Source organism: Felis catus, chromosome E1, assembly GCF_018350175.1.
Source record: "Felis catus isolate Fca126 chromosome E1, F.catus_Fca126_mat1.0, whole genome shotgun sequence".
NCBI classification, from domain to species: domain Eukaryota; kingdom Metazoa; phylum Chordata; class Mammalia; order Carnivora; family Felidae; genus Felis; species Felis catus.
The window spans coordinates 60,927-183,207 of NC_058381.1; the positions used below are offsets into that span (position 1 = coordinate 60,927).

Sequence of the window (122,281 nt, forward strand, 5' to 3'; positions counted from 1 at the left end):
AGTACTGCAGGCACTGGGCTCACTGATGGCGCCAGTGCCGCGTGAACTGGGATCACTGGAGGCTGCAGTGCCGCGGGAAGTGGGCTCATCTGAGGCTGCAGTGCCACGGGCACCGGTTTCACTGCACGCTGAAGTGCCGCGGGTGCTGAGTTAACTGGAAGCCTAGTTTTGCGGGCACTGGGTTCACTGAAGGCTGCAGTGCCACAAGAACTGGGTTCACAGGAGGATACATTGCTGCAGGTACTGGGTTCACTGGAGGGTGCAGTGCCATGTGCACTGGGTTCAATGGAGGATGCAGTGCTGCGGGCACTGGGTTCAGTGCAGGCTGCAGTGCCGGGGGCCCTGGCTTCACTGCAGGCTGCAGTGCCACGGGCACTGGGTTCACTGCAGGATGCAGTGCCGTGGGCACTGGGTTCACTGTAGGCTGCAGTGCCACAGGCACTGGGTTCACTGGATGCTGCAGTGATCTGGGCAGTGGCTTCACTGGAGGCTCCAGTGCACCAGTCACTGGGATCACTGGAAGATGCTGTGCGCGGGCACTGGGTTCACTGGAGGGTGTGGTGCCATGGCCACTGCTTTAACTGGAAGTTGCAATGCCGCAGGCAAAGGCTTCACTGGAGGGTGCACTGTCGCAGGCACTGGGTTCACTATAGGGTGCATTGCAATGGGCTCTGGGTTCACTGGAGGGTGCAGTGCCGTGGACAATGGGTTCACTAGAGGGTGCATTGCCACGCACACTGGCTTCACTGGAGGCTGACCTGCCGTAGGCTCACAGTTCACTGCATGCTGCAGTATTGCGGGCACTTGGTTCACTGGAGGCTGCAGTGCCGTGGGCCATGGGTTCAGTAGAGGGTGCAGTGCCATGGGCACTGGGTTCACTGGAGGCTGCAGTGCCGCGGGCTCTGGGTTCACTGGAGGCTTCAGTGCCATGAACACTGTGTTCACTGGAGGCTGCAGTGCCATGGGCACTGGGTTCACTGGAGGCTGCAGTGCCGTGGGCACTGGGGTCACTGGTGGGTGCAGTACTGTGGGCACTGGGGTCACTGGAGGCTGCAGTGCCGTGGGCACTGGGGCCACTGGAGGCTGCAGTGTCGTGGGTACTGGGTTCAATGGAGGCTGCAGTGCTGCGGGCACTGGGTTTACTGGAGACTGCAGTGCCGCGGTCTCTCGTTCACTGGAGGCCTCTGTGCAGCGGGCACTTGGTTCACTGGAGGGTGCAGTGCTGCGAACACTGGGTTCCCTGGAGGCTGCAGTGCCGCAGACACTGGGTTCACTGGAGGCTTCAGTGCCGCTGGCACTGGCTTCACTGCATGCTGCAGTGCCACAGGCACTGAGTTCACTGCAGGCTGCAATGCCACAGGCACAGGGTTCACTGGAGGCTGCAGTGCCATGGGCAGTGGGTTCACTGGAGGCTGCAGTGGTGCAGGCACTGCGTTCACTTGAAGCTCAATGCCGCAGGCACTGGGTTCACTGGAGGCTGCAGTGCCATGTTCATTGAGTTACTGGAGGCTGGAGTGCTGCGGGTATTTGGGCAATGGTCGTTCCAGTGCTGTGGTCCCTAAGGCATCCAGTGCCCGAGTGCCGTGGGCACTGAATCCTGGAGGGGCTGCTTGAGATTTTGCGTCCCCATCTCTCTCTGTCTTTCCCCAGGAGGTTCTCTGGTTTGAGCAGAGACCTGGAGCCTGCATGGGATTCTTTTTCTCCCTCTGTCTCTCTCCTTCCCCAGGAGTTTCTGTGCTGAGACCAAAGAGCCTGGAGGGTGCTTGGAATTTTGTGTCTCCTCTCTCTCTCTCTCTCTCCTTCCCCTCCAGTTCCTTCAGGCACTGGGAATGATGACCTCAGTCACTGGGAGTGATGACTGAAGTCACTAAGAGTAACTGCAGACACAGTGTGTCTTTGACTTCAGTCACTGGGAGTGACTTTGACTTCAGTCACTGGGAGTGACTTCGGGAGTGTTCCAAGAGTGGGAGTGACTTCAAGAGGGACTTCCGTTACTGTGTGTGACTTCGTGAGGGACTTCTGTCACTGGGAGTGACTTCAGTCATTGGGGGTGACTGACTTCACTCACTGGGCATGCCCTCAGGCACTGGGCATGCCTGTCCCCTTCAGGCAGGTGGCTAGCTTTCAGGCACAGGGTGAGAATTCAGGCATGGGGCATGCCTTCAGGCACTGGGCGGGGCTTCATGCATGCGGCAAGGCTTCAGGCATGGGGCTTTCCTTCAGGCATGGCCTTGCCTTCAGGCAAGGGGCTTGAGTACAGGCACGTGGAGCTGTTTCAGGCAAGAGGCATGCCTTCAGGATCAGGGAGCGGCTTCAGGCACAGGAAGCATTTTCAGGCACAGGGCGCACCTTCAACCATGGGCTTGTGTTCAGGCACTGGGAGCCCCTTCAGGTACAGTGAGCGGCTTCATGCACAGGGCGTGACTTCAGGCACGGGGAGCCTCTGTGCTCTTCAGGCACAGGGTGCGCCATCAGGCACTGTTCTCGCCATCAGGCAAAGGGCGCACTCAGGCAAGGGGTGCGCTGTCACCCATGGGGTGCTACCTCAGAGAGTGCCTGTCCCTTTCAGGCAAAGGGAGTGCCTTCAGGAACGGGGAGTGCATTCAGGCACGGGGAGTGCCTTCAGGCATGGTGAGTGGCTTCAGGAACTGGAGGCTCTGTGATGCGAGCACTGGGGCCTGGAGGCTCGGTACTGTGAGCACTGGGGCCTGGAGGCTCTTTGCTGAGAGCACTGGAGCCTGGATGCCACTGGAGCCAGGAGGCTCCAGTGCCGTAAGCACCGGTGCCTGATGGCTCCAAGGCAAGAGCACTGGAACCTGGAGGCTCCGTGCTTCGAGCACAGAGCCTGGAGGCTGCTTGGAATTCTGTGTCTCGCTCTCTCTGTCCTTCCCCTGCAGTTCCTTCAGGCAATGGGAGTGCTGATTTCAGGGACTGGCAATGAAGACTTCACGCACTGGGATTGACGCCTACAGTCACTGGGAGTGACGACTGCAGTCATTAGGAGTAACTGCAGACACTGAGTGTGACTTTGACTTCAGTCACTGGGAGTGACGTCAGGAGTGACTTCAGTCACTGGGAGTGACTTCGGGAGTGACTTCTGTCAGTGGGAGTGACTTCTAGAGGGACTTCCTTCACTGTGTGTGACTTCGCGAGGGACTTCCGTCACTGGGAGTGACTTCAGTCATTGGGGGTGACTGACTTCAGTCACTGGGCATGCCCTCAGGCACTGGGCATGCCTGTGCTCTTCAGGCAGGGGGCTAGCCTTCAGGCACAGGGTGAGAATTCAGCCATGGGGCAAGCCTTCAGGCATGGGGCGTGCCTTCAGGCAAGGGGTGTGCCTTCAGGCACTGGGCGGGGCTTCATGCATGGGGCAAGGCTTCAGGCACAGGGCTTGCCTTCAGGCAAGGGGCTTGAGTACAGGCACGTGGAGCTGTTTCAGGCAAGAGGCATGCCTTCAGGAACAGGGAGCAGCTTCAGGCACAGGGAGCGTCTTTAGGCACGTGGCGCACCTTCAACCATGGGGCTTGTCTTCAGGCACTGGGAGCACCTTTAGGTACAGCGAGCGCCTTCAGGCACAGGGCTCAACTTAAGGCACTGGGGGGGGGGGGGAGTCTGTTTTCTACAGGCACGGGGCGCCCTCTGGCGAGGGGCGCGCTGTCAGGCATGGTATGCGCCTTCAGGGAGTGCCTGTGCCCTTCATTCAAGGGGAGTGCCTTCAGGCATGGAACATGCCTGAAGGCACAGGGTGTGGCTTCAGGCCCTGGGCTTCGCATTATGCATGGGGGCGCTGCTTCAGTCAAGGGGCTTGCTTTCTGGCAGTGGGCTTGCCTACAGGCATATGGAGCTCTATCAGGCATGGGTCGTGCCTTCAGGAACAGGGTGTGGCTTCAGGCACAGGGAGCATCTTCAGGCAAGGGGTGCACCTTCGGCCATGGGGCTTGTCTTCAGGCACAAGGAGCAGCTTAATGCAAGAGGCACACCTTTAGGCACGGGGAGCATCTGTGCTCTTCAGGCATGGGGCGCGCAGTCAGGCATGGGGCGAGGCATCAGGCATAGGGAGAGGCATCAGGCATAGGGAGTGGCTTCAGGCATGGTGCATGGCTTCAGGCATGGGGCACAGCTTCAGGCAAGAGGAGGTCCTGTGCCATTCAGGCAAGGGGAGTGCCTGTGCCTTTCAGGCACGGAATGCCCCATCCTGCACAGGGAGCTCAGTCAGACTCAGGGCATGCCTTCAGGCATGGGGTATGCCTTTAGTGAGTGCTGGTGCCTTTCAGGCAAAGGGAGTGCCTTCAGACAAGGGGAGTGCCTTCAGGCATTGGAGGCTCTGTCCTGTGAGCACAGAGCCTGGGGTTTCTGTGCTGGGAGTACAGAGCCTGGAGGGGCTTCTTGGGATTCTATGTCTCCCTCTCTGTCCTTCCCCAGGAGGCTCTGTGGTGAGAGCATAGAGCCTGGAGCCTGCTTGGGATTCTGTGTCTCCCTCTCACTCTGTCCTTCCCCTGGAGTGTCTTCAGGCACTGGGAGTGCCAATTTCAGGCACTGGGAGTGATGACTGCAGTCCCTGTGAGTGGAGACTCCAGTCACTGGGAGTAACTGCAGACACTGAGAGTGACTTTGACTTCAGTCTCTGAGAGTGACTATGACATCATTCACTTGGAATGACTTTGACTTCAGTCACTGGGAGTGACTTCAGGAGTGACTTCAGTCACTGGGAGTGACTTTGAGAGGGACTTCTCTCACTGGGAGTGACTTTGGGCATGACTTCTGTCACTGGGAGTGACATCTGGAGTGACTTCCATCACTGGCAGTCACTTCGGGAGTGACTTTCATCACTGGGAGTGACTTCGGGAGAGACTTGCGTCACTGGGAGTGACTTTGGGATGACTTCCTTCACTGGGAGTGACTTTGTCTTCAGTCACTGGGAGTGACTTTGTCTTCAGTCACTGGGAGTGACTTTGACTTCAGTCCCTGGGAGTGACTTTGACTTCAGTCCCTGGGAGTGACTCTGGGAGTGACTTCATTCACTGGGCATGGTTTCAGACATGGGGAGTGACTGACTTCAGTCACTGGGAATGCCCTCAGGCACTGGGCATTCCTAGCCCTTCAGGCAAGGGGCGAGCCTTCAGGCATAGGGCAAGCCTTCAGGCAGGGGTGACCCTTCAGGCACGGGACGAGGCTTCAGGCAAGGGGCGAGCCTGCAGACATTGGACCTGCCTTCAGGCATGGGGCATGGCTTCATGCTCGGGGCATGGCTTCAGGCAACTGGCCTGCCTTCAGGTAAGGGGCTTGTCTTTAGTCATGGGGCATGCCTTCAGGCCCTGGGCATGCCTTCAGGCCCTGCGCATGCCTTCAGGCACAGGGAGCGGCTTCAGGCAAGGGGCTTGCCTTCAGGCAAGGAGCTTGTCTTCAGGCATGGGGAGCGCCTTCAGGTACTGGGAGCTTCTGTGCCCTTCAGGACACTTTCCATGGAGAGTAATACTGCACCACTTCTGGCCCCACATGTGTGTGGTCATATCAGATAAAGGAATTTTGTCCTCATCGAGAGAGAGAGAGTCTTAGCTAGTGTTTGGGTTTGGGCCAGGGGCTTAGATAGGGCTGAATGGACAGGAGACCCGTGATCACCCTGGAAGGCTGAGGTGAGGGCCCATGCACTAATGCATGTAAGGTTTAGGATTATGGTAAGAGTTGGTGTGAACTTTAGGTTGAGGGGTATGGTGAGGGTCAAGGTTACTGTTAGGTTTAGGTCCCAGGAGGTTCTAGGTGGTGAAACCCTAGCAGTGCAGTGGTCTTTACATAGGGTTGAATGGAGACCTCATGAAAGCCTCTAGTTCAGGCTTCATCTTTCCATGCCAGAGCCAGCCTCCCGTGTGTGCCACTCTTCAGTTGGGCCTCAGCAACCTCCATGTGCAACTCCATGCCGGCAGTGGAATTGACATGATGATGTTCCAATTCCATACCAAATAATACTTCAGGGGTCTGGGCCCTATGGGCGTGGTATTCTCAGAATTAGGAACTGGATCCCCATTGGGAGAGAGCCATCGCTAGGGTTAGGGTATGTTCCAGCGACATAAGCACAGCTGAAGCGACACCAGTCCCTTGAGCTACATGGAGGGCTGAATAGGGTGCATGCACAGGTGCAGGTCAGATGTAGGGTTACGGTTAGAGTTGGTGAGGTTGGTGTGTATAGTGTGTATAGTTATGTTCATTGTTATAGTTCTGTTCATAGTTATGTTCATGGTGAGGTTGGTGTGTATAGTTATGTTCATTATTGGGTTTGGGGTTAAGTCCTAGGTGGCTCCAAGTGATAAACCAACAGCAATGCAGTGAGCTTCCCGGAGGGCTCAGTAGAGGGCATATTGCAGGTTGTCCGTCATGCTTAGTCTTTGTTTGCCAGGGCAAGCCTCCATCATGGGCCATTCTTTGAGCCTCAGCAACCACTTCTGCAGCAACATCTGGGCTTTGGATATTACATGGTGATATTCCACATTCCACACCGAGTAATACTCCTCTTCCTCTGGACTCCATATGTGTGGTATCCTCAGACTAAAGAATTGGGTGACCATCAGGAGAGAGCCTTAGTTTGAATTAGGGTTTGCTTCAGGGCCATAAACAGCGCTGAAGCAACACTACTCACGTTATCTACATGGGGTGTCAGATGAGGGACCATGTGCACGTGAGGGTCTGGTATAGGATTAGCGTTAGAGTTGGAGTGAAGTTTAGGTTGAGGAGTACTGTGAGGGTCACGGTTAGGGTTAGGGTCCAGGAGGCCCTAGGTGCTGAAACCCAAGCAGTGCAGTGATCTCCCTGGAGGGCTGAGGGAGGTCGCATTGGAGGGTGCCGGCCAGGCTTAGTCTTTAGAGGCTAGGGCCAGCCTCGGATATGGACCACACTTTGGTTGGGCCTCAGCAACCCCCTTGTGCAGCTCCCTCTGGGCTTTGGAAATTACCTGGTCATGTTCCACGTTCCATGCTGAGGAATCCAGCTCCTTTTCTGAACCACACATGTGTGGTTTGCACAGAAGTAAGTATTGGGTCACCATGGGGAGACAGCCTAAAATGGAGTTTGGGTTCGGTCCAGGGACGTAAGAAGGGCCAAAGCGACAGCAGTCCCGTGATCTCCCTGGAGGGCTGAAGTGAGGCTCCCTGCAAGGGTGAGGGTCAGTTGTAGGTTATGTTTAGAATAGGGGTGATGTTTAGGTTGAGGGGTACTTTGAAGGTCATGGTTATTGTTAGGTCTCACGAGGTTCTCAGTGCAACAACCCCAGGAAGGATGTTGCCTCCCAGAAGGGCTGAGTGGATCCCACATGGGATTGTGCTGATCAGGCTTTGTCTCTGAGTGCCCGATCAAGCCTCTCGTGTGAGTCACTCTTCAGTTGGGCCTCAGGAACCCTCTTATGCAGCTCCTTGTGGGTTATGGAAATGACACGATTATGCTCCAAGATCCATGCCGAGGAATCCTGCAAAGCTTTAGGCCCCATGTGTGTGGTCTCTCAGAGTTAGGCATTGGATCCCCATCAGGATTCAGCCACAACTAGGGTTAGGGTTCGGTCCAGGGAGGTAAGCAAGGCCGAAGCAACAGCAATTCCATTACCTACATGGAGGTTTGAATGAGGGCCATGCGTGGGTGAGGGTCAGGTGTAGGGTGTCAGGTGAAGCCTTAGAGTTGGGGTGAGGTTGAGGTTGAGGAGTATGTTGATGGTCACGTTTACGGTTTGGGTTAGGTTCCAGGAGGTACGAGGTGCTGTACCCCAAGCCGTCCAGTGGTCTCACTGGAGGAATCAGTGGAGGGCAAATGGTAGGTTGCCGCTCAGGCTTAGTCTTTGGGTGCTGAAGCCAGCGTCAGTTGTGGGGCAATCTTCAGATGGGCTGCAAACCCTTTTTGCAGCTTCCTCTGGGCTTTGGAAATTAAGGTCGATGTTCCACTTCCATGCGAGTAACGCTGCAGCGCTTCTGGGTCCCATATGCATGGTGACTGAGACTTAGGAATTTGTTCCTCAATGGGAGAGAGCCATTACTAGGGTTAGGTATCGGCCCAGGGGTATAGATAGGGCCAAATCCACATAAGTCCGTGATCGTTCTGGAGGACTCCATAGGGCCCATGCTTGGGTGCGGGTCATGTGTAGGGTTAGTGTTAGAGTTGGTGTGAAGTTTAGGTTGAGGTGTATGGTGAGGGTCAAGGTTAGTGTTAGGGTTAGGTCCCAGGAGGTTCCAGGCAGTGAATGCCTAGTAGTGCAGTGATCTCCACAGAGGGCTGAGTGGAAGCTGCATGGAAGTCTACAGTTCAGACTAAGTCTTTGCGTGCCAGGGCAGCATCCTATGTGTGACACTCTTCAGTTGGGCCTCAGCAACCTCCTTGTGCAGCTCCATCCCAGCAGTGCAAATGAAATGATGATGTTCCAGTTCCATCCTGAAGAATACTGCAGGGGGTTGGACCTATGTGCATGGTGTTCTCAGAGTTAGGAACTGGATCCCCTTTGGGGGAGAGCCATAGCTAGGGTTAGGATTCGGTCCAGGGACATAAGCAGGGCCAAAGTGACACCAGTCCCATTATCTACATGGAGGGCTGAATGAGTGCCCATGCAGGGGTGGAGGTCAGATGTAGCGTTACCTTTAGAGTTGGGGTGAGGTTGAGGATGATGTATATAGCTCTGGTCAATATAACGGTTAGGTTTTGTCCCAGGTCCTCCAGACGCTGAAGCACCAGAAGTGCTGGTCTTCCTGGAGGGTTCAGTGGTGAGCACATGGGAGGGTGTGGATCATGCTTAGTCTTTGAGAGCCAGGGTGAGCCTCCTTTGTGGGCCACACTTTGGTTGAGCCTCAGGAACTGCTTCTGAAGCAACATCTGGGCTTTGGATATTTCATGGTGATACTCCACGTTCCATGCTGAGGAATCCGCCTCTTCTTCTGGAAGGGAGGTATCCTCAGACTTAAGAATCGGGTCACCACCTGGAGAGAGCTTTAGATAGAGTTGGGTTTCAGACCAGGGCCATAAGGAGGGCCACAGCTACCCTATTCCATTTACCTACATGGGGTGATGAGTGATGGCCAGTGTGCAGGTGAGGGTCAGTTGTAGGGTTAGCATTAGTGTAGGAATGAGTTTGAGGTTCAGGGTATGGTGAGGGTCACGGTTAGTGTTAGGGTTAGGGCCCAAAAAATTCCAGGCAGTGAACTCCTAGCATTGCAGTGGTCTCCACGGAAGGCTGAGTGGTGGCTGCATGGGAGCCTTCAGTTCAGACTTATTCTTTGTGTTTCAAGGCCAGCCTCCCATGTGTGCCACTATTGATTTGGGTCTCAGTAACCTCCTGGGGCAGCTCCATCCCAGCAGTGGAAACGAAATGATCATGTTCCAATTCCATACCGAATAATACTGCAGGGTTTTGACCTATATGCATGGTGTTTCAGAATTAGGACCTGGATATCCATTGGGAGAGAACCACGGATACGGTGAGGTTCTGTCCAGGGACATAAGCAGGGCTGAAGAGACACCGGTCCCGTTATCTCCATGAGGGCCTGTATGAGGGCCAATGCATGGGTGAGGGTCAGGTGTAGGGTTAGCATTAGCATTGGGGTGAGGTATAGGTTGAGTAGTATGGGGAGGGTCACGGTTGGGGTTAGGGCTAGGTTCCAGGAGGCCCAAGGTACTGAATCCAAGGCAGTGCAGTTGTTTCCCTGGGGGACCCAGAGGAGGGCGCATGGGAGGGTGCCGGTCATGCTTATTCTTTGGGTGCTAAGGCCAGCCTCTTGTGTGGGCCACTCTTTGGTTGGTCCTCAGCAACCCCCTTGTGCAGGTCCCTCTGGGCTTTGGAAATGGCATGGTGATATTCCACGTTCCATGCCAAGTAAGCCTGCACCGCATCTGGGCCCCATGCGCGTGGTTTTCTCCGAGTTAGGAATTGGGTCCCCATCGGGAATGAGCCATAGCTAGGGCAAGGGTTTGATCCAGGGACGGGACATAAGCAGGGCCGAAGGAAAAACAATCCCTTTATCTCCATGGAGGGCTGAATGAGGGCTCATGCACGGATGCGGGTCACGTGTAGGGTTAGCGTTAGACTTGGGGTGAGGTTCTGATTGAGGAGTATGGAGTGGGTCATGATTAGGATGAGGGATAGCTCCAAGGAGTCCCCAGGTGATGAACCCCATGCAGTGCAGTGGTCTCCTGGGAGGGCTCAGTGGAGGGCACATGGGAGGTCAGGTTTAGTCTTTGGTTACCAGTGCCAGCCTTGCATGTGGGCCACTTTTGAGCCTCAGCAAGCACTTTGGCACCTCCCTCTGGTATTTGGACATGAAATGGTGGTGGTCCACACTCCGTGTGGAGTAATCCTGCACCGCTTCTGGGCCCCGGGTGCGTGATATTCTCTGCATTAGGAATTGGATCCCCATCGGGATAGAGAAATAGCTAGGGTTACAGTTAGATCCAGGGACATAAGCAAGGCCAAAGCAACAACAATCCATTTATCTCCAGTGAGTATGAATGAGGGCCATGTGCGGTAGCTGGTCAGGTGTAGGGTTAGTGTTAGAATTGGGGTGAGGTTTTGGTTGAGGAATACGGCGAGGATCATGGTGAGGGTTAGGGGTAGGTTCCAGGAGGCGCTTAAGTGCAGAAACCTAAGTAGTGCAGTGGTCTCCTAGAGGGTTGAGTGGAGGGTGCAAAGGATGGTGCCATTCCTTCTTAGTCTTAGGGTGTCAAGGCCATCCTTGGGTGTAGGACACTCCTTAGTTGGGCCTCAGCAGAGCCCTTGTTCAGCTCCCTCTGGGCTTTGGAAATGACATGGTGATGTTCCAGGTTCCAAGCCGAGTGATTTACACCATGAGCGTGCTGTTGTCAGTCATTGGAATTGGGTTCCCATGAGGAGGAGACTTAGCTAGGGTTAGGGTTCAGTGCAGGGACATCACCAGGGCAGAGTGACTCCAGCCTCATGAATTTCATGGAGGGCTGAAGTGAGAACACTTGTGAGGGTACGGGTCTGGTATAGAGTTAGTGTGAGAGATAGGTTTAGGTTTAGGTTGAGGGTTAGGGTCAGGGTTCTGGTTAGGGTTGGGGTTAGGTCCCAGGAGGCTCCAGATGCTGAACCCACAGCAGTGCAGTGGTCTCCCCGAAGTGCTGACTGGAGTACACAATGGATGCTGCGGGTCAGGATTAGTCTTTCAGTTGCCAGGCCAGACAACTGTTTCTGGCACTCTTCGGGTAAGCCTCAGGAATGCTCTCGGGCACAACGGAGGCTGCCGGTCAAGATTAGTCTTTGGGTTCCAAGGCTAGACAAGTGTATTGGACACTCTTTGGGGGAGACCTCAGGAATCCTCTTATGGAGCAGCAGCCAGGCTTTGGAAATGACATGGTGATGTTCCACGTTCCACACCGAGTGATCCTGCACTGCTTCTCGACCCCATGTGCATTCTGTTGTCAGACATTGGAATTGGGTACCCATGGGGAGTGAGTTTTAGCTAGGGTTAGGGTTCAGTGCAGGGATGTGGCCAGGGCCAAAAGACTCCAGTCTCGTGATCTCCCTCGAGGGCTGAAGTGAGGGCACATGCGCTGGTGTGGGTCTGGTGTAGAGGTATTGTGAGATATATGGTCGGGTGAGATTGAGGGTTATGCTCAGGGTTATGGTTAGGGTTAGGGTAGGTCAAAGAAGGCTCCAGGTGCTGTACCCACAGCAGTGCAATTGTCTCCCCGAAGGGCTGAGTCAGTGCACAATGGAGGCTGCTCGTCAGAATTAGTCTTTGGGTTCCAAGGACGGACAAATCCATAAGGTCTGGTGTAGATAGGTGGGTCTAGTGTGATAGAAACTGTTAGATTTAGGTTGAGGGTTATGGTTAGGGTTACGGTTAGGTTTAGAGTTAGGTCCCAGGAATCTCCAGGTGCTGAACCCACAGCAGTGCAGTCGTCTCCCGGAAGGGCTGAGCGGAGTGCACAATGGAGGCTGCCAGTCAGGATTAGTCTTCAGTTTCCAAGGCCAGACAACTGTATTGGGCACTCTTCAGGTAGGTCTGTTGAATCCTCGAGTGCAGTGGCAGCCAGGATTTTGAAATGACATGATGATGTTCCACATTCCACGCCAAGTATTCCTGCACCGCTTCTCAATTCCATGTGCGTGCTGATGTCAGACTGTGAATTGGGTCCCCATGGGGAAGAAGCCGTAGCCAGGGTTAGGGTTCGGTGCAGGGAAGTCTCCAGGGCCGAAGCAACTCCAGTCTCATGATATCCCTCAAGGGCTGACCTGAGATCCCATGCGAGGGTGCGGCTCAAGTTTAGGGTTAGGGTTAGAAATAGGGTTACGATTAGGTTGAGGGTTATGGTTAGGGGTATGGTTAGGGTTTTCTTCGTTCCCAAGGCTCCATGCACTGAACCCAAAGCAGTACAGTTGCCTCCACGAATGACTGAGTGGTGTGCACAACGAGGCTGTGGGTCAGGATTAATCTTTGGGTTCTAAGGACAGACACTGTATCTGGTCTGGTGTAGATAGGTGTGTCTAGTGTGAGTGATAGGGTTAGGTTGAGGTTGAGGGTTAGCATACGGTCCTGGTTAGCATTAGGATTAGGTCCCAGGAGGTTCCAGGCACTGAAACCACAGCAGAGCAGTTGTCTCCCCAAAGGGAAGAGGGGAGTACACAAGGGAGGGTGCTGGTCAGGATTAGTCTTTGGTTCCAAGGCCAGACAACTGTATGGGCCACCCATCATTTAGGCCTCAGGAATCCTCTTGTGCAGCTGCAGCAGTGCTTTGGAAATACGTGGTGATGTCCACATTCCATGCTGAGTGTTCATGAACCGTTTCTGGTCCCGGTGTGTGTGCCATTATCAGTCTTTCGATATGGATCCCCATGGGGAAAGGGCCTTAGGTTTATAGTTTTAGATTTAGCGGGTAGAGTTAGAGCGTTAGGATGAGGGTTTTAGGGTTAGGGTTAGAGGGTTCGGGTAAGGTTAGGGTTAGTTCAGGTTATGTTTACATTTACGGTTAGTTAGAGGTAGGGCTAGGGTTAGGGGAAGGGTAGGGGCAGGATTTAGCATTAGGGTTATGGTTAGGGTTAGGTGTTAGGTTTAGGTGGTGGGATTTTGTTTAGTGATAGGGTTAGGAGTTGGGCAAGGAGTAGGTCATACTTGCACCCCCACTTTGAGTGGGAATGTGTTCATGCGTGGACACCGCCCTCCATGTTCGAGGGATTGTGTTCTTGCTATCGCCCCAGTCTCTCTGCCCTGCAGATTGTTCTTCCCTCGCCCCATTCCAGCTTTGCTCTGGAGTATTTCACACCGTCACCCCACCCTCTCTCGGTATGGTAGGATTTCACGTACCACCCAATCCTTTTTGGTGCATGGGTTGTGTTCACACATGCGACCCCCACACCCTCTGCATGAGATGGTGTCACTCATGAGCCTCACCGCTCCTTAGTTTGGGATTACTGATGCCAGAGTTAAATCTGATACTGATGCCAGTATTAAATCATGAATATCTATTTTTTACTTTCACAACTGAAGAAGTAGGCATTTCTTAAGGTAAGGTTTATGGTTAGGATTAATATTAGGTGTTAGTTAAGGTTTAGGGAATGGTGCAATCCTACTTGGTGTGGGATGGCTTCACGAATGTGTCCCATCTGCTCCCCTTTATCCACAATCCCCTTTATCCAGCAGTGATGTTCCTTTTAATTCAGATGTTTAATTCAGATGTTTTAATTCAGATGTTTTAATTCACCTGGATGTCTCTGGGTTAAGCATCCCACTTCGTCTTGGTTCATGGGCTCTCGGTTTCTGGTTTTGAGCCCTGGGTAGCTTCTGTGCTGATGGCTCTGAATCTGGAGCCTGCTTCAGATACTATCTGTCTCTCTCTCTCTCTGCCCATGCCCACTTGTGTTCTTTGTGTCTTTCAAAAATTAATGTACCTAAAATCATTTTCAATCCAATATTTCCTGGATGGCTCTTTACACTTTCATTGCTGAAGAAGCAGGCGTCTGTCTCGTTCATTGTTCTTTTGTTATCTTTGGCATAGCTGACAACATATACGACATTTCCCCAGACAGCATCGGGGATGCGCAGCATTTCTTCTACCAGCTGGACACCTCTCATCCACTGTAACACTGCATTCCTCTAGCGCATCCCACATGCTCTCGGAAACTGGACTGTAACTGTGGATGGTAGCACTGTCCCATAGTCTTCTGATGGTATTTCAGGAGGGTCTTCATTCGCATCTTTGGTTACCTGAGTGTCTCCTGACATCTCTTATGTTTCCACTAGGCCGCTGCTATGATGCTGAACAGGGAACCCGAAGCACACAGGGATTCAGCGGCAGACCAACTACCGCTTGGCTCCCACAAATGTTCACCTTGGAACTCTTTATGGACGATGAGAAAACACCCACCACCACCGTTTCAGAACCCTGCACCAAATGTGGAGACAACAACCACCCACCCCCAAAAGGAAACTCTAGCAGGGTACATGTATCGAACCTAAGGTGTTGGTCATGTATTTTGGACCAATAAGTGAAGTTGTACTTTTGACTGGTAAGTGTGCATCTAAATCCCTCAGAGGGGATATTCTCTGAGGTCACCCCAACCTAAATTGTTGGCCCCTGGGGAGATGTGTTGTCCCTATTGGTTGTATTGATGTTGTCTCTGTAGGCCAGTGAATTAAAGCTCCATAGGGTCTTGTCCTGTTCTTGCCTCTTCACGGGAAAGTCCATTTCACCGATTGAAAAAGATAGCAAGGGAGTAGTGTTGCCACTATTAAATCTGACGTTTCATGAATGGGTCTTTTCACTTTCATGGCTGAAGAAGCAGCACCTTTTATGATGAGGGTTAGGGTTTGGATTACCCTGAGGATTAGGGTAAGGGTTAAGTCATGCTTGCACCCCCGTTTTGGCAAGGGAGGAAGGTCACACCTGACCCCCGCCACCCTCCTTGTGGAAGGGTGTTCAGGCATGCAGCCTGCCTCCCCTCCACAAGGCAGTAGTGATGCCACTACTTAATGTGTTGTTTCATGAATGGCTCTTTTCCCTTTCACAGCTGAGGAAGCAGGCATTTCTTAAGGTAAGTGTTATGGTTAGGATTGCCGTTCATGGTTAGGGTAAGGGATAGGCCATGCCTGCACCCTCCCTTGGAGTGGGAGGGCGTTCACACATGAGCCACACACCCCCTCATCTCGGGAGGGTGTTCACCAGTAGGAACCAGTCCCCTTCAGTGGGGGGGATGTTGATGTATGCGCCTGCACCCATCTCGTGTGTGAGGGTGTTCATGCATGGACACCACGACCCTTGGCGAGGGAGGGCATTTGTCCATGCACCATGCCCTCCTTGGCTCAGGAGGTGTTCACGCATGAGCACAGTGCCCCCTTGGCTTGGGAAGGTGTTCAGGTATGTGCATGAACCTGCCCCCCAGCGTGGGAGGGGGTGTGCCCTCCCCCCTCAGGCCCTGGAGGGGGTCACCTGTGCCCAGCACCACTAGTCAGCAAGGGAGTAGTGATGCCACTATTAAATCTGACGTTTCATGGACGGCTGTTTTCACTTTCACAGCTGAAGAAGCATGCATCTCTTAAGGTCAGGGGTAGGGTTAGCATTACAGTTAGGGGTTAAGATAAGGGCTAGGTCATGCTTGCTCTCCCCCCTCAGCACAGGAAGATTTCACACATTACCCCACTATCCTGAGCAAGGGAGAGTGTTCACCCTTTCACCCCAACCCCTGAGAGTGGTAAAATATTGAAGCACGTGCTCCACTCCACTTCCACTGGGGAGGGCTTTCACACATGTGTAGATCCCCCTTTCGGGACAGATTGTTCACATATGTGCATGACCACCTGTCGGGTCGGGAGGGTGTTCACTCATGGGCACACCCCACCTCTGCATGAGAGATGGTTCATGCATGTGTCTTGCTCACCTCAGCAGGGAGGGTTTTTACGCATGTGCACAGCCCCACCTTGGTGTGGGAGGAGGTCACCCATGCAGAGCGCCACCCTTCAATGAGGGAATAGTGATGCCACTATTAAATGTGACGTTTCATGAATGGTTATTTTCAATTTCACAGCTGAAGTAGCAGACAACTCTTAAGGTAAGGGTTTGGGTTAGCATTACCATTAACGGTTAGGGTAAGGGTTAGGTCATGCTTCCACACCCACCCCCTCATCTCTAGAGTGTATTCACGCAATAGCACCGCCCCTCAGTGTGGGAGAATATTCATGCATGTGTCCCGCCCCCTTCAGCATGGGAGGGTGTTCACACATGCGCCCCAAACTCTTCAGCTTGGAAGTGCGTTCACACATTCTCACATTTGCACCACCCATCCCAATGTGAGGGAGGGTGTTGACACATGTGCCCTGTCTCCCTTGGCATGGGAGGTGGTTCACACATGCTCCTCAACCCCTCGGTGAGGGAGGGTGTCACCCATGAACAGTGCCACCCCTCGGAGAGGAGTGTCTGTGTTGCCACTATTAAATGTGACCTTTCATCAATGATTCTTTTCACTTTCACAGCTGAAGAAGCATGCATCACTTAAGGTAAGGATTAGGGTTAGCATTACATTTAGGCTTTAGGGTAAGGGTTAGGTCATGCTTGCTCCCCCTCTCTGCACAAGAGGTGTTTCACTAATACTCCCTGCCCCCCTTGGCACAGATGGGCACAGCCCTCTGTCCGTGTAGAAGGGTGTTCTCACGCACAACCCTCCTTGGTGACGGAGGGCGTTTGTGCATGCACCCTGACCCATTAGTGTGGGAGTTTGTTATCGAGTGTGTAAGGCCCCCCCTCCTGGCGGAAGGGCATTCACCTATGTGCACCATCCCCCCACTCTGGCATGGGAAGGTGTTGACCTATGTGACGTGACACGTCAGTATGGGAGAATATTCACGCATCTGCCCCGCCCCCCTCTGCCTGGGAGGGTGTTCATGCATGAGCACAGCCACCAGTCAGTGAGGGACGGTATTCATGCATGCACACAACAACCCCTCCATGAAGGAGGGCATTCACATATGCGCCATGCATCCCTCAACATGGGAATGGTTCAAGCATGTGCCCCATACCCATTTTGGCACGGGAGGGTGTTGACCTATGCACCTCACCCCCTCAGCGCTGCAGGGTGTTCATAGATGTGCACAGCCCCCGTTGTGGCGAAATGTGTTCACATTTCTGAACAACCCCGGCTAGGGGAGGGATGCCATTCGCACGTGGGCCCCGCCCCATACCACTGGGTGCTCTTCACACATGTGCACAGCTCTCCCTACTGGCGGAAGAGTGTTCACACATGCACAAAACTCCTGCTCCAAGAGGTAGGGCGTTTCCACATGAGCACAATCCCCATCAGTGAGGGAGGACATGCATGCATGCTCCTTACCCACTACCACAGGAGGCTGTACAGGCATGCGCACAGCCCCCCCTACTGGTGTATGTTCACGCATGCACACAGCTCCCCTCAATGAGGGAAGGCATTTGCACATGCGCCCCTCTCCCCTGGACAAGAAAGGGTGTTCAGGCATGCACAGAACCACCACCTCAGCCAGGGAGGTCGTTGGTGCATGTGCCCTGCCCCACGTAGCACAGGAGGTGGTTCAGGCTTCCGCCTGGCCCCCTGTCAGCATGTGAGTCGGTCACCCATGCACAGCGCCACCCCTCAGGGAGGAAGTACTGATGTCACTATTGAATGTGATGTTTCATGAATGGTTCTTTTCACTTTCACAGCTGAAGAAACACAGCTGAAGAAACGCGGCCAGGGAGGGCATTGACGTATGCTCCCCGTTTCCCTCGCCAGGATGGTGTTCACGTATGTGCAAAGCACCCCCCTCCTTGCCGAAGGGGGTTCAGGCATGCCCACAACCCCCGCTCTGTGAGGCAGACCATTTGTACAGGCACACAACCCTCCCTCAGCAAGGGACAGCGTTCATGCTTGGCCCCACTCACCTCGGTGGGAAGGGTGTTCACACATGCACATAACCCCCCTCAGCATTGGAGGGCGTTCAAAAATGTGCCCCACCCCACTTGACGCCAGAGGTGGTTCAGGATTCTGCCTTGCCCCTGGTTGGTGTGTGAGATGGTCACCCATGCACAGTGCCACCTTTTAGGGAGAGAGTAGTGATGTCACTATTAAATGTGATATTTCACGAATGGTGCTTTCACTTTCACAGCTGAAGAAACACACATCTCTTAAGGTAAGTGTTAGGGTTGGCACTGACATAAGGGGTAGGGTAAGGCTTAGGTAGTACTTCCTCCACCCTGGGTATGAAAGGTTTTCAAGCATTAGCGTTCCCCCCCCCCCTTTGGACAGGAGGGGGTTAACACATGCACCCTCCCACATTAAGGGAGGGAGTCACCATTGCGCCACTGTCTCTGCAATGGAGGGGTGTCACTCATGTTCTTTCCCATAACTTGGCATGGGAGGGGATCATGCATGTGCCTCTTCTGCACCCCTTCATCGGCAATGTAGCCTTGATGTTCCTCTTAGGCCAGACGTATTTTGCACTGCCTCGGCTGCTCAGTGGATTAAGTGTCCCACTTCAGTTCAGGTCATAGTCTCACGGTTTGTGGTTTCGAACCCTGGCTTCATCTCTGTGCTGATGACTCTGAACATGGATCCTACTTCAAATACTGTGTCTCACTCTCTGTCTGCCCCTTCCCCACGTGTGTTCTGTCTGTCTCTCTCTCTCTCTCTCAAAAAACAGTGAAGCTAAAAACATTTTAAAGCAGCTCCATCAATCTACTTGTCTTCTTGCCCTATTCCCACCTCTTCACGGGAAGGTCCATTTCACCGATTGGAAGAGACAGTAAAACGCTCGTGTGGCCATTCAAATGAGTCACTATTTAGGAAACAAGTGATTATGCTACTTTTGCATGGTCGGGATACCATGGCCATTTCATGAATGTCCCTAGGCAGGCGAGGCCTCTAAAACTAGAAATGCTAGAGGTGATTTTACTGGTAAGCAGGTGGGGTTTGTGTTCGCTGAGTTCCTTTTACTTCGTTTCATCTTTCCTTGATTGCCTATCTGTGTTGGGTCAACAATTGGTTTGATATTGACTTTACAGTTAGGTTATTTTTATCTCATGGTTAACTATCCATGGTTATCCGCTCTGATAGAGCTTAAGCAAGTACAAATATTTCTTGTTGCACATACTAGCATTATTGTTTCCTGTGCACCTGCAGCTGTTTCTCCCGACCCACGGGGAGCAATCACTTCCCATCTAGCACCACCTGCTTTGTCTTCCTATGCCTAGCAGTGCACGTGCCGTGCCTGCAGAACTTCCCTTGTTTCTCTGTCAGCTGAGTCTGAATGGGCTTCCTCTCCCACTCGTCCCTACTTCTCATCTCTTTAATGGATGACACACATCGCTGAAGGTCACAGTGAAGTCTCAAACTTCAGTATGTAGATTGATTACGTGGCACCATTTTACAGTCTCACTTGATTACCTACTTTCTTTAAAAATTACTTCCTTCCTCCTCCCACCGTCTGGGCCGCTGCTCACCAGTGTCTGTGTTGGTAGGTCCTCATCTTCTTCCTGCCCCCCATCTGCTTTCCATCCGCCCTTACTCTGGGGTGATCTCAGCCAGCCTCAGGCTTGTATATGCCAGCAGCTGGGGCCTCTAAGTCTTTATGCACTGCCCACAGCTGTTCATGTCTCCAGACACCTGACTCCAGCTGTGCACCACACAGGTGCTACCCTCCCCAGACTCTGCTACCTCCCTGTAGGCCTCTCTATTCCCCTCCCCTTTTTTACTAGGCTGCTGCCACACTGGCCCATCCCTGTTCCCTGAGCTTGTCAGGCACATACTCCTGCTTCAGGTCTTTGCACTCACTTTGCCTCTCTCTGTCGGGGATATACTTCCGCGTGCCAACAAGACATACTCCCTCATTTCCGTCATAACCTTGCTCTGACATCACCTGCTCAGTGGAGTCTCTGCTAGCTCTCTATGTAAAACTGAAAACTGTTCCTTCTCCGACCTGAACACCCCATATCCCTTTCCTGCATTCTTTTTCTTCCTGGCCCTTGGCACCATCTGTTTTTCTTTCTTGCTTGCTGGATGTCGCCTACTGCAGTCCCTGCCAGATTGTCGGCTCCATGGGGTCCAAAGACCAAACTAGCTTTGTTTAGGGCTGGTTCCTTAGGGCCCTCGAACAGTGCCCAACTCCTTCAAAGGCCCACACACCATTTGCTGAGCAAGTAAATATTAGGATTTCTTATTATTTTGCTGGGTCCGCCATCACAATGTACCACAGACTGGGTGGCTTAAGCAACAGAAATTGATTTATTTATTTTCTCACACTTCAGATCAAGGTGTGGCCAGGGTGGGTGTCCTCTCTCCATGACTGGTGGATGGCCTCCTTCCCACTGTCTTCACGTGGTCTTCCTTCTGTGTGTGTAGTTGCCCACTCTCTTCCTATAGGACACCGGTTATCAGACTAGAGTCCCTCCCCACAAATGAGCTCATTCGACCTCCACTTTACCTTTCAAGATCTGGTATCCAAGTACAGTCCCATGGGTAGTTAGGACTTCAATGTATGGATTTTGGGGGCAAATCCATTCCATAACAGGTTTCTGTCTGTTGTACCTAGTCACTAACTACATGGGTTTTTTTTTTTCTCTATGCCCTTGTGCCCGTTATTTGCTCACACAGTGCTAACCCCAGTTTGCCCTTAGCCCAAGTTATAACTCTATTTATTTGTATAGACTTGCATCTTCCCTCTACCTCTATACTCCAAGTTCCTGGCTGGCACTGGAATTACATCTTTAGCACGGACATCATAACCTCCACGTGAGGTAAGTATGATTATTTTCATTTTTAAAATCAACAATCTGAAGCTCAAAAGAGAGTAGGTCATGTTTCTGAGATCACAGTACTAGTAAGTGCTGTCCTTTGGATAACTTTGTTCTCATGGGCTCCAAAGCCCACTTTCTTTCATCTACCACATGTCTCCAAGATGAACGCGGAAAAGTCATACTTCAGCCTGGTATAATATAAGCAATGGTACGTGTAATGCTGGTGTAACAATTCAGGAAATGGGGTTAAGTTTAGTATCTAAGTAATTATACCCACAGGTTGAATTTCAATGTCACATCCTTTTATTTTTTACTGCTGCAATTTCTGTTATCCTTAATGATTATATAAACGTATTCTTCCCTTTGCAAAATTTAGCCAGTAAGAATACTGAGTTTGTTTCCTTTGTAACAGGTCTGAATTATACAATGAATTCATGATGTCAAGATAACAGCTGTTATTTTTTCCTACAATATAGAGGAAAAGGTCATTGCCTTTGTTGTAAGAGTTTACCATGTGTTCTTGGTAACATGACTTAGCTGTATTGGTGAAAACCCGTCGTAGATTTTGAAAGTCAGTTATTTATAGTTAAGAGAGTATCGTTCTTTCTTTGGGTGCAGCTGATTGTTTGAAATAGAACTTAGGATTTTTCTGCATAGATTGTCTATTTCAGAATGAGCTTTGTTTTAAAAAGTATGTTATATTTGCATTCATGCAAGTTGTACCATCATTAAATTGACAGGAAAGCAGCTGTTGATAGTTGTCATTTGGACATGTAGATGGAAATCCTAAGGGTCATGGTGTGACTCCTTACACGTGTTGAGCTCTGGTTTCATTTGGCATTTCCAAACCATTGCCATGACCTTATGAATGTTGATCAAGTGGCCATATAATGGTTGTTTTAAATTGGTATCAGTGGTGTAGAGATGATTCTTAAGTTGTGTATGAGGAAGCTGTTGGTTTTCTGCTTCTATGTCTGTGTAGCTCCTAAAAATAGAAGACTAGCGCATCTTATCAAAATTTATTTTGTTCAAAGTCAATGCACCTTGTGAATGAGCTAAAGGCTTAGATAATAGTCAATACTTTTGGAGTCTGATATTAATTTGCAAATTTAAAATAGGTCTATGGGCATCTGTGTGGCTCAGTTGGTTAAGCATCTGACTTTGGCACAGGTCATGATCTCACTGCTCATGACTTTGAGCTCCATGTTGGGCTCTGTGCTGGCAGCTGGGAGCCTGGAGCCTGATTGCGATTCTGTGTTCCCTCTCTCTGCCCCTCCCTGGCTCATGCTCTTTCTCTCTCTCTCAAATATAAACTTAAACATAGAAAATAGGTCTAGAATAAATCTGTAGACCATAACATATTTATAGTGACTGCTGATTGAAACAAAGAAATAGCCTGAAATTCCAAAAATACATTACTGTTGTTTCCCTAGGCTCCCATTAAATTCCAGGTTGACCATTAAGCTGAATACAAGCAGTAATCTTTTAGTAACTTGGAAGAGATAAGCATACTATCATAGCTAGTAAGGTTTGGTATATGTCGTTTTGGTAGACCTATTTTTTTTAATGATGAAAAAATTGATTTGAGGTCTCTTTTATTTGGGTATTCAGGATTAAGAAAAGTTACCCAAGGCAAATGAATTAAGACCATTTTAGAACTGACCTGGACTTAAACAGCCAGAGACTGGAGTCATGATAAAGATAGTTTGAACATGCCATTTCATCAAATAAAAAAAAAACAACTCCTGAATGACAATCATCATGTTGGAGGAGAGTTTCTGGTGTTCTCTCCACAAATGGTGCATGATTTTCAGTCAAGGATACAGCCTCACTGACTGTACTTTTACTGACATGATGGTTCAGATACCAACAATGTTGTCTGTTGGGATTGTCTTTTACAAAACTGATATCCTTTCAGTTTTCAGCTTAATTAATATACCAAGGAGAAAAAAATGTTTCCCTCTTTCTGAAAAATAATCCCATTTGTATTTAGAGTTATCATTAAACATAGTATTTTAAAAATGGTTAATAAATTGGAAGTCAATATAAATTTGCTTGTGAAGTTATCTAATGGAAAACTGTTCCCAAAGCAGTTATTTTATGTTTTATAGGAAAATTAATCTTTTATGTCCTTACTGCATTTATGTTATATCCTATTCACTTTTGTTTCATGCTATTTGTGTGTGTGTGTGTGTGTGTGTGTGTCTGTGTGTGTGTGTGTGTGTGTGTCTGTATGTGTGTGTCTGTGTGTTTGCAACTAAGTGAAATGTGCAATATTTGGTCATTTAAAAAGATTCACTAATTTAGGCAAAGTCAGCCATAAACAAATGCAATACATTATGTCCAAAGTAGTCAAGCAGATTTTGCATCATGAGTAAAAGTTGCTTTATCTCAAATGAATTTTCTCTTCTCTTTTCTTTTTAACAAGCCAAGTCAAAGGTGAATATGTTCTTTCTGCTCACCTTGAGGCAGGGCAAGAACAGATTTGTGTCAGAGCACATTGCCTGTATTTATGAGAAACTAGGGAAATTAAGAAAGCCAGTTAGGTACAAACCTTAGTGGGGACTCATGACTGACTCAGCTTTTCAACAATATTCTGTTGGGATGTCTTTTATTTACTGGGTTAGTTGTTTTTTTTTTTTTAATTTTAGTTAATTTATTTTTTAAATTTACATCCAAGTTAGTTAGCATAATGTGGAACAATGATCTCAGTAGTAGATTACTTAATGCCCCTTACCCATTTAGCACATCAGCCCTCCCATAATCCCTCCAGTAACCCTCTGTTTGTTCTCCACATTTAAGAGTTTTTTAATGTTTTTGTCCCCCTCCATGATTTTATATTATTTTGCTTCCCATCCCTTATATTCGTCTGTTTTGTATCTAAAGTCCTCATATGAGTAAGGTCCTATAATATTTGTCTTTCTCTGACTGAATTCGCTTAGCATAATACCCTCTAGTTCCATCCATGCAGTTTAAATGGCAACATTTTATTCTTTTGGATTGCTAAGTAATACTCTATTGTGTATGTGTGTGTGTGTGTGTGTGTGTATATATATATGTGTATATATATATATATATATATATATATATATATATATATATATATGGACACCACATCTTCTTTATCCATTCATCCATCGATGGATACTTGGGCTTTTTCCATACTTTAGCTGTTGTTGATAGTGCTGCTATAACTTTGGAGTTCACTTTTCCCTTCAAAATAGCATATCTGTATCATTTGGATAAATACCTAGTAGTGAAACTGCTGGGTTGTAGGGTAGTCCTCTTTTTCATTTTGTGAGGAACCTACCTACTGGTTTCCAGAGTGACTGTACCAGTTTGCATTCCCGCCAGCAGTGCAAGGTTTCCTCTTTCTCCACTTCCTTGCCAACATCTGTTGCCTGAGTTGTTAATGTTAGCCATTCTCACAGGGGTGAGGTGTTATCTCATGTGGTTTTGATTTGTATTTCCATGATGATGAGTGATGTTGAGCATTTTTTCATGTTTCATTTGGCCATCTGGATGTCATCCTTGGAAAGTGTTTGCTCAAGTCTTTGCTCATTTCTTCACTGGATTACTTGTTTTTTGGGGGGTTTTGAGTTCGTTATGTTCTTTATAGATTTTGCATACTAATCCTTTATCTCATATGTCGTTTGCAAATATCTTCTCCCATTCTGTTGGTTGCCTTTTAGTTTTGCTGATTGTTTCCTTCACTGTGCAGAAGCTTTTTATTTTGATGAGGTCCTAATCGCTCATTTTTGCTTTTGTTTCCCTTGCCTCTGGAGACTTGTTGACTAAGAAGTTGTGGAAGCAAACATCAAAGAGGTTTCTGCCAGCTTTCTCCTCGAGGGTTTTGATGACTTCCTATGTTACATTTAGGTCTTTCATCCATTTTGAGTGTCTTTCATCCATTTTGAGTGTGAGAAAGTGGTCCAGACTCATTCTTCTGTATGTTGCTGTCCAGTTTTCCCAGAACTCTTGCTGAGGAGACTGTATTTATTCCATTGGATATTCTTTCCTTTTTGTCAAAGATTAGTTGGCCATACGTCTGTGGGTCCATTTCTGTGTTTGTATTCTCTTCCATTGATCTGAGTGTCTGTTCTTGTGCCAGGACCATACTGTCTTGGTGATTACTGCTTTGTAATACAGCTTGAAGTCCAGGATTGTGATGCCTCCTACTTTGGTTTTCTTTTTCAAGATAGCTTTGGCTATTCGGGGTCTTTTCTGGTTCCATACAAATTGTAGGATTCTTTGTTGTAGCTCTGTGAAGAATGCTGGTGTTATTTTGATAGGTATTGTGTTGACTATGTAGATTGTTCTGGGTACTATTGACATTTTAACAATATTTGTTCTTCCTATCTAGGAGCATGCAATATTTTTTTAAATTTTTTTTAACATTTATTTATTTTTGAGACAGAGAGAGACAGAGCATGAACGGGGGAGGGGCAGAGAGAGAGGGAGACACAGAATCAGAAACAGGCTCCAGGCTCCGAGCCATCAGCCCAGAGCCTGATGCAGGGCTCAAACTCACGGACCGCGAGATCGTGACCTGGCTGAAGTCGGACGCTTAACCGACTGCACCACCCAGGCGCCCCTGAGCATGCAATATTTTTCTTTTCTGTGTATTTCCCATCATTAATTTCTTTCATAAGATTTCTATAGTTTTCAGTGTATAGATTTTTCACCTATTTGGTTAGATTTATTCCTAGGTATTTTATGGGGTTTGGTGCAATTGTAAATGGGATCTATTCCCTGATTTCTCTTTCTTTTGCTTCATTGCTGGTGCATAGGAATGCAACTGATTTCTATGCATTGATTTTATATCCTGCCGCTTTGCTGAATTCATGTATTATTTCTAGCAGTTTTTTGTTGGACTATGGTGGGTTTTCCACATAGAGTTTCATGCCATCTATGAAGAGTGAAAGGTTGAGCTCCTCCTGGACGATTTGGATGCCTTTTATGTCTTTGTGTTGTCTGATTGCTGAGGCTAAGACTTCCCATATTATGTTGAATACCAGTGGCGAGAGTGGACATCCTTGTCTTGTTCCTGACCTTAGGAGGAAAGCTCTCAGTTTTGCCCCTTTGAGGATGATATTAGTGTCGGGTCTTTCATATATGCCTTTTATGATCTCCAGGTATGATCCTTCTATCCCTACGCTCTTGAGGGTTTTTATCAAGAAAGGATGCTGTCTTTTGTCAAAGGTTTCTCTGCATCTATTGAGAGGATCATGTGGTTCTTGTCCTTTCTTTTATCGATGTGATAAGTCACACTGATTGTTTTGTGGATATTGAACCTGATTTGCATTCCAGGTATAAATCCCACTTGGTCATGGTGAGTAATGTTTAAATGTATTGTTGGATCTGGTTGGTTCATATCTTGTGGAAGATTTTTGTATCCATGTTCATCATGAAAATTTGTGTATACTTCTCCTTTTTAGTGGGTCTTTTTCTGGTTTTGGAATCAAGGTAATGCTGGGTTCAGAGAAAATGTTTGGAAGTTTTCCTTCCATTTCTTTTTTTGGGACAGCTTCAAGAGCATAGGTGTTAACTCTTCCTTAAATGTTTGGTAGAATTCTCCTGGAAAGCCATCTGGCCCTGGGCTCTTTTTCTTGCGAAAGTTTTGATTACTAATTCAATGTCTTTACTGGTTATGTTTCTGTTCAAATTTTCTATTTCTTCCTGTTTCAGTTTTGTTTGTTTATATATTTTTCGGAATTTGTCTGTTCCTTCCAGATTGCCCATTTTATTGGCATATATTTGCTGATAATATTCTCTTATTACTTGTATTTCTGCTGTGTTGGTTGTGACCTCTCCCTTTCATTCATGATTTTATTTCTTTGGGTCCTTTCCTTTTTCTTTTTGATCCAACTGGCTAGTGGTTTATCAATGTTATTTCAAAGAACCAGCTTCTGGTTTCATTGATCTGTTCTGTTTTGTGTCTGTCTGTGTGTGTGTGGGGGGGGGGGATTTGTTGTTGTTGTTTTTTCTGTGTGTTTTTGTTTTCGTTTTCAGTTTCAATAGCATTGATTTTTGCTGTAATCTTTATCATTTCTTGTCTTCTGCTGGTTTTGGTTTTATTTGTTGTTCTTTTTCCAGCTCTTTAAGGTATAAAGTTGGGCTGTGTATATGAGACTTTCTTACCTCTTTTGGAAGGCCTGGATTGCTATAAACTTCCTCTTATGACTACCTTTGCTGAATCACAGACGTTTAGGGGTGTGGTGTTATCCGTTTCATTGCCTTCCATGTACTTTTTAATTTTCTTCTTAACTTCTTGGTCCACCCATTCATTCCTTTTTTTTTTTAATTTTATTTTTTATGTTTTAAAATTTACATCTAAATTAGCATATAGTGCAACAATGATTTCATGAGTAGATTCCTTAATGTCCCTTACCCATGTAGCCCAACTCCTTCCCACATCCCGTCCAGTAACCCTCTGTCTGTTCTACATAGTTATGAGTCAATTCTGTTTTGTCCCCCTCACTGTTTTTATTTTCTTTTGTTTCCCTTCCCTTATGTTCATATGTTTTGTCTCTTAAAGTCTCATGTGAGTGAAGTCATATGATTTTTGTCTTTCTCTGACTAATTTCACTTAACATAATACACTACAGTTCTTTTCACGTAGTTGCAAATGGCAAGATTTCAGTCTTTTGGAATGCCAAGTAATACACCATTGTGTGTGTGTATGTATGTATGTGTATATGTGTGTGATACACACACACACACACACACACACACACACATACCACTTCTTCTTTATCCATTCATCCATTGATGGACATTTGGGCTCTTTCCATACGTTGGCTATTGTTGATAGTCCTGCTATAATCATGGGGGTGGTGCATGTGTCCCTTCAAAACAGCACACCTGTATCCCTTGGATAAATGCCTAGCAGTGCAATTGTTGGGTCATAGGGTAGTTCTGTTTTTAGTTTTTTGAGGAACCTCCATACTGTTTACAGAGTGGCTGCACCAGCCTGCATTCCACCATTCATTCTTTAGTAGTATGTTATTTAGTCTCCACATATTTGTTATCTTTCCAAATTTTTTCTAGTGGTTGATTTTGAGTTTCATAGCATTGTGGTATGATAATATGTACGGTATGATCTTGAATTTTTTGTACTTGTTGAGGGCTGATTTGTTTTCCAGTATGATATCTATTCTGCAGACGTTCCATGTGTCCTGGAGAAGAATGTATATTTTGCTGCTTTAGGATGAAATGTTCTGAATACAACTGTTAAGTCCATCTGGTCCAGTGTCTCACTCAAATCCATTGTTTGTTTGTTGATTTTCTGTTTAAATGATCTTTCTGTTGTCATAATGGGGTGTTGAAGTCCCATGCTATTATGGTTTTATTATCAATGAGCTTCTTTATATTTGTGATTAATTGATTTATATCTTTGGGTACTCTCACACATTGGGAGCATAAATGTTTACAATTGTTAAGTCTTCTTGGTGGATATACCCCCTCAATTATGATAAAACACACTTATTCATCTCTTGTTACAGTCTTTATTTTGAAGTCTAGATTGCCTGATATGAGTAAGGCTACTCCATCTTTCTTTGGCAACCATTAGCATGATAGATGGCAACCATTAGCATTCTGCATCCCCTTACTTTCAATCTGAAGGTGTCTTTAGGTCTAATATGGGTCTCTTGTAAACAGCATATAGATGGATCTTGTTTTTTTCCCCACTCTGTTACCCTGTGTCTTTTGATTGGAGCATCTATGCCATTGACGTTTAGAGTGAGTACTCAAAGATATGAGATTATTGCCATTATGTGTCTTGTAGCATTGGATTTTGTGGTGGTGTTTTTTGTGCTATCCAGTCTTTGGTACTTTTGGTGTTTTTTTATTCTTTTTTTTTTTTTTCATATTTTCTCCCCTCAGAGAGTCCCCGTGAAAAATCCTTGAGGACTTGTTTAGTGGTCACGAACTCCTTTAAGTTTTATTTTTCTGGGAAACTTTTAATCTGTCCTTCTATTTTGAATGACAGACTTGCTGGATAAGGAATTCTTGGCTGCATAGTTTTCTGATTCAGCACATTGAGTATATCTTGCCACTCCTTTCTGGCCTGCCAAGCCTCTGTGGGTAGGTCTGCTGCAAACCTGATCTTTGTTGTCTTCCCTTGTTGGTTAAGGACTTTTTTTCCCTTGCTGCATTCATGATTCTTTCCTTGCCTGAGTATTTTGTGAATTTGAATATGATATTACTTTTACTGGCGGGTTTTTGTTGAATCTTATGAGAGTCCTCTGTGCTTCCTGGACTTTAATGTCTGTGCCTTTTCCCAGGTAAAAAAAAAAATTATCCACTATGATTTGCTGACTTAATACTTCTACCCCTTTGTCTCTCTCTTCATCTTCTGGGAGCCCTCTGATTCTGATGTTGTCCTTGTTAATGAGACAGGATTAGGTGTAGGTTGAGGGTTATGGTTAGGGTTAAGGTTAGGGTTAGGGTTAGGTCCCAGGATGCTCCAGGCACTGAAACCCCAACAGTGCACTTGTCTCCACAAAGGGCTGAGTGGAGTACACAAGGGAGGGTTCCAGTCAGGATTAGTCTTTGGGTTCCAAGACCAGACAACTCTATGGGACGTTCTTTGGGTAGGCCTCAGAAATACTCTCTTGTAGACACACTTGCGCTTTGGAAATCACATGGTGATGTTTTAGGTTCCATGCTGAGTGTTTCTGCACCTATTTTTGAACCTGTGTGCGTGTTGTAGTCAGACTTTGGAATTGGGTCACATAGCCATAGCTATGGTTAGGGTTCAGACCAGGACATCGACAGGGCTGAAGTGACACCAGTATCATGAATTCCATGGAGGACTGAGGTGACGGCACATGCACAGCCATGGGCCTGCTGTAGAGTTAGTGTTATAGAGAGTGTTAGGTGCAGGTTGAGGGTTAGGGTTAGGGTATGTCCCAGGAGACTCCAGGCAATGATCCCACATGAGAGCAATTGTCTCCCCAAAGGGCTGAGTGGGGTACACAAGGGAGGATGCCGGTCAGGATTAGTCTTTGAGTTCCAAGGCCAGACAAATGTATGGGCCACCCTTCAGGGAGGTCTCAGGAATCCTCTTGGGCAGCTGCAGCCAGGCTTTGAAAGGACATGGTGATGTTCCAGGTTTTTTGCCAAGTGATTCTTCACCACTTCATGCACCCAGATACGTGGTGTTTTCAGACTTTGGTATTGGGTCCCCATGGGGAGAGACCTTAGCTAAATTTAGGGTTCTATCGAGTGACATCACCAGTGCCGACGCGAATCCAGTCTTGTGATCTCCATGGAGGGTTGAAGTGAGGGCCCATGCGAAGGTGCAGGTCGTGAGTAGGCTTGAATTGAGATAGGGTTAGGGATCTGTTGAGAGTTCTGGCTAGTGTTAGGGTTAGGGTTAGTTCCCAGGAGGCTCCAAGCACTGACCCCACAGCAGTGCAAGTTGTCTCCCTGAAGGGCTGTGTGGAGGGCACAGTGGATCATGCTCGTCAGGATTAATTTTTGGGTTCGAAGGCCAGACAACTGTATGGGCCACTGGTCGGGTAGGAGGGGCAGCTACAGCTGGGGCTTGGAAACAACATAGTGATGTTCCAGGTTCTATGCCGAGTGATCCTGCACCGCTTCAGGACCCCAGGTGCGTGGGGTTGTCAGACTTTCGTATTGGGAACCCATGGGGAGAGAGCCTTAGCTAGGGTTAGGGTTTGATCCAGGGACATCGCCAGTGTTGACAAGACCAATCTTGTGACCTTCCTCGAGGGCTGAAGTGAGGGCCCATGTGACGGTGGGCTTCATATGTAGGGTTAGAGTTTGAGATAGGGTTTGGGTTCACCTGAGGGTTCTGGTTAGGGTTACTGTTAGGTTTAGGTCTCAGGAGACTCCAAACACTGACCCCAAGGCAGTGCAGATGTTTCCCCGGAGGGCTGAGTGGAAGACACAAGGGAGGGTGCTGGTCATGATTAGCCTTTGGGTTCCAGGCCACACAAATATATGGGCCACCCTTTGGGTAGGCTTCAGTAAACCTCTCTTGAAGCTGCAGTCACCCTTAGAAATGACTTAGTGATGTTCCACGTTCCATGCCGAGTATTTTGCCCCGATTATCGTACCCTTGAGCGGCCTGTTGTCAGACTTTGGAATTGGGTCCCCATGGTGAGAGAGTCTTAGCTAGGGTTAGGATTCGGTCCAGGGAAATCACCCCGTCTCAAGCGACTCCAGTTTTGTGACCTCCCTCGAGGGCTGAAACGAGGGCACCTGGGAGGGTATGGGTCAAGTGTATCGTTAGTGTCAGAGAATGGGTTAAATGTAGGGTGAGTGTTATGGTTAGGGTTACATTTAGGGTTACTGTTAGGTCCCAGGGGGCTCCAGGCACTGACCACACAGCAGAGCCTTTGTCTCCCCAAAGGGCTGATTGGAGGACACAAGGGAGGTTACTGGTCAGGATTAGTCTTTGGGTTTCAAGGCCAGATGCATGTATGGGTCATCCTTCGGGTCGGCCTCAGGAATCCTCTTGTGCAGATGCAGTCGTGCTTTGGAAACGACATGGTGATGTTACACGCTCCATACCAAGTATTTCTGCACCGATTCTTGAACCTGTCTGCGTGGTATTGTCAGACTTTGGAATTGGGACCCCATGGGAAGAGAGGCTTAGCTAGGTTTAGGATTTGGTCCAGGGAAGTTGCCAGGGCTGAAGCGACACCAGTGTTTTTAATTCAATGGAAGGTGAAGTAAGGGAAAATGCGTGGCTGTGAGTCCGCTGTAGAGTTAATGTCCTATATAGGGTTAGGTGTAGAGTGAGGGTTATGGTTTGGGTCATGGATAGGGTTTGGGTTAGGTCCCAGGAGACTCCAGGCACTGAACCCACAGTAGATCTGTTGTCTCCCTGAAGAGCTGAGTGCATTACACAAGAGAGGGTGCCGGTCAGCATTAGTCTTTGGGTTCCAAGGCCAGAAAAATGTATTGGCCACCCTTCCTGAATCCTCTCATGCAGCTGCAGTCGCGTTTTGCAAATAACATGGTGAATTTCCATGTTCCATGCCAAGTATTTCTGCATTGATTGTTGATCCCGTGTGCGTGCTGTTGTCAGACTGGGAATTTATTCCACATGGGGAGAAAGCCTTAGCTAGGGTTAGGGTTCAGTCCTGGGAAGTCACCAGGGCTGAAGAGACTCCAGTTTCATAATCTTCCTAGAGGGCTTATTTGAGGGCCCATGCGAAGTGGCAGGTGAAGTACAGGGTTAGGGTTAGAGATAGGGTTAAGTGTAGGTTGAGGGATATGGTTTGGGTTACGGTTATGGTTAGGTCCCAGAAGGCTCCAAGCACTGATTGTTGTCTCCTCAAGGGGCCGAGTGGTGTCCCCAAGGGAGGGCGTCAGTCAGGATAAGTCTTTGGGTTCCAAGGCCAGACAAATGTATGGGAGACACTTCCGATAGGCCTCAGGAATCCTCTTGTGCAGCTGCAGTCGCGCCTTGGAAATGACGTAGTGATATTCCACATTCCATGTAGAGTATTTCTACTCTGATTCTCGAAACCGTGTGCGTGCTGTTGTCAGACTTTGGAATTGGTTCCCCACGGGGTTAGCGCCTTAACCAAGGTTAGGGTTAGGTCCAGGGAAGTCGGCAGGGCTGAAGCGACTCCAGGTTCGTGATCTCCCTCGCGGGCTGAATTGAGGGCCCAGCAACGTTGTGGGTCAAGTGTAGGGTTAGAGTTCGAGATAGGATTAGGTTCGGTTGAGGGTCTGGTTGGGATTACGTTTAGGGTTACGGTTAGAATTAGGTCCCAGGAGGCTCCAGGCACTGAACGCACAGCAGTGCAGTTGTCTCCCTGCTGGGATGAGTGTACAAGGGAGGGTGCTAGTTAGGATTAGTCTTTTGGTTCCAATGCCTGACAACTCTATGGGCCACTGGTGTAGTAGGCCTCAGGAATCCTATCGGGCAGCTGCAGCCAGGACTTTGAAAGCACACGGGGACCTTCCAGGTTCTATCCCGAGTGATCCTGCACCGCTTCTGGAGCCCAGGCATGTGGTGTTGTCAGACTTTGGTATTGGGTCCCCATGGGGAGAGAGCTTTAGCTAAGGTTAAGGTTCTGTCCCTGGACATCACCAGGTCTGAAGCGACTCCAGTCTCATGATGTCTCTCCAGGAATGAAGTGAGAGCCCATGCGACAGTGATGGTCAAGTGTAGAGTTAGTTTTGAGATAGGATTAAGTTTCGCTTGAAGGTTCTGATTAGGCTTAGGTTTAGGGGTAGTGTTAGGACCCAGGATGCTCCAGATGCTGAACCCACAGCAGTGCAGTTGTCTTCCCGAAGGAATAAGGTGAGGGCATATGGTAGGGTGCCGGTCAGGATTAGTCTTGGGCTTCCAAGGCCACACAACTCTTTGGACCACTGGTCAGTTAGGCCTCTGGAATCCTCCCAGGATGCCGGAGCTGGGTCTCTGAAAGGACATGGTGTTTTTCCAGGTTCTATGCCAAGTGATCCTGCACTGCTTCTGGACCCCAGGTGCATGGTGTTGTCAGACTTTGGTTTTGGGTCCCCATGGGGACAGAGCCTTAGCTAGGGTTAGGGTTCGGTCCAGGGACATCGCCAGGGCTGAAGCGACTCCAGTCTCATTAACTCCCTCGAGGGCTGAAGTGAGGGCCCATGCGATGGTGCGGGTCAAGTGTAGGGTTAGGGTTACAGATAGGGTTAGGTGTAGGGTGAGGGTTATGTTTAAGGTTATGTTTAGGGTTAGGGTTAGGTCCCAGGAGTCTCCAGACACTGACCCCACAGCAGAGCAATTGTCTCCCCGAAGGTCTGAGTGTAGTACACAAGGGAAGGTGCCCGTCAGGATTAGTTTTTGGGTTCCAAGGCCAGACAAATATATTGGCCACCCTTCGATTAGGCCTCAGAAATCCTCTAGTGCAGCTGCCATAGGCTTTGGAAATGACGTTGTGATGTTCCACGTTCCATGGCAAGTATTTTTGCACTGATTCTTGAACCTGTGTGCCTGCTGTTGTCAGACTTTGGAATGGGTCCCCATGGGGAGAGAGTCTTACCTAGGGTTAGGGTTCAGTCCAGGGACACTGCCAGGGCCAAAGCGACTCCAGTGTTGTGAATCCATGGAGGGTGACATGAGGGCACATCACGGCTGTGGGTCTGGTTTAGAGTTAGTGTGATAGATAGGGTCAGATGTAGGGTGAGGTTTATGTTTAGGGCTATGGTTAGGATCAGGGTTACGTCCCAGGAGGCTCCAGGTACTGACCCCACAGTAGAGGAGTTGTCTCCCTGAAGGTTTCAGTGGAATACACAAAGGTGGATGCCGGTCTGGATTAGTCTTTGGGTTCCATGGCCAGTCAAATATATGGGCCACCCTTCTGGTGGGGCTCAGGAATCCTCTCATACAGCTGTCTCCCCCAAGTTGGCTCCCCAAAGAGCTGAGTGGAGTACACAAGGGAGGTTTCTAGTAAGGATATGTCTTTGGGTTCAAAGTCCAGACAAGTGTATGGAACACTCTTCAGGTAGAACTCATAAATCCTCTGTTGTAGCTGCAGTCGTGCTTTGGATATGACATGGTGATGTTCCATGGTATGTTGAGTATTTCTGCACCAATTCTGCAACCCATGTGTGTGCTGTTATAAGGCTTTGGAATTGGGTCCCCATGGGGAGAGAGCCTTAGCTAGGGTTAGGGTTCAGTACAGGGACGTCGCCAGGGCCGAAGCGATACCATTCTCGTGAATTCCATGGAGGGCTGAAATGTGAGCATTTGGGTGGGTGTGGGTCTGGTTTAGAGTTAGTGTAGAGATCGTGTTAGGTTTAGGTGTAGCGTTAGGGTTATGGTTCTGTTTATGGTTGAGATTAGTCCCCAGGAGTTTCTAGACCCTGAACTACAACAGTGCAGTTGTCTCCCCGAAGGGCTGACTGGAGTGCAGAAGGGAGGGTACCGGTCAGCATTAGTCTTTACATTCCACGGCCCCACACCTATATCCGCACTCTTCGGTAGGCCTCAGGAATCCTCCTGTGCATCTGAAGCCCTGCTTTGGAAATGACATGGTGATGTTCCACGCTTCACACAGAATTATCCTGCACCACTTCTCAACCCATTGTGCCTGCTCTTGTCAGACTGTGGAAGTTCGGTCTCCATATGGAGAAAGCCTTAGCTACAGATAGGGTTTGGGCCAGGGAAATCTCCAGGGCCGAAGTGACACCAGTTCTGTGATCTCCCTGTATCGATGATATGAGGGCACATGCATTGTGAGTCAGGTGTAGGGTGATTGTTAAAGATGAGGTGAGGTTTAGGTTCACGTGTATACTGTGGGTCACTGTTAAGATTAGGGCTTGGTCACAGGAGACTGCTGGCACTATACCCCCAGTAGGGGCCATTGTCACCCCACAGGGCTGAGTAGAGGGGTCTAAGGAGGGTCCCAGTCAGGCTGAGTTTTGGGTTCCAGTGCCAGTCCTTGGTTAGACCTCAAGAAGTCCCCTGTGGAGCTCCTTCTGGTCTTTGGAAATGACATGGTGATGTTCCAGGTTCCATGCCGCGTAATCTTCCTCTGCTTCTGGGCCCCATGTCCATCATGTCCTCAGACTTAGGATTTGGGTCCCTATTAGGAGAAAGCTTTTGCCAAGGTTAAGGTTCGTTCCATGGATGTTGCCAGGGCCGAAGCAACACCAGTGACGTGATCATCCTAGAGGGCTGAATGAGGGTCCAGGTGTGGGTGCGGGTCGTGTGTAGGGTTAGGTTTAGAGTTGGGGTGAGGTTTAGTTTGAGCGGTATGTGAGTGTCACCGTTAAGGTTAGGGTTAGGTCCCAGGAAGCTCCAAGCACTGAACCTCCGCAGGGTAGTGGTCTCCCCAGAGGATTGTGTGTGGGCCTCATTGGAACGGGCTGTTCAGGCTTAGACTTTGTGTTCCAGGGCCAGCCTCATGTGTCTCCCATCTTCAGTTGGGCCTCATCAACCCTCTTGTGCTGCTCCACGTGGGCACTGGAAATGTCATGATGATGTTCAATGTTCCATGTCGAGTAATTCTGCACTGCTTTGGGCCATTTGTTTGTGGTGTTCTCAGAGATAGGAATTGGGTCTTCATCTAGAAACATCCTTAACTAGGGTTAATGTTCTGACCAGGGACTTCACCAGTGTGGATGTGACACCATTCCTGTGTGTCGTGTGCGTTGGGTTAGGATTTGGGATTGGGTTTGGTGTTAGGGGTTAGTGTTAGGGTTAGAGTTAGGTTTACGTATTAGGGTTATGTTTAGGGTTATGGTTAGTGTTTAGTGTTATGGTTAAGGGTTAGGTTTGGAGTTAGAGTTAGGTTTAGGCATTAGGTTTGGGCTTGGGTTAGCCTTAAGTTTAGGGTTATGGTTTGGGTTTGAGAGTTAGGGTAATGGTTAGATGGTGGGGTTAGGGTTAGTTGATAGCATTATTGTTAGGGTTTGCGTTAGGTTTAGGGATAAGGTGAGGTCTAGGTCTAGGACTTGGGTTCGGGTTATGGGTGTGGAGATTCGATTAGCAGTTAGCGTTAGGATTAGTGTTAGAGTTTTATGGTTAGGGTTAGGGTTAGTTTTAAGTTTTATAATTTTAGAGTTAGCAGGTTGATTTACAGCATTAGGGTTAGGGCTTTATGTTTAGATTTATAGAGTTACAGTTAGAGGTTTAGGGTCAAGGTTAGGGTTAGTTCGGGTTATGTTTACTTTGTCGGTTCGGTAGGGTTAGTGTTGGGTTTAGGCCTAGGATAGAGGCTGGGTTTAGTATTAGGTTTATGGTTAGTGTTATCCGTTAGATTTAGGTGTTGGGATTTTGGTTAGTGTTAGGTTTAGGGCTATGACATAAAGTAGGTCATGCTTGCACTCCCACTTGGAGCGGGGAGATGTTCATGCATGCACACAGCCCTCCATCCGGGTGTGTATGCATTCATTTTTTTCGTCCCTGTTTCTCTGCACTGGAGGTAGTTTTCGCCTCGCCCCATTCGAGCTTGGCTCTGGAATGTTTCACACCGTCACCCTGCCCTCTCTCGGTATGATAGGACTTCATATTCTGCCTCATCCGTTTTTGATGCATGGGGTGCATAGTTTTAATCTCTATCTCATTTATTTCTTCTGAGTTTAATTAATTTCTTCATTCTGCTGTTTGGGAGTTTTGTTTGCTGTCCTTTGTCTAGCTTTTATACTTATAAGTTTATGGAGTTTACTTCAGTGTGTGTGTGTGTGTGTGTGTGTGTGTGTGTGTGTGTTTCCTGAGGCAGACTTGTATTGCTATAAACTTCCCTGTTAGAACCAGTTTTCCTGCTTACAGAAGTTTGGATTGTTGTGTTTTCATTTTCATTTCTTTCCATGTTTTTTGAATTTTCTCTTTGATTTGTTAGTGAGCCATTGATTTTTTAGTAGCATGTTATTTAACTTCCATGATTTTGTGCCTTTTCCAGATTTTTTTTCTTGTTGTAGACTTCTACTTTCATAGAATTGTGGTCTGAAAAGATACATGGTATGGCGTTGATCGGTTTGATTTTGTTTTGCCTTGTTTTATAACCTAATATTTTATCGAGTGTGGGGAATGCTCTATGTGCACGTGAAAAGAATGTGTATTGTGCTGTTTTAGGATAGAATGTCTCAAATATATCGGTTAAGTCCATCTGGTCTACTCTATCAGTCAAAGTCTCTACTTCCTTACTAATTTTCTGATGGAAATATCTCTCCATTGATGTCATTGGGGTGTTAAAGTGCCCTACTATGATTGTATGACTATCAATTCTTTAGTTTTGGGCTATTTTGTGTATTTGGATGCTCTCAGGTTGAGGGCATATATGTTTACGATTGTTCTATCTTTTTGTGGATTGTATCTTTTATTATTATAGTGTCCTTCTTTGTCTCTTGTTACAGATTTCTCTTTAAATCTATTTTGTCTGATAAAGGTATTGCTACTGAAGATTTCTTATGATACTTTAGTTCTATAATTAGTCTCTTGTAGGTAGAAGATAGATGGGTCCTATATATTTACTCATTCTATCACCCAGTGCCTTTTATTATGAATACAGAGAGCACAGGCATGGGAGGGCGGGTGGGGGGAATGAGGGAAGAGAGAGACAAAGAGAGAGAGAGGGAGAAAGAGAATGAGAATGAGAATGAATCCTCACCAAGTTCCATGCTCAGTGCAGAGCCCAGTTGGGGCTCAATCCCATGATCCTGGGATCATAGCCTGAGCCAAAATCAAGAGTCCAAATCTCAAGCAATTGAGCCATCCAGTTGCCCCTATCTGTCCCCCAGTGCCTTTGATTTGAGCATTTATTCTGTTTCTATTCAAAGTAATTGATAGACATGTACTTGTCCTATTATTACTTGATGTTGGTTATTTCTGAATTTTTCTGATCCTTTGTTCTCTTTCTCTGTTTTTAATTTGCTGGGTTTCTTCACAATTTCACAGTTGAAATTGTTTGTCTTTATACTCTGCATATGTATTAGTGGTGTTTGATTTGTGGGTATTATTAGGTTTGTACCTAACCACTTCTGCATATAGGAGTCTATATTAAGTTGATAGTTGTTTAAGTTTGAACCAGTTCTTTACTCCTCTCCTCTCCGTGTTGTAGATATGTAGTGTCATATTTCAAAACCTTTCACATCGCGAATACTTTGGCTGATGTTTTACAGATATACTCATTTTTATTGCTTTTGCGTTTCGCACTTTAATATTGTCACTTTAGGTGTTTCTTTTCCACTTAAAGAGTCCCCTTTAACATTTCTTGCAGGGGTGGTTTGTTGGTTGTGAACTCACTGAGTATTTATTTGGGAACCTCTTGATGTCTCCTTCCGTCCGAATGGTAGTTTGCTGGATAGACTCTCTTTGGCTGCAGATGTTTTCCATTTGGCACCTATACCAAACCGTGCTGCTCACTTACGGTTTCAAAGTTTCTTCTGAAATACATCCAGTGATAACATTATGGGGTTTCCCTTGTAGGTAACTGTCAACTTTTGTTTTCCTGCTGTGAAATTTTTTTCTTTATCACGACATTTTGGGTTTTAATTACTATACGACTTGGTGTGGATCTGCTTCTTTTGAATATAATGGGGGTTCTTTATGCCTCCTGCTCTGAATCTGTTTCCTTCCCCACATTAGGGAAGTTTTCATTTATTGTGTCTTCAAATAAATTTTCGGATTCTATTTCTCAGAGTTCTGAGAATGAGAAATAGGACAGAAAAGACCTATTGAAGGTTCTCTGATGAGTCACTGGATTTGCATGCGTGGAGGATAGATTTAAGACTCAAATGAACAACCTACCTTTAACTTCTAAGAACTAGAAGAAAACAACAATCTATGCCAATGTTCTCAAAAGGGATAAATTAATCCATATGAGAGTGGAAGCCAATGAAACTGAGACCATGAAATCAATAGAAAATATGAAGAAGACCAACAGTGGGTTTTCAGAAGAGTGAAACAAAATTGTCAGGAGTATACATAGACTATGCTAAGACAGAGAGAGGACCAAATTCAAGAGAATTATAAATAAAAGAGAAGACATTATGCCTTATACCACAGAAACATAAAGCAGACAGAGTGGCTACTATGGCTAAATTAGATGCCAGAAAACTACCTACCTAGAAGAAATGGATAGGTTCTTAGAAACACACAACCTAGATTGTATCAGGAAGATATAGACGGTTTGCACAGACCCATTAAAGGAAGACTGTATCAATACAAGAAGATCACCAATTAAGTAAATTGAATCAGTAATCGAAGTTCTGCCAAGGAAGAAAACCCCAGGACCAGGTGGATTCATTGGTGAATTTAATCAAACGTTTGTAGAAGAACTAACAGCAGTCCTCTCACTGATTCAAAAGGAATGAACACCACCAAACTCATTTCATGAGACTGGAATTACCCTGGTAGGAAGCCAGAAAAGGATACTACCTGAACAGAAATCTATAGGCCAGTATCCCCATGATGAATATAGATGAATAATTCCCAGTAATATACAGGCAAACCAAATTCAGGATCACACGAAAAGGATCATTGACCGTGATGTATGGTTTTTCCCCTGTAAAGGCAGGATGTTTCAGAAATTCAAATCAATAAATGTGACCCCTCACATAATTGAGTGAAACAAAAATCAACCAGAAACCAGACTCTTAACTATAAATAGCAAGTGGAGGGTTACTATAAGGGAGATGGGCAGGGGCATGGGTTAAATGGGTGATGGGCTATGGAGGGTGCTAGCAGTGAGGATCACTGGGTGTTGTAAGTGATGGATGACTACATTCTATACCTGAAATTAACATACACTGTATGTTAACCAATTGGAATTTAAACAAAAACTTGAAAAAATAAATACTAAAGAATTGCATACATAAATTTAAATTAAACTAAATAAATACATTTTAAAAAGTAAAAAGAAAATAAATGTGATGATGCCAATTGACACAGAAAAAAATTTCTGAGAAAATTTGGTATTAATTTGTGCTAAAAATCTCTTTAAAATTCAGTGTAGAAGGAACATATCTCAACATAAGAAAGGCCATGTATGTGAAGCCCACAGCTAATATCATACTCAATAGTGAAATTGTGAAAAGTTTTTCCACTAAAATCAAGCCCAAGACAAGGATGCCCTAGATATGTGAAGGGGATTGGGTGATGCAGGCTTCTGGTTATGCAATGAATAAATCACAGATAAAAGATAGCATAGGGAACATAGTGGTACTGGAATAGTGATGCATGGTGAGAGATAATAGCTACACCTGGATTAGCCCAGCAGAATGTATACACTTGTCCAATCACTATGTTGTTCATCTGAAACTAATGTAACATAGTGTGTCAGCTATTCCCAAATAACATGTTTGTTTTAAATAAGGTAAAGGAATGAAATAAAAAGTTTAATATAAAAGAACCTGTTAATATCTAATGAAGAAATACAGTAAATTTCCAAAAGAGAAAGTCACCATATCAAATTCTGTAGCATTCCTATACACTAACCAAAATATCTAAGAAGGAAAGAAAACAATCCCGTTTACAATAGCATCAAAAACAATAAAATTTATTGGAATAAATTTAGCCAAGGAAGTGAAAGATCTCTACAGAAAACTATAAAACCTGTGTGCAGAAATGGAAGAAATTCAATTTGGATGAAAGAAACAGAACACACAAGTCAGTGAAAAGCCACCCCATGTCCATCTGTAAGAGGAATTAATATAGATACAATGTCCATACTACTCAAAGCCCTCTAGAGATTCAGTGCAATCTCTATCAAGACTCCAATGCAATTTGTATGCAATTAGAAACACATATCCTAAAATGTATTTGGAACCACAAAAAGACCCGAAGTAGCCAATGCAAGAAAGGACAAAATAGGAGGCATCACACTTCTTGATTTCGAGCTTCATTCTAACACAAAGAAGTCAGTTATATCACTAGGATAAGCACACATACAAGACAATGGAATGGAAATTGAGAGCCCAAACTAAACGCATGAATGCACAACTACTATTTGACAAGGGAGTCAAAAATACACAGTGGAGAAGAGTAGTCTCCTGAATAACTGGTGCTGGGAAAATTGGATATTCACATGTATAAGAATAAAGGTTAGCACCGTATGTTACACCACTCCCTAAAGAGTGAAAGGAAGAAACATATATGTGGTTAGAGAGAAACAGTGACAAAGAGGAAGTATAAAGAGGAAGGTAGACACCTGCTGGAGGTATGTGGACGGCGTGAGATGCATCAGGGGAGAGGGGATGTATGAGGTAGCTCTGAGTGCTGGGGCAGAAAGGGCTTGTATCATGGGCATCAGAGTTCCATGACCCCCAAGACTCCAGCATCCCTATGTTCAAGCTCTGCAGAAGCCATTGGAATTGAACAGATGGGTATCCCTCATTTCTTCTGGAATTGTGAGGCTCAGCCTCATGTTCTGTCATGGAGAGGGATGTCTTGAGGGAGATTGTGCTGCTCTTTGGCAGGTAAACTCCAAGCCTGCCCTGTGGGGAGGTGTCCTGGGGCCATCTCCCTCACTGCCCCAGGCCCTGTTGGATTTCCCCTCTCCCCCACCAGCTGGCCTTCCTCAAGTTCTGAACCCAGGTATCAGGCATCATGTTGCCCCCAGGTCCTGAAGTCTACGTGGCAGAAGTGGATGGCTGATATTGATTTTAAAAATTGAAAATAAGGTCCATATCCTCCCTCTGCGACTAACGGTGTGCATCCCAATCGTGGGTTGCTATCCTCCTGTCCACAACAAATCTGAGGATTCCAGAAGGTAGGTGAACACTTTAAAACACTCTAGTCTTCTCTTACATCAAATTCAAAGACATTTTCTTGTCCCAGCTTTCTTTTAATTCTGAAGAGATGGCAATTAGTAATTGAAGGCATAATGGTCCTATAGGATATTTACCTATATGACTGGTGGACATTATTTCATCCATCCGTGTCCCTAAATCACGTTTCATTGGAAATATTAGCCAAGGATACATACTGTAAATTCACAACTGATTCGTAGCTCCCTGTAAGTTTCATTCTGACCTTGTCACATATGTGTCATCAAAGATATTATTAGTGACTTTTCAGATAAGCTCTCCACATCAAGATGGTGATGTTAGAGAATCTGGTATAAATGGAATTTCACAGGTTCCAAATTAGGAATGATTTTTCATTTTTAATGTTTCTTTTTTTCTTTTTTTTTGAGAGAGCCCGAGCTGGGGAGGGGGGAGAGAGTGGGAGATACTGAATCTGAGGCAGGCTCCAGGCTCTGAGCTCTCAGGACAGAGCCTGACGCCGGGCTCAAAGTCACGGACTGCAAGATCGCAACTTGCGTCAAAGTCGGACGCTTAACCAACTAAGCCACCCAAGCGCCCCAGGAATGATAGTTTATTGGCAAAGAAGGAGAAATTAAAGATAGTGTAAACGTTGTCTATTTTTAATTGAAATATTGTTCACACATTTGTTGTATGAGTTTTAGGCATACATTGTAGTCATTTCATATGTCTATAAATTATATTGTACTTAAGCACAAGTGTAGCTATCCTGTGAAAGCATGCAACGGTATTATTACAGGATTGACTCCATTCCATTGGTGTCCCTTGTATCCCTAGGACTCATTCAGTCCATAGCTGATGCCGGTATCTCTCTCAAAGGTGTTCATTCTTTATCTAACCTAAGTATTTTGGTGGTAAACACAATTACCTCTTGCTCAGCAAGTGTAAATTGGCGTTCTATTTTTATGTGAACATTGCTTAAAACATTACAAATGATGTCATTACGTTAATAAATTCGGTTTCATTCTTCACTCACAAGAAAGGAGAAGGAAAAGATTTCTTTGTGTCCCAGGCCCTGTCATTAAAATCTTTCCCAGGGGCGCCTGGGTGGCGCAGTCGGTTAAGCGTCCGACTTCAGCCAGGTCACGATCTCGCGGTCCGTGAGTTTGAGCCCCGCGTCAGGCTCTGGGCTGATGGCTCCGAGCCTGGAGCCTGTTTCCGATTCTGTGTCTCCCTCTCTCTCTGCCCCTCCCCCGTTCATGCTCTGTCTCTCTGTCCCAAAAATAAATAAACGTTGAAAAAAAATTTTTTTTAAATCTTTCCCAATGTGGAGAACAGGTTTAGTTGCCCAGAGCACCTTAAGTGTCTCAGCTGAGCGACCAGGGCCTTCCACATTGCAAGAATGCCCATGATGGCCAGCAGAGAGAGCTCGAGCACCACAGACCCGGAGAGGCCGGTTCCTCTGCCCAGGCAGTGATGGCCAGCAGAGGGCGCACCATCGGCTTTTCTGACCCAGGGCACCTCAGAGCAGGAAGAGCTTTGATTGTTCCCAGAGGACTCAGGGCCTCTGCCGCTGCCTCAGTACAGAGAGCAGAGCTGCATTTCCAGCAGGTTGTGCCGCCCGCCCCAGGGGAGACCTTGGGAGCTTTGTAGCAACTTGGCATCTCCTGAGTCGCCAGAGAGAATTTGCCTTATTGTACTGAGTGCTGAGGAGTGGGTGCTGGGTGGCTTCCCTGGGCAAGCTGGTTGCTGAGCTGCACAGGCCCTTGCATTTTCTGGGCTGTTCCCGTGTTTCATTCCTCCCCTTCCCGGACAGTATTTGAACAAGACGTATTTTACTAAAGGCTTCGTGGATTGCAGGGTCCCACGACATCACCCCTCGATGCAGTCGATGGTTTGTTCCAGATTCAGGCTTGTTTCTGGGAAGAAACGCTGACAGAAATTCAGAAGAACGGGAGCTGCATTCCTTTAGGACATGAATACATGAAATGCTCGTTTTGGGAACTTCTAGAAGAATGAGCTGGAACCCACTTTCCGAGTCCTGCTGGAACCAGAGACCGAGGTAAGGGCACAAACTGTCCCCCACATCATACATGCTTTTTAAAAAATTTGATGGTTATTTTTCCAACCTAGTGAAGTGATTGCAAACTACAGAAAACCTGGTAGGTACCTGTCTTGAACGGACGTTATCTTTAATTTAAATTGCAGTGAGTAAAGATATAGTGTAGTATTAGTTTCAGGTGTACAATATAGAGCAACGCTTCCACACGTCACCGGTGCTCATCCCAGGTGCACTTCTTAATCCCCAGCAGCTGTTTCACCCATTCCCCACCTTGCTCTGGAAGCCCTCAGTTTGTTTCCTAGTTAAGAGTCTGTTTGTCACTGTCTCCTTCCCCCCAGCTTTGTTTTATTTTATTTCCATGTGTTAGTGAAATCATCTGGTATTTGTCTTTGTCTGAAAGGCTTATTTCACCCAAGATAACATTCTCTCACTCCATCCAGCTCATGGCAAATGACAAGATTTCATGTTTTTACGGCTAAATAATATTACATTCCATATACCACATCTCAATTTATTCATCAGTTGATGGATGTTTGGATAGTTTCCGTAATTTGGCTGTTGTAGAAAATGCTGCTGTAACATCACAGTGCATGTATCCCTTTGAAGATTTTGTATTCTTTGTGGAAATACCTTGTAGTGAAATTGCTGGATCATAAGGTACTTCTATTTCCAGTTTTTGTTTTTGTTTTTGTTTTTGTTTTTGAGAAATCTCTGTTTTCCAGAGTGGCTGCACCAGTTTGCATTCTTACCCACAGTGCAAGAGGGTTATTCTTTCCCCTACATCCTTGGCAACACCTGCTGTTTCATCCTTCATTGATTTTCGTCATGGTGACAGATGTGATGTGTTATCTCATTGTACTTTTGAATTGTATTTCCCTGAAGATCAGTATTGTTGAGCATTTTTTCATGTGTCTCTTGGCCATGTATATGTCTTCCTTCGGGAAATGTCCATTCGTGTCTTCTGCCCATTTTTAATCAGATTTCTCATTTTTTGGGGTGCTGTATAACTGTATATATTTTGGACACTAACCCTTTATCTGATGTCGTTTGCAAATATTCTGTTGATGTTTTAGTTTTGTTGATTATTTGCTTGGTGACTGAAGGTTTTACTTTTTATGAAGTCTCATTATTTTTGCTTGTGTTTCCCTTACCTCTAGAGATATATCTACAAAGACGTTTGTACAGGCAATGTCAAATAAGATACTACCCGTGTTATCCTCTGGGATTTTTGTGGTTTCAGATTTCACATATAGGTCGTCATCCATGTTGGATTTATTTTTGTGTATGTTGTAAGAAAGTGGTCCGTTGTTTTTGTTTTGTTTTCTAGGTTGCTGTCCAGTTTTTCCAAAACCATATGTTGAGGAGCCTTTTTTTAAGTTTATATATTTATTTTTGAAAGAGAGAGAGCATGCAGAAGAGGGGCAGAGAGAAATGGAGAGAGAATCCCACACATGCTCTGCACTGCCTTGAGATCTTAACCTGAGCTGAATTCACAATCACACGCTTTGTTGACTGAGCCACCCATGTGTCCCAAGACACATGGATATTCTTTCCTGCTTTGGATATTCTTTCCTGCTTTGTTGAGAATTAATTGACCATATAGGTGTGAGTTCATTTCTGGGTTTCCATTCTATTGGTCTATGCCTCTGTGTTTTTGTTGTTGTTGTTGTTTTGCCAGTAACATAATGTTCTGATCAGTACAGCTTTGTAATATAACCTAAAGTCTGGAATTGTGATGTCTCCAGCTTTGCTTTTCTTCTTCAAGTTTGTTTTGGCTGTTTGGGGACTTTTGTTATTCCATACAAATTTTGAGATTATTTGTTCTTGTTCTGTCACAAATGTTTTTGTTAGTGTGATAGGGATTTCATTATATGTGTAGATTGTTTTGAGGAGTGTAGACATTTTAACACTATTTTGTGCTTCCCATCCATGAACATGAAATGTATTTCCATTTCTTTGTGTCCTCTTCCATTTCTTTCATCAGTGTTTCATAGCCTTTAGAGTACAGGTCTTTCACCTCTTTGGTTAGGTATATTCCTGGTTTCTTGTGGTATTTGTGAGCCTGTCAATGGGATTGATCCCTTACTTTCTCTCTGTGTTAATTCATGATTTCTGTTAGAAATTCAATACATCTATGTTCCTTGATTCCTGTATATTGTGACTTGTCGAATTCATATATCAATTCTAGCAATTTTTAAGGGAGGCTTTCATGTTTTTTATAGAACACATCATGTCAGTTCCAAATAGCGAAAGTGCTACTTCTTCCTTGCCGATTTGGATGCCTCTTATTTCTTTTTGTTGTCTGAGTGCTGTGGTTAGGGTTTCCCGTACTATGTGGGATAACAGTGGTGAGAGGGGTCATTCCTATCTTGTCCCTGACCTTGGAGGAAAAACTTTCAATTTTTCCCCATTGAGGATGAGATGAGCTGTGGGTTTTTCATAGATGACCTTTATTATGTGCAGGTAGGTTGAGTCTCAATGTACTTTGCTGAGGTTTTTTTTATCATGAATGGATGTGACATTTTGTCAAATAGTTTTCCTGCATCTGTTGAAAGCATCATATTGTTCTTATCCTTTCTTCTATTACTGTGGTGCATCATGTTGATTGATCTGTGAATGTGGAACAACGCTTGCAGCCCAGGAATATATCCCACTTGATTATTGTAAATGATTCTATTAATGTATTGTTGACTTTAATTTGAAGGTATTTTAATGAGAAGTTCTGCATACATAGTCATCAGGCTATTGGTCTGCAGTTTTATTTAACATTTATTTAACATTTTTTTACATGTTTATTTCTTTCCTTAGATAGAGTACATAAAAGTGAGAAAGGGGCAGAGAGACAGGGAGAGAGAGATTTCTGGCCATGCCGCACACTGTCAACGCAGGGCCCAACGTGGGACTTGAACGCACACACCACCAGATAATGTCATAATCCAAAATTAAGAGTTGGACAGTAAACCGACTGACCCGCACGGGCACCCCAGCAGTTTTTGGTTTTAGTGGAGGCTTTATCTGGTTTTGGTGTCAAGGTAACGATGGTCTCATAAGATGAATTTGTAAGTTTTCCTTCTTTTTTATTTTTTGTAATAATTCGAGGAGAATACATATTACCCCTTCCTTAAATGGATGGTAGACTTCATCAGTGAAGCCCTCTGGCCCTGAACTCTTGTGTTGGGGGGAGATATTTTTTATTACTGATTTGATTTCTTTCTGTTTTCAGATTATATGTATCTTCCTGTTTCAGTTTTGGTAGTTTGTTTCTAGGAATTTGTCCATATCTCAGAGTGTCCAATTTGTTGCATATAGTTGTTCATAATATTATCTTCTAACTGCAGTTTTGTGGTGTTGACTGTTATTTCTCCTTTCTTATTTGTGATTTTATTTATTTGAGTCCTTTCTCTCTTCCTTGTGAAAAGTCTGTCTAGGAGGTTTTCAAGTTAATTACTGCTTTCAAAGAACCAGTCCCTGGTTTCATTGATTTGGTCTAGTGTCTTTTTAGTTTCTATATTCCTTATTTCTGCCCTAACACGTATTATTTCCTCCCTTCTGCTGTTCTTTCTCTCATTCCTTTGGTTGTAAGTTAGGATTGTTTGAGATTTTTCCTGCTCTTTAAGGTAGGCTTGTATTGCTATGTACTTCCATCATAGAATGCTTTTGCCGCATTCCAAAGGTTTTTACCAGTATATTTTCATTTTCATTTGTTTCAGTGTATTTTCCCATTGATTTCCTGTTTAACCCATTCATTTAGTGACATGTAATTTAACCTCCTTTTATATGTGACCTTATACCCCCCACCCCTGCTTTTTTGTTGTTGACTTCCAGTTTCCTAGCTTTGTGGTCAGAAAGATGCTTGGTCTGATCTCTGTCTTTGTGTACCTGTTGAGGCCTGATTTGTGACCTAGAATGTGATCAATTCTGGAGAATGTCCCATGTGCGCCTGAAAAGAATGTGTACTCTGCCATTATAGTATGGAGTGTTCTGAACATATCTATTAAACCCATCTGGTCCAGTGTGTCATTCAAAGCCATTGTTTCTTTGTTGATTTTCTGTTTACAGGTTCTGTCCATTGATGTGAGTGGTGTTAAAGTCCTCTACTATCGTTATATTATTATAAATGAGTTCCTTTATGGTTGTTTTTAAATGTTTTATATACTTGGTGATCGCATGTTGGGTGCATCAAAATTTACAATATTGGATATTCTTGTTTAGCTGTCCCCTTTAGTAAGAGATCGTGTCTGTCTTCATCTCTTGTTATAGCTTTATTTATTTATTTATTTTTAATTTAAGTCTAGTTGTCATATAGTGCATTCTCAGATTCGGGATTCATCCCTTACATACAACACCCAGTACTCATCAAAACAAGTGCTCTCCTTAATACTCGTCCCCCATCTAGCCCAGTGCTGACCCATCTCCCTCCATCAACCTTCAATTTTTTTCTCTAACATTAAGAGACTCATGTGGTTTGTTACCACTCTTCACTTTTCCTGCCCCCTTTCCATGTTTTCATCTGTTTTGTTTCTTCAATTCCACATGAGTGAAATCATATATTTGTCTTTCTCTGATTGACATATTTCACTTAGCGTAATACATTCTAGCTCCATCCACATCGTTGCAAATGGCAAGATTTCATTCTTCTTGAAGCTGAGTTATATTTCATTGTATATATGTACGTATGTATATATGAACATACATATGCGTATACATATGTATACACACACATACACACTACAGCTTCTTTATACCTTAATCAGTTGATGAATACTTGGATTTTCTCCATAGTTTGGCTACTGTTGATAATGCTGCTACAAATACTGGGTGCATGCAATGTCACTATTAGGTATTTACCCAAGGGGTACCAAAATAGAGCCTCAGTTTTAAAGGTTATTTTGCCTGATATAAGTATTATTACTGGCTTTCTTTTGACATTATTGGCATAATAAATGTTTCTTCATTCCCTAGATACTAGGGATACTAGATACTAGGGAAGTTAGATACTAGGCAGCATCTAGATGGGTCTTGTTTTTGTTTGTTTGTTTGTTTGTTTTGCCCATTCTGACACCCTATCCAATGTCTTTTGATTGGAGCGTTTAGTCCACGTACATTCAGAGTGATTATTGATGGGTATATATTTAGTGTCATTCTACTAGTTGTTTTGCCATTGTTTCTTGATGTTTTCTCTGATCCTTTCTTGTCTGTAACCCTTTTAATCTTTCATTTCCACTCAAAGAGCCCAATTTAAATATTCTTTTCCTTTGAGTGGTAGTATATTTCTTTACTTATTTTTAATATTTCTTCTTTTTTAAATTTAAGCCCACGTTAGTTACCTTATAGTGGAATACAGTTTCAGGATCAGAATTTAGTGATCCATCAATTACAATATATATCCAGTACTCATCCCAATTGCCCTCCCCAATTCCCATCACCCATTTAGCCCATACCCCTATTCAGTAACTTCCTGGAACCCTGAGTTTCTTCTCTGTATTTAAGAGTCTCTTATCGGGGCGCCTCTGTGGCGCAGTCGGTTAAGCGTCCAACTTCAGCCAGGTCACGATCTCACGGTCCGTGAGTTCGGGCCCCGCGTCGGGCTCTGGGCTAATGGCTCAGAGCCTGGAGCCTGTTTCCGATTCTGTGTCTCCCTCTCTCTCTGCCCCTCCCCCGTTCATGCTCTGTTTCTCTCTGTCCCAAAAATAAATAAACGTTGAAAAAAATTTTTTAAAAAAGAGTCTCTTATCGTTTGATTCCCTCTCTGTATCTTATTTTTGCTTTTCTTTCACTACGTTCATCAGTTGTATTAAATTCCACAGATGAGAGAAATCATATGATGTGTGTCTTTCTCTGACATATTTTCCTTAGCATAATAAAGTCTGGTTCCATCCATGTTGTTGCAAACAGCAAGAATTCATTCTTTTTGATCTCCGAGTAATATTCCATTGCATGAATATACCACATCTTCTTTATCTATTCATCTCTCATTGGTCATTTGGGCTCTTTGCATAATTTAGTTATTGTTGATAATGCTGCTATAAACATTAGAGTGAATGTGCCACTTTGAGTCAGTGTTAGTGTATCTTTTGGATAAATACCTAGTAGTGTAATTGCTGGGTCCTAGTGTAGTTCTATTTTTAGTTTTTGTGACAAATCTCCATACTATTTCCCAGAGTGGCTACACCACTTTGCATTCCCACCAGCATTGCAAAAGCGTTCCCATTCTCTGCATCCTTGCCAACATCTGTTGTTTCCGGAGATGTTAATTTTAGCCATTCTGATAGGTGTGAAGGGATATCTCATTGTGGTTTCGATTTGTATTTCAGTGATGACGAGTGAGATTGAACATCTTTTCCTGTGTGACCAATCTGGATGTCATTGTTCTTAAAGTGTCTCTTCATGTCTTTTGCCCACTTATTCACTGGATTATTTGGTTTTGGGGTGTTGAGTGTGATAAGTTCTTTATAGATTTTGGATACTAACCTTTATCTGATGTCACCTGCAAACATCTTCTCCCATTTCATTCAGTGGCCTTTTAGTTTTGCTGATTGTGTCTTCTGCTGTGCAGAAGCTTTTTATCTTGAGGTCCCAAAAGTTCATTTTGGTTTTTATTGCACTTGCTTCAGAGACATGACAGGCAAGAAGTTGCTGTGGCCAGGATCAAGGAGGTAGATTGCCTGTTTTCTCCTCTAGGATTTTTTGGTCCCTTTCTTACATTTAGATCTTTCACCCATTTTGAGGTGTGTGTGTGTGTGTGTGTGTGTGTGTGTGTGTGTGTGTGTGTGGTTTAAGAACATAGTCCACGTCCATTCTTCTCACTGTCCAGTTTTCCCAGTACCATTTGCTGAAGAGACTTTGTTTTTCCATTGGATATTCTTTCCTGCATTGTCAAAGATTACTCGGCCATATGTCTGAGGGTCCATTTATGGGTTCCCTATTCTGTTCCATTGATCTGTGTCCGTTTGTGTGCCTGTACCATACTCTCTTGATGATTGCGGCTTTCTAATACAGCATAAAGTCCAGAATTGTAATGTCTCCAGCTTTGTTTTCTTTTTCAACATGACTTTGTCTGTTTGGGGTCTTTTCTGGCTCCCTACAAATTTTAGGGTTGTTTGTTCTAGCTCTGTGAAGAATGCTGGTGTTATTTTGATAGGGATTGCATTGAATGTGTCTATTGCTTTGGGTAGTATTGACATTTTAACAATATTCTTCTAATCCATGAGCATGGAATGTTTTTCCATTTCTTTGTGTTTCTTCAATTTCTTTCATAGACGTTGTATGGTTTGTTTCTTTATTTTTTTAAGGTTTGTTTATTTTTGAGACAGAGCGACAGAGAGAAAGAGAGAGTGCATGAGCAGGGGAGGGGCAGAGAGAGAGAGAGAGAGACACAGACTCAGAAGCAGGCTCCAGGCTCTGAGCTGTCAGCACAGAGCCTATTGTGGGACTCAAACCCACAAGTGAGGGATCATGACCTGAGCTGAAGTCAGTGCTTAACTGACTGAGCAACCCAGGCTCCCCTCTATTGTTTTAAGTGTACTGATATTTTACCTCTTTGGTTAAGTTTATCCCTGGGTATTTTGTGTTTTTCAGTGCAGTTGTAAAGTACATCAATCCTAGATTTCTCTCTGCTGATTCATTATTGGTGTATAGAAATGCAATCAACTTCTGTATATTGATTTTATATCCTGAGACTTTCCTGAATTCCTGTATCAGTCCTAGCAGTTTTTCAGTGGAGTCTTTTGGATTTTCCATAGAAGTATCATGTCTGTGAAGACAGAAAGTTTGACCCCTCCTTGCCAGTTTGGACACCTTGTATTTCTTTTTGTTGTCTGATTGCTGAGGCTAGGACTTCCAACAGAATGGTGAATAACAGTGCTGAGAGTGGACATCCCAGTCGTGTTCCTGACCTTAGGTGGAAAGCTCTGTTTTTCCTCATTGAAGATGATATTTAGCTGTAGGACATTTGTATCTGGACATACTGATATTGAGACAAGATCCTTCTATCCCTCCTTTCATGAGTGGTTTTTTTTTTTCATCAAGAAAGGATGCTGCATTTTGTCAAATGCTTTTTCTGCATCTATTGAGAGGATCATGTGGTTGTTTTCTTTTATCAATGGGATGTATTGGATCAGTTGATTTGCAGATACTGAATCGGTTGTGCATCCCAGGAATAAATCCAATTCATTGTGGTGAATAATTATTTGTATGTATTGTTGGACCCAGTTTGCTAATTTTGGTTGAGAATTTTTGCATCCAGGTTCATCAGGGAGATTGGTCTGTAGTTTTCCTTTTTAGTGGGGTCTTTGTCCAGTTTGGACTCAAGGCCAAGTTGGCCTCATAGGTTGAGTTTGGAAGTGTTCCTTCCATTTCTCTGGCCATGACCTTATCTTGTTCTTTCATTTGGGATGTATTCCTCTTGTCTTGGCATTTTAGCTGAGTATTTGTCTTCTCTCTGTTACCAAACCTCATTGTGTTACCTGCCTGTGAGATGAAGGGCTTTATCAAGAGGAGGTCATCTAGTGTCCAGGGCCTGACACATCAGGGAGTGTCTGTGGTGTGTGTTTCATGCACTGTTTTGTGTTCTGGCTGCACTATCCTTCTGGCCAGTTGTATGGGCAATGTATGGTCCTTGACCAGAATGTGCTGAGTTTTATCTAGGTCTGCTCTGATCTGCTTGTTAAATGAGACTTGAAACGACTGCCACTCGAAGTGAAGCCCTGCAGAACTGTCTGGTCAAGAGAGGTGCTGTGGTCATGGGCTTCTGCTGGTCTTCTAGGGAAGGGACACCTCCATTGGGACTGAGGCAAGCCTGATTGACCTAGAAGGCCAGTCTCTCCAGAGCACAGGAAGGTGGGGTTGGTGTAAGCAGCTTAGGCAGCCAGTGTGGGGATGACCTTGTTTCCAGCAGATGGCTCTGTGTTTATGCTGTGGGGAAGAGGAGGAAAATGCCGTTACCCAGCTCCTGTCCTAGCTCCTTTGTCCCCTCGTTGTGAATGCTGCCTCTCAGGGATGCTCTCATGATGAGTGTATAATCTCCCCACTGTGTGCACCAGGCAATGTACAGATCACTGTTTCCATACCATCTGCCTGCAAGTAGTTTGCTGCCTTCTCTCAAGGAGTAGTCCAGTGCCCTCATGGTTGTATCTCAGCCATGCCTGCTAAATTTTGAAACTCCACATTCTCGAGGTGCCTGGATGGCTTGGTTAAGTGTCTGACTCTTGATCCTGGCTCAGATCATGACCTCATGGTCGTGGGATTCTCTCTCTCCCTCTATTCCTGCCCCTCCCTTGCATGTGTTCTCTTTCTCTCTCTCTCTCTCAAAATAAATAAACTTAAAACAAGTTTAGTGGCATGGAATACCTTATTTAGGCAAGATTTCCTCCCTGAGGGGAATGGCAGGGGTCTATCAGTTAAGTTTCCAGCACTGACTACGAAATTCTTTGCTTACTGGTTAAAGGTTACATTCCTGCAGAAATGAAATTAGGTTTGGTGATATGGGACCTTAACGTAAGTAACTCCATGATGGTCCTGTGAGTTTTCTTTACATCCCAAACCCATATTTTTACACATCGATTTTTTTATTAAAAATATAGCCCTAAATAATATTTTAGCCATCTACTGCCAGCCCGATGATCATATCCTGTAAAACTGTGACCATCTCCTAATCGTAGATGAAGATCAACTCTGTGGCTCTAAGATTTTTGTGACTCTAAGTTACATTGATGTATGTTACTAAGATCTTTGTGAGTCTAGGTTACTGATGGCCTTCTGAAATCTTTGACTCAGGGACCTGCAGCCAGGTTGCTGAGCCATCACTTAGGCACAGAAGCACCCTTTCCAAGTCACCTCTTCCTAAAGCGTTGTCTTTGTCTTTTGTACTTCTGGGTCTTACCCTTTTGCAGATCACATGCTGTGATGGACATCCCCTCATGGAAACCTGTCAAAGTGGACCAGAGAAAGCTGCTTCCCTGTGACTGCCACTTCATGGTCACATCTTTTCCTTCTGAAACCCCTTGAACACCCTATCATTCTTCCAGCCTTTGAATATCTCTTTGATTTGGAAATATTTCATTCTCTTGTATTCCTGGTAAAAATATGCGTGAAATATTAAAGCAAGGATTCTTTGCAATAAGTGAGCTAGTCACAATGATCCATCTGTCCGTGTGTATATATGGTTTTTTTTTTTTTTTTGACAATGTTCAGGCATGATGTGAAGTACATCCTGTAAAATCTGAGTATCATTCATTATCTAGGATAACCACCTTTATGGAAAGCCATTCAATGACATGCTCTTTCAAGATCAGAAAAACACTTAATTTACATACCACATAATACAGTGATATATGCATATGTTATTATCTTAAAATATGTAAAGTAGATGTTTCTATGAAGTGTTTATCATGCATTCAGTTTTCTGTACCATGAATGCTATTATTTAAATTAAACAGTAGTAAGAACAACAAGAATAGGTGCATGGCCATCACTAGTAACTAATACTAGAACTAGTCATATAATATTATGTGTTGAAAAAGTAAACCATGATTATTAATAATCTTTTCATTCGGGATGGGTTTCTAGTTACCAGAAAAATTGGGAAGATATTATTGAGTCTCCACATACATCAGACTGTTTTCTGACTATTGATGTCTTATGAGTTGATACATGATCACAATCAATATCCCGAAGAGATATGGTAGTATTAACTAAAGTTTATATTTGTATTCATATGCTTTGGTTTTAACCTCTTCTGTCCCAGAATCATCCCACCTGGTACATTTCCCTCATACTGTCTCCTTAGGCTCCACTTGGCCCTGACGATTTTTAGATGTTTCCATATTTTTCATAATCTGCTAAGTTTTGAGGGTACGTTTGTAGAATGTATTTTGTAGAATGATCCTTGGTTGGGATATGTCTAACTTTGTTCAGATGCTTAGGCAAGAGTTACTGTGTTTTGGAGCATAAGATCCAGAGACATAGTGCCATCCATAATTAGCACTTCACATAAAGGTTGTTCACTCTGAAGATTGGGGTCTTTTGTGGTTCCGTACAAATTTTAGGACTGTTCTAGTTCTATGAAAAATGTTGTTGCTATTTTGATGGCGATTGCATTAATTATGTCAGTTGCTTTGGGAAGTATAGACATTTCCATGAAATTTGTACTTCCGATCCATGAGTATGGAATATCCTTCCATTTTTTTGTGTCAACTTGAATTTCTTTCATCACTGTTTTATAGTTTTCAGAGTATAGGTCACTCACCACTTTGGTTAGATTTATTCATAGATACGTTATTATTTGATGTACAACTTCAAATGGGACTGTTTTCTTAATTTCTCCTACTGCTTCATTATTGTTGTCTAGAATTGCAACAGATTTCTGTACAATGATGTTGTATCCTGTGACATGTAATCTACAAAGTGTGGAAGATTCACTTCTTCCACGTTTGGATTTGTTTGCATTTTATTTTATTTTATGTTTTATTTTAATTTTACTTTACATTGTTTTGTTTCATTTCGTTTATCTGCTGGCTGTGACTTGGACTTCCAGTGCTGTTTATTAAAAGTGGTAAGAGTAAACATCCTTGTCTTCTTCCTGACCTTATAGGAAAAGCTCTCAGATTTTCTCCATTAAGGTTGATTATAGCTGCGGGGTTTTCATAGAAAACATTTATTACATTGATGTTTGTTTCCTGTAAACCTACTTTAGGGGGTTATAATCATGAATGGATGTTGTACTTTGTCAAATGCTTTTTCTTCATGTGTTGAAATGACCGTATGGTGCTTTCCCTTAACGTTTATTAATTTTGAGAGAGACAGAATGTGAGCAGGGGAGGGGCAGAAAGAGAGTGGGAGACACAGAATTCGATGGAGGCTCTTGGCTCTGAGCTTTCAGCACAGAGTCCGATGTGGGACTTGAACTCACGAATCATGGGGCCATGACCTGAGCTGATGTTGGACTGTTAAAGGATTGAGCCACCCAGGTGCCCCGATCATATGGTTCTTATCCTTTCTCCTGTTGATATATTGTATCACATTGACTGATTTGCGAATATTGAACCACACTTGCAGCTTGGGAATAAGTCCCACTTAATCGTGGGATATATTTACAGTTGTTATATCTTCTTTTTGGATTGTACCCTTTACTGTTATATAACATCCTCCTCTGTCTCTTGTTATTTACTTTTTTTTAAGTGTATTTTTTCTGATACAAGTATTGCTACTCCAGCTTTTGTTTTTTCATCCGTTCTTACACCTTACATCTCTAGATTGGAGCATTAATTGCATTTACCTTCAAAGAAATGATCGCTATGTATGTATGTATTGCCATTATATTACCTGTTTTCTTGTGGTTTCTAATGATTTTCTCCGATCCTTTCTTGTCTGTCTTTCATGTTTTCCTTATTTTCTTTAGTGATGTATTTTAATTTCTTTATATTTATTCTTAGCATATTTGTGACTGGTTTTTGATATATGGTTACTGCTGGGTTATTTATATAACCTCTTCTGCATTTAGCAGTTTGTATTAAGCTGATGGTCATTTACCTTGGAACCCATTATTTTCTCCTCCCTAGGTTTTTGGTAGATGTTATTGTATTTCAAACCCGTATCTCTGAGTTCCTTAACTATTTTTTACAGAAATATTCATGTTTGACTTGATTTGTGTCGTTTACCTCTATACTGTCACTTCTGGTCTCTCCTTTCCACTCAAAGAGTCCCTCTTAATATTTCTTGCAGGACTGGTTTAGTAGTACAAACACCTTTAGTTTTTGTTGGGAAATCTGTGTCTCCTTCCATTCTGAATGATAGACTTGCTGGATAGAGTATTCTTGGCTGCTGATTTTTCCATTCAGTACTTTGAATATGTGATGTCACTCGCTTCTGGCTTGCCAAATTTCTGTTCAGAAATCGGGTAGCTAGCCTTATGGGTCTTCCCTTCTAAGTGAAGGTCTCTTTGTCTTGCTGCTTTTAAGAGTTTTTCTTTATTGTCACTGTAATTTGCAAGTTTGCTTACAATATGTCTGGGTGTTGGCCTGATTTTGTTGATTTTGATGTGAATTCTCTAGTCTCCCGGATGTAGATGTTTGTTTCCCTCCCCCAATTAGGGAAGTTTTCAGCTATTGTTTCCACAAATAAATTTTCTGCCCCATTTTCTCTTTCTACTGGGACTCCTACAATATGAATATTATTAGGTTTGCTGTAGTCACTGAGTTCCGTTAGTCTCGTCTCACGTTGGAGAATTCTGTTCTCTCTCTTTGGTTCAGTGTGCTTAATTTCCATTATTCAGTCTTTGACGTCACTGCTTTGTTCTTCTGCTTCTTCCATCCCTCTGTTCGTTCCAGCAAGCTTGTCTCTCCTTTATTGTGTCCTCAATGACTACTGTATTATTTCTTAACTCTAGTCAGGGGTCTCACTCTCTACTCATTGCGCAAGCCTAATGAGTATCCTTATGATCATTGCTTTCAATTCTGTATCAAGTATGTTACTCATATCTCTTTGGCTTATCTCTGGCTGTGGCTTTGACTAGGTCTTTCATTGTGGATAAACATCTCTGTGTGTCCATTTTGTCTGTCTCTCTGGCTCTATTTCTCTGTGTTAAGAAAGTCAGCTGTGCCTTCTGATCTTGAAACTAATAACGTTATGAAGAAGAGGTCCTGGAGACCTCAGTAGTTCACGTCTCCATTTATAGGTCCTGGAACTTATCGTATGGGTATTGTTCATGGCCTGCGCTGTGTCTGGGTTACTTTTCCTTTTAGTGCAGGTGTCTGCACTGATTGCGTGCCTGTTGTGGGATGTGCTTGCTCTCAGTGGTGTTAGTGGGACCCAGGCAGGCCAGCCGGTATGCCCGCTGGGTAACTTGGGAACAGGGCAGGAGTGTTAGCAAAATTGCACAGGGCTACTATTCCTATGCCAGATTTCCCGATGTCCTTTGGTGCCTGGGGGCTGTGGGCCAGCAGTGGAAGCTAGGGGCTCGAGGATATGCACACAGCATATCTGTGCCTGGGGACGTGTGGCTGGTTGAGACAGATGAGGGTGCCTGGATATGTACAGCTGGGTGAGGTGCAGATGTACACAGCGTGCTGTGACAGCTATGCATGCAGCTTGTCAGACAGGGTGCCCTAGTGGTTTGAAAAATGTTTGCCCTGAGACCAGCCGACTTGGTGTGGTGAGTCACCTAGTGAACCCTTGGGACTGGCGCACTACTATCGGGTTAGGTAGCAAGTGTCTGTGCAGCCTCACCCTCTGGTGGGTGCTTCTATGCTTACTCTGGGAGGCTGAGGGAGAAGAATGGTGCCTGTGAGCTCCCTCATTGTTAGAGAAGTCCTCCAACACGCTCAGGAATCAGCATGAATAGATCTGTCTCCTGTTGCCTTGGCATTGTGTAAAATGCCATGTTTACATTGCCTCTCTACACAGGCAGGGACCTGGCTATCACTCATCCTCCTGGATCACCCAGTGCTGGGTCAGCTGACCTCCAAAACTCCAGGATCTAAACTCAAGGGAATTCAGCCCCTCTGGGTTTTAATGACAATGTTATGGAGATTAGTCTTCACTGTGTAAGCTCCCTGGTGTGAGGGCTCACTTTCTCTGCCCATTCTGCAGGCAGCCAGACTCCACCTTTCTGACCTTCGTAACCTTTCTGATGCAGCTTCTCTCTATTTAGGTGTGGACTTTCTTCTGCCAGTCTTTGGATCACTCTCTGGTTCATGGACTTGGAAGTGGATGTTATGCAGTTGAAAACATGGGACAGGGTGAGCTTAGGGTCCTCTTACTCTGCTATTACTAACTTTTTTAATGTCTTATTATTTTGTATTTTTGAGACATGAACAGAAAGACTCATATCACCCATGCACTTCAGGATTAGAAAGGAACTTTCCCACATTTGCTTCTAGTATTTTATGAAACTCTCTTTAATGAGGTATGATTACATATAGCAAATAGCCTCAAGGTAAAGGGTATAATTGGATGAGACTTGAAGGTACAGGACCATGGGTACAGCACCATGAAATCATATGGTTTCTCCCTAAACCTTCCATCACGATCCCTTTGTGTCTAATCCTAATGTTGCTTTTGAAGTAAGGACTACTTTTTCCCCCACGTTTTCAGATATTGCCCAGGTGTCTGAAAGCCTGCATTGGCATATCTCCTTTTCAGATAGTCTATATTCCCACAACTATTGCAGTCGGTCTACCTTTGGACTTTTGCTTCTATTGTATCTCTCTGTATGTTCACATACTTTTGTTGCACTACTTTAATGATAAGGTCTTAATAATTGCTTTAATATTCACTAAATGATATGAGCTGCAGTTCCACTTATGACAGAATGCACAACTTCCTGTGATATGTATTCAAGAGCAAGGCAGATATCCTGAGCACTTGAACTGAGAATGTCACTCTGTCTTTCTGCCAGCCTTCTTCCCTTCCCTGCAAGACAAGAATCTCCTTTTGTTCACACAGAAATGTGGGTGAAGTTAGTAGAAAACACTCCCTTCCCTCGTCTTCCCTTTATCTCTCAAAATCCTTGTCGCTACCTTCTGCCTTTCCCTTTCTCTGACTCAATCTCCCAGGCCCACTGTTCCACTCCAGCCATGATCAGGGTGTCCTCCAGCTGCTGGCCTCTGCCCTGTCCATCCCTCAGTGGGAAATCTGGGGTAGGATTATGCAGCTCACAGGTGATCAAGAAATATTTGCTCCTCAGATCCCTCCTGCACAAGGTTTCTGTCCGTGGAGACATGGCATCCTGGGGGAGGATCTGACTCCATGTGTGGCCTCCTCACTCACCTCCCACAGTCACTATTGGTCCCTGATCCTTACCCACCATTAGAAATCAGCCATATGCTAGGGTCAGGTACCTGTCTATCTGACCCCAAGCACCAGGAGTCAGTGAATATTTCTAAACTAAATAAGCACAAGCACCCCATGCATCTAGATATAGGAAGTTACCATCACCCCAGAAAACTCTCTTGGTCTCCTCTGCAAAAAGGGCGATCTTGCTGCTATCCTCCATCACCTCAATTTCTGCTAGTTTGTTACCTGTGTGTATAGGAACCGCACTGTGTGCATTCGATGGGGGGTGAGCGTAGGTCCTCCTAGAAGCAAACACTGAAACAGAGACAGAACAGTGAAAGTAGTATTAAGGAATACTAAGAAAAACAAAGTGGAGAGCGCAGGGTGGGCAGAGACAGCATGCAGGCAGATCTGACACATTTTTAAGATATATAATCACCATACTCTGTCACCTCACACAGTCCTCTTCAAATTTCAAAATAGTTGTCGTATAAGGCAGTGAGATTTACGAGATTTGGGGTTATTTCCCTATGGTCTTATGTTTTCCTACATGCATTCCCTCTTCGGTAGTTAATCTGTGTCCTCAGGTGAACACTTTAGTGTGTGGATGCATCTGCGAGTCTATATGTAATGGAATAGGATTGTCTTCAGATCTCAGATGTAGAACTCTGATATACACATTCTCGTAATTATCTTTTTCTTTCTTTGTCTGGTGGGGCCTAAATTTTAATAGAATAAGCGTGTCTTTGTCTTACTCTTTAAAGTGGCGATCCCCAATCCCTGAGCTGAGGTGTTAACAGTCTTAGTTTAATGAACTTCTGTGACCATCTTTTTTTGATGATCTTTTGTATGGAGATATCTTAATTGAAACTGTGAGAAGGGTGAGTGGACATTTCCCAGACATTTTGCAGTTGCATTCTGTATTCAATGTCTTCTTTTCATTATGTCCTTAGAAACAAGTATTATCCCTGTTTCACAGATAACCCATCTCAGGCTCTGTGTAGGTCCCACTGAGAATTGGTATTCTGGCTGAGACAGCAGGAACACAGGCAAATCCTCGGGATATTGTGAGAGAAGTTTAAAGAGATACATGCAAAGCTGTAGTCAGGGTGATGTCAGGGGTCCAGCAGGGGTGGCATCTGGCCAGCCCTGAATTGTAGGTTGACCCAGGCTGAAGGCCAATGCAGGCACTCAGCTGATCTAGATCCTGTCTTCACTTTTAGTCTCACTGAGGGATATGAACTTAGGCAAACAAGCATTTCCTTAAGACCAAGTTAAATTTCCTATATATCCAGGGCATTTTTTCACCCATAAATATCCAGAACCTTCAGACAACGCAGGGAGACAACAACCTTTTTAGATGATCACCTAAGTGCACTTTGGCAAATATGACATTTCGGAGAGGAACCCTGCATTGTGCACTGAGAGTGATCCCACATACAGCTCCATGTTGAACTCATGCTCCCTGCTGAGGCTGTGGTCAGGAATGGCCTGCAACTGCATCTCACTGACCCCAGGACCCTCCCCTCTGCACCTCCTCAAACTCTGCTTTCTGTCCTCAAATTCCCTTCTATTCCTGTGTGATTCAAGTTTCCCCCACTCCTTCACTGGTGCTTCCATTATGGTGACCACAAGGTCTGTGTCATGTAATGTATGTGCCCCATTTCACACAGGACACCTGAGGCACCTACACTTAGGGGTGCATCTCATCCTTCACAGAACTCAAAACATTGTGTCTGTAAAATATGTACCAGTACTCCCAATACATCTGTCTTTGTGTAAAAATCCTCTTTCTTTTTGACAAGAGAAACCTAAAGCTGACCTCATTACAGGGAAATGACACAGTCCATTGTACATACGTCCTGAGAAACTTGAATAGTTTAAAAAACTACTTGAAAACTACTTGAAAAGTCCTCAGGCAGTTTTGCAGTTGAATTGCTAAGCCCTAATAACCATCTCTATATTTTCCCCACAAAGTGTTTCACGAAGAAGATGAATATGCTTTACAAATCCCTCATCCAGTTCAGGTTATCTTACCAAACAGAGGAGGTGGGGGGGGGGGTGGTTCATAGCCCATGACTGGTGATGAAGGACTGTCTATGGGGTTAGGGTTAGGGGGTAGGGGGTAGGGTTAGGGGTTAGGGTTAGCGATTAGGGGTTAGGGTTAGGTGGTTAGAGTTAGAAGGTTAGGATTAGGGTGAAGATTAGGGTTCGGGTTTAGGGATTAGGGTTGGGGTGACAGTTAGGGTTAGGGTAGGGCTTATGGGTTAGGGTTAGGGTCAGGGCTAGCATCAGGGTTAGGGTCACAGTCAGGGTCAGTGTTAGGTTCAGGGGATAGGGTTTAGAGTTTAGGATTTAGGGTTTGGGTTTAGGGGTTATGCTTTTGAGGTTAGGGTTTAGGAGTTAGGGTTAGGCTCAGGGTCAACGTTTCTTTTAGGTTTAGGGTTTCAGGGTTATGGTTTAGGGGTTCAGGTTTGGGTTTAGTTTAGGGTTTAGGTTTGTGGTTACGGTTAGGTTTTGGATTATGATTTGGGATTCAGGGTTCTGGGTTACGGTGTAGGGTTTAGGTTTAGAATTATGGTTGGTGTTGTAGTTGGGGTTATGGTAATGTTAGTGCTATGGTTTGGTTTAGAGTTAGGATTTAGGGTTAGGGTTAGGGTTATGATTAGAGTTAGGGTTAGGGTTATGATTAGATTTAGGGTTAGGGTTTGGGTTATGTTCCAGGAGTTACCAGTCTCTGATCCCAGCGCAGTGCAGTTGTCTTCCAAAGAGATAACTTGAGGGTACAAGGGAGGTTGCCAGTTAGACTAGTCTTTGGTTTCCAAGGTCATACAACTGTCTGTGTCACTGGTCGTGGAGGCCACTGTAATTCTTTCTGGCAGCTGCAGCCGGGCCTTGGAAACGACATGGTGATATTCCAGGTTCTATGCCGAGTGATCCTGCACCACTTCTGGATCCCAGGCGTGTGTTGTTGTCCGACTTTGTTGTTGGGTCTACATGAGGAGAGACCCCTAGCTAGCCTTATGGTTCGGTCCAAGGACGTTGCCTGGCCTGAAGCAACTCCAGTCTCATGATCTCCCTCTAGGGGTGAAGTGAGGTCCCATGCAAAGGTGTGGTTCAAGTGTAGGGTTAGGGTTCCAGATATGGTAGGTTTCTGTTGAGGGTTCTTGTTAAATTTAAAGTTAGGTTTAGGGTTTGTCCCCAGGAAGTTCCAGGGGTGAACACACAGTAGTGCAGTTGTCTTCCCGAAAGACTGAGTTGAGGGCACAAGGGAGGGTGCTGGTTAGGATTTGTCTTTGGGTTCCAAGGCCTGACAAATGTATGGGTCACCCTTCCAGTAGGCCTCGGGATCCGTTCCTGCAGCTGCAGTCACGCTTTGGAAATGACATAGTGATGTTCCAGGTTCCATGCCAAGTATTTCTGCACTGAGTCTCCAACCTGTGTGTGTGCTGTTGTCAGACTTTGGAATTGGGTCTCCATGGGGAGAGAACCTTAGCTAGGGTGAGAGATCAGTCCAGGGTCTTCACCAGGGCCGAAGCAACTCCAGTTTTGTAATTTCCCTCGAGGGCTGAATTGGGGGCCCATGCGAGGGTGCAGGTCAAGTCTAGGGTTAGGGTTAGAGATAGGGTGAGGTGGAGGTTTCGGGATATGTTTAGGGTTACAGTCAAGGTTAGGGTTAAGTCCCAGGAGGCTGCACGCACTGAACCCTCAGCAAAGCAGATTTCTCCATGAAAGGCTGAGTCGAGTTCACAAGGGAGGGTCCCAGTCTGGAGTAGTCTTTGGGTTCCAAGTCCAGATAAATGTGTGGGCCACCCTTCGCGTAGTCCTCCGGAATCTTCTCGTGCAGCTGCAGTCACGCTTTGGAAATGATAGGGTGATGTTCTAGGTTCCATGCCGAGAATTCTCCATTGATTCTCCAGCCTGTGTGCGTGCTTTTGTCAGACTTTAGAATTGGGTCCCCATGGGGAGAGAATTTTAACTAGGGTTAGAGCTCCTTCCAGGGAAGTCGTCCGGGCCAAAGCAACACCAGGGTTTTGATTTCCATGAAAGGCTGAAGTGAGGGCACATGCCTAGCTGTGGTCTGGTGTAGACTTAGTGAGTTAGATAGGTTAGGTGTAGATTGAGGGTTATAGTTTAGGGTTATGGTTAGGGTTAGGTCCCAGGAGCTTCCAGACCCTGACCCCACAGCAGAGCAGTTGTCTCCCCAAAGGGCTCACTCTAGTTCACAAGGGAGGGTGCCAGAGAAGTTTAGACTTTGGGTTGCAAGGCCAGACAAATATATGGGCCACCCTTTGGATAGGCCTCAGGATTCCTCTCGTGCAGCTACAGTCTTGCTTTGGAAATGACATGGTGATGTTCCAGCTTCCATGCAGAGTATTTCTGCACTGATTCTCGACCCCATGTGCGTGCTGTTGTCACACTTTGGTTTGGGTCCCCATGGGGAGAGAGCCTTAGCTAGGGTTGGGATTCGGTCCAGGGATGTTGCCTGGGCCAAAGTGACAACAGTGTTGTGAATTCCATAGAGGGCTTAAGTGAGGGCACATGCGTGACTTAGTGAGATAGATAGGGTTACGTGTAGGTTGAGGGTGGTGGTCAGGATTAGTCTTTGGGTACAAAGACCAGACAAATGTATGGGCCACTCTTCCGCTAGGCCTCAGGAATCCTCTCCTGCAGCTGCAGTTGTGCTTTGAAAATGACATGGTGATGTTCTAGATTCTATGTCGTGTATATCTGCACCCGATTCTCGGACCTGAGTGTGTGTGCTGTTTCAGACTTTTGTATCAGATACCAATTGGGAGAGAGCCTTATCTAGGGTTAGGGTTCAGTCCAGGGAAGTCAGCAGGGCTGAAGCGACACCAGTGTTGTGAATTCCATGGAGGCCTGAAGTGAGGGCACATGTGGGGCTGTGGGTGTTGTGTAGACTTAGTGAGATAGATAGGGTTACATGTACGTTGAGGGTTATGGTTAGGGTTATGGTTACGTTTAGGGTTAGGTCCCATTAGGCTCCAGACACTGACCCCACAGCCGAGCAGTTGTCTCCAAAAAGGGCAGAGTGGAGTACAAAAGGAGGGTGTCGGTCAGGAATAGTGTTTGGGTTCCAAGCCCAGACAAATGTGTGGGCCACCCTTCAGGTAGCCCCAGGAATCCTACCGTGCACCTGCAGTCGTGGTTTGGAAATGACATGGTGATGTTCCAGGTTCCATGCTGAGTATCTCTGCACCTATTCTCCAACCCGTGTGCATGCTGTTGTCAGACTTTGGAATTGGGTCTCCAAGGTGACAGAGCCTTAACTAAGGTTAAGGTTCCATCCAGGGACCTTGCCACGGTTGCAGCGACTCCGGTTTCGTGATCTCCCTCGAGGTCTGAATTGAGGGCCCATGAGAGGGTGCAGGTCATATATAGGGTTGGTTTAGAGATACAGTTATGTGTACATTTTGGGTTAGGGTTAGGGTTAGGGTTACAGTTAGGGTTAGGGTTAGGTCCCAGAGGCTCCAGGCACTGACTCACAACAGTGCAGTTGTCTCCCCGAAGGGCTGAGTGGAGTACACAAGTGAAGGTGCTGGTAAGGATTAGTATTTGGGTTCTAAAGCAAGACAAATGTATGGGTAAGCCCTCTTGTAGGCCTCAGGAATCCTCTCGTGCAGCTGCAGTCACGTTTTTAAATGACATGGTGATGTTCCATGTTCCAAGCCCAGATTTTCTGTATCGATTCTCCAACCCGTGTCCTTCTTGTTGTCACACTGTGAAATTCATTCCCTGTGGGCAGATACCCTTAGCTAGGGTTAGGGTTCGGTCCAGGGAAGTGCCAGGGCTGAATCGACACCAGTGTTGTGAATTCCATGGAGGGCTGAAGTGAGGACACATGCGCGGCTGTGGGTCTGGTATAGACTTAATGAGATAGATAGGGTTAGGTGTAGGTTGAGGGTTATACGTTAGGGTTAAGGTTAGGTCCAAGGAGATTCCAGGCCTTGACCCCACCTCTGAGCAGTGGTCTCCCCAAAGGGCTGAGTGGAGTACACATGTTAGGGTGCTGGTCAGTATTAGTCTTTGGGTTCCAAACCCAACAAATATATGGGCCACCCTTCGTTTAGGCCTCAGAATCCTCTAGTGCAGCTGCAGTCGCACTTTGCAAATGACATGGTGATGTTCCAGGTCCCCTGCCAAGTATTTCTTTACCAATCTCCAACCCATGTGCGTGCTATTGTCACACTTTTGAATTGGGTCTCCATGCGGAGAGACCCTTAGCTAAGGTTAGGGATCAATCCAGAGAAGTTGCCAGGGTCGAAGCAACACTAGTGTTGTGAATTCCATGAAGAGCTGAAGTGAGGGCACATGCGTGACTTAGTGAGAGAGAAAGGGTTACGTGTAGGTTGAGGGTTATGGTTAGGGTTACAGTTAGCGTTAGGGTTAGGTCCCAGGAGGCTCCAGGCACTGACCCCACAGAAGAGCATTTGTCTCCACGAAGGGCTGAGTGGAGTACACAAGTGAGGGTGCTGGTCAGGAGTAATTTACATTCACACACACGCTCACCCCACAACTTCTTTATACCTTCATCAGTTGATGGATACTTGGACTTACCCATAATTTGGCTACTGGTGACGATGCTGGTATAAATATCTAGTGCAGGCAATTTTACTACTAGGTGTTGACCCAAAGGGTAGCAAACTACACTCTCGGTTTTAAAGTTTATTTTGCCTGATATAAGTATTGCTACTGGCTTTCTTTTGACATTACTGGCATGAAAAATGTTTTTTCATTCCTTCAATTAAAATATGCGGGTGACTTAAGTCCAAATAAGGCTTTGTAGGTAGAATCTTGATAGGCCTTGTTTTTTTGTTTGTTTGTTTGTTTTTTGGGTTTTTTTTTTTTTTTTTTTTTTTTTTTTTTTGGTCCATTCTGACACCCTATCCAATGTCTTTTGATTGGAGCATTTAGTCGATTTACATTCAGAGTAAATATTGAGAGGCATATATTTAGTGCCATTCTACTAGTTTTTTGCCATTGTTTCTTGATGTTTTCTCTGATCCTTTCTTGTCTGTAACCCTTTTGGTCTTTCATTTCCACTCCAAGAGTCTGATTTAAATATTATTTTCTTTTGACTGGTAGTACATTCTTTAATTTTTAAAAATATTTCTTCTTTTTTAAAATTTAAGCCCAAGTTAGTTACCTTATAGTGGAATACAGTTTCAGGATTAGGGTTTAGTGATCCGTCAATTACAATATATATCCAATACTCATCCCGATTGCCCTCCCCAATTCCCATCACTCATTTAGCCCATACCCCTATTCAGTAATCCTCAAGGAACCCTGAGCTTCTTCCCTCTACTTAACAGTCTCTTATTGTTTGACTCCCTCTCTGTTTGTATCTTATTTTTGCTTTCATTTCACTATGTTCATCAGTGTTATTAAATTCCACAGATGAGAGAAATCATAGGATGTGTGTCTTTATCTGACATATTTGGCTTAGCATAATAAAGTCTGGTTCCATACACTTTGTTGCAAATAGCAAGATTTCACTCCTTTTGATTGCCAAGTAATATTCCATTGCATGAATATACCACATCTTTTTTATCCATTCAACTGTCAACGGTCATTTGGGCTCTTTGCATAATTTAGCTATTGTTGATAATGCCACTATCAACATTGGAGTGCATGTTTCATTTTGAGTCAGAGTTAGTGTATCCTTTGGATAAATACCTAGTTGTGCAATTGCTGTGGCCTAGTGTAGTTCTATTTTTGGTTTTTGTAACGAATCTCCATACTATTTTCCAGAGTAGCTACACTACTTTGCATTCCCACCAGCATTGCAAAAGCGTTCTCTTTCTCTGCATCCTTGCCAACATCCGCCGTTTCCTGAGATGTTAAATTTAGCCATTCTGATACGTGTGAGGGGATATGTCATTATGGTTTTGATTTGTATTTCACTTATGATGAGTGAGGTTGAGCATCTTTTCATGTGTGACCAATCTGGATGTCATCTTTCTTAAAGTGTCTCCTCATGTTTTTTGCCCATTTCTTCACTGGATTATTTGGTTTTTGGATGTTGAGTGTGATAATTTTTTATAGATTTTGGATACTAACCTTTATCTGATATGTCACCTGCAAATATCTTCTCCCATTCCATTCAGTTGCCTTTTAGTTTTGCTGATTGTGTCCTCTGCTGTGCAGAAGTTTTTTATCTTGAGGTCCCACTAGTTCATTTTGGTTTTTATTGTCCTTGCTTCTGTAACATAACAAGCAAGGAGAAGCTGCAGTCAGGTTCAAAGAGGTAGGTTGCCTTTTTTCTCCTCTAGGATTTAGATGGTTTCCTGTCTTACATTTAGATCTTTCATCCATTTTGAGGTGTGTTTGTGTGTGCGTGTGTGTGTGTGGTTTAAGAACATAGTCCAGGTTCATACTTCTCACTGTCCAGTTTTCCCAGTACCATTTGCTGAAGAGACACTTTTTTCCTTTGGATATTCTTTCCTGCTTTGTCAAAGATTACTCAGCCATATATTTGAGGATCCATTTCTGCGTTCCCTATTCTGTTCCTTTGATCTATGTGTCCGTTTTTGTGCCATACCATACTGTCTTGATGATTGAGGCTTTCTAATGCAGGATAAAGTCCAGAATTGTAATGTCTCCATCTTTGTTTTTCTTTTTCAACATTACTTTGGCTCTTTGAGGTCTTTTCTGGTTCCATACAAATTTTAGGATTGTTGGTTCTAGCTCCGTGAAGAATGCTGGTGTTATTTTGATAGGAATTGCATTGAATGTGTCCATTGCTTTGGGTAGTATTGACATTTTAACAATATTAGTTCTTCTAATCCATGAGCATGGGTTTTTGTTTTTTTCATTTCTTTGTGTCTTCTTCAACTTCTTTTATAGACGTTGTATGGTTTGTTCTTTTAATTTTTTTTTAATGTTGATTTATTTTTGCGAGAGAGAGTGAGCGAGCAAGCAAGAGTGCATGAGCAGGGGAGGGGCAGAGAGAGAGAGGGAGACACAGACGCTAAGGCAGGCTCCAGACTCCAAGCTGTCAGCACAGAGCCCATCGTGGGACTCCATCCCACAAATGCAGGATCATTTCCTGAACTGAAGTCAGCACTTAACCGACCGAGCCACCCAGGCACCCCTCTATTGTTTTAAGTGTACTGATCTTTTACCTCTTTCGTTAGATTTATCCCTAGGTGTTTTATGGTTTTCAGTGCAGTTTAAATGAGATCAATTCCTTGATTTCTCTTTCTTCTGATTCATTATTGGTGTATAAAAATGCAATCAATTTCTGTATGTTGATTTTACATTCTGAGACTTTCCTGAATTGCTGTATCAGTCCTAGAAGTTTTTTGGTGGAGTCTTTTGGATTTTCCACGGAGAGTATCATGTCTGTGAGCAGGGAAAGTTTGACTCCTCCTTGCCAACTTGGACACCTTGTATTTTTTTTTTTTTTTTTGTCTGATTGCTGAGGCTAGGACTTCCAACAGAATGGTGAATAACAGTGCTGAGAGTGGACATCCCTGTCGTTTTCCTGACCTTAGGGGGAAAGTTCTCAGTTTTTCACCATTGAAGATATTAGCTGTGGAATATGATATTAGCTGTTTCATATCTGGACATTCTCATGTTGAGGCATGATACTCCTATCCCTCCTTTCATGAGGTTTTTTTTTTTTATCAAGAAAGGATGGTGCTGCATTTTGTCAAACATTTTTCTGTATCTATTGAGAGGAACCTGTGGTTGTTATCCTTTCTTTTATCAATGTGATGTATCACATCAGTTGATTTGCAGATATTGAATCAGTTGTGCATCCCAGGAATAAATTCCACCTCATTGTGCTGAATAATTCTTTTTTATGTATTGTTGGATCTGGTTTGCTACTCTTTGTTGAGAATTTTTGCATCCAGGGTCATCAGGGAAATTGATCTGTAGTTTTCCTTTTTAGTGGGGTTTTGTCCAGTTTGGACTCAGGGCCATACTGGCCTCATAGAATGAGTTTGGAAGTGTTCCTTTCATTTCTCTGGCCATGATCGTATCTTGTTCGTTCATTTGGGATGCCTTCCTCTTGTCTTGGCATTTTAGCTGAGTATTTGTCTTCTCTGTGTTACCAAAGCTCATTATGTTACCTGCCTGTGAGATGAATTGCTTTATGAAGAGGAGATCATCTAGTGTCCAGGGCCTGGCACATCAGGGATTGTCTTTGGTGTGTGTTGCATGCACTGTTTTGTGTTCTGGCCACACTATCCTTCAGGCCAGTTGTATGGGCAAGGTATGGTCCTTTGCCAGAATGTGGTGAGACTTGTCTAGGTCTGCTCTGATCTGCTTGTTAATGAGACTTGAAACAACTGCCACTCAAAGTGAAGTCCTGCATAACTGTCTGGTCAAGAGAGGTGGTGTGGTCATGGGCTTCCACTGGTCTTCTGGGGAATGGGCCAGCTCCATTGGGACTGAGGCAAGCTTGAATGACCTAGAAGGCCAGTCTCTCCAGAGCACAGGAAGGTGGGGTTGGTGTAAGCACCTTGGGCAGCCAGTGTGGAAATTGCTTTGTTTCCAGTAGATGGCTCTGTGTTTATGCCAGAGGGGAGGGGGGGAGGGGGAGCGGGGGCAGAGCAGGAAAATGGCACCACGCAGCTCCTCTGTCCTAGCTCTTTGTCCCCTCATTGTGAACACTGCTTCTCAGGGATGCTCTCCACAATGAGTACATAATCTCCCCACTGTGTGCAACAGGCGTTGTACAGATCACTGTTTCCATGCCATCTGCCTGCAAGTTGTTTGCTGCCTTCTCCTCAGGAGTAGGCCAGTGCCCTCGGGGCTGTATCCCAGCAAGCCTGCTAACCTTTAAAACCTCACAATCTCGGGGTGCCTGGATGGCTTGGTTAAGTGTCTGACTCTTGATCCTGGATCAGATTATGACCTCATGGTTGTGGGATTCTCTCTTTCCCTCTCGTCCTGCCCCTCCCTTGCATGTACTCTCTTTCTCTCGCTCTAAAAATAAATAAACTTTAAAAAAAACTTAGTGGCATGGAATACCTTATTTAGGCAAGACTGCCTCTGAGGGGAATGGCAGGGATCTATCAGTTAAATTTCCAGCACTGACTACGAAATTCTTTGCTGACTGGTTCAAGGTTACTTTCCTGTAGGAATGAAATTAGGTTTAGTGACATGGGGTCTTAACATAAGTAACGTTGGGCCTGTGATTTTTCTTAACATTCCAAACCCAAACTTTTACACATATATTTTTTTATTAAATGTATAGCCCTAAATAATATTTTAGCCATCTACTGCCGGCCCAGTGATCATGTCCTGTGAAACTGTGGCCATGTCCCAATCATAGGTGAAGATCAACTCTGTGGCTCTAAGTCTTTGTGGCTCTAAGATACATTGATCTATGTTACTAAGATCTTCATTAGTCTAGGTTACCGTTGGTCTTTTGAAGTCTTTGACCCAGGGACCTGCAGCCAGGTTGCTGAGCCATCACTTAGGCACAGGAACACCCTTTCCAAGTCACTTCTTCCTAAAGCATTGTCTTTCCCTCTTGTAATTCTGGGTCTTACCCTTTGGCAGTCACATATCCTCATGCAAACATGTCATAATGGACCAGAGAAAGCTGCTTGCCTGTGACTCCCCACTCATGGTCACATCTCTTCCTTCAGAAACCCCTTGAACTCCCTATTGATATTCAAGTCTTTGAATATCTCTTTGATTTGGAAATATATGATTTTCTTGTATTCCTGCCAAAAATATGCGTGAAAATATTAAAGCAAGGATTCTTTACAATAAGTGAGCCAGCCACAATGATTCATCTGGCCGTGTGTATATTTTTATTTTTGACAATGTTCAGGCATGATGTGAGTACATCCTGTAAAATTTGAGTATCATTCATTATCTAGGATAACCACCTTTATGGAAAGCCATTCAATGACATGTTCGTTCAAGATCAGAAAAACAATTTACATACCACATAATACAGTGGTATATACATACATTATCTTAAAATATGTCAAGTAGATGTTTCTATGAAGTGTTTATCATGCACTCGTTTTCTGTACCATGAATGCTATTATTTAAATTAAACAATAGTAAGAACAACAAGAATAGGTACATGGCCATCACTAGTAACTAATACTAGAACTAGTTATATAATATTATGTATTGAAAAATAAAACCATGATTACTAATGTTTTCATTCATGATGGGCTTCTAGTTACCAATAAAAAATTGGGAAGATAGTACTGAGTCTCCACATACATCAGACTGTTTTCTATTGATGTCATAAGAGTTGGTACATTATCACAATCAATATCCCAAAGAGATATGGTAGTATTAACTAAAATTTATATGTTTACTCAGATTTCTTTGGTTTTAACCTCTCCTGTTCCAGACTCATCCCAGCTGGCGTATTACATTTAGTCATCCTGTCTCCTTAGGCTCCACCTGGTCACAACCATTTTTAGATTTTCCATACTTTTCATAATCTGCAAAGTTTTGAGGGTACATTTGTAGAATGTATTTTGCAGAATGATCCTTGGTTGGGATATGTCTAACGTTTGTTCATATGCTTAGGCCAGAGTTCATGTGTTTTGGAGCAGAAGATCCAGAGGCATAATGCCATCCATAATTATCACTTCACATAAAGAATGTTTACTCTGAAGATTGGGGTCTTTTGTGGTTCCATACAAATTTTAGGACTGTTCTAGTTCTGTGAAAACTGCTGTTGGTATTTTGATGCAGATTGCATTAATTGTGTCAATTGCTTTGGGAAGTATAGACAACTTCACTACATTTGTACCTCTGATCCATGAGTATGGAATGTCCTTCCATTTCTTTGTGTCATCTTGAATTTCTTTCATCACTGTTTTACAGTTTTCAGAGTATAGGTCACTCACCACTTTGGTTAGATTCACTCATAGATATCTTATTATTTGGTGTGCAACTGTAAATGGAACTCTTTTCTTAATTTCTCTTTCTACTGCTTCATGACTGTTGTCTAGAAATGCAACAGATTTCTGTACAATGATTGTGTATCCTGTGATATTGCTGAATTTATCAGTTCTAGCAGTTATTCGGTGGACTCTTTAGGGTTTTCTATATATAGTGTCATGTAATCTGCAAAGTGTGAAAGTTTCACTTCTTCCAGATTTGTATGTTTTTTTGTGTGATTGCTGTGGCTTGGACTTCCAGTACTATGTTTATGAAATGTGGTGAGAGTAAACATCCTTGTCTTCTTCCTGACCTTATAGGAAAACCTCTCAGATTTTCCCTGCTAAGGACGATGTTAACTGCGGGGTTTTCATAGATAACTTTTATTACATTGCTGTATGTTCCCTGTAAACCTACTTTAGGGGGTTATAATCATGAATGGATGTTGTACTTTGTCAAATGCTTTTTTCTGCATGTATTGATATGACCGTATTTTTTTTGGAAACATTTATTCATTTTTGAAAGACAGAGACAGAATGTGAGTGGGGTAGGGGCAGAGAGAGAGGGAGACCCAGAATTTGAAGCAGGCTCCAGGCTCTGAGCTGTCAGCAGAGAGCCCAACACAGGGCTTGAATCATGAACCATATGGTCATGACTTGAACCAATGTCAGACGCTTCAAGGAATGAGCCACCCAGGAGCCCTGATCATATGGTTCTTATCCTTTCTCCGTGTGATGTAATGCATCACAGTGATTGATTTGCAAATATGGAACCACCTTGCAGCTTGGGAACAAAGCCACTTAATTGTGGTGAATGATTTCTTAAAGGTATTTTTGAATTTGGTTGGTAGTATTTGAGAATTTTTGCATCCATGTTCATCAAGGGTATTGGCCTGGAGTTCTCTTTTCTAGTGGACTCTTTATCAGGTTTTGGTATCAGGGTAATTCTGGCCTCATAGCATGAATTTGGAAGTTTTCCATCCTTTTTTATATTTTGGAATAGCTTAAGATGAGGTCTTAACCATGTTTTAACTGTTTGGTGGAATTCACCTGTGAAGTCACCTGCTCCTCTACTTTTGATTGTTGAGAGTTTTTTTGATTACTGGCTCAATTTGTTTGCTGGCTATTGTTTATGTTTTCTATTTCTTTCTGTTTCAGTTTATGTAACTTATATGTTTCTAGGAATTTATCTGTTTCTTGTAAATTGTCCAAATTTTTGACTTACAAGTTTTCATAATATTATGATTTTTTTGTATTTTGAGGTGTTGGCTGTGATTTCTCCTCTCTTATTTGTGATTTTACTTTTTTTTTTAATTTTTTTAACGTTTATTTATTTTTGAGACAGAGAGAGACAGAGCATGAATGGGGGAGGGTCAGAGAGAGAAGGAGAAACAGAATCTGAAACAGGCTCCAGGCTCTGAGCTGTCAGCACAGAGCCCAACGCGGGGCTTGAACTCACAGGGGGTGAGATTATGACCTGAGCCCAAGTCGGAGGCTCAACCGACTGAGCCACCCAGGTGCCCCTCTCATTTGTGATTTTCTTTGAGTCCTCTTTTTTTCCCCTCTGATACATGTATTGCTACCCCGGCTTTCTTTTGACCTTCATTTGTGTGATGTTTCTTGACATCCTCTCATTTTCAATCTGTAGGTGTCTTGAGGTCTAAAATGGGTCACTTGCAGACAGCATATAAATCTGTTTTGTTTTTTCATCCATTTTTACACTCTATGTCTTTTTATTGGAGCATTCATTCCATTTACATTCAAATTAATTATTGAATGTATTGCCATTTTATTACCTGTTGTGGTTTCTAATGATTTTCTCAACCCTTTCTTGTCTTTCTCTTTCATGTTTTGTTGATTTACTTTAGTGATTTGATTTCTTTCTCCTTATTCTTTGCATATTTATGAGTGGTTTTTGATGTTTGGTGACCATTAGGTTTTTACATAATTTCTTTGCTTTTAGCTGTTTGTATTAAGTTGATGGTCATTTACCTCTGAACTCATTATTTTCTCCTCCCTGTGTTTTGGTACATATAATTATATTTTATATCCATTTTTGTGAGTTCCTCAACTGATGTTTTACAGAAATATTCATTTTTACTGGATTTGTGTTTCCTACCTCTCTACTGTCACTTTCGGTCTCTTCTTTCCACTCAGAGTCCCTCTTAATGTTTCTTGCAGGACTGGTGTAGTGATACAAACTCCTTTAGCTTTTGTTTGGGAAACTCTGTCTCCTTCTATTCTGAATGATAGCCTTGCTGGATAGAATATTCTTGGCTGCTGATTTTTCCATTCAGCACTTTGAACATGTCATGTCACTTCCTTCTGACTTGCCAAGATTCTGTTGACAAATCATAGCTGTCCTTTGGTGGCCGGGAGCTATGCACCAGGGCAACCAGGGGCTCAAGGCTGTGCACAGAGTGTGTCAGTAGCTGGGGAGGGGGGACAGATGAGGGTAGCTGGGGGTGCACAACTGGGTGCGGTACAGATGGGCACAGTGTACAGTGGCAGCTTTGCCTGCAGCTGGCCAGACAAGGTGCCCATGCGGTTTTAACAGTTTGCCCTGAGGCCAGCAGGCTTGGAGTGGGTGAGTCCCCCAGAGAACTCTTGGGACTGGCACACAGCTAGCACGTAGGGTAGCAAGCGTTTTTGTAGGTCCACTCCCTGGTAAGTGCCTCTGTGCTTAATCTGGGTGGGGCGGGGGGGGGGGAATGGTCCCTGTGAGCTCCCTCATTGTTGGAAAAGTACCCCCACCACTCAGAAGTCAGCATGAACAGATCTGCCTCCTGTTGCCTTGGCACTGTGTAAAATGCCATGTTTACATTGCCTCTCTACACAGGCAGGGACCTGTAGGTTACCATTCAGCCTTCTGGATCACCCAGTGCTGGGTCAGCTGACCTCCAAAGCTCCAGGATCCAAACCCAAGGGAATTCAGCACCCCCCTCCCCCGGGTTTTAAAGCCAAAGGTTCTGGGGATTAGTCTTCCCTGTGTGAGCTCCCTGGTGTGAGGGCTCACTTTCTCTGCCCTCTCTGCAGGCAGCCGCCCTCCACCTTTCTGACCTTCCTAACCTTTCAGGTACAGCTTCTATCTATTTAGTTGTGGAGTTTGTTCTGCCACTCTTTGGATCGCTCTGTGGTTATGGACTTGGATGTGGATGTTATGTAGTTGAAAACATGGGACAGGGTGAGCTCAGGGTCCTCTTATGCTAATATTATTAATTTTTTTAAATGTCTTCATCTTTCGGGTTGTTGAGACATGGTCAGACTCCCATCACACACGCACTTCAGGATTAGAAAGGAACTTTCCCACATTTGCTTCTGTATTTTATGTTTTGAAACTCTCTTTAATGAAGTATAATTTACATATAACAAATAGCCTTCAAGTTAAAGGGTATAATTTGATGAGACTTGATCTCATGGATACAGCACCATGAAGTCATATGGTTTCCCTCTAAACCTTAAATCATGATCCCTTTGTGTCTAGTGCTAATGTTGCTTTTGAAGTAAGGACTACATTTTTTTTTTTTTATGTTTTCAGATATTGCCCAGGTGTCTGAATGACTGCACTGGGGTACCTAACTTCTTTTCTGATAGACTATATTCCCGTAAGTATTGCAGTCAGCGTACCTTTGGACTTTATCCAAAGGTGTGTGTATCTTTCAGTCTGTTCACTTAATTTTCTTTCAGTACTTTAATGTTGAGGGATTCATAATTGGATTGATTTTCACTAAATGATATGAGCTGCAGTTCCAACCATGACAGAAAGCATGGGCTTCCTGTGTTAGGTACTCAAGAGCAAGGCAGATATCCTGGGCACTTGAGCTGAGAATGTCACTCTTTTTGCCAGCCCTCTTCCCTACCCTTGGAGACAAGAGTCTCCTTTTGGTCACACAGAAATGCAGGTGAAGTCAGCAGAGAAAGGTCCCTTCTCTTCCCTTCCCTTTGTCTCTCAAACTCCCTGTCGCTACCTTCTGCCTGTCCCTTTCTCTGACTCAATCCCCCAGGTCCCCTGCTCCAATCCAGCCACGATCAGGGTGTCCTCCAGCTGCTGGCCTCTACCCTGTCCATCCCTCAGTGAGGAAACTGCAGTAGGATTATGTAGTTCACAGGTCTGATCCAGAAATCTCTGCTCCTCAGAGCCCTCCTACACGTGGTGCTATCTGTGGAGACCTGGCATCCTGGGTTAGGGTCTGACTCCATTGTGGCCTCTTCACTCCTCTCCCACAGTCACTGCTGGTCCCTCATCCTTCCCCATCATTAGAACTCCGTCATTTCCCAGGGACAGATACCTGTCTATCTGACCCCAAGGCACCAAGGAGTCAGTGAATATTTCTAAAATAAATGAGCATAAGCACCCCATCAGTCTAGATATAGGAAGGTCCCATCACCCCAGAAAACTCCCTCGGGCTCCCCTGCACAAAAGGTGATCTTCTATCCTCTATTTCTGCCAGTTTGTTACCTGTGTGTACAGGAACCCCACTGTGTGCACTCGATGGGGATTGAGAGTAGATGGGTCTAGAAGCAGACGCCGACACAGAAAACGATGAAAGGTGGGTTAGGGGACAGTAGGAAGGACAAAGTGGAGGGGACAGGATGGGCAGGGAAAGCATTCAGGCAGATCTGACACCTTCTTAAAATGTATATACAAACACAACACCATAGTCTGTCACCGTGCACAGTCCTCTTCAAATTTCAAAAGAGTTGTCCTATAAGGCAAAGAGATTTTGGGTATTTCCCTCTGATCTTATGTCTTCCTACATGCATTCTGTCTTCTGTAGTTTATCTGTGGCTGTGACCTCAGATGAACACTTTAGTGTGTGGCTGCATCTGTGAGATTATATGTAATGGAAAATGATTGTCTTCAGATCTGGATCTCTGAATGTACACAGGCTCATAATTATCTTTTCTTTCTTTGCCTGGAAGGGCCCGAATTTTAACAGAAAAACAAGGGACCTTACCTTACTGTTTAAAACCGTGATTCCCAATCCCTGGGCTGAGTTGTTAACAGTCTTAGTTTAATGAACTTCGGTGACCATCTTTTTTGGAGGACCTTTGTGTGGAGATATCTCAATTGAAACTGTGAGAAGGGTGAGTGCACACTTCCCAGAGATTTTGCAGATGCTTTATGTATATAATGTCTTCTTTTTAAAATGTTCTTAGAAACAAATATTACCCCTGTTTTCGCAGAAAACACAGCTGAGACTCTGTGTAGGTCCCACTGAGAACTGGTACTAGGGCTGAGACAGCAGGAACACAGGCAAAGCCTCAGGATATTGTGAGAGAAGTCTGAGGAGATGCAAAGCTGTAGTCAGGGTGATGACAGGGGTCCAGCGGGGGCAGCTTCTGGCCAACCCTGAATTGTAGGTTGACCCACTAAGTGGGCCTGAGTCTGACTCAGGCTGAAGGCCAATGCAGGCACTCAGCTGATCTAGATCCTGTCTCCACTTCTAGTCTCACTGAGGGATATGAACTTGGGCATACAGCATTTTCATAACACCAAGTTAAATTCCCCATATCTCCAGGGCTTTTTTTCCCCCACAAATACCCAGAACCTTCAGGAAAATCCAGGGAGACAATCTTTTTAGATGATTACCTGCATGCACTTTGGCAACACACTGACATTTTGGAGATGAACACTGCATTGTGCACTGAGAGCGACCCCACATAGCAGCTCTGTGTGGACCTCACACTCCCTGCTCAGGCTGTGGCCAGGAATGACCTCCAACTGCATCTCACTAACCCCAACACCTTCCCCTCTGCACCTCCTCAAACTCTGCTTACTGTGCTCAACTTCCCTTCTATTCCTGTATGATTCAAGGTTCCCCCATTTTTGCACTGGATCCTTCACCGGTGTTTCCATTATGGTGATCACAAGGTCTGCGTCATTTAATGCATGTCCCTCTTTCACACAGGACACCTGATGCTCTAAAAGTTAGGGGTGCGCCTCATTCTTTACAGAACCCAAAATATTGTGTCTCCAAAATATGCACCAGTGCTGCTGATACGTCTGCTTTTGTGTAAAAAATCCTTTCATTTGACAAGAGAAATGTATAGCTCACCGTATTACAGGGAAATGACACTGCCCATTGTATGCATGTCCTGAGAAACTTGAGATATGCTACAGTGTCCTCAGGCAGTTGGTAGTTGCATTGCCGAGACTCACAGCCATCTCTACATCATTCCCACAAAGTCAATCGTGAAGAAGATGAATATACTTTACCAGCCTCTCATCCGGTTCAGGTCATCTTAACAAATAGAGGAGGTGGAGGAGCTGGTGGTGGAGGGGGACGTGGCCTATAGCCCATGACTGGTGGTGAAGGGTGGTCCATGGGGAACAGCCTGCAAGGCGATCCTGGGAAAGGACCAGGCCCTCTTGAATACATAATAGCCTGCGGGAGAGAAATGAAAGGTATGTTCATAGGACAGAACAGAGCACCAACACCAGCAAAAAAGCAGAAGCCCAAAGCAGCAGTGCTCATATCCTACTAGCTTCCCCACCACCAGGTTCCAAGAGGGCAGCATCAGCGCCAAAATCTCTACCCAGACTTTGGGTTCCACTTACAGCTTTGGGGTGGGAAGAGGATGTGATTGGGGTAAACTAGTGTCTCCACGTGTCTGGAAACGTTGAAACAGCAAGGGCTCTTTTCATACAAGATTTATAGACTGAATACCAAACTAGCAAAGTAGCATATTCCAGATAGGAAGGCATCTCTGTCCAGGATCACCCTCCACCCTTCATCCCCCTCCACCACAGAGGCTGCTTATGTGTATGTGAAGAACTACAGAATAAGAAGGAATGACAATGCCAGTGTCCACACATGGAATCATAGCCCTCGTGGCTCAAAGCTCTGCCTCTAAGCCCCTGCCTGTGCCCAAACTACTGTCCTGACCATGGGGTCTCCTCTCTGGAAGTGCTGTCCATGGGCACAGAGACACATGGGGAGATGGGGATCCTGAAGGCCTGTAGAGGACCTGGGAAAGCATGCTCTTAGAGAAACAGGTAACCTATACATGTTAGTTGGGTTCATCTAATTTCTTTTAATTCAGAGGTACTTCTCAGCTTAAGTACAGTACATTTTGCAGGGTAATTGTGTCCTCTGGAAAAATGAGGTGAAATTCTAAAAGACAAAATTAACACAAATGCACTTTGATGTCTGGTGTAAGTTTCCATGTTTTAGTGATACCTGTGACACAGGACACGAGATAACGTGCTCATGTGAACACAAGTGAAGGACACTGTGGGGACTTGCCACATGGGTAATTTTGGATTTTTTCTCTTCACAACTTAAGTTCCAGTACACGTTTTCTATGACAAATATGCCACCTCTTATAGTTCAGAGTATTTATACCCAGGGCACACCTGAAGGGATTCTGGACAGCATGTTTACCAAAATGCTAATGGGTATGAGATTTACTTTGTCTAAGACCATTCTAAATGACACATACAAAAATATAAGTTGGAGTGAAGGCAGTTCGCATTTTCAGATTGTAAGGATACCCACAGATTTTCCTGACCACGTTAAAACCCTCGATAGAAGGAAACAGGAGAGGAAGAAACAGCAAGAGCAATGGTTCCACATTGAGGAGATCCACAGAGAATGAGCCAAAGTAGGAGACTTCCAAGTGGAGGGTGGTGTCATCCTCCTTGATTTATTCCAGGAACACACTGGAAAAGCCCTATGGTCCCCACCCTTAGACACGCTTCGCTGCTCAACTTACCACAAACAGATGCCAGCTGGGAAGCCCGTAGACTCGGCGGTAAAGGTTTTGCATTTGGGAAAAAAACAAAAACAGCAGGCATACCATACGACACACAAACCAGAGACAATGGCAGGAGAGTGTCTTGTACAGAAAGATGTGGATGTCCGTAAAGACAGAACTGAAAATGGCCACAGCATTTACCTTGTGTTTCTCGGCAGTTTTGGCAGAGCCAGTGTTGATGTCACTCTTGGGTGTGACACCTGCTCCTGGACCTGCAAAAAGCCCAAGAATGGATGGAGGTTTATTCTGACTTGAGTAGACTGGAGACCAAAAACAAAACAAAAAACCCTCCCCTCATACTTCCGACAACTTAAAGTCTTTGTCCCAGTGAGATCCCAAATTACATGCACAGGGTGACCCACATGCCTCCAGTGATCCCCAAGAAGAACTTGAAGAACCATCCCTTATAACTCGATGAAGACTCCTAAAAGCCCTGATTCAGATGTATTCATCACTCAGCAAACAACTACGGATGGCTGGGGGCACAACTAGATGGACATACATTACGTTGTGCCTCATGCCTCACAGATCCCAGCACGTGGACTGTGTACAGGGCATTTCTGCTGAAGCGCTATGTCTGATTTGCTGCATACGGCCCCATTCCTTCTCCACAAGAGACGCCTGTACCCACCCATGATGGGGGAAATGACAAAGATGAGATCCTGAGAAACTTGAGGAATGTGGTAATGGCAGCAGACGTTCCCCTTGCATCACAATGGTCTGTGGTACCTCCTCTGCACCTTGGCCCAAGACCTAACAGCAACAAAAATAAGGTGAGTGTGTTTTACAAGTCAACTCCTAGTGCTCAGATTATCTTACCAAGTGTTGCAGGTGGAGGGGTTCCGGGTGGCCTCAGGGCCACTAAGGTTCAGGAGGTGGACGTGCCTAATAGTCCATGGGGGCAGGGCGTCTCCAGGGTAGGGCATACAGAATCGTCCAGTTAACGGAGGAGGTCCCCAGGATCCAGACTGCCCTGCAGAACAGAAATGACAGCTACATCCATATGCCAGACAAGAGAACCAATACCAAAAGCAGCTGTAACCCAGAGAAGAATGTGTCAGCACCTGCCACCTTCTCTGCCACCAGGATCCAAGAGTGTAGCATCAGTACCTGAAAACTCTGTCCCTGCCACTGGATGCCACCACACATCACTGCCCATGTCTGCAGAAGTAAACTGGCAAGGGTCCTGTCCTAGAGGATTAACAGAAGTAATTACAGATTAATGAAGTAGCATTCTCCCGACATGCAGCCATCGATGTCCAGGTTCACCCTGCATCCCTCCTCTACGGCGACTCCAGATGCTCTGCTTTGGGTATATTAAGAACACAAAAAAAATGAGTGGGAATAAACGGCTCATATTCTGCTCATGGAATCACAGCCACTCCTGGCAAAAGGTTCTGCAGCCGGACCCTCGCTGTGCCTTCTCTGCTCCTCTCCCTGAGAAAGGAGTCTTCCCTCTTGAAGTGTTGTCAAAGGCTCAGAGACCTCTGGGCAGTGGAGGATGCCTGGAATCTTGCAGGGGAAGGAGAGTCTTCTGTGAAGAACGAGTTACTTGTGGTGAATGTCTACAAAGCTCAGATGTGTTCATCTTAATTCATAGGGAATTCTGACTTTAAGCATACGACAGGACACAGAGTCATTATGTACAATGGAAAAAAAGAGGGAGAAATTCACATAACAGATTTCATGCAAGTGTTCTGGTATAAAACTCCTGGTATGTGTCATGAGACTGTATCAGCTCTAACAGTGACGGGACAAAACCAGAAACTGCTCATAGAAACACAATTGAAGGACACAGTGTTCAAACTATTTTTACCTAAGGTATAGCTGGAGGATTCCAGACAAGTCATTTACCAACAAAGATGGAAAGGTGATGAGTGATGACATTGGCTTTCTCTATGACCGCTCTAAATGGCACAGGGCACAAAATATAAAGTTGGAGTCACGATGTCGTTTCTAACAGGTTCATCTCCTAGCCAGAATCAAGAAAGGAAGACACAGCAGCCACACTGTTCCCACAGAGGTGAGGTCTGGAAGGCGTCACCCAGGCCAGGAGACCTTTGTTTGGAGTGTGGAGTCATCCTCCTCCTCATTATTTCCTGAAACTCAAGGAAAAACATTAAGGTACTCAGTCTCTGAGCACTTTTGGCTTCTAAACTTACCGCAGAAAGCTGACAAACTAAAAACTGAGAAGCCTGTGGGCTCCTGGGTTATGAGTGTGCGTTTGGAAAACAGACATATCACACAACACGCAAAATGAGACAAGGCCGGGAGAGCGTGCTGTACATAAAGATGAGAGTTTCCCAAAAGAGTTACAACTGAGAATGGCCCCAGCATTTACCTTGTCCTTGTCTGCATTCTTGGTACAGTCAGAGCTGCTCTAACTCACAGAGGTTTCAGCAGTTTCTGGATCTACCAAAGACCCTAGAAGGGACAGAGGTTTATTCTGCTATTAGAGGAATTTGCAGAATGAAAACAATCCCTCATCTCCTTCCTCAAATATCTTAATCTTTTCCCTACACTCAGGTCCCTGACCAGAGGCAGAGGGTATCCCACATGCCTTGAGTGACCCCCAAGGATAAGGGGGAGAACCATCCCCTCACCTTGATAAAGACCTCACGGTGTCCTGGTCCATGTTGTTTCATAATTAATCAAATAACTATGGACAGGTCAGGCTCAACTAGCAATTTAGAATTCATCTGTAAAACAGAGGTTTCTCAGTATACATCATGGGAATCACCATTTCATTACAGATTAAGAATAAATATGAGCACGTTTGGGTGGCTCAATGCTAATGCTTGGGTTAAGCACACAACTCTTGATTTTGGCTCAGGTCATGATCTCACAGCTTGTGAATTCGAGCCCAGCATTGGGTTCCTCACTGACAGTGTGGATCCTGCTTGGGGTTCTGTCTCTGCCTCTCACTCTATGCCTCCCAGACATACTATGTCTCTATCAAAATAAATAAACCTAGAAAAAAAAGAATAAAGTTGAGAATACTGGTTTGGTGTATATCCTCAATGAATCCTCAAGAAGGGTAAGTTTCCTCAGACTTCAGGCGAATTGTTCAATCTCTCAGCTTATCTACAAGCTGCCTTCCACATGACAGCAGTTATTATATAACAAAAGACTAATTTTACACTATTGAGAAAAGGAGAACTATGAGAAGTTAGCAGTGAAGCTTCAGGGTTGCACTGATACCATCAGAGGACTAAGCTAAGCTCTATGGAATTTTTTTTTTCAACGTTTATTTTTGGGACAGAGAGAGACAGAGCATGAACGGGGGAGGGGCAGAGAGAGAGGGAGACACAGAATCGGAAACAGGCTCCAGGCTCCGAGCCATCAGCCCAGAGCCTGATGCGGGGCTCGAACTCACGGACCGCGAGATCGCGACCTGACCGAAGTCGGACGCTTAACCGACTGCGCCACCCAGGCGCCCCATATGGAATTTGAATTGAGGGATGCAGGGCTACAGTTCCCAAAAACAAACAAAAATAAAGACCGTTAAAAATAGTGAATAAATGACCTTCTCCTCAAATAAACTGAAGTCTTCGCATTGAGTCCGGGTGGGAAGAAGGATGAGGCCCATGTCCCGTCATCCTTTCCAGGCTCTTCAGACAGGGGAATGCTAGAGGAGGTGGGAGGGTCACCGTCAGAGAAGGGGCATGAGCTCCACCAGTCACAGGGACAAGTGCCTCACTGTCTGCGGCACCAGAGGAGAACACCCTTCTGTCACCCCTTCAGACCACCTGCCGTCCTTAGCGCTTGTGATTCTTTCCAGACCACACGATGATCACCCACAGGAACAGGCTGCACAGCAGAAATTAGACTGGGGCACATCACAACGTGCTTCTTACCTCTCTTTGGAGGGTTCTGCATCTCTGGTCTTGCAGCCATTGGTTTCTGCCTTGTGTATCCCTCAGGCAGCCTCTTTGCTTCCATCCCGTCCAGTCTTGGATACACAAAAATAATGGACTTCTTTCTATAAGAGTTGCAACACCACGTCGTCTACTAGACAACTAACAGTGCAGGCGTCATCCCTGGAAACACCCATAAAAACACAAGTCAAATGACCACACCTGTATTTCAAGTAAGCGACCTCCCTGCCCTGCTCCACCATCTCCCTGTCCCAGATCTGAGTCTTGATCTGGGGGAGAAAAAACACATCCACCTTCAGTCGTGCCAGAGTGCGCACCAAAGAAAGAGGAGGAAACAAGAACCTAGTTGTCCTAAGCATTCTTCTCATGAACTGCGAGCTGAAAAAGCCAACAATGAAAAGCCCATGTTTAGGGATCCCACGGGCCACTACACTCACCCGCGTGAGGTGCTAAGGGTTCAGTATGTCAGGCAGAATTCAGGTTACCTGGTGTCTAAAGGTGAGCTCTGCCTGCTGCAGCTGTTCCCGTGTTTGTTCAATTTGTTGCCTGTGAGTTACGACTGCTCTCATCGGATAAGACCCAATATTGGGTATGATTTTAAATAATCTGCCCACGTTCCCATCAACCTCATATTTGTCCCGATACAATTTATTCTTACACATGAAACACATTTCACAGGATTATAAATGTACAGTAGGATCAAAGCTATGGTTACGTCCTTTCCTTACTCATTATTCCAGGCTCGTAGGGTTCAGCGTTCATAGAATTCCTTCCCATTTTCAATCTTTCCCTAACTCATCATGTGACAAGTGTCTTTTATCATAAAACTCTATTCTTCTTTAACTTACATCCTCACCACATTTCCCAGGGTTGCAAAGACAAGGGCCATGAAATGGCACTACCATGTTGATGGGTATGATTCATAGTACGACACACTGCTCTCCTATAGATTATGACAATTGATACCACCCCTGAGGAGTGTTGGCATGGACGAAGTTTCCACGTAGTCTGGCCATTGCTTGAGATCCGCAAATGTTTAGAAACTTAATTGTTTTGTTCTTTCTAAAACTTACCTTCTTTATCTGTTAATACTCTATGCATATGTCCTCTGAAGTTTTGTTTATATTACTATGTTAAGTTTACACACTGTAAAAAGGTTAAAAACAAAAAAATGAACAGAGGCCTCATGAGCTTCTGGTAATTAGTAGCTGAACTCGTACTTGTTTATTTCTTCTGTAGCTATTTTCTTTTTTTTTAATGTTTATTTACTTTTGAGAGAGAGAAAGAGAGAGAGAGCGGGCATGAGCAGGGGAGGGACAGAGAGAGAGGTAACAGAATCCAAAGCAGGCTCCAGGCTCTGAGCTGCCAGCACAGAGCCTCACATGGAGCTCAAACTCCCGGACTGTGAAATTATGACCTGAGCTGAAGTTGGACACTTAAATGACTGAGCCCCCCAGGCTCCCCTTCTGTAGCTATTTTCAAATTCTACCTGCAGCTGCCAGCTGATTCTTCTTTGCCGCCAGTTCACAGTGTCATTTTCAGCTTCCTAAGATAGGAAAGATATATACACAGTCAGGACCAAGGTCCAGAAGTTCCCCCTTTTTACCTCCCAGCACTCTTGAAGGCCTATGCAAATATCCCTTCCCCCACCTCTCCCATAAATGCACAGACTGACAACACAATCAGAGAAATGAACACCCCATTTAAGTTCAAGAAAATTCAACTTCTGTCTGCTGCCACGTCTCTGCTATCAGAACTTTCTAGTTCTCTGTTTCCTCTCCTTTACCATAAAGTCATCAAATAACATTGTACTTTATGCCTTCCCAGAGTTGGTCTTTTGTTTGAGATGGTGAAGACTCATTTCATCAGTGAGTGAAAAACCATGTCTGACCAACTTATTCCCATTAGGATGAAGCAGGGGATCATCACTAGTCTTACACCTCCATGGGGAGCCCTGATTCTCAGTCCAAAAGTTGTACCATGACACAGACAATCACCCTGAAAGACGACCTTCCAGGATATGGCTTCACCAACATTGCAGCTCACTCCCAGACATCGCTAGAGTTCAGGACTACAACCCCTGCCTCCACCTTCACCTATCCTGGTGGAGGAAAAGGCCAATCTTAGAGCGGCAATATCTCCTGAACAACATCATCTCCTGACGTACAACCTGATATGAACTGTCACAGTCTGGGTTTACTTCCAGGAAACAGATTTCAGATGGAAAACCCTCAACTTCATGAAGCCAAATCTACTTTAACAAGACTCATTCCATTGACAGTGAAGGCAGCAAAAGGAATGCTTGGCAAAGCTGGTTTGCTGTGTTACCCTCAGACTATTTTGTTTGTGGTGTTGATTTAGAGGGTTTCAACTTGACACTTGATGTACTCAAGAATCACATGCAAAATTGAAAATCTCTTAGCAAATGACACAAAAGCACTAGACAGAGAAAGGCACATGCATTTCCTTCTGGCCTCTCAGGCAGTCCTTCAGCAAATGCTTTCTGGAGTGGTTGTAATGTAGTGGCTCTGTTGTAAGGGGTTGAAGATAGAGAGGTGGTCAGGGTGCTGTACCCACTCACAGAAAGAGCTTACAAATTAAAAAAACAAGATGCCAGTGAGACAGAGCAGGCCCTAACCCCAGGTGTGGGAAGGACTAACATAAGGCTGAGTCTCCAGGGAAGAGAAGGAAGAGTTCCCTTTCCAACATGAATGAGGGACTCTAAAGTCCCCGATCTCCTCCTGAGAACAAAAGGAAATACTGTACAAAGGAGGAAGCATGTGACTGAACGCACCAAATATCTAACAACCCCACAAAGACACAAAAGACCAAGATGGAGAAGAAGGAAGCCCAGGACAAAGCCAGGCTGGCAGTTGGACCCAGTCTCCCTAGGACTCATAATTGATTTGGGGGGCATTCATTTGAACAGCAAAGAAGCTGAACAACTTTTGGGCACAGACTTAGAAGTAAACAAGTGTAGTTCAGGGGCGGCCAGCAAAGATGAGCCCTAGTGAAGCTGCAGGCTTTGGTCAAGACTCAGAGGAGTTACACTTAAAAAATCAGGGGACAGGAAACAACTCGACTTTCTTAGGGCTTGGGCCTGCAGTGAACAATCTCACTGGCAGAATGGATGCAGGGATCCAGTACTGCTGGCACCCCTACCCACTTTCCAACTTTCCACTTTCTATTATTTCTGCAGCAAGATAATTCAATTTTTTCCCCACACATTTTTGACCCCTGTCTGGTCCTAAACAAAAATGACCTAATTGCTGGATGACAAAACAGTGTGATGGGACTGAAACCTATAGGACAATGTAGGTGGATCCAGAGTGGATCCAGGTATCAATATTATTATGCTGGTACCTTCCCTCTTCCACCCCAAATACATGACACAATGTGTGACAAGCATTTAGGACAGAAAGGAAAATGCAGGTTATGTTACAGAAAGCAAGGTAGGAAGGGCAGGCACAATTCTACTGAATGCATTTGGCAAAAATACTCTGGACCCCGTTCCAAAGGAAATATAATTATCTCTACTGGCCGCCACATTCTTTCATACAATGCAGTCCTGTGACAGTTCTCACATGAACATCTTACTTTTCTGTAGGCACTTTTCTTTGTTCATAGAATTCTTCCAGGTTATGTGCTTTCTCCTTCAGCTGTTTGACTTCTGTTTCCTTTGTTGCTTTCACAGACCTCAATGCATTACACTTGTCTTCCAGGGCCTTTTTATTTCTGTAAAAAAAAAAAAAAAAAAAAAAAAAAAAAAAGGTGTTTTCTTGATAAACATGCACATGACCTGTGTCTTGATTTTGGTGAGACAGAAAAAGGGCAAGAACCATGAAGGCAAGAAGGTATTCTTTCCTTTACCAATGCAAAGTCATTGCCATCACATGGGGATTTCTCCCCAACAGAAAATATACCTTCCAGTTGGCAGTTATTGGACCTCAAGGCTCTTAGCTCTACATCCTTGAATTCAACATTTGCATCTTGTGTTAAGACACATAGGAGAAGACTTTCACGGAAAATTGATCGCACAACAATTTGAGTGTACCTCACACAGCAGGATCATGCATTGCAATAAACAAAGACCTTGAGGCATGACTATAACTAGAAGACAAAGATGGTGGAAAATAGTTCATGTCTAAACAACTCATAAATGGCTTTCTTAGCAGTATACATGTTTATATATATATTTATATACACGTGTGCATGTATGTGTTTGTGTGTATCCCCCCTCCCCATTTACATTGAAAATTCACTGTTCAGCATTAAGAGAGAAAGAGACTATGGAGCACCTGGGTTGCTCAGTCAGTTCAGCGTCAGACTCTTGATTTTGGGTCAGGTCATGATTCTAGGATCATGCGATCCAGACCTGTGTTGGGCTCCACACTGAGCATGAATCCTGCTTAAGATTCTCTCTCTTTCCCTCTGCCCTTCTCCCCCACTCACATGCCGTCTCTCACTAAAATTTAAAAAATTCATAAAGAATAATTTTAAAATATTTTTTAAAGGAAAGGATTATACACTTTGGCTATCACCCTTTGTGTCTCAACTATATTTGGGTATTTTCTACATATCTTGGAGGGCAGAGTGGAATGATGTGATAATTACCTAGTTGTGAAAATAAAAGATAACTCCTAGTCCTTGAAATAGCAAAACTCATCTTGGTGGTCCTAGTGAAATTCTAGCTCATTGTTCAGAAAGAGGTTTGGCTCCCAGAGGCCCACTGTCTACTGTGGTAAATGGCAAGCAAATATGCTGTGCTCACTTCACCCAATGAACAAAAAGCCTCCAAAGCCAAATTACAGTAAAACTCAGCAGCCAGCTCTTACCACTTCCTGATTCTTCACATTCCTCTCTCTCTCTCTCTCTCTCTCTCTCTCTCTCTCTCTGAGTTTGCAAGGTAGCAAGTGCACTTTGAAGGTGTCATTTAAAATTTCATTAAAGTGGGTGCCTGGGTGGCTCAGTCAGTTAAGCATCTGACTTAAGCTCAGGTCGTCATCTCATGGTTTGTGAGTTTGAGCCCTGTGTCGGACTCTGTGCTGTTCAGAGCCTGGAACCTGTTTTGGATTCTGTGTCTCCCTCTCTCTCTACCCCCTCCCCTTCTTGTGCTCTGTCTCTCCCTGTCTCTCAAAAAATTAATAAACACTATTTTTTTTAATTTCATTAAAGTGTTCCACTATTTTGATGTTCTCCTTCAACAAAACGTGTTGAATGAGTAATAATAATTTGTTACTTTTACGTGTTTTTAGAATGCAATCCAGGCAAAGAAGGGATTCTTACCTTCAATTTAAGAGCTTCATCAGAGAGAAACTTACTTTCTCTCTTAGTTTCCTGAAGACATTTCCTTAATTCACTGTTGTATAAAACACGAAAAAGGAATCAGAATTTTTTAAAAAGGCATAGTGCTAGATAAACCTGTCTTCTAATGTATGACTCCTTTCACAAATAAAGAGGTAGCTCTTTACATTCGTGAAGCTTGTCTTGAATTGGTACTGTTTACAAAACACATGAAATAGGTCAGTAGGATGATCTTCCAGAGTGGAAGTAACCAAAATGAAATCACAAAAAATATTTGAAAGGGCAATGCTACCTTCTGTTCCCAAATGGATATTTCTTCAGCAAGTAAAGTTCTCTGTTTTCTTTCTTAAAAGTATTGATCTTCTCAGTTATTCACTGTAAACTAACTAAAAGGAGATAAGACATGTTCTAAGGTTGTTACCAAACCAGTGACATCGAATAATCCCAATGTATGAGCAGCACAGACACAGGATCTGACAGGTGGGTGTAACTAACATTTTAGCTTTCCCGTCGTGCCTGAAGAAATGAAGTTTTAGCAGCATTTTAAACCTAAGAAAACCTTATTTCAATGAGATTCCTATTTAAAATATTGTCCAAAATGGAGAAACACAATAAAATATCTTCTAATTTTTCTCCCATCTGGAAGCACCCTTCTTGGAGAATTCAATCACTTCAAATACTTAGGTCACCACCAGAGATGAAACAGAAAAATCAAATCCTATCAACTTACATTTCTCTCCTCCAATTATTAAGGTACAGATAGATAGGTCCCTGCAAATAAAGGAACAAACAAAAACAAAAAACCATCATGTAGTCTCGATTTGAGCCACTTAGACCCCCCAGGTGCTATTTGGAATTCCACACAAGGAAAGCTCAAACTGCTGACTGACTGACTACTCAAAGGCCTTGGATGACTTCCTGCTGCTCACAGATTGCCTTTCATGAACCCGAGACTGGGGGCCCTGGAGGACAAGGTCTTTGGAATCAAACATACAGGTACCATCTCAGCTTTACACTTAGTGGCTGGAGGATCTGGATTAATGGCAATTCCTAGAAGACAAACTTGTTTCATCCCAACATGAGAATGTTACCCTCCAACCTTACAGGAATATTATTCAACACACATGAAGCACCCAATTACAGGTGGATAACACATGTAAGTTCTAGAACAGACTCCTCTAACCGGGATTAATCATCTCATCCGACCATAAAGTGCAAACTTCTCTTCTGTTGGCCCAGTGTGAGAGCTCTCATGCCGTGAGATCACTCTTCTCACTGCCACCACCGCTGCATTCAAAGGAATAAACACCAGCCTCAATTTGAGGGCTTTCTAAGCGTCAGGCAGCCACCCTGGCTCTCAACAGACAGCACCATAGAATCACCACAGTCTATGGAGCCCATGCAGAGTACATTACCCCCATTTGCAACAAATTCATTTCCACTCATTCTACCCTGGCATGAACAGCTCCCTCCACCTCAGACTCAAACCATGGTTTAAACCTCTCTTGTGACGCACACCCTACCTGGCAATATCTAGCTTCGTCTCTAAGCTTAGGCTTCTTGATAGGCTTGTAGATAGAGTGTTTTCTCATTTTCACATGTCACCAAGAGCCGGGTCATGGCAAAGTACTCACTCCAAACCTCAGGCCCATATCATCACTTGTTTCCTAACCATTTCTATGTAAAATTACACTCATTTCATTCCCTCTACTCTGGTGATGGGTTCCTCCTCCTGATGTCTTAAGAGATGGCAACTCCCTGCACATTGTCACTTAGGCTCCAAACAGGGAAGAGAAAGATGAATTTCAAGAGTTAACAAGTCAATTAGACATGAGAAGTCACCATATTTATCCTTAGTTGAATTAAAATGCGTATCAAGGGGCACCTGGGTGGCTCAATTGGTTGAGTGTCCAACTTTGGCTCAGGTCATGATCTCAAGGTTCATGGGTTCTACGCTCCCATCGGGCTCTGTAGTGACAGCGAGGAGTCTGGAGCCCACTTCGAACTCTGTGTCTCCCTCTCTCTCTGTCTCTGCCCCACTCACACTCTGTCTCTCTCACTCAAAATAAACATTTAAAAAAAAAAAAACCCACATCAAACACCGGTACTGAGAAAATACTGCAAAGAAAACTAAAGCTTAAATTCTTACCATGATATTCTCGAGGCTGTAAGAGGGGAAAAAACAAAATTAAATTTGTTATCAAAACATATTATTAGTAAAAACCTATAGTTCCTGATAAACAGCAAAACAGTAATCCAATTAAATTACAATAATTTTATTTTGCATAATTAATTCACAGGATTAAAAAATAAGAAAAAGTTAGAACTTCCTATTTAAGTCATGGTACTTCACAATTTCTGTTAAAGAGCACAACGTAAATAGCTTTTTTTTGAACCAAAAATCTGTTTATATTAAATGAACATTCAGCCTATTCAATTTTGACCATTGATAATACAGACATTTAAAAAATGCACTAAATCATCATTTCCCTCACTTATTTTTTTTAAACCCAGTATCCACACTGAAGTTTAGAACTAGGATTATTTTTAAATACTGAAATAAAGAAACAGGAAGGAAGGAAGGAAGGAAGAAAGGAAGGAAGGAAGGAAGGAAGGAAGGAAGGAAGGAAGGACGGACGGACGGGGAGGGGAGGGGAGGGGAGGGGAGGGGAGGGAGGGAGGGAGGGAGGGAGGGAGAGAAGGAAGGAAGAGCAAAACCTTTGTGCTAAGATATACCTCTTTCATTCTCTAGAAAGCTCTTCTGAAATCTTACATGGAGTTGGCTGTTTACTTAATTCATACAGAGTTATAGCACATCAGGTGCCATGATTTTTTCCAGACTGCTACAAACGAAATAGAAGCCACCAAATGAGAAAAAGAATAAAACACGGCTACAGCTAAAGCACAAGCAACAACAGAAATGACAGCTAGTGTTTCAAAAAAAAAGAACAAAAAGTGCTCTGCAGACCTCAGTCACCCTTGATAAATTCTAGCCCAATCAAATCTAGGCATGATCCTGTTTTGACACCATCAACATAGTTCCCCATTCTAAAGTTTTAAAGGATGATGAGAGGCTGAGGTCAGCCCTACACTCTTGCCAGGATATTGGAATATCATCACGCTATCAAAAAGCCACTTAGGAACCTCTGAGCTTCCCTGTCCCTTGTCACCCAGCCCCACGGGCTGGGGAAGTGAAAAGGAATATGAACACACAAAATACTTAATAGTTGTGTTTCTTTGTGAAGGCAAGTGTTCTCCAGTGGCAGGGGGAGGGGGGGGATACTCATTTAGAAATAAATGCCAAAGTATTCTGTTCTTCCAGAAAAGATCTGCCCTCAAGAGGAACTAAGAGACTAACTGGGGATTTCCCAAAGAGTAAGCAATATAGGTGAGGGAAAATACTCAACGCCAGGGCTCTCTCCTTCCTGTCCCACCTGGAAGTAAATTCAGCCTAACCCCTAGCCAGATAAATATAAAAACCTCACATTCATGTCCTATTTACCTCAGTTTCTTTATCAGCACGTAACACTTACATTTCAACACAACTTACAAGGCATAGTAAAGTAAAAACCACACAGTTTGAACACAGACAGCAAACACACTAGAATCACACTTCCTATGGCAGAGATGTAGGAATTATCAATCTGGGAACTTAAAACCACTTCCATTCCTATGATAATGCAGATAATGAAAAAGAGTGGACAACATGCAAAAAGAGATGGTGAATGTAAGTCTTAGAGATGAACCTCTAAGACTTTAAAGTGATTCGAGATATCAACAGCACCATAACAGAAATAAAAAAATGCCTTTGATGGATTAACAGACTCAACATAGTTAAGGAAATAATCATTGAGCCTAAAGAAATTCCAGGAGCACCTTCCAAAAAGGAAACACAAAGAAAAAAGTTAAAAATATGGCACAGAAAACCCAAGACCAGTGGGACAATTGCAAAATGTGTAGCACACACATGACAATGGAAAAGAGAGATATTTGAAGCAATAATGACTGAGGATTTTCCAAAGTAAATAGTAGTCACCAAATCACAGATCCAGGATTCTCAAAAAAATCAAAAGCAGGACAAATACCCAAGACAAACATACAAACAAGAATGGACAACACTTAGGGATTTTATTTTGCTGACAAACACATTCCAAATACTTTCTAAATAGTTAACCTAAGAATTTATAAACCAACTTAAAATAGAAAAATACATAATATTAAACATATGATCGATAAGAAGTCAATGACTTCTAATGTACATTCATAAAGTACCTAAACTCCTTTTGAATATCTCCAAAAATATGCCCAAAATTTATGAAAGAATTGGAGAAAGTAACAATAAAAAATGTACTAGAGATACAAATGAGAATGTTATATAGATAGATGTTTACAGATAGGGACATAACTGTGAGTGATGGGTAGTTGCTCTTATAAATACGGGATTATTATTCCAAACAAATTATACTTCTTTTTCGCTTCCTAAACACATTGACATTTTCTTTCAATGTTTACTTTGATACCGAATCGCAGCACAAAATGTCAAATTTCTGACGTAAATAAAGATTTGCATAATCAGATGATCTTATATATTCTGATGATATCTATGAGATTTTAAGTTCCTTGATTACACCCGTCAAATAGCCAATGAAAGGAATTCACGTTCCTATTTCAGAGTATTGCACCTAAATCAATCAATAACAACTATGAAAATTAACTTCTAAAAGAATACAAAAGTCCTGGATATGGTCATCAAAACAAAAGAACACGTATCATTTTACAAAAACTAGACTTACCTCTATTTTAGGAGCAAACACACACACAATGCAATTCACACGAATTCATATACGAAGCTTTAATTTTGTACAAATGAACCTTTCTAGAAAGTAGCCTCCACAACGTATACCATTTGTTTCTTCAGCTCTCAAAACTGAGGTCACTAAAATGCATGCTGGTGGGAAATGCACACCGTCTTTGAGTGGCCACTGTCTGAAAGAGAGCAGGCGCTGTCAGCACAATGATCATGGGGATCAAATGCACCAAAGGCAGGCCATATTGATATGAATGTAAACCATCCGCAGTCTTGGGTACCCTTGAAACATCTGGCAGCTGTCTAGCTGTTAATATTAGTAATTGACTCCTTTTTTTTTAAATTTATTGTCAAGTCAGCTAACAGACAGTGTATACAGTGTGCTCTTGGTTTTGGGGGTAGATTCTATGATTCATCGCTTACATACAACACCCAGTGCTCATCCCAACAAGTGCCCTCCTCAATGCCCATCACCCATTTTCCCCCTCTCCCATTCCCCCCCATCAACCCTCAGTTTGTTCTCCACATTCAAGAATCTCTTATGGTTTGCCTCCCTCTCTGAAACTATTTTTTCCCCTTCCCTTCCCCCATGGTCTTCTGTTAAGTTTCTCAAGTTCCACATATGAGTGAAAACATATGATAACTGTCTTTTTCTGACTATACCCTCCAATTCATCCATGTTGTTGCAAATGGCAGGATTTCATTCTTTCTCATTTCCAAGTAGTATTCCATTGTGTATATATATATATATATATATATATATATATATATATATATATATCCCACATCTTTATCCATTCATCAGTTGATGGGCATTTGGGCTCTTTCCATAATTTGGCTATTGTTGAAAGCACTGCTATAAACACTGGGGTACATGTGCCCCTATGAATCAGCTCTCCTGTATCCTTTGGATAAATCCCTAGTAGCGCTATTGCTGGGTTGTAGGGTGGTTCTATTTTTAATTTTTTGAGGAACCTCCACACTGTCTTCCAGAGTGGCTGCACCAGTTTGCATTCCCACTGACAATGCAAGAGGTTCCTGTTTCTCCACATCCTTGCCAACATCTGTTTCCTGAGTTGTTAATTTTAGCCACTCTGACCAGTGTGTGGTATCTCAATGTGGTTTTGATTTGTATTTCCCTGATGATGAGTGATGTTGAGCATCTTTTCATGTGTCTGTCAGCCATCTGGATGTCTTCTTTGGAAAAGTGTCTATTCATGTTTTCTGCCCATTTCTCCACTAGATTATTTCTTTTTGGGTGTTGAGTTTGGTAACTCCCTTATAGATTTTGGATACTAACCCTTTATCTGTCATTTGCAAATACCTTCTCCCATTCCGTCAGTTGCCTTTTAGTTCTGTTGATTGTTTCCCCTTTGTAGTGCAGAAGCTTTTTATCTTGATGAGGTCCCAATTGTTCATTTTTGCTCTTATTTCCCTTGCCTTCAGAGACGTGTGGAGCAAGAAATTGCTGTGGCTGAGGTCAAAGAAGTTGTTGCCTGTTTTCTCCTCTACAGTTTTGATGGTTTCCTGTCTCACATTTAGGTATTTCATTCATTTTGAGTTTATTTTTGTGTATGGTGTAAGAAGGTGGTCCAGTTTCATTCTTCTGCATGTTGCTGTCCAGTCTCTTCACTACATTCTCACAGACCATGGGCCATGACCAGGGGCAGGTGGGAAATTCAAGAAAAGTTAGTTTATGCAAAACTCAGAGATGGGTAGGGAGAGAAAGCTGAACTGATCTATAAGATGCAGCCCAGGTAGAGGAGGAAAATTCTAATAAAGACGACCAAGAAATTTCCTCCTTTGTAGTCTCAAAAGAAACAGAATAGATTCTATTTTGACTAGAGTTATTCATTGGGGATGAGTCTGCCTCAGTACAAGGGTTATTCCAGACTAGTGGGGCTTTCCAGATCCAGCTCTATGAATCTGGTGCCTGCCAATCTAAAGAAGTCTACTTATTTCTATGGGTGTTCCCTGTCTCTCTCCCCTGGGGGGTACAGATTTTGATGTTTTAAAAATGTTTATGTATTTTGAGAGAAAGAGGAACCATGCAAGTGGTGAAGGGACAGAGAGAGAGGGAGAGAAAAGAGTCCCAAGCACGCTCTGAGCTGTCAGTGAAAAGCCCAATACGGGGCTCAATCTCACAAACCATGAGATCATGACCTGAGCCAAAATCGAAAACCACACACTTAACTGTTGAGCCACGCAGGTGTCCTACAGGTTTGCCTTTTCATGAGTAAGTGAAACATTCACACTGGGATCCAGGTATATCTTTATATTCAAAAAATCCTACAGACATTTGGAAACTTTTTCCTTTGGGTAATTCAACGCTCTGCACATAGATGGCTAAAGAAAGGACAAACTCCTTCACTTCCTGATCAGGTCGCTCCTAGTGATTTACTTATTGTATATGTCCCAGCAGGGTGCAGCTAGTTTCTGCTGGGCTTCTCAGAACTTCCATCAATGAGGTGGGACAGAGTACCTAGGGGCAGCCTCCAAAACCACAAAGAATGGGCTGACCAGAAGTTCTTAAAAGCCAACAAACCAGGAAGCACAGAGCACAAAGGACATTTCACTTCTTAACCCTCTCGTACAAACACCAATGCTTCAGATACCACTGTTCCCAGGGCTACCAAACTTCACAAATATGAACAGTGTGCTGATAGGAAAACAAATCACATCTAAGATGGACCCTAAACTTACATGGCTTGAATCAGGATCTTGACAGGGCTTCCAGGAGCCAATCTAATGTGCATAGATGCTATTAAATAAGAGTTTGTGACATTTTTTAAAACAATTTTAATGAGATATAATTCACATATCACATAAGCCCCTATTGAAGACTAAGATCTCAGAGGCTTTTAGTATCTTCATAAATCCTTCCTTCTTGACATTATGAATATACTCTTTTCAGGTTTCCATCCTGTCAATGCTGATCTTTTTGGTCCAAGAAGCACAGACCAGACCCAGAACAGGATGTGGACAGCTGTGGCCACAACTACTTCAGGCTGGTGGAGAAACCTGCCCTGTGGTCCTCAGTCTTCAGGAAGAACTGAAGTTCTTCTGAAGTTCCCATCAAGAACCCCATGAAAAAGCTGTTGTTTAACCACAGTGTGAATGAACTCAATACGAAGGAAGAATCTACCGATGTCCCATATTACTCACATTTGGGTTTGAGTAACTGGGAAACAAGACCATGAGTAGACAGACAAAACAGCTTCTGTACCTTCATGTCCTGGTTGTATCAGGCGGCACAGGGGCACCAGGGAGGAGATGGGGTGGGAATGCAGTGGGGTGGTAATTGGATTGGAGGTGGTGTTTCAGTAAGGGTGAGATTGGGGAGGGGGTGTGTCAGGAGAAGAAGGAGGTGAGGGACAGTACCAAGATTAGATCAAGTACTAGAGTAGAGGGAGGGGGGGTTCAGACAGGTTAGTTGGTCAGCAGGTCAATAAATCACTAGGTGAGCAGGACACAAGTAGCAGCTGGAGCAGAGGAGGATCCATCTATGTTCAAGCTTTCAACTCTCTGAGCATTGCTTTAACAGCCTGTAACCTTTATTCATTCATTCATTCTCTCTCTCTCTCTCTCTCTCTCTCTCTCTCTCTCTCTCTCTCTCGACCAATCAGCTCCCTTCACCCCTGGTAGATCAACACAGACACCCAGCGTGACTTTATTTTTTAAAAAGCCACTTCTCACCTACCACATCACCACATGCCATCCCAACAACTGCTGCTCTCTGGAACACTGGCAGACCTTCTGGTTTCTGGTCCCTCCCAACCCAGGTCCCTTTCCCCTCTTCTCGGAGCTCTCTCCTTCCTTTCAGAACTCCAATGAAATACATAAGCAGAATGAGAGTTTTCAACCCTCTCTAAATAACTCAAAGAAGACATAACATCCATAAGATATAGATCTTGCTAGTAACCATCTGAAATCCCACGGCGATATCCATATATGTGTTCACATCTACATATAACACTGTGGAGGACACATTAACTTCAGGCACATAGGATACAGATACAAAAACTCATACTACTTATCTTGGCCATACGTGAAATTTCAATATATTCCAGAGGAATGAAACACACAGAGCATCTTTTGGTAATATAATGTGCTAGAAATCGCTGCTAAAAAGCTAACTAGAAATTCCCATATGTTTAGTAATTGAGAAGTCCCTCTATAAATATGAATAAAGAAATCCCAAAGAAAAAGAGCTATATTTGACTGAATGAGCATGATAAAATTATAATCAAATATGTCTCCAGACCTGGAATATCCTGAAATATTGGTGTGAGAAGGCTGTCTGGTCCCCAAATCATCTCTAATTGGCCTAGACCTTTTAATATCTCAAATAGTGGTCGATCTCTCACTTGTCTATGTGACGCTCCTACCCATTAGGTTGGACTTTACATTATGAACCCCACAGGGGGAATAATCCAAGCTGACTCTCATGGCATCTCCTGGGATCTGCAGGAATGAGAGCATTTTAAGATAAATAGTTCATCAGCTTATCTCTTGGAGGCCCTGGGACAACACCCATATTGTTAGCAGCACCAGGTGTGCTGGGCAGGGAGGGCCTAGCAGGTGGCCAGGGTCACCCCAATTATAACTGGAGCAGGGATCAGGGAAAGAAGCAGCAGTGAACAGAGATTGGGGGCCTTGAACAGGTGAGATCATTCATGGAGGTAAGGTAGTGTCCCCAAAGCCAGTATCAGCTTCCCATCTGGAGAGCCCTTTGTGGACCCTGGGGGCAGGGCCAGGAGCTTAGAGTTTGAGATCCAGTGTGCTGCTTACCAGCTGTGTGACCCTGGGCTGTGTTCTTTCAGTAAAATGGTGTCCTTCCGTGTCCATGCCTGTGTCCATAACTGTGCTATGGACAGGAGGAAGCCACGTCCTAAGCACCTTTGCACATTAGTGTCACCATCTCTATGTGATGCAGGGTCATCGAGCCCAATGGTCATGAATGAATTCTTGAGACATTTTATGGTGCAAAAAGGTGTTTTAATTATACCACAGGGACAGGACCCATTGGCAGAAAGAGTTGTACTTGGAAGGTAAGGAATGACTGATTGTATACTTTTAAGTTTGGGGGATGGGGAAGGTAGAGATAACCTAAGTCTCTAAAGGGATTTGTGCATGTTAGAGAAGAGTCACGGGATCCTGGAGTTCAGGCTGTTGTGAAGCCAGTTGCTTTCAGTCTCTAGAAAAACATCAACATTAAGGCAGCCATGAGCACTTTGTGCAGGGTCACGCTCTGCATGTCTCAGGGATTTATCAGTGAGCTGCAAGTTGTGAGAAAATATAATTTCGATTATGGTTCTCTTGTCTTTGTTCTCCTCATTCCCCCGCCCCCGAAAAATTTTTTAAGTTTATTTATTTTGAGAGAAAGACAGAGTGAGCAGGGGAGGGGCAGAGAGAGTGGGAGAGAGAGAATCCCAAGCAGCATCCACTCTCATATTGCTGAGCCCGATGCAGGGTTGAACTCACACCATGAGATCATGGCCCGAGCTGAAATCAAGAACCAGAGCCTTAACTGACTGAGCCACCAAGGTGCCTCCTGCCCCCTGAACAATTCTGACCTTTAAATCTTTAAGACTGTTGAAGGCAGGTGGAAGTCTTCATCTTCTGTAGCATCTTGCTGCTGAATAGAGACCTACAGATGTCCCTACCTAATGGGTCAACATTGATTAGTCAGGAATGTATAGGGGAGTTAGGAAAAGTGGAGGCAGCCAAGTCTGCTGTGGACATCAAAGAAATATCTCTGTGGATGGTAAGGACCATCTGTCAACCTGAAGTTATTGTAGTGATGGAGTCTTGGCACCAAGCACAGAAACTCTGGAAAAGGCAACATATAAGAATGAGAAGTCCAACAAAGAGACCCTTAATAGTTGACCATAGTCCTCCTGCGAACCAGGAACTTAACCAGTCCTTGAAAGAGAGGGAAGAATTTTGTGGAGCCTTAATTTGAGTATACGTGTCCAGTGGTAACCCTGTCTTATTTTTGTGATAATATGGAGTACATACCTACAACCCTGCTTTAATGAAGCATAGGTGCCTCCTTGGGCTGCAGTCAGGATATCAAGCTCCATTCAGTTTTGGAGGGCTACTTTTTAAGCTGAGCTGGGTCTTTTAAGATGGCTACTGTATGCTTGGCTAAAGCCTCTATTTGCAATTTTACATCAATAGAGGTGGCCCCTGGGGCAAATATGGTTAAGGGATTAAACCACCAATAAGCCCTCCTTGTTTGATGTCTAACTTTAACAATATCCTAATTATAAGGAATCACTGGCAAGTGAGAAAAAACTTGCCTTAGGAGATAAGGGCACCCCCAAGTGTATCACCCAATCCAGGCATAAGGAAAGTGGGGCCATCCATTATCTCCACAAGCATAGTTAACCCCATGGACTGGGACACACTCTGGTCATCCCAGCCACACAGAATTGGCCAAGGTGATAGCTGAATTTACCACTGCAGGGGAATCCATCCCATTTTCCAGCTGTTCAAATAATCATATGGCCATGGAGTCCTGTTATTATGCCCAGAGAATAGCAAGCAAGAGGATTCTCCATACGTGAGCTACTGTGGCAATTTCTCTGAAGCTTACCACAAGTTGTCTAGCTTGAGCAAACAACAGACATTCAAAGGCAATCAGAACTAGAGTTTAACACCTGCAAAGATGTGTTACCGAAACATAATTTTCTCTTCAAATCACCTTATTTCCAGAGATAGCCAAATCAAAACTAATTCATTTGAAAAACAAGTTTGCTTTAACAAACTTGGCCTAATTATTTACATAGGCCTAGCAAGAATAGTGACTGGTCATATAGATCTTCACAAATTTGCTTTGCTGGAACTTTTTATAAAGAATGTTGACTGAGCTTTTAGTAGCTGCTCTAGGCCAGAGTACAAGCCAAATACTTGCCATCAGACATTCCAGCAGTAGCTGTAGATGTGGGTGAATTCCTCTTCTCAAGCCCCCCCAAATATCCTGCCACGTTCCTGCACCAGCCAGGAAATGATACTCTTCACTCACCTGGTAAGGCTGTTGGGAAATCTGTAAGCAAGGTATTGGGCCAACAGGGGCTTTGCTGGCTTAAGTTTCATTTTTTTTAAATGTTTATTTTTGAGAGAAAAAGAGGGGGGGATGAGTAGGAGAGGGTCAGAGAGAGACGGAGAGAGAAGATCCTTGAAGGCTCTGTGCTGACAGTGCAGAGTCGGATGTGGGGCTCAAACTCACAAACTGTGATCATGACCTGAGCTGAAGTCAGACGCTTAACTGACTGAGTCACCCAGGGGTCCGTTGGCTTTATGTTTCATAAAAGCAACCTTGGTTCCTTAAAGCTGTATGGTCATATCTGAGTCTATGTATGCTTCTCTGAAATATGACATTCCAGTCAAAGCTTTGGTAAAATAACCAATATTTCCAATGGTGTCCTGTTACAAGGAGGACAGATTCTTACTGAACCTATGCAAACAACTGTAATTGCCTCAAAAGAAAGGATATTGACTGAGAGCTTTTTAATTTCAGAGGGTTCAGCTAGGGAGGAAAGTTAGATGCTTCAATTTGTTCACAAATGAATATTTTACCATGTTTCTGTAAGTCAGAGAGAGTCATCTTAAGAGAAAGTTTCCTTAACCTGGAAGAGCAAATATCAGAGAACAAGCAATGTTGCAAATAAGAGTCACAAAGACTATAATCATCTTCTTCAGTTCATTTAGTTCCATGTTACTAATTCTTGTTCAGTTTGAATGTAGCTTTTCATTAGTTCTGGAAAGTCTTCCCCATTTCAGCTTTATGATTTTTTTAAGTTTATTTATTTGTTTGAGAGAGACAGAGAAAGCATGAGTGGGGAAGGGGCAGAGAGAGGGAGAGGGCGAATGCCAAGCAGGCTCCACACTGTCAGTGCAGAGCCTGACACAGGGTTCAATCTCATGAGCCATGAGATCATGACCTGAGTCAAAACCAAGAGTCAGACGCTTAACTGACTGAGTCACCGAGACGCCCCAGTTTTATGATTTTAAAGATATCAAAAACCTGCACTTGTTAAAAAAAAAGTCCTTTTTATGAATCTGGTTTAAGATGAAACTCATTTTGCAAATGACAAAAGACCACAATGCAATTGTTAAGAAAATTCAGTTATTTCTGTGACACAGAACACTTTAATAATCAGAATATCAAATGATATTAAAATGTCAGGAATTTCATATCTATATCTACATCTATATCTATATCCAAATCTATATCTATATCTATCTTTCTCCTTATATGAACAGTTATAGCATTTACCCAAGCAATACAACCTAGGGTTTATCATGATTTGTTTGTACTTTCCATGTAACTTAACATACCAAATAAACAAGGCTGGTTGATCAAAAAGACTTCATTTACAGTTCAAATCTTGGTAAATTTTTAAAGTTCATGTTTAAATAGTATTATGGATCATTATAAAACTTGAAATTTAATTATTTATTTAACCAAGATTACAAAGGCGAATAGATAGGGTAATATACTTGTTACTAAAACTTAGCTCCTTTAACATTGTGAAGTTTTAACTTTCTTAACAAACCAAAGAACTGATAAAGACAAAACACAGAAACTTTGGTTTTTCTGGGCAAGGAAAAAAAAAAGATAAAAACTTTGTTTACATTTTCTTATCAAGTGCAAACTAGCAATCCAAGAAAACTTTGTCTTGTTTTAGAAGACAGCAGAATTTCAATCATCTAACAGTGTACCTTTAAAATCCATTCATTTTGGGGTGTCTGGGTAGCTCAGTTGGTTAAGCATCCCACTCTTGATTTTGGCTCAGGTCATGGAATCAAACCCTAAGTCAGGGTATGCATTGGGCGTGGAGCCTGCTTGACATTCTCTCTCTCTGCCCCTCGATCTGCACACAGAGACACACTCTCTCTCAAATACAAAATAAATAAAATCCATTCATTTCAATCTTATTGTGTCTTGACCTCATATAAAATTGCTGTGCAAAGTCTTCCCTTCACAAACCTTCTACAACTTTCTTTAGCATTCAGATTTTCTCCCAAGCCATTTCTTTCCAAACAACCAGTCTCATTTTAGGAGAAAATTACTTTCTTATACCTCAAAAGAAATGTATTCTCATTCCTCACATCTTTCTTACACACATCTTCCTTTTTACATGCAGAGTTACTTTCCTTACTTCTGTCAGCCTTAATTACATTTAGCAGAAAAATTTTAACTCTTAGAACCTAAGTCTCCAGTGAAAACTAAGTAGTAATCAATTGTGAACTGTTATACCAGAATTCTTCTAGATCTAAAATTTATAATTACATTTTATAATTAAAAAAACATATTTTTCCATAGTACAATCTTTTAATAAATCACAAAACATATTTACCAACAGACCCAAATACCCTCAGCTTCTCTGCAGTTAGAAGTCAAAAGCACAAACCTATGTTCAGTAACCAATGCTACAGCACTCAGTCCTATTTGGAAAAGGCACAGATGGCCAATGAATTCTATTCTATTTATCACTCAAGCAAAACTTTCAAGTTAAGACTTTGAAAGCTATCTTAACAATTATCTAAAAAAACTTTGAGACAGACAAAATTAAGAATCATTTTAAGTCATCTTTTTGCTAACAAATTGCAACAGAAATAACACAAGCTTATTTGACTTTCTGCACACGTTGGTAGAATAAAAGTTTTATATGTAATGATGACAACTCCAAAGACACGTCCATCTTCATTAACCCAACAAACGTAGCTTAAATACCATATATATTCCACCTGGGCCCACTAAAAAGTTCCCCATTGTCAATTTTTACCTGAGGCCGCAGCTGCAAATCTTAAGTAAGTGACGTAAGCCCAGCGGGGAGCTCTTTGCTCCTTGACGATGAGTAGAGAAGGAGCCAGTGCTGCCAGAGGCACCAAGTCTAATATGCAGGCCGCACCCCAGGTGGTAGAGAAACAGGAGGAGGGATCCTGGGAAGGCTCACCTGTCTCCCGCACTTGACCTGGTCCCATGAAACACCCCTGCTCCAAGTGTACCCTGTCCCTACCCTGTGTCCCTGTCCTCATGGCCACCCTACCCTGGCCACCTTCTGGAATCCAGGCCTGGGCACAACCCTCCTTAAGCCACTGGCATGGACAGATACCCAGCACAGGTTTGGAACCAGACCAGGAAAATACCCTCTCCCATTACAACTTAGATGGAACAGGTCATGCCAGGGTCTGTGCATTCCATCTGCCTGTGCTGGCCTTCACTGGCGTGCCAGAGTTATGTGGAATGTGGTGTGTGTGTGTGTGTGTGTGTGTGTGTGTGTGTGTGTGTGTGTGTGTAAATCTACATGATGCACCTGTGAGCCTGAGTTCTGTTTCTGTGAGTATATTGAGTTTCCTCTTTTGTGGCTGTTTTCACGTTTTACTCTTGTGTTTATCTGTATGCATGTGTATCTGTGTCTGTCCCTGAATGAGCATATCCACTGTGCAAATCTCTGTGTGTGTGACTGCATTATCTGTACCTCTCGGGTATATGTGTCCCTATGGGAGTATCTGTATCTGTTTCATGTCTGTGTGTGTAATGGTTGTATGTGTGCATTTGAGGCCCCTTTGAGTGTTCTTGATCATACCTGTGGGGAATGTGTGTGTGTTTTCTGTGTGTGTGTCTAGTCTCAGGATGTCATTGGCTATGTCGGCTGTGTGGGTTTATGTGTGAGCCTGTCCATGAGCCCCATACCTGAATCCCCAGATGAGGCTGTGGGTGGTTCCATGCCTGTGTGTCTCTGAGCTTGTGGTGTCTGTTTCTTCCTCTGCACATGTGTGTCTGTGCAGCTCAGAAGTAAGCGGCTGCAGAGGGGGCCCTTCAAGGGTGACTCCTGGGGGGGCGGGAGGGGAGCAAGAAACAATATGTGCTTCCCCCACCTTCAGGCTCAGCTCCTTCTGCCCGTTTTTCTCCCACCCTTCAGTGTCCCCCCTTGTGGTGCCATGCCTTGTGGTGTAGACGGATGGAGTGAAGGATTACCTCATAGGATCACAGGCCAGGGGCTGGGAGGGCTACAAATGGCAGGAGGTGGTCACAAAGAGTGGCCCCTGGCAAGGCTGAGGGATTCCTAGGCCCTGGGAAGGGTGAGTGAGTGGGGGCCCCAAGGGAGGGCTGGGGAAACAGAGCTCCTGGGACCCATGGAAGGAATGCAGGATTAGGCACACCGGGAAAGAGCTAGAGGAGTCCTGCAGGACTCGTGAGTCCCCAAAGGGCAGATCCCTCACTCACCTGTGCTGGTATAGGCTGGGGCCTGGAAGCAGCAGCAGCATTCAGAGGCAGCAGAGGCAGCAGATCCATGGGATGGTGGATGGAGCGTGAGCCACAGTCTTGCAAGCAAGTGGAATCACCACACTGGGCTGCCCTCGGCCCTTTCCCTATTCCCCAGCCACCTCACTAGCTCTGGCCCTGGCATTACCCTCCAGCAGGGCATGGGGAAGCCAGGCAGAGACAGACATCTGGGGCCACAGGAGTGTCCCCTATGACCTCTGTGTCCTAGTTGTTGAATGGGCATAAGGAGTCACCCAGGGCCCCTGGAACCAGGAGGGAGAATCTAGCCCTGGAATCTTCTCTGATGGGACTTGGTGAGAATTATGGAGGGACAGCATTTAGTGCCAGTTCATTCACAGGATAAAAGCACAACACGAGGTCACATGGGATGCTGATGTCAGTGTTTTCTTACCCAGGCCACATTCAGAGCACTCACTCAGGGACTTGGAGGAAGGAGAATAACTGATATTAATTCAAAAGAACAAAAACGCTGGATCGTGGGCACTCCTGATGCTCTTACAAAACAACACCCAACATTCCCTCCTCATCCTCTCCATAGTGGGGAAACTGAGGCGGTCAGGATTTGGCCAAGATAACACAGTGGTTTCTGAATGTTTTGCTGATTACATCTGACCAAACTCCTTTTTCTGAATTTCACGTCTTTAATTTTGTCAGTGATGTTTTTGGGCAGCTCTGTGACAAATTTCACCTGGTCAAGGATGAAGCAAACACATCCTATTCAGGCTGGTACCATGTGGTAGACTCACTAGGCTCCACAACGAATGTCACACTGTCCTCTGACCCGCTAAGCTGGACGCAGCCCTGTGACGTGCTCTGACCAGTGAAATGTGAGTGGGAGCGAAGTGTGCCACCTCGAACACAACACTTGGGAACAACTGGGTCTGGCCACCTCTCTGTCCATCTCTTATGGCACCTGGTAGTTACCTATGGTGGGTGCTCTTTTATCCTTGTCTCAGGAGGACCATCGTGGACATGTGGCATGAGCAAGGAAGAGACTTCCCTTATTATAAGCCATTAAGACTTTGGGGCTATTTATTACCCACAGTAACATCTAGCCCATCCTAACTGGTACACATCCTCCATTCTCCTCTCTATGAAGCAGCACAACCTAACATTCAAAGCATGATCTCTGTCGTTAGATACACATGGGTTTGAGTTCCAGCTCCATCCTTTCATTAACTTCAACCCCAGACAATTTACTTGGGAGTCTTTAAGCCTCCATTTCTGCTCCATAAAATGGATGGTTACACCATCTCAGGTTTGAAGAGAATTAAATGAAATAATAAAACATATAAAGCTTTGAGTCCAGGGCCTGGCACACATAGTGAATGCTCAATAAATGTTAGCTATATACCTTTATGTCCAGATTGTAAACATTCAGAAAATGCAGCAACTATTACAAAACAAATGAAGGAAATATTAAGCTTGTGGCATATGTTTCCTTTCAAACTGTTTTTTAACAGATAGGATAATATTATGTATATTCATTCCCACCCTGCTTTCTACTCTTAATAAGATACTGTTGTGATATTTTTATGTTACAAATAAAAAGATCTGTATCATCTTTTTAAATTATAGGACATTAAATACCATGAATAATTCAATCACTTCTCTATTGCTGGACATTTCCATAGGTTGCACATGGCACTGAAAACAAATGAAGTAAATTAAAACTGAAGTAAATGAAATAAAAAAAATCAGAATGTATTGTTTGCTAGAATAAATATTTGTTAACTTTTGTTTGCTCTGTATCTATGCATTAGGTTGCAATTTACAATGTTTTTCTTATCACAAATAAGGTTTTTAAAAAGTATGGCAGTTGTTTTCAATTTTTTTCAAAATTTGAAAGATTACAAATAATCTTTTTTTTTTTAATTTTTTTCAACGTTTTTATTTATTTTTGGGAGAGAGAGAGAGACAGAGCATGAACGGGGGAGGGGCAGAGAGAGAGGGAGACACAGAATCAGAAACAGGCTCCAGGCTCTGAGCCATCAGCCCAGAGCCCGACGCGGGGCTCGAACTCACGGACTGCGAGATCGTGACCTGGCTGAAGTCGGACGCTTAACCGACTGCGCCACCCAGGCGCCCCTAATTTTTTTTTTTTTTAATTTCAGGAATAGAATTTAGTGATTCATCACTTACATATACTACCCAGGGATCATCCCAAAAAGTGTCCTCCTTAATGCCCCTTGCTCATTTAGCCCATCCCACCCAACACCACACCAGTGGCCCTCTGTTTGTTCTCCTTATTTAAGAGTCTCATAATTTGTCTCCCTCTCTGTTTTTATATTATTTTTGCTTCCCTTATGTTCATATATTTTGTTTCTTAAATTCCACATGAGTGAAATCATGTGATATTTGCCTTACTCTCACTTCTTTAACTTAGCATAATACACTGTAGTTTCATTGACACTGTCACAAGTGGCAAGATTTCATTCTTTTTGATGAGTAATATTCCATTGTATATATATACCACATCTTCTTTATCCATTCATTAGTCAATAGACATTTGGGCTCTTTTCATACTTTGGCTGTTGTTGATAGTGCTGCTATAAACATTGGGGTCATGTTCCCCTTTGAATCAGCAGTCCTGTAACCTTTGGATAAATACCTAGTAGTGAATTTCTGGGTCATAGTGTACTTCTATTTTTAATTGTTTTGAGGAACCTTCATACTCTTTTCCAGTGTGGCTGCACCAGTTTGCATTCCCACCAGCAGTGCAAAAGGGTTCATCTTTCTCCACATCCTCATCAACATCTGTCATTGCCTGAGTTGTTAATTCTATCTGTTCTGACAGATGAGAGGGAGTATCTCATTGTGGTTTTGATTTGTATTTCCCTCATGATGAGTCATGTTGAGCATCTTTTCACGTGTCTGTTAGCCATCTGGATGTCTTCTTCGGAAAAGTGTCTTTCATGTCTTTTGCCCTTTTCTTCACTGGATTATTTGCTTTTTAGGTGTTGAGTTTGGTAAGTTCTTTATAGATTTTTGGGTACTAACCCTTTATCTGATATGTCATTTGGAAATATCTTCTACCAATCCATTGATTGCCTTTTAGCTTGCTGATTGTTTCCTCTGCTGTGCAGAAGCTTTTCATCCTGATGAGGTCCCAAGAGTTCATTTTCGCTTTTGTTTCTCTTGCCTCCGAAGACATGGCAAGTAAGAAGTTGATGCGGCCGAGGTCAAAGAGGTTGTTGCCTGTTTTCTCCTCTAGGATTTTGGTGGCTTCCCACCTCATGTTTAGGTCTTTCATCCATTTTGAGTTTGCTTTTGTGTATGGTGTAAGAAAGTGGTCCACGTTCAGTCTTCTGCATGTCACTGTCCAGTTTTCCCAGTAGCATTTGCTGAAGAAATGTCTTTTCTATTACATATTCTTTATTGCTTTGTCAAAGATTAGCTGGCCATAGGTTTGTGGGTCCATTTCTGGGTTCTCTATTCTGTTCAATTGATCTAAGTGTCTGTTTTTGTGCCAGTACCATACTGTCTTGATGATTACAACTTTGTAACACAGCATGAAGTCTGGAATTGTGATACCTCCAGCCTATGTTTTCTTTTTCAGGATTGCTTTGGCTATTTGGGGTCTTTTCTGATTCCATACAAATTTTAGGAATGTTTGTTCTAGCTCTGCGAAGAATACTGGTGTTATTTTGATAGGGATTGCATTGAATATGTAGATTGATTTAGGTAGTATCGACATCTTAACAATATGTTCTTCCTATCCACGAGCATGGAATGTTTTTCCATTTTTCTGTGTCTTCTTCAATTTCTTTCATGCACTTTCTATAGTTTTCAGTTTACAGATTTTTCACCCCTTTGGTTAGATTTATCCCTAGGTATTTTATGGTGTTTGGTGCAATTGTAAACGAGATCGATTCCTTGATTTCTCTTTCTGCTGCTTCATTATTGGTGTATAAAAATGCAACTGATTTCTGAATACTGATTTTGTATCCTGCGACTTGGCTGAATTCATGTATCAGTTCTAGCAGTTTTTTGGTGGAGATTTTTGTGTTTTCCACATAGAGTACCAGTGTCATGAACACTGAAAGTTTGACTTCCTCCCTGCTGATTTGGATGCCTTTTATTTCTTTGTATTGTCTTATTGCTGAGGCTAGGACCTCCAATACTATGTTGTATAATAGTGGTGAGAATGGACATCCTTGTTGTAACCCAGACCTTAGAGAGAAAGCTCTCAGTCTTCCCCCATTGAGGATATTAGCTGTGGGTCTTTCTTATACGGCCTTTATGATCTTGAGGTATGATCCTTCTATCCCTCCTTTCTTGAGGGTTTTTATCAAGAAAGGATGCTGTATTTTGTCAAATGCTTTTTCTACATCTATTGAGAGGATCATGTGGATTGTATCCTTTTACTAATGTGATGAATCACGTTGGTTAATTTGTGGATATTGAATCAGCCCTGCATCCTAGGAATAAATCCCACTTGATCGTGGTGAATAGTTCTTTTAATGTATTGCTTGATCCAGTTGCCTAGTATCTTGTTAAGAATTTTTCGATCAAGCTTCATCAGGGAAATTGGTCTGTAGTTCTCCTTTGTAGCGCAGTCTTTGGTTTTGGATTAAAGGTAATGCTGGACTCATAGAATGAGTTTGGAAGTTTTCTATCCATTTCTATTTGTTAGAACTGCTTCAAAAGAATAGGTGGTAACTCTTCTTTAAATGTTTGGTAGAATTCCTCTGGAAAGCCATCTGGCCATGGACTCTTTGTTGGGAGGTTTTTGATTGCTCATTCAATTTCTTCAGTGGTTTTGGATCTCTTCAAAGCTTCCATTTCCTCCTGTTTCAGTTTCGGTAATTTATATGTTTCTAGGAATATGTCCATTTCTTCCTGATTGCCCAATTTGTTGGCATATAATTGCTCGTAGTATGGTCTTCTTATTGTTTCTATTTCTGTGATGTTGGCTGTGGTATCTCCTCTTTTATTCATGATTTTAATTATTTGGATCATTTCCTTTTTATTTTTGATCAATCTGGCTAGGGGGTTATCAATTTTGTTAATTATTTCAAAGAACCAGCTCCTGGTTTTGTTGAACTGTTCTACTGTTTCGTTTTTTGCTGGTTTGTTTTTTTTATTTCGATATCATTGATTTCTGCCCTAATATTATTATTACCTTCTTCTGCCTGTTTGGGCTTTATTTGCTATTCTTTTTCCAGCTCCTTTAGGTGTAAGGTTGCATTGTGTATTTGACATTTTTCTTCCTTATATTTGTAATTAGTTGATTTATATACTTGAGTTCCATCACGTTGGGGGCACAAATGTTTACAATTGTAGATCTTCTTGGTGGATAGACCCTTTAATTATGATACAATGCCCTTCCTCATTTCTTTTTACTGTCTTTACTTTAAAACCTAATTTGCCTGGTATAAGTATGGCTACTCCAGCTTTCTTTTGGCAACCATTAGCATTATAGATGATTCTCCATCCCTTTATTTTCAATTTGCATGTATCTTTAGGTCTATAATGAGTCTCTTGTAAGCAGCATATAGATAGATCTTTTTTTCTTACCCCTTGTGATGCCCTATGTCTTTTGATTGTTTAGTCCATTGACATTTATTTAGATTGAGTACTGAAAGATATGAATTTTGTACCATTGTGTTGCCTGTAGATTTGTGGTTTCTGACAATGTTGTCTGGTCCTTTCTAATCTTTGTTGCTTTTGGTCTTTTCTGTTTTGTTTTGTCTTTTCTCCAAAGATTCCCACTTAAAATTTCTAGTAGGGCTGGTTTAGTGGCTGTGAACTCCTTTACTTTTTGAATGTCTAGCAAACTCTTTATCTCTCCTTCTATTTTGAATGACAGCCTTGCTAGATAAAGAACTCTGGCTGCATATTTCACTGATTCAGCACACTGAATATATCTTGTGACTCCTTTCTGACCTGCCAAGTTTCTGTTTACAGGTTTGCTGCAAACCTGATCTGACTTCCCTTGTACATTAAGGACATTTTTTCTCTTGCTGCTTTCATAATTCTTTCCTTGTCTGTGTATTTTCTGAATTTGACTATAATATGCCTTGGCAATTGTCGTTTTCTGTTCAAACTAATGGGAGTTCTCTGTGCTTCTCGGATTTTGATGTCTGTGTCGTTCTCCAGATTATGAAAGTTTACCACTATAATTTGTTCACATAAACTTTCTGCCCCTTTTTCTCTGTCTTCCTTTTCTGAGACTCCTATTTTTCAGATGTTATTCCTTTTTTTCTTTTAAGTCACTGAGTTCTCTACTTCTTGTATCATGCTCTTTTGCCAGTTTCCCTCCTTTTTTCTGCTTCATTATTCTGATTATTTTATCTTCTATTTTGCCGATTCACTGCTCTGCTTTGTCCATCAATGCCATGGTGGCATCCATTCGATATTGCATGACAGTTTTAGCATTTTTAATTTCATCCTGAACAGATTTTATTTCTTCTATCTCTGAAGAAATGGATTTTATAATTTTTTCCACCCCAGCTAGTACTCCTATATAGTGGTTCTAAATTCTAGTTCAGACATCTTGCTTATATCTGTGCTGATTACGACCCTATCATTTCTTCCTGTTCTTTCTTTTGTGGTGAATCCCTCATTTTATAAACCTCCACCAAAACTTCACCCTAATTCCCACCCTTACCCTACACTTAACCCACACCCATGCATGGGACCTCATTTCAGCCTCCAGGGAGATCACAGGACTGGTATCCCATCGGTACTGGCAACGTCCCTGAGATGAACCCTAACCCTAGCTCAGGCTCTCTCCCAACGGGGACCCAATTCCTAAGTCTGAGATTGCCAGGCACACAGGGGCCAGAAGCAGTGGGTATTACTCGGCATGGAACATGAAATGTTACCATGTCATTGCCAAAGCCCGGATGCAGCTGTATAAGGGAGGGTACTGAGGAACAACCGAAGAGTGGCCCATACAGCAGGCTGGCCCTAGCACTCAAAGACTATGCCTGAGTGGCACCCTCCCATGTGCCCTCCACTCAGCCTTCGGGGAGACCACAGCACTGCAGGGGGTTCAGCGCCTGGAGCCTCCTGGGACGCAACCCTAACGGTACCCTCACAGAAACCCACCACCGAACCCTCACCCTAACTCCCAACCTAACCCTACACCTGACCAACACCTGCACATGGGCCCTCAGTTAAGCCCTCCAGGGCAATCACAGGACTGGTGTTGCTTCGGCCCTGGTGACATCACTAGACCGAGACCTAACCCTAGCTCAGGCTCTCTCCTGATGTGAATCAAATTCCTAAGTCTGAGAACACCAGGCACACACATGGGGGCCAGGGTGGTGCGGAATTACTCACCATGCAACGTGGAAGTCACGATGTCATTGCCAAATCCTGGATGAAGCTGCATAAGGGGGACCCTGAGACCCAACCGAAAAAAACGCTGCACTGGAGGCTGGCCATGGCACCCAAAAAAAAAGCCTGAGCAGCACCCTCCCAAGTACCCTCCACTCATACCCTCCGGGGAGAACACTGCACTGTCAGGGGTTCGGCGCCTGGAGCCTCCTGGGACCTAACCCTAACCAGTGCCCTAAACATAAACCTCCACCGAAACCTCACCCTAACTCCCACCCTAACCCTACACCTGACGCACACCTGCACAGGGGCCCTCATTTCAGCTCTCCACAGAGATCACAAGACTTGTGTCACTTTGGCCCTGGCAACGTCCCTGGACCGAACCCTAACCCTAGCTCAGGCTCTCTCCTGACAGGGACCCAATTCCTAAGCCTGAGAATGCCAGGCACACGGGACCCAGAAGCGGTGCAGGATTACTCAGCATGGGACATGGAAGTTACTATGTCATTGCCAAAGCCCAGGTGGAGCAGCATAAGGGGGGTCCTGAGGCCCAACCGAAGAGTGGCCGACTAGAGGCTGGCCCTGACACCCCAAGACTAAGCCTGAGTGACACCCTCTCAGGTGCCCTCCACTCAGTCCTCTGGGGAGACCACTGTGCTGCCGGGGTTCAGCGCCTGGAGCTTCCTGGGACTTAACTCTAACCCTAACCAGTACCCTCAACACTCACCCTACCTCCCACTCTAACCCTACACCTGTCCCACGCCCATGCATGGGCCCTCATTTCAGCCCTCCAGGTAGATCAAGGGACTGGTGTCACATCAGACCTGGAGACGTCCCTGGAACGAACCCTACACCTGCTCAGTCACTCTCACGATGGGTATCCACTTCCTAAGTCTGAGAACACCAGGCACACAGGGCCCTGAAGCAGTGCGGGATTACTGGGCAAGGAACGGGGAAGTCACTATGTCATTGCCAAACCCCGGATGGAGCTGGGCAAGGGGTTCCTAAGGCCCAACCGAAAAGTGGCCCATTACAGAGACTTGTCCTGACACCCAAAGAGTAAGTCTCAGTGGCACCCTCCTATGTGCCCTCCACTCATACCCTCCAGGGAGACCTCTACACTGCCAGGGGTTCGGCTCCTGGAGCTTCCTGTGACCTGACCCTAATGCTAACCTGTACCCTCACTATAACACTCCACTAATACCTCTTCCTAACTCCTACCCTAACCCTACACCAGATTGGCACACACACATGGTCCCTCATTTCAACCCTGCAGGTACATCACAGGACTCACGTCGCTTCAGCCCTGTCTATGTCCCGGGACCGAACCCTAACCCTAGCTCAGGCTCTCTCCCAATGGAGACCCAATTCCTAAGTCTGAGAATGCCAGGCACACGGGGCCCAGAAGCAGTGTGGGATTACTCGGCATGGACGTGGAATTTCACCATGTCCTCGTCAAAGCCCAGATGGAGCTGCACAAGGGGGTTCCTAAGGCCCATCTGAAGAGTGGCCCATTTGGGAGGCTGGCCCTGGCACCCAAAGAGTAAGCCTGAGCATCACCTTCCCATGAGCCCAGCACTCATACTCTCCAGGGAGACCACTGCACTGTCAGGGGTTCAGCGCTTGGAGCCCCCTGGGACCTAACTCTAACCAGTGCCCTAACCATAATCCTCCACTGGACCCTCACCCTAACTCCCACCCTAACCCTACACCTGACCCGCACCCGTACATTGGCCCTCATTTCAGCCATCCAGGGAGATCACGGGACTGGTGTCGCTAAGGCCCTGCTGATGTCCCTGGACTAAACCCTGACCCTAGCTCAGGCTCTGTCCCCATGGGACCCAATTCCTAACTCTGAGAACATCAGGTACACGGAGCCCAGCAGCAATGTGGGATTATTCAGCATGGAATGTGGAACATGGACATGTCATACCAAAGGCCAGATGGAGCTGCAAAACGGGGTTCCTGAGCCCCAAGTGAAGAGTGACCCACTATGGAGACTGGCCCTGGCACCCAAAGAGTAAGCTTCAGCTGTACCCTCCCATGCACCCTACATTCAGCCCTCCAGGGCGACCACTGCACTGTCGGGGGTTCAACTCCTGGAGCTTCCTGTGACCTAACCCTAACCCTAACAGGTTCCCTCACCTTAACACTCCACTTAACCCTCACCCTAACTCCCACCCTAACCCAACACCTGACCAGAACCCTCATATGGGCCCTCATTTCAGCCCTCCAGGTAGATCACGGGACTGGTGTGGCTCCAGCTCTGGCAACGTCCCTGGACCGAACCCTAACCCTAGCTCAGGCTCTCTCCTGCTGGGGACCCAATTCCTAACTCGGAGAACTTCAGGCACACGGGGCCCAGAAGTGGTGAGGGATTACTCAGAATTGAACTGCCATGTCACTGCCAAAGCCCGGATGGAGCTGCACAAGGGGGTTCCTGAGGCCCAACCGAAGTGCGGCCCATACCAGCGGCTGGCCTTGGAAACCAAAGACTAAGCCTGAGCAGCACCCTCCCATGAGCCCTACACTCAGCCCTCCGGAGAGTCCACTACACTGCCAGGGGTTCAGCACCTGGAGCCTCCTGGGACCTAACCCTAATCGGTACCCTCACCATAACTCTCCACTGAACCCTCATCCTAACATACACACTAACCCTACAACTGACCCACACCAATGCCTGGGCCCTCATTGCAGCCCTCCAGGTAAATCACGGGAATGGTGTCGCTTCGGCCCTGGCGACGTCCCTGGACCAAACCCTAACCGTAGATCAGGATCTAACCGATGGGAACCCAATTCCTAACTCTGAGGATCCTAGGCACACGGGGCCCAGAAGTGGTACGGGATTTCTTGGCATGGAACATGGAACATCACCATGTCATTGGCAAAGCCCGGATGGAGCTACACAAAAGGGTTCCAGAGGCCCAACTGAAGAGTGGTCCACACATGAGGATGGCCCTGGCTCCGAAAGAATAACCCCGAAAATCACTCTCCCATGCGCCCTCCACTCAGCTCTCCAGGGAGAACACTGCACTGTCAGGGGTTGGGCACCTGGAGCTTCCTGGGACCTAACCCTAACCCTAACCAGAGCCCTAACTGTAACCCTCCACCGAAGCCTCACCCTCACAGCCATCCTACCCCTACACCTGACCCACACTCCCGCATTAGCCCTCATTTCAGCCCTCCAGGGAGATCACAGGACTGGTGTCCCTTCAGCCCTGGTGATGTCCCTGGACCGAACCCTGACCCTAGCTCAGGCTCTGTCCCCATGGGGACCCAATTCCCAACTCTGAGAATGCCAGGCACACGGGGCCCAGAAACGGTGAGAGAATACTTGTCATGGAACATGGAAGGTCACCATATCATTGCCAAAGCCCAGATGGAGTTGCACACGGGGGTTCCTGAAGCTCAACCGAAGAGTGGCCCACTTGGGAGGCTGGCCCTGGCACCCAAAGAGTAAACCTGAGTGGCACCCTCCCATGCACCCTCCACTCAGCCCTCTGGGTAGTCCACTGCACTTCCGGAGGTTCGGCGCCTAGAGCCTCCTGGGACCTAACCCTAACCGGTACCTTCACCGTAACCCTACATCGAACCCTCAGCCTAACTCCCACCCTAACCCTACACCTGACCTGTGTTCATGCATGAGCCCTCATTTCAGCCCTCCAGGTAGAGCATGGGACTGGTGTCGCTTTGGCCCTGGCGACGTCCTTGGTCCAAACCGTAACCCTAGCTCAGGCTCTCTCCTGATGGGGACCCAATTCCTAACTCTGAGAATGCCAGACACAGGGGGGCCAGAAACAATGTGGGATTACTCGGCATGGAACATGGAACATCACCATGTCATTGGCAAAGCCCGGATGGAGCTGCACAAGGGGGTCCTGAGGCCCAACTGAAGAGTGGCACAATACGGAGGCTGTACCTGGCACCCAAAGAGTAAGCCTCAGAGGCACCCTCCCATGTGCCCTACATTCAGCTGTCGGGGAGACCACTGCAAGGCCAGGGGTTCGGCGCCTCAAGCTTCCTGGGACCTAACCATAACCGGTACCTTCACCATAACCCTCCACCGAACCCTCACCATTACTCGCACAATAACCCTGCACCTGACCCGCACCCATGCTTGGTCCCGCATTTCAGCCCTCCAGGTAGAATACGGAACTCATTTCACTTTGGCCCTGTCAACATCCCTGGACTGAACCCTAATCCTGTGGCAGGATTACTCAATATGGAATGTGTAACATGATCATGTTATTGCCAAAGCTCCGATGGAGCTGCTCAAGGGGGTTCCTGAGGTCCAACCATACAGTGGCCCACGAGAGAGGCTGGCCCTGGAACCCAAGACAAAGCCGAACAGCATCCTCCCTTGTGCCCTACACTCAGCCCTCAGGGTAGACCACTGCAGTGCTGGAGTTCGGCACTAGGAGCCTCCTGGGACCTAACCCTAACCGGTATCCCAATCTTAACCCTCCCCCGAACCCTCAGCCAACTCCCACCCTAACCCTACACATGACCCGCACCTGCACATGGGCCCTCATTTCAGCCCTCCAGGGAGATCCCGGAACTGGTGTCCCATTGGCCCTGGTGACGTCCCAGGACCGATTCCTAACCCTAGCTCAGGCTCTCTCCCAAAGGGGACCCAATTCCTAATTCTGAGAATGCCAGGCACACAGGGCCCAGAAGCGGAGCAGTATTACTCGGCATGGAGCATGGAACCTCACCACATCATTTCCAAAGCCCAGACGGAGCTGCACAGGGTGCTCACAGCTCCATCCCCAGACCTATCCCAGTCTGAGCCTGAGCCCAAGTCCACACCCAAAACCCAAACCCCTGACCCCAACCCAAACCCCTAATCCAAACCCGAACCCTTCCCAAACCCTTAACCCTAACCCCTAAACCCTGAACCCTAACCCCTATCCTAACTCCTATCCATACCTCCTAGCCCTAGCCCCCCTCCTAGTCCTACCCCCCAACCCACATATGAAAAGAAAAGGTAGAACTACATCTATTTAGAATCCTAAGATGACATCATCGTATATACAGTACTTCCTAAAGAATCAACAAAAACGTTTGGAGTTGGTCACCTAACTCCTAATTCAGGAAAGTTACAAGACAAATATTGATGCACAAATATCTCACTGATTTGTATATTCTAGCAATGAATCTCATGAAGAGGAATTTAAGAAAACAATTCCATTTTAGGTAACATCAACACTTAAAAAAATACTTTGGAATAGATGTCAAAAACACTGCAGAAAGATATTAAAAACAATCTAAAATATACTATTGCTGAATGGCAATAATACACAATGCAACATATAGATTCAATGTGAATCCCAGGAAAATTCACAAGGGCCTCTGAGAAAAAAAACACAAGCCAATCCTAACAGTCATATGGAAAATCAAGGGGCTGCAAAATAAACAAAATAATCAAAAAAAAAAAAATCAAAGGTAGATGCTGATATTTCCCATTTCGAATCTTAAAACATAGCAACAATAAATAAAACATTGTGATACTGTCATAAAGGTACACGTACAGATCAGTGGGAATTAATTGAGAACACAGAAATAAACCATTTAATCTATGGTCAACTGAATTTTGACAAAGGCAGACAACATAACATTGGGGAAACAAAGGTCTATTCAACAAAGGGTGCTAGACAACTGGCTATTCATATGCAGAGGAATGAAATTGGACCCTTACCCTCACAACACATACAAACATTAACTCAAAGTGGATCAAAAGCTTAAATGCAAGAGGTAAACTTATAAACTCCAGAAGAAATCAATGGAGATAAATCTTCATGAGCACTGAGTTTAACAATGTTCTCAGAGCTGACACCAAAGCACAAACAAGGATAAATTTAGTTTCCTCAACATTAAAAACCTTTGTACATCAAAAGGTGCTATCCCGGGGGGACCTGGGTGGCTCAGTCGGTTAAGCGGCCGACTTCAGCTCAGGTCATGATCTCGCGGTCTGTGAGTTCAAGCCCCGCGTCTGGCTCTGTGCTGGCAGCTCAGAGCCTGGAGCCTGTTTCAGATTCTGTGTCTCCCTCTCGCTGACGCTCCCCTGTTCATGCTCTGTCTCTCTCTGTCTCAAAAATAAATAAAAACGTTGAAAAAAAAATAATTAAAAAAAAAAAGGTACTATCCCAAAAGTGAAAAGATAATGCCTAGAATGGAAGAAAGCATTTGCACATTGTTCGTCTGGTAAGAGTCTGTTATACAGAATATATAAAGAGCCATACAATTCATCACCATCAACAACAAAGTTTTTAAATGGACAAAGGAATTGGACACACCTTTCCCCAGGGAGATCATACGAATGGTGAATAGACATGAAACTATGTTAAACATCATTAGTCCTTATGGAAATGAAGATTTAAACCATAGGTAGATACCCTTTTACACTAAAATTGCTATCACCAAGAAAACTACAGAATAACAAATGTTGGCAAAGATGTTGACAAATTGGAACCCTTAAACGTGCTTGTGGAAATGTAAAATGGTGGAGGCTAGGTGTAAAATAGTTTGGCATTTCCTCAAAAAGATAAAAACACAGAATTACCACATGACTCAACAACTCTACTCCTAGATGTGTATCCGGATGAATTGAAAACAGTAGTTTGAAAAAAGAGCACGTGCACAAACATACACAGCAGCACTGCTCACAGTAGCCCAATGGTAGAAACTACGCAAATACCCCTCGGTGGGTTAACGGATAAACAAACTGGGGCAGACCCACGAACAGCAATATTATTCCGTCCCGTAAAGGAATGAAGTAACACGGCGCGGCCGCAGGGAACAGTACGTGGCTCCTCAGGAAGCTAACACAGACTCCACCTCTGCACACACGCCCGGAAATTGAAAGCGAAGCCTTGAGCTGACATTCCTGTTCCCGGGTTCATGGCAGCCTCTTCCCAGCAGCCCAAACGTGGAAGCAACCCGAGCGACCGAGGCCAGACGAATAAATAAACACGAGGCGGTCTCTACGCGACGGAATAGGCTCGGCCTCCCCAAGGGCGGGAATTCTGACACCTGCCACGACACGGACTGAACCTTGCAAGTCTTTATGCTGAGGGAAACAGGCTGCAGGACAAATAACTCTCTTCTTTCCAAATAAACCCATTTTTGCTGGTAGAAACCGGTGGTGTTATATGTAAGGTAAACGGAACTAATCAGTAAGCGCACTGGCAGGACACGAGATCCAACACACAAACACCACGTGCACATCGACACACTCCCGACGACCCGTCGGAAAGAGAAAGTAAGAGACGGTCCCATTTACAACCGCATCACAAGGAACGAAGGGCGGGGGTATCTAAGCAAGGAGGTGACAGACCTGCTCTCTGAGGACAGGACACTGGGGGCAGAAACGCAGGAAGACGCACGGGGACGGAAAGCTACTCTGCGCTCCTGGAGGTGAAGGAACCGACCCTGTAACCACGTCCGTCCTGCCCGGAGCGACCTGCAGATGCGGGGCCGTCGCACCGAACTCCCCACGACGCCGTCGCAGACACGGAACAGACGCCCCGACCCGCACGCGGAGGCGGGACGGACCCCGTGCGGCCAGAGCGGCGGGAGCGCGAGCACCGCCCCGGCACCTGCTCCCGGACCACGAACCGCGTGAGGACGCGGCGGGAACCGAGTCGGTGCGGGGCAGGAACACGGACGCGCGGCCCCGGAGCCCGGAGCGGGAAGACCCGACGGCCGCGCGCACAGCCCCGTGGGGGACACAGTGTCACCGCGCACGAAGCCGCGCCGGGCCCCTTCCCCGCTGGGTCCCCTGAACACCGAATGAAGTAACACGGCGCGGCCGCAGGGAACAGTAAGTGGCTCCTCAGGAAGCTAACACAGACTCCACCTCTGCACACACGCCCGGAAATTGAAAGCGAAGCCTTGAGCCGACATTCCTGTTCCCGGGTTCATAGCAGCCTCTTCCCAGCAGCCCAAACGTGGAAGCAACCCCGCTCCGGAAGCTCCTCCTCCCCCGGCCTCGTTTTCTCCCCACCTGCTCCTTCCGCGGCGGGTCCTGAGGAGACCAGGTTCTTGTCGGTGTGGACGTGGGCCCACGTGCCCGGAAGCCTCAACAGCGGGTCCTGAGGAGACCCGTTCCAGTCTCTGTGGCCGCGGCCCCACATCCCCCGGAAGTCCCCACAGCGGGTCCTGAAGAAGCGGAGCTCCTGTTCCGCAGGAGGCGGGCTGAATGCGCGTGCGCGCGCCGGCGTCGGGGAGCGGGGCTCGGACGCCCCCTGCAGGTGGTGGAGGTAGTGCAGGACACGCTGGGCTCACAGGTCCGAGGAGGCAGCGCCCTCTCTTGGCCGCCCGCTGAATCAATTACATTTTGGAAACTGGAACTGAAGTGGAGCCCACTTTCCCCAACTTCGCCAAAAATAGTTAAGAATCAATTAATTGGAAACCGTATGAAATTAAATGTACACACAAACTTTACAAGCTACAGCAAAATTCACTGGAAACTGTAGATAAATTTAAAATGCAAACACAAGGGGCAGCTATTCCTGACCACTGGTCCTGTCCCTCTGCTTTAATAAAACCACCTTTTTCCACCAAAGATGTCTTGAAGAATTCTTTCTTGGTCGTGGGCTCCGGACCCGGCGAACCCCACTATCATCCTAAAAGCCTCATCATTTATATGGCGCCCCTCGTGTGGGGCAATGAGTCTTTTCATCTGGACTCAGAGCCAGTGAAAACTTGATGAGTACTCTTTCCTTACTTTACCCTCATTTCAGGGCCTTTTGAGAAGTATTGTCTTATTGGAACACTTTCATGTTGATCGCTCAGGCTGCCATCCTCTCAACCGTGGCTACTCTATGGGGAGGAGAAACCTGCCTTATGACTGGAAGTTACCACCCTGGCCAGAATGGTAACATCTGTAATGAACTAAGATTGACTATGGAGCATGACACCAATAAAACCCCTTGGAAATGTTGGCCGGGTACCTTGCTTACAGAGTTCCCAGTAGCCTTACCAGGTGCATTAAGAATGTCACTTCCTGGCAGGTGCAGGAACCTCAGGATACTTTGGGGACCTCATGAAGACGAATCTGCTGAAATCTGCAGGTATTGACGGCAGGTCTGACAGCAAGTACTTGGCTTGGCTTCTGGCCTAGAGAGGCTACTAAAATTTCAGTCTAGAGGTTCCTTATGAAAGGTTCCAGCAAAACGAACTTTCAAAGATCTATATGATCACTAGTCTTGCTGAGCTTATGTAAATAATTAAGCCACATATGTGAAAACTGGACTTGTTTTACAAACAAACTAGTCTTGATTTGGCTTCCTCTGTAAATAAGGGTTTTTAGAGAGAAAAACT

General features: G+C 44.6%; 3 long non-coding RNA genes across 26 annotated transcripts; 2 read left to right on the forward strand and 1 right to left on the reverse strand.

The window, feature by feature from the left end:
- The first annotated feature begins 15,022 nt into the window (after positions 1-15,022).
- On the forward strand, positions 15,023-23,532 carry LOC123381971. The gene is made up of 3 exons (XR_006589659.1): positions 15,023-16,024; positions 16,446-16,469; positions 17,644-23,532. It is a non-coding gene; the product is annotated as an uncharacterized LOC123381971 (long non-coding RNA).
- A 20,060-nt stretch (positions 23,533-43,592) lies between these two features.
- LOC109494137 lies at positions 43,593-99,684 on the forward strand. Its single transcript, XR_006589435.1, has 4 exons — positions 43,593-43,954; positions 76,157-82,503; positions 95,815-95,910; positions 97,283-99,684. It is a non-coding gene; the product is annotated as an uncharacterized LOC109494137 (long non-coding RNA).
- Positions 75,930-121,414, reverse strand: LOC109494136. Of its 24 annotated transcripts, none has more exons than XR_006589434.1 (10): positions 89,544-91,552; positions 87,855-87,992; positions 85,747-85,803; positions 84,237-84,419; positions 83,906-84,007; positions 82,721-82,803; positions 81,490-81,570; positions 81,011-81,352; positions 80,521-80,591; positions 75,930-79,007 (listed from the first exon to the last, which is right to left on the reverse strand). It is a non-coding gene; the product is annotated as an uncharacterized LOC109494136 (long non-coding RNA). The 24 variants fall into 24 exon arrangements; XR_006589427.1 differs by having other exon boundaries at positions 81,490-82,478; XR_006589428.1 differs by having other exon boundaries at positions 81,490-82,484.
- Positions 121,415-122,281: the final 867 nt, after the last annotated feature.